General features: G+C 39.6%; 3 protein-coding genes across 6 annotated transcripts; 2 read left to right on the plus strand and 1 right to left on the minus strand.

Moving 5' to 3' along the window:
• Positions 1 to 20636: 20636 nt before the first annotated feature.
• Positions 20637 to 29356, minus strand: CMPK2 (cytidine/uridine monophosphate kinase 2). Its single transcript, XM_053973310.1, has 6 exons — positions 29296 to 29356; positions 27807 to 28288; positions 27354 to 27468; positions 26339 to 26540; positions 24927 to 25160; positions 20637 to 21910 (listed from the first exon to the last, which is right to left on the minus strand). Exons 1-6 carry the CDS (start codon positions 29354 to 29356, stop codon positions 21790 to 21792), a joined length of 1215 nt encoding a protein of 404 aa, XP_053829285.1. The 3' UTR covers positions 20637 to 21789.
• Positions 29357 to 34787: 5431 nt separating this feature from the next.
• RSAD2 (radical S-adenosyl methionine domain containing 2) lies at positions 34788 to 42685 on the plus strand. Its single transcript, XM_053972221.1, has 6 exons — positions 34788 to 35124; positions 35309 to 35470; positions 35910 to 36139; positions 36978 to 37127; positions 38828 to 38860; positions 39431 to 42685. Exons 1-6 carry the CDS (start codon positions 34812 to 34814, stop codon positions 39593 to 39595), a joined length of 1053 nt encoding a protein of 350 aa, XP_053828196.1. The 5' UTR covers positions 34788 to 34811; the 3' UTR covers positions 39596 to 42685.
• Positions 42686 to 43953: 1268 nt separating this feature from the next.
• On the plus strand, positions 43954 to 106938 carry RNF144A (ring finger protein 144A). 4 transcript variants are annotated; one of them, XM_053972224.1, is made up of 10 exons: positions 43957 to 44149; positions 57156 to 57222; positions 58781 to 58863; positions 78664 to 78809; positions 93702 to 93806; positions 94006 to 94066; positions 95087 to 95294; positions 97105 to 97252; positions 98470 to 98559; positions 101559 to 106301. In XM_053972224.1, exons 4-10 carry the CDS (start codon positions 78675 to 78677, stop codon positions 101688 to 101690), a joined length of 879 nt encoding a protein of 292 aa, XP_053828199.1. In that variant the 5' UTR covers positions 43957 to 44149; positions 57156 to 57222; positions 58781 to 58863; positions 78664 to 78674; the 3' UTR covers positions 101691 to 106301. The 4 variants fall into 4 exon arrangements, with proteins under 4 accessions (XP_053828201.1, XP_053828199.1, XP_053828198.1 ...); XM_053972226.1 differs by lacking the exons at positions 57156 to 57222; positions 101559 to 106301 and adding an exon at positions 106355 to 106938 and having other exon boundaries at positions 43954 to 44149; XM_053972223.1 differs by lacking the exon at positions 57156 to 57222.
• The last annotated feature ends 37241 nt before the right edge of the window (positions 106939 to 144179 follow it).

Genomic DNA, 144179 nt, shown 5'->3' on the forward strand with positions numbered 1-144179 from the left:
AGGCTGAAGCCTTGAAAAGCAGCTTCTCAAAGAGCCATTTGAAATATGGCTTTAATGGGAAGACAAAGAGCTCATGTAGCATAGCTCAATGTAGCTTTCAAGATAACAGTAGCCAAAAGATATAACAATATACAGAGAAATCTAATTTGCTGTTTACATTACATGTTTTAGCATGGTACCTCCTTGTTTCTCACCTTGCTTTCACCAATATCAACTAAAATAGCATAACTGAGGGCAGTGGGATTACATTGCATAAACCTGTCTGTTGTGAAGTCATGATCAAGCTTTAAATACAAATATATTACTAATTCTAGGACTGCAGCTAGACAATGGTACAAATCCTCATTACCAAAGAGGTAGTTTTGTGCCTGGAGCTATGTTTGCACAGGGCTTCACCTTCTATAGAAGGCTGCCTAACTGGTTTCTGCACTTTGTCATCTAAGTGGCCTAAAAATATGCTGACAATAAAAGCTTTTTTTGACAGCTTTGTAGAGGCCTCTAGTGGGGAGATAAACAGAGAGTGGAGGTTTTTCATCCCTGTCCCTCCCCCACCCAGCCTAACTCTCCACCCAAGTTAGCAGAGCCAAAAATGTGTCCACCACAGAAGCTTTCTCATATTCTTGAAAGTTAATCTCCCCCAGAACTGGATTACCACTGGCTAATCCCTTTAACCACAGGCACATAATGCTGGAAATGGATAACTTGCTTAGAAACCTGCTCAGAGCACACACGTTTGAGACACATCCACAGCCTTTGGCTGCTCGGCATCACGGCTCAGAGCAGACACTGCCTGCTGCTCTTTGCTGGCCCCTGCCCTGCTGAAGAGCCTGGCACACCCCTCCTTCACACATCACCTAGGGGGTTTTACTGAGCTGCTCTGCACTACCCTCCGCATTATGCTGGAGCTCTGCTATTCCACCTCCTGCTTCCTCAGAATGGGTTTTATATTTTAGCTGGGGAGCTGTAGTAAAGATTTTAAATGAGTGGTTTCTGCTCATTACACAAGCTTGCTGCCCTATTAAACAGATAGATGTTGTGCTTCTCATCCTGCTAGAGTGTTCTGCAGCAGTTGGTGTACCAAGTCCCACACTACACTGCTTTTTATTTACATTTCAAAGTACCTGTCTAGAGATGTGCATGCAGCACAAAAATTAAAATTACAGCCTAGTGCTGGAAATATGCTAAATATTTCTGCCTGGTTGATGCTGCACTGGAATGTGGGAGAGGGAAGATTAAAAAAAAGCATTATTATTTCATTCAGAAAATATATGAAGAACCAAAGCTTTTTTTGATAGTGTTGTGAAGCTCAAAGGTTATGGTGCAGGAGTGATAACACATCTTGGTTGATGAGTCAGCACTGAGCCAGGAGGCAGTGACATTGTTTTTCACTCTGAGCATTGCTGGTATTTGTTCCACAATCAGACGGTATCTGGGCTATTGATTAAGTATAGATAGCAATACTGGTTATAGTCTAATCATGTAACTGGAAGGCAGCTTCTAAACATATAATTACTTATAAAAAATTTGTCCATGTTCTGTGCTGAATTATCATACAAAAGAGAATATTATTAATATTCTGCACTGACACACTAGGGAAGATAATAATGGTATAGTATATTCCAAGTCTCACATTAAAGACTAATCCAATACTACACTATGATTGAGGGTTCAAAGCTAGAGCAGTCAAACACAGTCTTACCCACCTGATAACCTTCAGTGTTCATACCCTCTTGATGTAAGATGGAAGGGGCATTTTACTCTTTCAGCATACGCAAACCTCAAATTTAGAGTTACTTACAAAATGGTCATTGCATTTGCCTGAAGACTCCTTGCAGTACCAGTTTCTAATCAGATTATGTATTTTCACTATGTATACTGTCTAGAAATTCATTCTGAGTTACCTATGCTTAGAAAGTTTAAAGCTGGTTCAAAGAGAAATGGTCATAAAAGTCCCTGTCTAAATAAAACACTGAAACTGAAGAGCAAAGGCATTACTTCTTTTTGTCATTTTAATATTGATCAAAATTATGCAGTTATTTTGGTATAACCAAATAAGACGAGTTGTTAGCTTCACAGATTCCTACTGCATTGGGAACAGAAGTGACAGTATACCAGGATGCTGCATGTGCTTCTGTCTCCTAGGTATAACAGGGAAGCAATTTATCACTATAGTGCACCCAACATGTCCCCATATATCAGACAGTCCCTTCATCATATGTTTGTGCCTCCATTTCAACAGCAGGTACAAAATGTCACACTTGTATTTACTACTTCTGGGTTCTGCTGATGCAGCTCCTCAAAAGCCTTTGTACTACAAAAGCCAATCATTCACCAGGGAAGACATGAAAAAAATTCACAGACTGAGCCAAGGTAGATGTCTACGTTGGATTGGCTGCTGTTGGCAGAAATCCAAGGTCTAGGTAAACTGTTTTGGAAGTGGTTCAGATGCTCAGGTGAAGTCTAGACTACAACCAGCACACAAATTTCACCTGCTGTCAGATTTCCAAGGAGACAGCTGGCAAGTGAGGAAGTCTGTCAGCCTGTGGAGGCTCAGACATGATGCTGCCTTTTTTAATACTTCAGCCACAGCAGCCTGGGGATGGTCTTTGTCTTTGAATTTGTACACTGAATTTGTACCTGTACCTGTACACTGAATTTGTTTCAGTCCTGTCAAACTGAAAAGTGTTTTCCGTATGCCAAAGATATGTTGTTTTATTTATGACTTTGTGACAGCTTACTGTAATGAAAGAGTGCATTATCAGCAGTAATCTCACTGGAGCAGGAAACAGAAATCATCTTCATTTGTTAAAATAGTTAAGACTTCAAACATTGTTAATTTCTTAAAATAATTCTTAAATGAGAAAAATGAATCTACACAAGACATTTGCTTCTACTCTGTGGAATGGGGTTGGCTGCAATGACTAAGAAGTGCTCAGATACCTCTGATGACAGACTGCATAGATGTTTCATGTACAGAGAAATTTTGCAGCTTTTAATTCTAGTTTCCCTCCATTTCCTATAAAATTCAAAGGGCCTTTCATTAATTGAAAGACCTGATGGTGATGTAAGATTTATAAACCTGGATTTTAAATTAGGTAATTTATATTACTTGGGATAATCCAAAGCACATTCTTAGTTTGATCAACAAATGCTTTTTGTCTCAAGATGCTGAATTCAGATATTTTTCATGTACGTCTTGGGAAAACAGACTGCTACCCCAGAATAGGGTCTGAGCTACATCTGCATGCTGAGCTGCTGTTAAATTCTTAGCACAGTCCTGAGAATGTTTAATGGACTAACAGAAAATAATTCTCTTTCCAGGAGGAGAGCAGATGACTCAAGAAGCTGTAGAGACCCCTCCTCTGGCAGTTATCAGACGCTGTTTGCCGCTCCAAAACCAGTATTTGATATATTCAACCTTTAGCTCTGGAGCTTTGCAAAGGTTCCTAAACTGTAACTGTTTGAATTGTACAAGCTATACACAGATCTTTCAACCACTGCAATGCCCAGATGAAGTCTCTGCCTCACTTTCTCCAACAGCTGTGTCAATTATCCCCAAGCTAGGCTGGATCAGCTCAGAATTCACAAATCTTCCTGTGCAGAGTTTGTCCCAGAGAAAAGTTTATCCTGCTTATCAAAGCACAAAAAAAAGTCCTAGCTTGAATAAAAAACTTAGTCTTGTATTACCCTGTAAGGGCTATTGAAATGTTGCTAATTTTTTTATGCATTGAACCCAAGCATTGTGGCATCTCATGCTTACCTTCAATAGACAAGAAGAAAGGAAGGAAAAGCTTCATTACAAGCATTTAGTACAAGGAGTTCATCATTTTAAATTAATGAATTGCAAATAAACAGGCCTGTAATAGGTGACAAACCAGAACATAAGTACCAAGCAGTTTTTATGTCCATTATATACTCACCTTAGCAAATCAAAATTATTTAAAATTACTTCGGTGGCAAAAAAATAACTTGTTTACTGTAGAAGGGAAGATACTTCTGCTTAAAAATCAGTATTTGTCTCACAGTAATAGGTGAAATTTGTCCAATTCACTCATTTCAGCCAACAGGGTTTTTTTGTAATGGAGCAATGGAAAATGTACAGTTGGGAAAAGACTATTTTTTTTTTTTTTTTTTTTTTTTTTTTTTTTATTTAAATCTACACTGAACATCTGATATAATGCAGATGAGAATGCATTGAGACAGCATGCTGGTGAGGCACCTGGATGAAGTCAGCCTGGCCAAGATTTTATTAAACTGAGAAAAGTAAAAGGTTATACAAATAAGTGCAATAGCAGAAAGATGACAAGGTGCACTTTTTCTATCCAGAATACACACTCAGCAGAGAGTACCAGTCTCTGTGTGATTAATTGTGTACTGACACATCAAACGTGTGTTTCAATGAATTTGTAACAAAATTACAGGTTACTCCAGCAATTTGTTTCTCAAAATATGTAAACTTCCTTAGGGCTAAATTGTGGTGCAACTTCCAGAGCCATGCAAGGGAACAATAGGATTCAGATACTCCATTAAAAAAATTATACTGTGAGTGACTCAGCTTGCCTTGTAGCCTGCTGCTGGGGCATTGGAACATTATCCAGCCCTTTGCATGGGTTTCACAGAAAACCCACAGCTTGGCCTTGAAAGAATAAATCTTCATGCTTATATGATGCCTGAATTGTCAGCATTCACATACCAATGGTTAGGAAGTTTCATGGTGTTGCTGATTAATACAATGGCCAAGCATCTGTAAAGTGGGAATTCTGAATATTGCAGCAGAATGTTTATAATTTAAGTTCTTCAAGGCAAAATTCAGTATTAGTATTTGTTTCAGAGTGGTGGCACAGTCTGTCTTGGGGCTGTGGGGAAGAAATGCAAAATGGGAAAGGAAGGTTTAAGGAGGCAAAAGTTTCAATGAAGGCAGCTTAAGAAAGAGGGTATTGAAGGAGAAAACTGTGGCAGAAAGGAAAAGCAGCGGAAGGCTGCAGGTGGAGATGCTTTGCTTTCCTGATGCTTCAGAGGTGGGAACAGAAGCAGCAACTTCATGTGGGTGGGAGCAGTGCATGCTGTCAAATAGCAACTGTCCCGTGCCCTCCTGTGGAGGCTGAAATGGGGAGTGTACGAGGTGGAATGTTCTATCCCAGGGCTGCTGCCTGCTCTGAGCGCGCCTTGAGCAATGTTCAGATGCCCTGCCTCGCATTCCGTCTCTCCCAGAGAGCCGGAGCTCCGCGGGCTCTGCAGCGCCTTTGCCTTTCCTGCGGCAGCCCCGGCAGCAGGAGCGGCAGCGGCACCCTGCACATGGAGCAGCGGCCCCTGGGAGCTTTACAGCCACACGTTCCTCGCAAAACACATCCTGTGCTCCCCACGCCTGCTGTGCACGCCGGCTGAGCCCGGCCGGAGCCGGAGCCTGTGCCCGGCTGCGCGCCCTTGCAGCCCCGGTGCCTGGCAGCGCTCGTTTCCCGCTGCACCCAGCACAGCCGGGCAGCCCTGCCTGCACAGGCACACACACACACACACACACACACACACACACACACGGGTGCCCCTCTGAGAAGGTTACAGTAACCAGCGGTTATAATTTTACTTAATCCTTTATGACGTTTTTAATTAAAAAGGCTTTAGTGCTTTTCTAGCGTGACATTTGATTGCACTCTAGATAATGCACCCTAGCCGATTCTGGCAGCAGTAAAGCACTCAGAAAATGTATGAAATGTTTTTATAAGGAATTCTGTCTGATCTATCTTCAATGGGAAACACAATGATTTCAAACCATGCGTATTCTTCTCAATAAAAAAACAATATATGCCAGAGCAAGATAACTGAAGAAAATCACCCTGTCCAAATTACTGTCCATTCTATACTGTTTTCATTCTTGCTGCTTAGATTCACATTTTTTTTATATAAGAATTAACTGCAATTTGTTGCACCATTTTGAAGTACTGACTGAAATGAAACCTACTACAAGCTGTTAGCTAGCTGTCTGAAAAAACCTGAGTCTGATTCTCTTGTCATCCATACCATTTTAATTTACTTGACTTAATCCTTATTTTCATCTAAAGCAGAATCACAGCTCCTCCTTTCTCAGATACTGTCAGAATTGTGCTGTATTTTTACTTTTATCACTATTACATATACCTCTTTGATTTATTCACGTGTATTCCTTTATCCACTTTGGTCAGCAATAATCACACTTTGCTTAAACATGGTACCTTGTTAATCTCTGACACTGAGCTGTAATGCTATGCTCCTTCCTAGATTTATGCAAATCTGAAAGCAGAAATGCTGCTACTATGGACTTCACATACTTTGATGACAGGGATGCATTTACAAGATCAAAGAACAAAATTCTAGTCCCACTGTAGTCATCTGAAGGTAGCCATTGACAAAAAGAGCTCATAGATTTTTTCTCAAAATAATAGATCTCTTAGACAATTATTTGGCTTGTTGTTTAGGTGTGGGGTTTTTTTTCCAATTAAACAAAGCTTTTGACATTTTATATTGTTTCTACCCAAATTAAAGGAAAAAAAAAGTATTAATTCTGAGGGAAAAAACCCTTATATAGAGCAAAGTTGCCTTTTTAACAAATAAAAACCTGGTTTTTTCTTTTTTTTTTTTTTTCAGTTTGTTGTAAAAACTGTGTATGTTTTGTGCTGAAAATAAAAATTCAGTGTAATAATTCTGAAGAAAGCTTCAGTTATGGGAGACAAATTAGTCATTTAATGGCAAATTTGTCTATGGGTTCATCACAGCAGTATATAAATGCTTTCCAAATGGATTTGTCCTCATAGCATCCTTATGACATTAATAGTCTTTCCCCTTCTCTGCTATGGATGACGCAAAATGCACATCAAAACCTCCTCCTCATTTGTTAAATCCTGATTTTAAATGCCAAGCCCTAGATTTTTCAAACGGTGTTGTTAAAATGTGCTGGATTTGTGGTAGAGCATTTCATTTACCCAGAGTACAATTCCCACTGACTCGGACTCTCCCTGAAAGCTCAGCGTTGCTGCCAGCCAGGCACCAGGTGTCCCCAGTAGGCACTGCAGCAAGGCGTGCACACACACACACACACACACACACACATGGTTATCAGCTGTGTAAAAAAAGTGACCTGCGCCACTTGCTCAGGGACACGGGGTGACCTACCCTGCAAGGGCACTGGTGCACAATTGGACCTGCCCCAGCCTTGGCCCATCTGCCTGTACAAAGAGAAGGATGGAGGTGGCTGGCAGGGGACAAGGTGCATGTGTTGCAGGAAGGAGGTGGCTCCTCAGGGTACAGCTTTGGGGACAGCGTGTTATCTAGGCAGATTGCTTTGAATTTGATATATACTTGAAAAAATCGGTCCCACACTGGATCTGCTGTTAGCCTGTTTCCTTAGAGGGGCTGGTGAGGAAATTGTTATGCCTCCACTGAGGATGCCAAAGGGCTTTGCAGTCAGAGGACACACTATTTCAGTGACCTGTCTGGCCTTCCTGCAGCTGCAAGACCTTCACTGCTTTCCATCTTTATGGGGAGATGAAGGGCCTTTTTAGCAACGCATTGCTAAAACCCCATCTTGACCCTTTTCCTCAATCCCATCCACCTCCTGTAGTGTGTGAAGAGGAGATAGAGAAGAAAACATTTTGTCAGACTGAATCTGGTGAATCCTATCTCATTCACCAGCACAGGAGCCCCAAACAATGTAATCTGCCATTTGGTTGCATGTAGAGAGTGGTCTTCCATTGTGCACATTCAAGTGCCTAGCTCCTTGCTTTTGGGTCATCCCAAAACTTTTTGATCCTTAGGCTTATATCATGGTGCTCTTCTTCCCAGTGAGCTGGGAGAGCAGGTGGAAGCAGCCCTGTGTCACAGTGCCTGAAACCCAGTGCTGGATGTGGACATTAGCCTGCAGGGAGAGCTCTGCTCAGATCTGCCAGACCATGATCACTAACAGGAGTGTCAGGTTTCTTTAACAACCCTGCTGTCACTGCAAAACAGAGGCTTACGTCTTGCCCAGATGCTGGTAGGCTTTGGGTTGGCTTTTTTTTGTGAGTGCTGCCCCCATGTCTCTGATACATAGTCAGGAGTGGCTCATAACCCATGTTTCTGCTGCAGTGCAAACCATGGAGAGGAGTGTCCTTCAACCAAACTGTGGCTGAAACTTTCTAAAACGGGTGAAGCAGCTTGTCTTTTCCTACGTGCCATGCTGGGAAGTCAGTGCACTGGTTTTGCAATGTTTCTCCTGAATGTTATTAATGAAATTGATAACACTTTTCCAAAAAGCATTAACTCTGGTGCAAGCATCATGCAGACAATATTTTAACTCAGAAAAACTGGCAAAGCTATGTGAAACTAAAAAGGATGTCTTAAAAGAGCACATTTTCAACAACATTCACCATAAATACCACTATTTATATGGTTTAGAAAAGGCATGGACTTACACGGTACCTGTAATTTTTGAGGCACTACAACTAATTTTTCAACAATAAATCTTTCCCTTGCTTTAAAATCAAAATTCAATACAGCCTTACCTATGGAGCTTACATGTTATGTCTCCAGTGAAAAAGAACTGGCTGGACATTCAGACTCAGAGAGTGGTGGTGCATTAAGTTACATCCAGCTGGTAGCCAGTCACTAGTGATGTTCCCCAGGGCTCACTTTTGGGGATAGTCCTGTTTAATATCTTTGTCAAAGACCTGACTAGGGGATCAAGGGCACACTCAGTTAGCAGATGACACCAAGTTGTGCAGGAGTGTTGATCTGCTGGAGAGTTGGAAAGCTGCACATCGGTGATGAGCCAAGGCCAGTGGTAAGAAATTCAACAAGGCCAAGTGCTGAGTCCTGCCCTTGGATCACAACTGCAGGCTTGGGGCAGAGTGGCTGGAAAGCTGGCTGGAGGAAAAGGATCTGGGGGGCTGAGAACCAGCTGAACACAAGCCAGCATGTGCCCAGATGGTCAGGCAGGCCAATGGCATCCTAGATTGTATTAGAAACAGCGTGGCCAGCAGGACCAGGGCAGTGATTGTTCTGCTGTACTCAGCACTGATGAGTCTGCACCTCTGTGCACTCCTGTGCTCAGCTCTGGGGCCCTCACTACAAGAAAGACATTGAGGGGCTGGAATGAGTCTAGAGAAAGGCAACAGAGCTGGTGAAGGGCCTGGAGAGTAAGTCATATGAGGCACAGCTGAGGAAGCAGGGGATGTTTAGCCTGGACTAAAAGGAGGTTCAGGGGTGACCTTATTGCTCTCTACTACCTGAAAGGAGGGTGTAGCCAGGTGAGGGTCAGCCTTTTCTAACAGTTAACAAGTGATAGACAAGAGGAAATGGCTTCAAGTTGTGCCAGGAAAGTTTTAGATCGGATATTAGGAAAAATTTCTTCACAGAAAAGGAGTTTTTCCAGCATTGAAACATGCTATGAAAGTGGTTGCGTCACCACCCCTGAAGGTATTTAAAATATGTGTAGATGTGACACCTGGGGACATGATCTAGTGGTGGACTTGTATGTTTTAGATTAAAGGTCGGACTTAGAGTTCTTTTCCAACCTAAATGATGCTATGATATTTAACACCAGTAATGCATATTACTACTACCATTATGTGTGGCCTGAGAGATATCAGGAGAACGATGGGGATGAATTCCAATTTTAGAACCAATTTTCTATGGAGTGCAGTCCACTTTTTCTTAATAGCCCAATTTGGTTCAAATAATGCTTCAAGGCATACTTTAAAAGCAGCAGGTTCTCAACTACATATGTCAGGTTGCAGCCAATAATGAAATTTTATAACTCGTTAAAAAGTAAGATCTGCGGTGGAAAAATCTGACACACCCTTAATTATTGCATCTAGATTGAACCTAGTACATAAAGGAAACTGATAAAACCCAGGAGACACAAAAGTCACGTCTGTAACAGCAAGACAGACTGATGTGTGTGCTATGCAGCAGAGTTCTGGAGATCTTGATTTTTTAATCAGAATGCCTGGCTTGTAGCCTCAGCAGCATGCCTTCTGCATGGCTGCATGGAAAAACAGCCCAGGATGTCCTTGAACAAAAAATAACGTTGTTAAAAGTCCCCGTTATCTTATGCTAGTTGTAGCAATCAAAGCCCCTGAGCCCCAGGTCCCTGAAACATAAAATCTTTCACTCTTTAGTGCACTCTTTACATCATGGTCTGTTTTTCTGTGAGGGAAAGAAGCTGCAGTTCAGACACACAGAGCAAATGGGGCATAGGGGAAATAGGACTACAGTATTATTTAGGTACTTGAGTTCTGCTGTTTTTTTGGAGTGTTAAGTTTCCTTACTATCAACAAGGATTTGGGTTTGGGTGATTTGCAACAGCCACACAAGGGAGAACTGACAGAAAAGCAAACCATGCTTCAGCAGTGCTGTTGTAAAGATACAGTATTGTGTTTAAATTCTGCGCAACTGAGGGTCATTTTAATCACTTTATTTAATATTCTACTTTTGCCTTTCTCTTACTGGAATGGTATAAAGTACTTGTAATAGCTACATCTTTATGCCATTTGACAGCTTATATGGTTTAGCCAGTGTTGATTATATGAAGAAATCAAGAACTAGGAAAAAACCAAAAAGCACCAAAAAAATCCCCACAAAACAAAAAACCCAGTGTTGATCACATAAAGAAATCAAGAATTAGAAAAAAAAAAAATTGTGCAAAACCAAAGCAACCAAAAAACCAATACCTACTACATGCATCAAAATTGGCTTTAAAATTTCTTTGGAGTTTCTCCATCTAAATGCAACCACATACATTCTGAGCCACCCCTCCTCTCCTCCTGTCTCTTTATGACTTCTGTGTTTGTATCACTAAAGAATCCCGAGCTGCCTTATTTAGTGCTCTCGCTCCCTCTGGTGGCTCTGTGTTCTCCACACACCGACTCCAAAAGAGGGCTTCCACACAAACACTTCAGAGGAGCCAGCACTAATCTGATGTGCTGCAGATTTCCCTGCATGCACAAGCGTGCTTGGTACACTGGATTAAAGAAGGAGATACAGAAAAGAAACTTAAAGAGAAGGAACTGGCATCCCCACTGGTTTAGGCACACAAATGGAGTGAGATGGGTGGGTTGCAGCCCACCAGCTGATCTGCAGCGTTTCCCCGTTTGATGGAATTTATGGCACGGTGCATTTGGAAATCAAACTGCTCACATAGCTCGTGCCAGATCTGCTCCCTGTGTGGGGAAATCTGGGCAAACATCAGGAAAGTCTGCAAGGTTCCCTCCACGAGCCTTCCAGCAGATTGTTTTGTCAGATGTTGGCCACCCTGCAGATAAAGCCTCAGGCTCTGTAGCTCTCTGAGGGCGCTGGCCAAAAGCCGGTCACCTCCTGTGTGTTGCTGGGGCTCTGCCCTCCCTCCCCACCTCCTCACAGACTTTGTGGAGCAGAATCCAGTTCCGTGCATCTCCCCTTGGGCCCCCATGGTCCTGCAAGGAGAGGATTTCATTGTACTGAGCCTGCCTCGGGCAAAATTCACTCTAAAATACCTTTTCCCAGAGGTCCAAAGAGAGGATCCTAATGTCAAGAGGCAGTGTTCCTTTCTGTGCAAGTCTCTGCACAGATCACCATGGACATCAATAGGTCAGGCATGCAGGCAGAGAGCCAGTGATGGAAAAAGCATGCAATATGAGATCTCTGCTTCTGTCGGTGATGGGCAGACAGCCCTTACAAAGGACAAAGTTTGACAAAAAAAACAAGTTATTTGTCTGAACAAAATGCTGTTCCTTCCATGCCCTTTTATACTATAGAACAGATTATGATGAGGGGAATTCCTTTGAAATTCATTTAAGTATTTCCCATATGGCTCTGTTGCTTCATGCATTTGATTCTTCTTATTGAAGTGTTTGAAAATGAGTACATCTTGAAAATGAGTATATATTGAAGTGTTTGAAAATTAGTATATCTATATCTGAACCCCTTCCACTGTCTGAAACAGAGTGAGACCCTTTCTCACCACTAACCAACATGCAGGACCTGCTAGCCCAAGTCTTAGCATGTGCACAGCTCCTGTTAAAGATCGGGGCTTAGTGCCCAGGGCTCTCCACATCTGAATATTAGATTCCAAATCCACCATGTGGATCCTGTTAACTCCACACTGAGAAAGAATACCAGAGCTCAGAGTGATAATCTGTAATGAGCCTAACCCAAAATCCCCAGCCAAAGCAGCTGTGACCTCTGAAGGAGCTCAGACCCAGATCCAGACTTCTGTGACTTACCCCAGCTCGACAAGCTGTGCATGCAACATTAACACAACTCCAGTCCCAGGAGACAAAAGCAAACCACAGACTTGCTGATGCCCCAGCTGTGCTTGATTTACTGAAACTGGATTACAGGCTTTCCCTATCACAACTGGCCGTACCACTGGCATGGCTGGAAGCAAAGGACATGATTGTTTTCTCCTGCAGTGTGCTAGTATGTTCCTGCTTATTTTCGATACTGTAACAAAAGTGAAGCAAGGTTTGATATATACATAAAAGCTGTTTCTCTGCAGAGTGGGAATGAGAACAAAGACGTTGATTATAGAAATCTTTCTACTCCTCCTTCCCACTGGTCATCTCCTCGCCCTTTCTTATATCAATACCTCCAATTCTGCAGCTATTTTCTGCTCCTTAACCTGGTAATTGGAAATGCTAAAATCACTCACCTCTTCAGTTTTTCCTGTAGGATATGAATCAACACTATCTACAACATATTCATGTCTCTCTCAGTAAGTACAACTGTGAGGAAGAGAACAAAACAAAAACAAACCCTCAAACAGAGAGGTGAAACAATGGTGAGAACAAGCCTCCTGCAAAGCTTTCAAGCCTGCTGTGTTTTTATTGATACATACCCCTCTGTGAGCAGGATATCTTACTGCTTCAGCATTTATAGTCTTGGGTGAAGGCAAGGAGAGATATGAAAGAAGTTTAGCTTCAGAAGCTTCTTGATCAGTTTCTTGGGCTACAATTTTGATTTAAGAGTTTTAATTTTGTCCAGAATACATTTCCCATATCTATTGCAGATGTTCCCTAAAAACTAATCAACACATTTTTTTTTCTGTCTTTCAAAGATGATGCCAGAAATCTGAATAGGTATCTACATTTTACATGCAGAGTGTAGATTGATCAAGGAACTCATTACAGAAATTATGCACAGCTTAAAGGTCTCCAAAAATATCAAAGTGGAAAGACTGAAAAGAAGGCCCCTATTAGATCCTCCTTGCCATCAGATGCACCACTCACATCTGCCCAGGAGCACAACCTTATTTTGGTGTTACCCTTCCAGTGAAAAGTCTGTCCAGGGCTCACCTACCCTGTTGAAGGAACAGGGACAGAAATGTTTTTCCTGTTTACAACAGATTGACACAATACACTCCAAGAAGACACAAACCACAGGTCAGGTCCTTACTCTGCCTTATAAGATTCAATCCCTTGTCTCTTTTCCCTGGTAAGAGTCAGGCTGAAATTGCTTTGGGAATAAGAGAGTTTTTGCTCTTGTAACCCTGTGGGGAAAAGATTAGGAAATCATAAGCCTCGTCTTTTGTATGTGAAAGCAGTCATGCTTTACTAACGGATCACAGTGCTTTCTGAAGAAGATATGCAGTGGTTTCAGAAGTATGCTAGATGGCATTGAGGCCTAGAGAGCCAAAACTATCTATGAAGATCACTGCACCCACTGGAGCATCCCTTGCACAGATCAGGTTATACATGGATCATCTCTCCCCACTGGTGAGCTATACAGGCGGAAGCAGCCCAGGGAAATGTCTGGGATCCACTGACCTACAGTTGCCATTTTTAGGGATGTAAATTAAACTTCCAAGCAGGAGACACTTGAAACAAAATACCTATAACAAAGTCACGTGTTAGAGACAGATATAATTCCCTATGCCTTCCCACAGCATATGTGTGTGCACACATACCCACACACATGTACACACGTGCACAGTTCAGGATGGTGTGCATTCAGTTCAGCCTTGCATCTTTGCATCCTTTCAATTTTGCACCAGTGTCATTCTATCCTAAATGATGAGGTTTTGAAACAAAAATGCCTCTACTTTTGCAATTTCTTATTTTTTTCCCATTACTGATTTTGTATGGGATATTTACTGCACTTTGTGTAGCCTGGCCTTTCAGGAGGGAAATGTATATTCCTTTGAGCCTGCCTTTTGTTAGAATACTACTCATTTTTCCTATCTCATTCTTTTTCCTCTCTCATTCTTTGTAACAGCATGGGCTAAGCTAGTTAGTTCCCCTGTAACTCAGATCTTCCCTCTGCCTGGTGGGCTGCAAACTTGGAGCAGGTCCCAGGTTGTTTTGTTTCTGCTGGGATACTTTTCCTGTTTGCCTTTGTCCTTCTCAAGGGGCTTTCTGCAGCCTCCTGCAATCTTGTTTGATTTGGTTTCTAAGGCAATGTCCCAGGGTTCTGTGGACAGTCTGGTGAATTTTTGTGTACAACTGGCTGCAGACCATTCTGTTCCATTCTCTGGGACAGTTCTACAGCTGCTCTTTTGTTTTGCCCTGAAAAAATGAGGGTAACAACATCTGTCTCTTTTGATAATTGTGAAATTGTCCTGAAAATCCATGCTGTAGATCCAGTGCTTCTGGTGACTTACATGAACGATGTTTTCTCCCAACAGAATTAGATTTATAGGAAAAACATTGGTAAAAAATGAAAAAAAATTCTTCCTAAAGGTCAAACACTTTGAGAAAGTGAATCTATTTGGGGGGATTGCAGGCAAAGATACACACAGATGCTTCCTTTGAATTGCAGCTGCAGATAAATAAGTCCTAATTTCCTATGAAGAGCCCACATTTAGATAATTTCTGAGCTGTCTTCTCAGTGAAACTCCCACACAGAAAAAGGAGAGGCTTTTCACGGTACCTTGAGAGCAGTTGCTGCACAGATGATGCACCCTCTGAGGAGGCAGCTGTAATTGTAAGGTAGATGAACTCTAGAGCTGAACTCTTTGCTGCATTACCAGAGTCATATGGGAATGCTGCTTGGAGCTGAGCTGCACTGCCATGGGGAAGCAGAGTCACACCTACTTCAAGGCTTCTGATCTTAAATATCACAGTTAAACCTAACAGCAGTTCAGAAGCTGTGAACTGCTAAATTAAAGCTAACTGGAAGTACTCTTCCTTTGCTAAAATAACCTATGTTCCATTTATCAAATAAATCTCATGTGGAAATTGGAAAAGCAGAGCAAAACCCATATTGTTTGGGCAATGCACATACATAGTACATAAACATGATACACAAACTACATTACAAAGAAATGTCTATATAGCTCATTTGACACTTAGGTAATCAACTCTAGTAAAATATTTTTGTAGAGTGAATGGATTCTTCGAATGAAAATATTAGTGCAGAGATATTTTTGCCAACCTAACACAGAAGCATTGCATACCATTTTGGAAGAAAACAATAAGTAGTTTTAAGATGTTTGACAATTTCTTTTTTGGAGGCACAGGATTGGTATCAGGCATGTTTGAAGCTTGTGCTGCCACCACTTTGGAATACAAGAGGGAAATACAAGTTTCTGGTAGCTGCAGTCCTGAACTGAAATATTCACCCCAAAAATTTGCTGGCTGGGAACAAGAAATGCGTGCAGCTGGATATAGACCAAACTTCAGACACAGCAACAGCACAATATCACCTGTTTGTGAAAATCATAGTATGAAAAATAGTATGAAATCTGCTTCCATCAAGCAGATGAGGCTCTTTGGCCTGGTGCATCGTTACTGCTCCAACTTCCTCCAAGTCTGACCAACATCAGAGCTAAGGAAGACTTGGAAATGGTCAAAGAATCATAGAATCATAGGATTGTTTAGGTTGGAAAAGCCCTCTAAGATCATTGAGTCCAACTGTTAACCCAGCACTGCCAAGCCCACCATCAAATACCACATCTACACATTTTTTAAATACCTCCAGGGATGGCCACCACTTCCCTGAGCAGCCTGTTACATTGCTGGATAAACCCTTCCATTAAGAATTTTTTTCTGATATCAAATCTAAACCTTTCCTTGCACAACTTTAAGCCATTTTTTTCTTGTCCTATTGCTTTATTATCTGTGAGAAAAGACTAACCCTCACCTCACTACAACCCTCAGGCTCACTACAGCCTCCTCTGGCAGCTGTAGATAGTGATAAGATATCCACCAATCCTCCTTTTCTCCAGTCTAAATGCCCCCAGCACCCTCAACCACTCCTCATAGGATTTGTGGTCTGAACCTTTCACCAGCTTTGTTGCTCTTCTTTGGACACTCTCTGGTACCTCAATGCCTTTCTTGTAGTGAGGGTCTCTTGAGCACAGTACTCAAGGTGTGGTACTTGTATCACCAACAAAAGCCTCAGCACTGGCTCAGGAGACTTACAGATGTGGGATGTGGTCTGAAACATCTGCAAAAGTTGTGTCTTCTGTCTTCTCAGGGAAAGCTGTGCCTACTTGGTTACAACATCTTTCATGAAATAAAACTGAAAGCCCAAGCAGTTCTGCAGCCTGCACTAAGCTTTAACCAGTGTAGCTGGCTCCAGGGAGGGGGAGAGCAGCAGGAAAAGTAAATTACCATACTGGAATTCATTCTGCATTTGCCACATGCTTAAAGTGCACCTTTTTTCTCTCAGTATTTTCATAAGCAATGAGGTTGCAGACACAGCATTTTTCATCATATTTCCCCTGCTTTGGAGTACATGACATGCACTTTTATGGCTGAATAAAATGTCATGACTGGCCAGCTGGTAACACAAAATGCATTTTTACACTAATGGCAAGGTATTCTAGCTTTTATTTTATAAAATTGCACTCACTGCATATTTACATAAACCCTACATCTGTTTAGTTAAGTTAAGCCAGAGGGTGATGATCTTTGTCTTTACAAAAGAGTTGATTTAATTTTATTGAACAAAGCTTTCTATTAAAAAGATCAAAGTCAATGCAACCCCCTGCAGCAACAACTTAAAAGTTTCTTCAACTATTCAAATTAATGAAATATGGTAACTGGGACTGAACAAGCAGGAAAAACAAAAAAGAAAAATAAAAATAAAAACTCCTCAGGGGAGTTTATCATGAACTTGGAAAGAGACATATTTCCTTTCATCAAAGTCCCATTGAGTGTCCTGACTCTTCTGCCTCTGAAAAGGCAGGAATTGATAGCAGAAGCAGCATGCACAGTTTTAGACAAAATTTTAGAAGCTGGTAATGCTGTGGGGGAAAAGTACAATACAGTGAAGAAAATCTAGCAAAGAATTGGCCTCTGTAGCTTCCATGGGCTAGTTCCAGGCGCTAGTGAACTCCTACTTGATAAAAGATCAGTTTGTATATAAAATTGCTTGGTAACTCTACAGAAAATAATGGTAAAAATAATGAGTTTGAAACTATAGCTGTAGTGGAGATAGATATTTCATGCCTTCTGAGAGAGCCTGCAAGTCACCTCCTAGCATCTGACTTTGTGGACATTGTCTTGCAAACTTATTTTTGGGAGGGGAATGACTAAACATCTGCCTTATATTTCATTCCTGAAATTTGGTATTTGCTTGCAAGTAGCTTCCTCGCCTCCCAGACTGACAGCAGCACTCATTACTGATACACTGAGTGAGCCCATGGCTACACCTCATGCTATGGCAGGATGGGGTCAAACCCACCCCAAAATTCAATCTTTGTGCCTGTCCAGAGGTTATATCTGGCAGGCAGCCCAGGAATATGGACCAAAAGGAACTGTAGCATGCTCCATCTTAGCCCTCAATTAGGACGCTGATGAAACTGGCCCCAAAGTCTGTTTTGACTCCAAGAAAACCTTTCCCAGAGATCTATGTTGCTTCTACATCTCCTCTACACAATACATCCCCATTAGCACTCCAGCCAGCACTTCCACTCTCCACTCAGGAGAGTGCTGTGGCAGCTTTCCTCCTGACCACCCATCCTTACCATGCTTTGCTTCATGTGCTGAAACCGTCCTGGCATCTATCAACTGGACTCCATCCAGGCAAAGCTACACAAAATAATCTGGTGTAGGAGTGCACTTACTGCACTACAGCTGCTAACATGAGGGCAGTCAATGTCACCAGATTAGAGGTGGTCTAAAATAAATCTCTGAAATACACAGAGGGCACACCCTGGGTCCCCTGTGCCAGCTCCTCTGTGCTACAGATCATGCCTACTTGGTCCAGGACACCTGCTAATGTAGACTCAACCCAAAGAGGCTGCATTGCTGCTTTCTAACCCTGTCACTGTTTAAATGGGTGAATAGTGCCATTTTAGGCACCATATGGTACCCCTGCAGGCCTCCAGCTGCCACTCTGCAGATCAACAGCTCAACCAAATGTCTCATGTCATATCTGGCAGCCCCACGCAGACATCTCAGATACCTTAGGGAGACTAACTGCTGTGGATGTCTATGTTTAGACAACTGAATACCATTTTATCTTAGCATCTATTCCCCTCTAGACAAAAAAAAATTGAAGCAAATGAGATTAAAAATAAGAATGGAGATGCTTGAAATACTATGGTGTGTTTTATGAAATAAAATACACAGTATAGAATAAGTAAAATAATCAAAATAGATTTTTTTGAAAAATTCATTTAAAACTTTTGTTAATAAACTGAAAAGCATACAAAGCTTAATCTGACAACAACAGAAGTATTGTTTTGTCCTTCAAGAAACAGCTGAATTTTACAAATTACATTTATGATTCAGTAAGGGCTGAATTCACTGGCTTTAACAGAATAATTGCAAAGCTTGAGATTCGGTTTCTGTTGTGTAATTTATTGGCCTAATGATCCAGATGCTCTGAGAACTGTAGCATCAGAGTCTTTGCAGGACCATATCCTAAAACTAGTGAATTAATAAATTATTAAATTAGTGATAGTAATAGCAATAGTAATAAATGTAATAATAGTAATAAATGAAACAGGCTTTGGCATGTTTTCTGCCCTGAGGGTGACTGACAGAGAGGAGCCCTTCTGTGTTACTAGCAAACTCCTGGTGTTCAGCATGGGCAGGCTGCAGGTAAGCAGGGGCTGGCCACGCTCAGAACTGCCTGGCAGAGGCTGGTGGCCATGGGCCAGCGCTGTGTCATGGCTTAACCTGCCTTACACAGGATGCCTTACACAGCGAGCACCCTCCAAAGCTGCAGAAAAACACTTTTACATGCCAAGGAACAGCCTAAGTTTCTGAATCTGCATGGAAATACTTGGTGATTACAGGTTTTTCAAACACTTAAACAAAAATCCTGACCTCTTGTGGCCATCAAACTGTCCAGCAAAAGTTTCTGTCAGTTTCTAACCCAGGTGATGCTCTTGCTGGGTGCAGAATGGCCATTTGTGTATTCCTGCTGCTCCTCTCCAGACCTGCCTGTGTGCCAGGAATCATTGACAAACCTCACATTTGAACATCTCTGTGGGTCCAGGGGAGGCCACAAATGAGATCAGAGGGCTGGAGCACCTCTTCTACAAAGGCAGGGTGAGAGAGCTGGGGCTGTTCAGCCTGGAGAAGTGAATGCTTTGGGAGACCTTAAAACAGCTTCCAGTACCTAAAAGGGTCTTATAAACACGAGGGAGAGTGACTTTTCACATGGGCAGATAGTGACAAGGTTAAATAGTTTTGAACTAAAAGAGGGGAGATTTCGATTAGATAATTGGAAGAAATTCTTTACTGTGAGGCTGTTGAGGCACTGAAACAGGTTACCCAGAGAAGCTGAGGATGCCTCATCCCTGGATGTGTTCAAGTCCAGATTTAACGGGCCCCTGAGAAACAAGATCTAGTGGGTGGTAACCCAGCCCACAGCAGGGGGTTTGGAACTAGATGATCCTTAAAGTCCATTCTAACCTAAGCTATTTTTTTTGATTCTGTGATTTGTCCTAACTGTAAATGAAATGCAGTATTTTTAGACACTGTGGACAAAAATCTGGCAGAAATGTCACAGAAATGGGAAGTATGGGAGTGGGTTTGCACATTAACATCTGGCACGTGGCACAGAGCTACTTGCAGACCTTTAATTCTAACAAAAATTTGAAAAAGGGAATGTTTGTTTTGTCTGCCTTGCTTCGCTGTTCTCCTAGTCTGCATCAGTAGCTTTGGATTATAGAAAAACTTCGACTATGAATATATTCTGCATGTGTGTAATTGATAATGTCTGATGTCAGTTTTTGCAGATATATATTATCAGCACCTTTGCAAATATGAACCTACACTTCTAAGAACCCAGCATCAAAACCCAGAAAGTCTGGCTTCATGTGCAAGTTTGCGTAAGGAGAAAGGGCAAGTGGAGTTTCTCAGGCCATGTGATCTTTTACCTGGACAAGCTAAGGCTACAAAATATTTACGACACGCACGTATTTGCACCCTGATATGCAGTAGTGTCTTCTATATAAGATTTTCCTCTATCCAGGACTGAGTACCTGAATGCTTTATAATTTCTAAAATAATTAGAGCATCTACAAATATGCATTTTCAGTCTGCATGTATGGCAAATTCAAAGGCTGCTGAAATAAAAATAATATAAGAAACAAAACAGCATCTATTTCTAGAATTTATAAATTTATAGAATGTATAAATTATACAATATATTAATAACATACTCAAAAACATTAAACAGTGCATGAGTAAAATGCATTTTTAGAAGTTTTTCTTTCTATCACTTTGTATATACAGACTGGACATAGGAACTACAGTATTGAGTATGTTTTTATTTAGAAGACAGATTCATTGATAATTGCACTTGCTTAAAACAAGAAAGTAAGTTAAAGTGTTTTAAATCAAATTTACATTTTAAGATTTTTTTTTCTGGAGCTGTGGCTTTATTTCTGACCTCACAAAGGCTTATCCATATGTTTAGTTTTAGACTTAGGAGTAACAATAGTTAAACTAATATACATAAAAATAAGCTTTTGCACACCTGATGTAGCCTGTTTTCACATTCAACCTGTTCAAACACCCACACAAGAAAGAAAGATGAACTGAAAAGGTGCAATCATTCCCATTGCTCAGAATCTCTGTGGTTTTTCATTTTGGATTCTCTCAAAAGAATACTAGTTCTCATTAACAAATAGTAATAGGATAAAGAAAAAGTTTCATAAAAAATATTTTAGTGATCATTTATAAGTTTTTTATTTTGGGTTCTCCTCGGGTCTCTGTTTCTCATTTGCTGGCATTATCTGGTTTCCCTCTGAAAATAATTGATATTTTATTTGAATATATAAACAGGCTTGGACTTTATTACTTAGAGCCCTTGGTGTTTACTGGTATTCATTTACGACACATTTTTTCCAGGATGCCCATCACAGCAACAGCTGCTCATCCTCTATTCCCCAAAAAAAAAAACCTCAACACTGGGCACTGGATTTTCTGTTCCTAAATGTTATGATTTTATGGTTTTAGTACTGATGATATTTCAGGCTCTCCTTCGGCATCTAATGCTCCTGATGCAGTGCAGCAAATTTTGGTACACAATGGATTGGGGAATAGGTTCTCTTGGTGATGAAGATGCAACATGATAGCACCTCAAAATGTCCTGGTGTCAGAAAATACTCTGAGGCTCTTCATGCATGACTGTAGTAGGTTTGTTTTTTTACTAAGAATGCTGAATGACGTGAGTAGCATTTTTCTTATAAGAAAAGTAGAGTAGCAACCACAAAACAGATAACCTGCACAAATTACTGTATAAATCTGAATAAATCATAATAAATCAGTACATATATATACATATGTATAAATCAGAATAAAACTGTATTCAGTACTTCTCTGAGACATTTTGAGGTACCAAAACCAGTGGGGCAATAAAAAGCATCTTTTAAGTGCTACTACACTTTAAAAGTTGCTTTTAAAAAGCACAGTGTTTCTTAATTAGCTGTAGAACAGTCTTGAGAACCTCTTCCTTGGAGGGGCTGGCATCAACCTCTTGGCATGCAGGATTCACCATCCTTTTGTATGACTCTTCAACTCTAAAAACAAAACAAGAGAAATTAAACTTCAAATTTCAGGGATATGAAATGAAATTAGTCATCAATCTCAGAAGATAGTGCTCGCACTACAGAGACAGAGGATAGAAAATCTAATATGAAGCTAAGAATGAAATCTCCTGCAAAGAGCAATAAACCATTAGTAACTATTACAATGTAAATCTCAAACCACATACTTTCCTTGACATTGATTCCCAGAGCTCCAGCCATATTAACAAGGCATGGAATAAAGTATTTCTTTCTTTACGGCTTATCACTGGATACAGTCTGGCATAGCAGTAGAGTGGACAGTCTGCTTCTAGCACCCAAATTAATTTTTTTCAGTTTCTGCTAAGGTATCTCTGAACTATATGGCATTGCATTGTGTAGTTGTACTCATTGACAGATCTCAGCTTTGACTCGTTAGATTACAGAGTTGACATATTGTTCAACTCCTTCCTCTGATCAACTAACCAGACGAATAACAGGATAAAATACAGGATGAAAACTTCTTCACTTAGGCTATAAACCATTAGGCTTATAGCAGAACTCTCCCACATTTAGTCTTTGAGAGTGTGAATGAGGATGTGAATATTATTTTAATATTATGGGAACATATTATTATGTTTCCATAATGCAATTTAGGACAGAAGTCACAAGACAAATCAAGGAGGATTTTGGATAGTCTCATATTCAGATTGACATAATAAACAGGTAGAAATAACTAAAAGCTTTCTGACACAAATATGCAGTAACAGAATTAAAATGTAAAAGATGCTTAAATGGCAGCATGTTCCCTAGCTAACTCACCCCTTTGCAGGTCCCACTATATGAGCTGTGTGTCCACACAGAATTTCTGTCAAAATTAAGCAATCACAGAATCCTAGAATGTTAAGGGGCTGGAATGGACCTGAAAGATCATCTAGTCCCAATCCCCCTACCATGGGCAGGGATACCTCCTACCAGACCAGGTTGCTTAAGGCCTTATCCCACCTGACTTTGAACACTGCCAGAGTTGGGGCATCCACAGCGTCTCTGGGCAAGCTGTTTCAGTATCTCACCATCCTCACAGTGAAAAGTTTCTTCCCAATAGCTAACCTAAATTTCCCCTCTTTCCATCTGTATCCATTACTCCTTGTTCTACCTCTACAGTTCCTGATTAATAGTCCTTCTCTGGCTTTCCTGTAGGCCCCTTCAGATACTCTAAGGTTGCTAAGAAGTGTCCATTCAACCTTCTCTTTTCCAGGCTGAACAGCCCCGCTTTCTCAATTTGTCTTCGTAGAGGAGGTGCTCCAGTTGTTTGTGACTCTCCTCTGAGCTTGCTCCAACAGTTCCATGCCCTTCTTATGATGGGGACACCAAAACTGGACTCAGCACTCCAGGTGGGGTCTCACAAGAGCAATGTATAGGAGGAGAATCCCCTCTTTCAACCTGCTGGCCATGGTGCACAGATGAAGCCCAGGGCACAGTTGGCATTCTGGGCTATGAGTGCACATTGCCAGCTCATGATGAGTTTTTCATCAACCATTACCCTCAAGCCTTTCTCTGCAGGGCACTCTCAATCACTTCTCCATCCAACCTGTAGCTGTGCTTGGGATTGCCACGACCCAGGTGTAGGACATTGTACTTCCCTTTGCTGAATTTCATGAGGTTTACACAGGCCCACCTCTCAGGCCTGTCCAGGTTCCTCTGAATGGCATTCCTTCCCTCCAGTATGTCCACTGCACCACACAGCTTGGTCTTGTCTGCAAATCTGCTGAGGGTGCACTCGCTTCCACTGCCCATGCCACCAAAAAGATGCGAATAGTATCAGCCCCAGTAGAGACCCAGGGGACACCACTTGTCTTTGGCTGCCGTGTGGACAGTAAGCCGTTGACCACAACTCTTTGTGTGCTGCCATCCAGCCAATTTTTTGTTCACTGAATGGTCCATTGATCAAATCTATGTCTTTTAAATTTGAAGATGAGGATGTCATGTGGGACATTGTCAAACACTTTGCAGAAATCCAGGCAGATGTCATCAGTTGCTCTGCCTCATTCACCAATGTTGAATTTGTCAGGGAAAATCTCCCCTTTGTAAAGCCACTTTGGCTTTACAAATTATAGCCACTTTTGACTTTACAATATCTTTAAGTTATTCCATCACCAGAAATTTAAAAGCCTAAAGGTAGATTCGGCCTTGCTTGTAGATAAGGAAACCAATATTCAAGTGTCTCTGCTGAGCTGTCTACACAAACATTGGGCATTTGAGTTTCCACCATAGACAAAGATGATGTAATCAATACATTTGGCAGAGCCTAGATAGCAGTTCAGCACACCCTGAAGCAGGAAACTTGGGATGCCATTCAGTTGCTTAAGTTAATGTACCTAGTACTGCTTGAGATGCTCAGAACTTTCTCATTTAGCTTCCAGTTCCTAGCCCAGGAAGTGTCCACAGGTTCTGCATCACATCTCATATCAAAAGGCTTTAGATACTTAAGTTTAGATCACTGAGCTCCAAATGGGTGGTGACATGAATCACTTTGAAGGCTCCATTGAAGGTATTGACTATACTGGTACCTGAAACACTTTGTACAACTAAAGACATCTACAAGAGGATGTTTTAAGTTTATTCTCTTAATCTGGAGCTCAGTTCCAGAATTTCCTGGGGAAGCTATGTGTTTCAACTTCTTGCCTATCAGTCCTGGAACTCTTAAGTCCATCTCCTTCATGACCTCACTGAGAAAGATGCTAAAATAAAAGCATCGAAGAAAAACAGAAGTATTTTAACTCAAAGCTCCTTTACAGGACAATTAAATTATACATCTGCATCTTTCAAACACTTTCAATTAGAAGTGACAAAATTTACCCTCCCTAACAGGCATGCATTCTTCCCCAAAAAAAACCAAAAACAAAACAAAACCTTATACAAAAGAAATTCTTGTGGAAATTCTTGTCCCAGTAATGTGAGAGGCACATTTGTTATTGATCCCACAGGAGCCAAGATTGCCTCCAGCCTCTTATTCCCCATTAAAGGGTACCTTTGGCGAAACAAGCTGTTAGCTTCCAACTCAGCTTCCTCCTTTGTTTTCTCCAACCCCCGATGCTGAAGTCTCCGGACTCGTTCTTCAGGGTCAACAGTCAGGAGAAGAACAAGGTCAGGTTTAAGAAGATCCTCAGGCCACTGATACACCTCATCTTGAGCTGGTGGAAGATCCTGGACTTTCCCACTTGTTTCAGTGGCAATTGCGTAGGCAGCTGTGCTGTGCCAGTATCTGTCAGGAAAGTACAAAATGGAGGGAGAGAAATTTTAAAGAGAACATTAATTCTTCAGTAATATAGGAGTCAGTTGGCATTATAACAACAAGTCAATAATGATGAGATAGATGACAGCATGGCTTTGAAGCGAAATCCAAATAACAGTTCTGTGCTATCCATTATTTCTTAACAATGATAATACTCAGTGTACTATTCAGAGTTAATGTGAACTATTAATTAAAACATTATGTAGAGACTGTTTCAGATACTCCTATCAAAAGAAAGTCTCCACATATATTGAGACAGGTCAAAGAAGAGTTACACTATATCTCAAAATCCTTTACTCTGAGACTCCTTTTTTGTGGTTCCCATCCTACTTACTGCAATAGATTTGGTAGAGAACATGCAGTCTTCACAAACATGCGAATGAACACAGGCATTACCAGTGTTAGTAATTTCACTTGCATTTAACATTCCCCCCACTACAAGGCACTGTGTTTGATAGATTTCAGTGGATTTGGGGGTGGTTGAAAATAGCACTCACATGCAAACAACGTATGTGTGTATGTGTGTCTGTGTGTGTTCTAGCCCAAGGTTACAGTACACATACTGAAATAAGCCAGAGGGTTCAAAGTACATCTAGACTTTTTTATGCACAGTAATATTGTAAGCTGCCTACACAGTTAGTGAAAACCAGAAATAATACAAACAAACCCAAAAAAGTGGGGAGCATATCTCTGTGTTTAAATTCAGAAAGAGTAAGTCTACCTAAAACTCAGTCATTCCAATCCACCCATATCTGAGACACATCTTAGAGGTGACCATGACCAGCCATGAGCAGCAGCCCACAGTCTCTTCTGGTTTTTCACAAAACCCTGGTTTAGCTCAGGATGCACAGTCTGTTCCTTCACTATTCCTAACTGAAGATGTAACAATTTTCATGTGTCCTAAAGCTAGTTATGAGTATTACACTGATTGAAGATCCCTATTTTACTGTTATCATAAGTGTTACTCTTTAGAAGATTTAATATTTATCTGACTCTCTGCAGAGTGCTTCCAAAAAACCCCTAAACAAACTATAAAAAAAACCCAAAACAAAACCCCTGAAGAAACACAGAGACGATCACTGACTGCTTGTAACACTGAACAACTGTATGATGGCACTGATATAAGAGGGCTTCTTAAATACACAAACCTGTCTATGATCACAGGTGCCTGAGTGGATGCTTTCGCAATCTCTGAAGCCAGAATGTAGTTGCCCGCAGCATAAAATGCTCTTTTAATGGGTGTTGGCTCATCATCAAATATAGTCCTCCACTGGCTGATGCACGCTGGTGGGGACCGCAGCAGAATGCCATTCAGCTTGTCCTTAACAGCCTGGGTCACTGTGGTTTTGCCTGCATTTCATTTAAGAAGGTAACATTCATTATATTATTTACCAGATACACCTGAGTTTTAAAAACTGAAAAACGCTCCTGTCTGTTCATGTGGCATACAGGCTCTGACATCTGAATATCTAACCCGAGCTTCTTGTCATATGGTTTCCAGTGGAAACTGATTCTGAGTCTGGTTGCAGGAATTATTACTCCCTTTCCTGTTCTCTGGGCCTTCCAGCCCTTCCTTTATCCAGTTTTCAGTTTTCACTCCCTTAAAAGCATTAGGTGCATGTCAATTTCTCTATATATTCATGGCAATTTCCATATATATTAATTTATAATATTTTTCTCAGTTGCAATTTATGTGAATATTGCCATGCTGGTCATCCAATTCCTTCTTTTTATGAGGATTTTCAGTTCTCTTTAACTGACAAGTCAGAAAACAAAGTTAGCCAAAAGCAAGTAATATTTCTGTCTTAGACAAACTGCTGGCAGTTCCCCAGACTACCACTAGTTTAGTACATTTATTTTAAAACTCTCCAGTAAAAGTATGTTTCATCATCTGAACAAGAAATTTAATTTTCAGTACTCCACTCTGTATTCTTACATTTGTATAGGTAAGGAATTAAACCACTGAATGTATATTAGCATACAGTAATCTTTTATAAGTAAGAGAAGACAGATTGGCATTTGAAATTATTAATTCCTTATCTGTCACAGATTTCCGAGATTTTTTAAAATTTTATTTTAAAGCCTTATGCCTAATAAAAACATAGCAGTTGCTCCTTTCAACGATTTCTCATCTGAGGTTCTTCAACCACATGTTGCTCTTACCCGTGGCATCCAACCCCTCAAAAACTATGACGGGAAAACCTCCCTTTTTCTGGTGCTCTGGGCATTTCTCCAGCAGGTCGAGTACTGCTCCAGCCTCTGGGATCCGTTCTGCACACTGCAAGGAGAGATCGCAGAATGTGTTGGGTCGGAAGGGACCTTTAAAGACCATCTAGTCCAGCCCCCATGCAGAGCACTGGGTCACCCTAAACTAGATCAGGTCTCTTAGAGCCCTGTCCACCCCGACCTGGAATGTTTCAAGAGATGGGACATCGATCACCCCTCTGGGCAACCTATGCCAGTGTTTCACTACCCTCATCGTAAAAAACTTCTACCTTACATCTGGTCAGAACCTGCCCTCCCTTCGTTTAAAACGATTACCCCTCGCTCCCTTGGCACCCGCCCGCCCCACGGTGCTGGAGAGCCAAACGTGGGCTCCGCGCCCGCGGTGCTGACCTGGCGCAGGCGCTGGCGGAGGGCGCTGGCGGAGGGCGGCAGGGCACGGACCATGGGCCGGGGGCCCGGTGAGCCCGGGGCGCAGCGCCCCAGCATCGCCGGGAGCCGGGAGCCGAGCGCCGGGAGCAGCGAGCCGGGCCAGCGGCAGAGCGGAGGGGGCGGGCGGAGGCGGAGGAGGAGCCAGCGGGAAACGAAACTGGCCCGGCCGGCCGGGAAGGCGCCGGTCTGCGGGGACCGGGGAGGAGCAGAGGGCAGCTCCTCGGAACAAGGGGAAGCTTCTCGGAACGCCCTTCTGCCTTCCCCGCCCCGCGTCGCTGGCGGCGGGTCGAACGGGTTTGGTCCCGCGGGGAATGGGTCTGTGCGCGGATGGGCGCCAGCAATCACGGGATGTAAAGTCCCAGCCTCGGGATCCGGCCTGCCCGTCCGCCAGCAACAAAGGGTCACATTCCCACGGGCTCTCGTGGCTGAATCCTGGTGATCTTCTTAAAAACAAAACAAAAAAAAAAAACCAAACAAACAAACAAACAAACAAAATATTAGTGCAAATATGCTCCACTGCTTAGGACTGGCCCAAAATGACAAACAAGTCCTAACCCAACTACTTTGTTGAGTTGCAGTGCCCAAGCAGCACTGGGCTGTCAGGCATATCAGTAACTTGACCCCATTATTTGGTTATTCAGTGCCTTGATAACAAGACAGACACAAATAATTTTGGGAGTAAACTGGACTTTTAGAAGGCTGTTTTCATTTTTCAAGCAATTTTGCAATGGCCAATTCTAGCTTTCATCAGCTCAGATGTAGGAACCAGGAACACTGCAAGTAGCAATAGCACAGACTTAGTCTCATGACAGCTGCTATGAGTAACATTGCCTAAAATGTAGTTTTTGAGTTTTCAAAATATGTAACTTAAAATGTTTGAGAACCTGTATCTCTGTAGAAAACTTTTCTTTTTCAATAGTTGGAGAACTGCTGCTTAGAGATATCTAAAGTTAAACTTCTGACATGTTTTCTGAATTAATATACTCTACAAGAAATTCCTTGGAAACTTGTCTTCCTCTGGTCATCTCAAACGCTTGCACAAATACCTTTTACTTTGTGTAACTGCAGGGAGAGGGGAGCAGCTGGTAGGCAGGACCAGCAAATCATCTGTATTAGCTGGAAACTGCCCATCCCGAAGAAACTGATGGAGGTCTGGGACAGAGCCACAACTGGGAACACAGCCTTCGAAGCTCTTCAATACAGTCTCAGCATCATGTACCAAAATTCATTTGGTTCTTTTTAAGGCTGTTTCATATCTGAGAACTCCAGCACCATTCCACATCACTCAAACACATGGCTATGGCATCTGGGTATGGATACCAGAAGACACAGGGTAAAATATGTTTCATTATACAGGAAGCCAATATGTCATTTTAAAATGATAATAATATGCACTGATTAAGAGTAGGGGCTCTTCTCAGCCAATATTTTGTCTGGCAGAATGACACACTGTACATGTCTATCTTATCCATGGTCACTTCTCCTAGTCCTTGTGCTCCTCCAGCCTCCATAGTCACCAAATTAGGAATGTTAAGCAGTACATCCTTATCTTTCCCTTTCAGCACCTGTTGTGGACCTTTGCTCATGGAGTTGGCTAAATCTCTTGTTCACTCTGTGATACAATCTACCTCCACAAACCCCTGTGGAGTTTCCCCAATTCTAGCAATTCTTCTGTTGCATAAAAAATTTATAAGTTTTAAACTAACATCCTTATTTCATCAAGTGTTCCTTCTAATATTACTGATTTTGGTGAGTAACAGTTCAAATTTATTTATTACATACAGGATTTTTAAAAGATTACTCAGATTTCCCCTTCAGCATTTTCATGTCAGAAATGACAGCCTCTATCCCTTGGTAAAGCAGCTGCTTCATCAGTTAGAAACAAGGATGACTTCTTTAACTGTAAGGTCCTGCCAAGATGTGGAGACCTGAACTGTATCACTAGTCAGGGTTTGGTTACATTTACCAAAGTTTCACAGACCAACAGAGTAATGCAATCTACCTTGTTTCTGTGTGATTCTAAGCTTTAAGTTGACTTTTTTCTCTGCTGCTTCCCAACAGAGCCATTGATTTCAGAGGAGAAGCAACAGTGACTAAGACGTCCTTCCTGAGCACAAGTGCCACTGCTGAGCTCAGCATCAGGTACACAAGGTTTCAATGACTCTTTTGGATCTGCACTGCCTCACCTTTATACCGAAACTTACCTGCCAATTTTCTGTTCATTTGTTTGCTTGAGGTTCAAGTGACTTGCAGCCAAGTTTCATTTCAAAAGAGTGTGTAAAGCTGGCCATTTCCCTCACTGACCTCTCAGCTTCTTTCTCGTTTTTTTCTGGTTTGTTTTTGTTTTTTTTTTTTTTTTTCCTCCAATGCTACTGTTGCCTTTCCCTTTTCTGCTGAGCAAATGGAAAGCACTTACTTTCATTTTCTCTTCTCCCTTTTTCCATCTCACTGCCTTGATACAACTTTGTTAGAACCATTCCTGAACCAAGTTGGTGGTGGTGAGGAATGGTGAGCATATTATCTCATAATATGCTTATGAGATAATTCATAATAGGCATGTGATGCCTATTCTCCTGCCTAATTACTTTAAAGTACCCTCTTGCAGGAGTCAAGTAAAAATATAGGAAAAGAGAGTTGTCTTTTTATGCCCAAGATGTTTTGTTTTATTTAAAATCAGTGGAGACAGTATGATTTTTTCAGTCTCTTTACAAGGACATTTATAATTTTTTCCTCTGTATAATATGAAGGAATGTTGAAGAACAAATGTGTTAATTATGTACGAAACACTTTTCAGGAGCATTTTTACATCTTTGAGTGTCCACTGTGCTTACATAGAGCTATAGGGATGAGATACAGAGACAACAAGAGGCCTTATGAATATTCAAAAAATTTTGATCCACAAAAAGTGGAAAAAGAGGGGAAAAAAACAAAACCAAACCATGGAAATTGATTAGCCTGTAACTTTAAAATATATCTAAGTGTACAGTCCTGTAAACAGCTGTCTGATACACAGGCAGGAAAAACTCAAAGGCCCATAAAATGTGTAGGTACATAGAATGCATGCAAATAAAACTGCTATTTTAATTCAGAATAAACTTTAAAGAATATCAGTAAAGGGCACTCCAGTAAAGAAAAAGATGTGGGGATAAGACCATAAGAACACAAAAGTCAGTATAGTGTCAGGCCAAAAGAGATTCCTCTTCCGCCCATGACAGTGGCCACTGCCAGATGTTTGAGGAAGGCTATGGAAAGGACACAGAAGGACACAGAAGGATTCTTCTCTCAATACTTTTGTCAGCAAAGGATCTGATGAGCCTTGAGGTCCCTCCCAGCCTGGTATTCTATCATTCCACAATTCTATGATTTTTTCCTAGATCACAGAAACCATCTTTTTAATACTTCCTGAATTGGAAATCACATATACACTATTAAGGGCCCATGGTGGACTTCTTTCAAATGTGCCTAATCTGTATCTATAGTTATATCTATGTATTGTGTGTTTCATATGTCTTTCATAAGTTAATTGCATGTGGGTTTGAGCTTTCTTTTTGGTAATTTCCCCTCGGATTTTTTCATCTCAAGGAGAGCTGAGTCACTCTTAAGTACAAGGTCCTTGACAGTTTTGCATTTATAGTGCTGCAGACGCAACAAGAAATAGATCATTTCCAGCTGAGACTAGAGCAAGAAGTAATACATTTATCAAATGCTAAAACTGTATCTGCCATTGCATGATTTGCATGAGTTGCCTGGTTGTCCTTGGACCATTTCTGGTCCTCCCAGGTGATGTGATACGACTCCTCCTTTAACCTTTTTTATGTTACTGGTTTGTATCAGTAGTTTGGTTTGCCTAGCAAAATACTGTTTGACTGGAACTGCCAAATGGCCACTCTGGAGAAATCAGTACATTTATTTCAAATATAAAATTACATTAATTCGATAAATATTATATAGTTGTTTTAAAGGTTTTGCTTTCCTAGCAACTAGGCACAAAAGCATTATGTATGTTTATCCATTTGGATTCTTCCATGTTAGTTCTGTACTTTTTTATTGCCTAGTGCACTATTAATAACATTATTCAATAATTTTTGAAAAATATTATTAATCTTTAAAGGGTTTTTAGATACGGATTTGGAAAACAGAAACATTTTTATTACTGGGACTCCATCATGCCACTGTAAGATGGCTTCTGTAGGAAGCCAGAGGAAAGAATCATACTTCCTACAATTTTCAAGGAACATTTATGCTTGCTTTTCTAAGGTTCTTCCAGAAGGCATCACAACAGAAAATTTCATTCCAGTTCTTGCTTGCAATATTTCCTGTGGATTCAAAGCTTGTGCATAAAAATGCACACTTGTGTTTTCTTGAAGGCCTCACCATAGAGCCTGTGAGCTAAGACATTTTGGGATGTAAAAGATGAATGTCCTTCTTGATGCTGCTGGGACTTGTATATATATAGGGGGCACATCCTGGTCTGGGTTTACTTTGACAGGCTTTACAATAAAGCAGAGATTGTCATCTGAAAACATACTTAGTTGAGAAAAAAAGTAAAAAGAACTATAATTGCCATTTTCTAAGAAAGCACCGATAGAATTACGAAGAACGGGAAGCCTTGAGTATGTGGGTGCAAAGCTCTCTGCATGTTTTGTTCCTTGAAACAGAGATTTGTGTTTTCAAAGAAAAACAGTCAAAAAATGCTAATGTTTTAGTTTTCTGATTTATTGAGCAATATTTTTCTGACATGTTTTTGGAGTGTTTGGGTATCAGATGTAAGTCTTGTGTCAAGAGAAATTGATAAATATCAAGGATTCTTTACTGACTTTGGAAATTAAGTATTCTGAATCTAATTTTTCTGGCCAGCTGAGGTGCTAGGCAACAAACTCAGGGCTAGTCATGAGCCTTCCACCTCAAAGAAGAAAGGCTGTAGTTCCTAAATCTGTATTGGCTTGACTTGACACGAACAAAGGATATGAATGAGGACAGAAAGGAATTTGAATTGGGCCCAGAGAAGATAAGAAATGAAATAGGGTTCCTACCATGCAACAGAAGGGATGTATGGAGGGAGGAGGAAACAGGGCATATCAGAATTCTCCAAATTAATTGAAACATTGAAGCTACCAATTAGCAATTCCAATGCCAGATTTCAGTTTAAATTTGCATTGTCTTGTCCACCTCCCTTTCCAATCATATTTTTAAGTTTGTGATCAACAAACTATTTATTAGAATATCCTGCTTTTATCCTTAATTTTGTGTCTTACATAAACCTCAAGGAACTGGAAGGGCACATGGTTAACTCCTGCTGGAATAATCTCTGTTGACAGCCTCTGAGACCATTTTGGAAAGCCTCAGAAGTGAGATGTTTCCCATCATGTTGCAGCAGTACCTTTGTGAGGGGGCATTACTAGAGCCAGACACAGCAAGAAGTTTCTCATTCTGCCCTATACTAGTATGAACCTGCTGCAGCAAGAAACAGCTGATAAGAGACAACAATAAAAACCATTCAAACAATAAAAATAGTTCAAAATGTTTTTTGCTGATCTAGACATTATTCAGCTAGTAAATCACCTCCAGGAAAGTGAAGGAAAGATGACGGGAATTTGATGATAGCCAATGACAGGCCTAATTATCACTTCTTATTCACAAGCAGGTTTTGTTTCCAATGAAAATTGCACAGGATGAAGATAGTTCTACCCCTTTATTCGAAGGGAAAAAAAGGGAAATAAAAAGAAGAGAACATGAGGGCAAGACTGCTTGGCTACATCAGCAGTTCTGACTGGTCAATGTAAGTGAGGGAAGCTCCATTTTAGGCCATTGATAACATGCATTTGGAAGGTGTTAAGATTTGAGTATGACTCTGTACCTTGGTAGTAGTGGCAATGTCAAACAGCCCACACAAGAGTGAGGACAGGCTGACTGAAGACAAAGTGAGGCTGAAAATTTGTGACAATCCTGTTGGTGTGTCTAGATACAATGGAAGACTGAAGATGGCAACTGGTATTATCATGGAGGGGCTCCTTCTCCAGCAGTACCTGTTGTACCATCAAGGAATTGAGGAATATGGAAACTGGCAGCTTTGTCCTCGTCTCTCCTGGTGTTACTATGTGTGGGCAGCAACCAATGTCTCACCTCAGGCTGCCAACTGTTCCTGCTCTTAAGGCTAACCATGTGCTCAACTCAGTGCAGTAGCTTTGCTTGAGGAGCATTACTGGATATCAAGAATTAAAAAAACCCTGCAATTACTTTCTTTTCATGGATCTGAAGCCGTCAGGCTCCCTCCCTTGGGTTGCTTTCCATGCAAAACTGTTTAAACTTAGGAACTCTTGAATGCCTGACAAAGGTGTGGTGCCATTGTACAAGCTCAGTTTCCCCCCTGCTTCACGAGTTTAACGACAAGAGCCAAAGTCACTGAGACCTCACACACCAAAAGGGGTCCTAGGTTCTAGACCCGCTCAAACCCAGAGGTGCTCAAACCTGCTCCCAGCCCCAGGCAGTCGGCGGGCTCTGCGGTGGCCGTGGCCAAGAGGCGGCTCTGGAGCATGGGGACTCTGGGGCCACGGGTGGGGCAGAGCAGGAGACGGAAAACATCGCGTCTCGGTGCCAAGTTTCGCTTCTGGGAGAAGGGAAAACGAAACCGAGCTGTTCCCCGCGGTCCTGCACGGCGGGGCGGGACGGGCGGGGAGGGGAGGCGGTCACTGCACATTTAAGTGCGGAGCGCCGGACACCTCTCTGCAGCCTGCGAGCCGAGCCGAGCCGGGTCGGACTGAACTGAACCAAAACCAGCCGAACTGACTCCAGTCCAATCAAGTCCAGTCGAACTGTGCCCAGGCGAGTCCAAACCGCAGCACATCGCGCTGGGTCCGAGCCGAGCGGAGCGGAGCCGAGCGGAGCCGAGCCGAGCGGAGCGGAGCCGAGCCGAGCCGAGCCGAGCCGAGCGGAGCGGAGCCGAGCCGAGCCGAGCCGAGCCGAGCCATGCAACTGGCCCTGCTGGCCCGGCTGCTGTCCGTCGGGCGGGCGGTGCTGGCGGCGCTGCGAGGGCGCCTGAGCGCGCTGTGCTGGAGCCTGGCTCCCCTGTCCCTGTCCCTGCCCGGCTGGCGAGACTCGTCCCCCCGGCAACAGCGGGAGCAGGAATGGGACGACGCGCCCCCGACGCCCACCAGCGTCAATTACCACTTCACGCGGCAGTGCAACTACAAGTGCGGCTTCTGCTTCCACACGGCCAAGACCTCCTTCGTGCTGCCGCTGGAGGAGGCCAAGCGGGGGCTGGCGATGCTCAAGGAAGGAGGTGAGTCCAGGAGAGGTGGGGCTGGAGGGAACCGGGGAATGGGGACCCCGCAGGACCAAATGCCGTGGAAAGAGTTATCCCGGGGATGCCCCTTGACCCTCTGCCGTGGGGCATTGATAACATTGAACAGGAGCAGGCAATGGGCAGCAGAGGTTCATAGCATCTTTCTTTGGTCCGTCTCTAGGAATGGAGAAAATCAATTTCTCGGGAGGAGAACCGTTTCTTCACGACAGAGGCGAATTTGTGGGCAAACTGGTCCAGTTTTGCAAGCAGGAGTTGGAGCTCCCAAGTGTCAGCATTGTTAGCAATGGCAGCCTGATCAGAAAGCAGTGGTTCGAGAAGTATGGTAAGGAGGGAGCACTGGGCACAGCTGCACTGGCAGGGCTGGGGAGCCTCCATGGGTCAGCCTCCCCCATGGATGAGATAGAGGGCAAGTGGGAGATGGTTTCTTAGTGCTTAATTTTTAGTAAATGCAAATCAAATGTAAATACCAGTGAAACAGTGTTCATTATCTGCTGTAAAGATAGGCATTATACCATAAACACTTTTTGGTATAATGGTGTAATAAAACAATAGTTCCACCTTTTTCCATTATGCTGGGGACACACACACACAAACTATGTGTTTCGATACTGATGTGGATTTTGTGGTTGATGGGATGACTCCACAGAACTGCATTTACATGGCATTTTGTGACACATGACAAGGAAGTGAAAGTAAGCAGAATCCTGACAGCTTTTAGCTGATGGACTGGATATTAATCAATTTTTAAAACTTGTTTTCAGGTGAATATTTAGATATTCTGGCAATTTCATGTGATAGTTTTGATGAGGATGTCAACGTTTTAATTGGCCGTCATCAAGGAAAGAAGAACCATGTGGAAAATCTGCATAAATTGAGGCAATGGTGCCGAGAGTATGCTGTTGCTTTTAAAATAAATTCAGTCATCAACAGATTTAATGTTGAGGAGGATATGAATGAGCAGATCAAGGCACTCAACCCTGTGCGCTGGAAGGTAAGAAAGTAGTATATACCACATGTTTCCTGTTCAAAGAAAAGTAATAATGAAGTCCTGGAGTTGTCTGAACTTCTGTTGACCTGAGTCTTACCTCCAGCTCCACCTTGGGCTGGTGTTAGGAGCCTTCTTGTCAATGTTGCATGGTGCTGAGATAGGTTCTATCTCATTCAGCACTTAAATAGAGCCCAGTAGTTCCATAATCTTTTTTTGGCTGTATTATGTACAGAAAATTACTATTTCAGTGTGTGTAGATCTAGGTTGTTTTAGTATATTAAAAATAACACAGAAAGCCTTTAACATGTGAAACTATGTTATGGTGTAGAGAAAATTAGGGAAAATTACTGAACAATGATACATTAAAGTCAATATATTGTTAGCAAGATATAAGTGTATATTAATTTTCCCTTACAGAGTATTAGAGGTTACTGCACACATATTATTATTTTTTTACTAGAAATAAGTTTGAAAATGGGTAGAGATAATGTGACATAAATATGGGAGAACTTGTGGAATAATTTCTCATTATTTGCCTCATTGATATTGTTATAGACACAGAGTTACTCAGAAAAAAATACAAACCCCAAAAAACACTGTAAGTGAAATCTCAGATAGTAAGGAAAATCATAATTTATAACATTTAGAACTCTGTAATGTTAATTTACAAAAAGTTAATTAAATCTGCACCATGCCCTTTGTGGAGTATTCAGTTACCACAAGTTGTGTCATTTTGGCTCCACTGACAGAAAAATTAAAGACATTTTTACTGAGACTGAAGTATCTTATCCTCTAGGTAAGTGAAAACATAAGGTCTTAACTAGGTGCTTTCTTTGTTTAGGTATTTCAGTGCCTGCTTATCGAAGGGGAGAACAGTGGTGAGGATGCTCTAAGAGAAGCAGAAAAATTTGTTATCAGTGATGAAGACTTTGATCGATTCCTGGATCGCCACAAAGATGTCTCCTGCTTGGTACCTGAATCTAATCAGAAGGTAAAAATTAAACTGTCTCTTTGTAACTTTTAAAATAATGCTAGAATATTTGAAAGGAATAAGAAACTTTCATAGCAACTAATACTTTCCCTATTAAAAGTGGCTTAGAAGAAGTGCAGTACAACTTCAGTACAACTTTATCAGCAACTGGTTTTGTTATGGTGGAAGCCAAGATTTTTGATTTTTTTAAGGCTTTTCATTGACAACAAAGTTATTAGCGGAAGAGGAAAAACCCATTGTTCCCAGTCCTGTGGACATCAGTGGGAGTACTCTTCCTGAGTTGGGCACAAGATCCTGAAAATTTCAGAGTTAATGTAAACACACTTTATAGTCTAAGTATAGTTTCCTAATAGAGATTGACTATGATGTCACATTATGCCAGTGTCATCAACCTACATGAATAAGATAGCATCCCAACCAGCATTATATTGGGAACTGAGGAACAGTACCCAACTAATAGTACTTTTGGGTAATCCCTCTCACAATAAAGTGGCATTTTGAACATTTTCTGTCTGAACTCCTTTGGATTGCACACTCAGGCTCTTTATTCAGGAGGAGACTCCATGTGCTCTTGCAGAGCCTACCAGTTAACTTGATCAGCTGCCATCCAGCTTACATTAACCACACTAAAGGACTTTGGTGCCTAAGGGTGGAGCTCAGGCCATTTTGTAAATGCCTACAGAGCCTAAACATGGGATGAGAAGAGTTGTAAGACTCACTTTTAGGAAAGCTTATGAAATAAGTGAATAAATAGCAAGTTGAACCAAGTTCAAGAATGCCTTAAATCTCCCATCTTGTGTTCCTTTTCCTCTCCACAGATAAGGACTGTATTTACAGTTTACTTCTTAATGTATGTAGAGGTTAAGTGAGCAGACTGGGTTGCCTTTGCTATGTAAGACCTAAAAGTGGGGCTGTGCAGTTAGCATTTAAGGCATTTGGTGAGAGGGAGCACTCATCAGAGAAAGGGTTAAGATGAGAACCCAGAACTGTTTCTACCTTTTTTTTTTTTTTTTTTTTTTTTTTTTTCCTTCATAATAGAAGTCCTTCAAAAAAGGCTTCCCATGGTAGGTTTGGTTCCAGAAGACTGTTTCTGATTTCTGGTAAAACTGTGTGAAAGACGAACACCAAATTGATCAGATTTCCTGTTCTACACAGCAGCAAGCTCCAGCTATCCAGAGAATTTTAAGGAGGATTTAGGAGATACCCATTTAACTAAGCAAACCTGTCTTATTTCAGCGGTTGGCATATTTCTTTGTTGAGACCTGAGAGCTTTTTTACCTTTGATCCAGCAGAACACCTTTGTTTGATGGGCTTATAATCAAACATCCCAGTTAAAATGGTCATGTCAGTTGTTTGGAAAATGGCATAATCATTCCAGCATGCAAAACTCTAATTTCTTCTGGCATATAAATTAATAGAAAACTTGGATATTATTTAAAACATCTTTGTCCAGTTGGGTACCCATGTTTCACTTAGACACTGGAGAGGTCATATTATTCATACATAAAGCTTTTCTTGTAATTCTGTCATTTTTTTCTATAAATTTCATCCAAGCTCACTGAAATAGTGGTGATACAGCAATTGTTTCAAAGATTTGTATCAGACCTTGAATGAATAGTGTTTGTTTTGTCCCTCCTTTTTCAATAGAATGAAATTTTGATTTGTACATTAATTTAGTTTTTTCTTTTGATCTATTACAGATGAGAGATTCATACCTCATTCTGGATGAATATGTAAGTCTTTTTTTGAAACATGGTATTTGTATGCTAATATATGTATGTATACAACAGTGATAATCAGTTAATTTGCTCTGCATTCTATAAAACAATTTTACCATGTAGTACAAGGAACAGATGTGATTTATGCCCATCAGACATTTTGTGAACTGCAAGACAGTATGACCTAAGGAGGTGTTGCCATCAGCCTGCATGCATAATCCTTACAATACAAATCTTAAGGTATAGATGTCTAGATTTGCAGGACATCTTTGCTTTTTTTCTTTAATATAAAAATACAGAACTTGCTCTGAAAGTTAAGTTTCAGAGTGCCCACTTAGTTTACATGTAACTGAAGTGACAATGTTTAATCTTCAGGAATTATGATATTGCTTTGTTCCTGTTAAGATACGTCACATGTCTAACCATGAGTTTCTGAGCCTTCTAAGGACTAGAGTGAACCTCTTCATACACTTACATAGGTTTTGGTGGAACTTTGTAGTGCAACTTGCTTAAGTCTGTAGAAAAATTAAGATCTTGCAAATTGAAATTCTAACATCTTATAATCTTATCTATCTTATTTTCCAGATGCGTTTTCTAAACTGTAGAAATGGACGGAAAGAACCTTCCAAATCTATCCTGGATGTTGGTGTAGAAGCAGCTATAAAATTCAGTGGATTTGATGAGAAGATGTTCCTAAAAAGAGGAGGAAAGTATGTGTGGAGTAAAGCTGATATGAAACTGGACTGGTGACTCAATATACTGAGTTAGGGCAGTGCATTCTGTAAAAATAGGTGTATCTTTATAGGTGAGTGTATACTTGTATCTAATGCTTTTAACTACACTTGGTATTTTGCACAGACTGATGTTCAGTATAACTCTACATGTGAATATGTTACATGCTTTTTAAATGCAGACTACATTGTCTATTTTCTTGAGTATGACCAAATACTTTCAGAACTTTCACATGAAGAGATCTCTGAAGTAAACTTTCTAGTCCATTGCACCAAGGACTTAAAGGCAAACTGTTTTTATAAAATACTACATGAGTGAGCATGCCAGATAACAAACCAAAAAATACCCAAAACTAAATCGTTCTAAACAGCTGTAATGACAGATAAGTCAAAATTCTTATCAAGGAACACATTCTTCCTGTTTCTCAGGGCAAGATGGATTGCAGTTCCCGGGTAGATCACTGGAGGGCCAGCTGGCAGGTCTCTGGAAGCACCTTCTGCTTTTTTCAGGGATAATAGAGGGTTAGAATCTAGGAATCATTAAGTAATCATATATTTAAAAGACAATCAAGGTGAAAAATTTGGAAGTTTTTATTTTTTAAGACTTAATTGTAACAGCATCTTCTCCCTCTCCTCTGCATACACACATGATATTTGCAAAAATGTTGGGGGATGTAATTTTCTGTGAAAACATATATTTAGTCATGAAAAAATATTGTATTCATCCATCCTAAAACTTAGAGGTACATTTTACCTAATGATAAACATCATATTTCACATTGGCAATATCCTTAGTTATAACAAATATTTACAGTGAAACATTGTTTTCATTTTATTAGTATCTCCATTTTCCTTTCATCTGCAAATATTGATTTATTATTTTAAACTATTTTCGTACTGTAGGCATACAGTTCTGATGAAGATTCCTTCTCAAACTAATTAATACCATGTAGAACAACCCAACATATATCTTCTGTTGCATACTAGCTTTTTATTTTGCTAAGTCATGGAGCTACAAACAACAAAGTTCATATATCAAGCAACCTTGTTTTAAAGGTTGCTTGTCTCAGTAACTAATTAGCTTGCTGGTTATAAACCTGCAGACTTTAAATGAAATTAATTTGGTTTTGTGAGAGCTACCTTTGATTTTAAGAGCAGGTAGCATCAATATAAAATACAAAAAAATAAAAAAATCCCCAAAACCTGAAAAATAATCTAATATACTGCCCTCATTCTTGCTTTTCTGGCAATTGTTACGGCTTTATAATTGTAGGTTTTCAAATTTAACTAGTCCCATCTGCCCTCTGTCTGAAGGGCACAGGGATAGGCACTGCACAGAGCAGAAGTGAGGTGGCACTACTCATTCATCCTGTCCACTGAACTCAATGTCTGGACTGTCTCACACATTTAAATATTTACAGCAGTTGGGAGCGAGCATGCATTAAATGTACCACGTAGAGAAAATTACACCTTCTTCCATTTTTTTGGAAATGCTAATTGATTTTTTAAAGAAATTTTTGAAAGAGATGTTTTGCATTCCCCTAATGCATCTTCAAAGGTGAAGGGGGGAAATGCTTAAGTAGGAGCTGTTACTTCTGTGTAAAGAAAAGTGCTCCTCTGCATACTCTGTGAAAATTTTTCCATTTATAATTCCTTCAGTTTCTATTTTTACTATCCTAACTGTAAATATACTCAGTGGTGCTCTTTTGTCCCCTTGTATTTTGCATTTTGCAATCACAACACTTCCTAGATACTGACATTTCAGTATTTTTTTTTCTTGTATTAACAGTAAGTGACATTTAAAATGTGGCCCACACACCGTAACCCCACAGTCTTTTGTCAGTTATTTCACTGACCTTGGCTGGAGTTCTTCCTGGCTCTATGGGCAGTGCAAATTTATGTAACTGGGGTTTGACTTCCCCCACTCAAATATTAAATCTAGTCTCTTCCTCAGTACCTACACCACACTGATAGAAAATAAGCATTTTCCTTTGCTGCTGTCTCAGTCCCAGCATGGGGAATGATTTAGTGCATCAATGTACCAAAAAATCTACAACCCTGCAGTTTCTGCAGAAAATGCCAGCTGTAGCATAGTACACAGATATGAAGTACACAAACTCCTGTTCAGATTAGAAATCCTGTAATTCTTTGCTTTGCGTTTTACCCTGTAAATAGCTATTCTTTTGCTTCCTCTGTGCCTACAGAGGAAACTGCAGGAGAAACAAGAAGGAGCTGAAAATATCAAAATCCAGTAAATAATGCACAGACATTTAAGAGGGCTTTTGTTAAAAGGTTCTGTGTTCTTACCTTCTTAAAATGTTAGGGATTTCACATCACCTCTTGTTACCATACATAATTAGTAAAAGGTTTCTGCTCTGTGTGATACTCCTTTTCAAAGGAAATATGAGTTCTGTATATTGGAAATGAAGAATTTCACATTACAGTTTGAGAGTAATTTCAGTTAATGAACAGCTATTGATTTTTATATGCCAAATTTATTGTTGTGTAAACCAGCAAAAATTTGGCTATGGTTGGTGAATATAGTTTATTTTAAAAAAATTATAACCACAGTTCATATTGGACCAAAAGTGGACTTCAGGCTTTCGTTATATAGTAGGGGCTACCATTCAGTATGGGACTAGAAAAATAAAATGGAATTCAACAGGGTTACTCCCAGGCTTAGTGATTACAGCTATGTTGTGATGCTGAAAAGTCAGGATTAAGTGTAAATCTTACAAGTACAGATATGCTTAATTGTATCTTTGTGTATCATATCATAGTATTGCAGCTAAGCACTTGCTAAAGATGCTGAATTGGGAAGGAACTGACACTGCATTCTACTAACATTATACAATTGTTTCTATTTGTAAAAACATGTAGAGAATGAGTGTTTAAGAGAATGACTTCTGATAAAATTGTGACTATACCTTGGGTTACAAGTAAAATTGTCACTTAAGATGCACTTTAGGATGCCCTCTTTTTGAGTGTGAAGGATCTTGATATATTTGAATGTTACAAATGATCTATTTTGGACTAATAGTGTTAAATAATGAATGCTAAGTTTTTCATGAGTGTGTTGCACCTTTCAATAAATGTTTCTATTTTCCTAAGTCTGTCTGTATTTTTTTTTTTTTTTCTGTAATACAAGCCATACTACAGAACGTGTGGCTGCATTCAGAAGAGATCAGTAATTCTGGATGCATTTAGTCTGTATTTAGCATGGGGGCTGCCTGCACGGTGCCAAGGGCAGCATCGAGGCCGAAGTGGAGAACAATGGTGGTGATTCTCCTCGTGATGAAAGGCACTTGTTACAAGCCTGAGTGGACTGGTCTGTGCTGGGAGAAGACAGTTCAAATACCTTGTGCTGTTCAGATGACAGCCGACAGGAAAGGCACAGCTATCCATATATATCCGAGGACAAAAATAAGATTATCTTCTGTTATGGTAAATAAGAGAGAAAAGCCAGTCTATTTAGAAGACTGAAGACAAGCAGCTTCTCAAGCTCATCTTCCATCTTCAGGCTCGGTAAACTCTTGTACTAGACAACCTCAAATTGAGCTTTTCACAGTATTTGGCTGTGTGTGAGAGGATACTTAGCTTTTTACCTCCCCTCTGCCATCCCCCCGCACACTGCGATGGTGTGAGGGCGCCCAGCAGCAGTGCCGCAGTGACAGGCTGTGTGCCCCGTGCCCGTGGCTGCTGTGCTGTGTGTGTCACGCCGGGGTGGCTGCTGTGCTGTGTGTGTCACGCCGGGGTGGCTGCTGTGCTGTGTGTGTCACGCCGGGGTGGCTGCTGGGCTGTGTCAGCCCCGCAGCGGGGCTGGGCTGTGCCCGATGAATCTGCTAGACAGCTCCCGTTCGCCTCCCCGCTCCGTGCGGCTCCTGCCGTGCCTCCTCCGTGCCTGCCGCAGGAGCACCGGCCCTTGCTCCGCACTGACACCGACACCAGGGAAGCTCGGACACCTCCCGCAGAACCGCCGTGCCCGTCATGGTTCCCGTGCTTTCCCCCTCTTCCTTCCTTGCCAGGCAGGACAAACCCCCCGCCTCCTCGGCACAACCAGCCCCGTTGTTCTCTCTGCCGCTGACGGACCTGCTGGGCCCGGCCTATCACGCTCAGGCAACCAGAGGTGCTATTGCTTCAAGCAGATGAAAAGCCTCACGGTACAACCGGCGGCTCGGCTCGGCTCGGCACGCCCAGGCCGGCGGTGCTGCCAAGCGGGAAATCCCGGGATCCCCGCGCCCGCGGCCGGGAGGCGCCTCCCGCCGCCGCCAGGGGGCGCCGCTGTGCCTGGCGCGGCGCGGCCGCTTCAAAGTGGGCGGCGGCGCGAGCGCGGCCGTTAATGGCGCCCGCCCGCCGCGGGCGCGCCCGCCCCCGCGCGCCCTCACCCCACCCTCCTCCTCCCCCGTCGGAGAAAAGACCGGGAGCGGCTCCCGCCGCGCACACTCCGGCTCCGCGGGGGGTGGAGACCATGGTTGGGGCGGCGGCGTCCTGCCGCGGCTCAGCGGGATAGCGCGGGACAGCGCCGCGCACCGCCCGCGGGCCGCCCCGCGCCGGCAGGGGCTGCAGCGGCACGGTAAGGCGGCGGGCAGCGGGGGAGCCGGCGCGGCGGGAGCGGGGGCGCCTCCCGGGGCGTTGGGGCAGCAGGAGGCGGCGCCGGAGCGCGCGGAGCACCCTCGACCCCTTTACGTGAGGGGCTGTGGCGGGCGTTCCTCGCGGCTGCCGTATCCCCGCCGCTGCTGCCCGCCGGGAGCCCCCGGGCGGCGGGGCGCTGTGTCGGCAGCGGTGCCTGGCTGCGGGGCGCAGGCTGCCGGCGGAGCGCCGCGTCGGGGGCGTAATGACAGCGGCAGCTCAGCCCCGCGTGTGCTCTGTCCTGGCGTTTCCATAAACGAGCGAAAACGTCTCGAAGGAGCCCAGTGCCCTGGAGTGCAGTAGTCATTCTTCGGGCAGGGGGAAATAATGAGTGTAGGGGTCTGTGGAGTGCCACCCCCAGCCAGTGCTCTCGGTACAACCGGAGTGTGCAGCCTGGGGAGAAACCGGATCGTTCGGGTTGCAGGGGTGGAAGAAGTAGGAGTAAGGCTCGGATTTTCCTTCCCTGAGCTGAAGTGATATTACCGTTGACTTTTTTTTTGAGCTTTTGGAAGAACCCATAGGTACGACAATGAGGTTGTCTCCCCACCCGCTGGATCAAGGGTGTCTTGTTCCTAAACAGATCAGGCCCTGCATCATGTGTTTATTGCTTCTATAGAACTGAAACAGGGAGTGTCAGCAGGGCAGGCTGATGGAAGAAGATACCAGCTCTTTGAATTTTTGCTGTATTCTTGGAAATACTGTCACTTCTGCCCTGGAACATAATATTCCCGTTCTACAACAAGCGTAAATGATGATTTATAAATAGATCCATTTGTTTATATTGTTCCCTGTGTAGCCATACAACTGTTTACATTGGGAAATGGATTGCTTCATTTCACATTAGCTTATCAGTGCTGGCCCAGGAGTGGCTAAGCTGAAGTTACATGTTCTTGGGCACAGTGCTACTGGAGAGATTACATCAGTAGTTTAAACTTCTGGTGGCTGGCCTGTCTTCTTGTGTGTGCTTCTCTCACAGGCATCAGAAGCTAGTGAAGGTATGGTTGGGGTGGGTAAAAGAGTGTGTGAGGTTGTAGTACAGTGAGGGGGAGATTTGTACCTTTTAATGAAAATGCTTGGTTTATACTATAATGGGACTTTACAGTGTGGGAAAACTTAGATTATTTTTTTCCTGGCAGTGAGGTATCTAGGTGTCCTGACAAAGTCTGTTAAATACCCAAGAGAAGCAAGATCAAGTGAGAAGGGTAGTGGTAGGAGGGAAAAATAGTTCCTTTTGTTTAGGAGTTTCTTGAAAAAGACAGGATTTTTCCCCACAGCCATCCTTGCCCCTGGGATGAAGTTTTTTTTTTTTATTCCCGCCCTTTCCTTGGCCATCATGTCTCATTATCATTATCTTCTTGTGCAATCTGTGTATTATGAGGGGGAAAACCATTTGTGATTGAAATAATACTACAATCATAAGTGTTTCAATTTGATATAACTACTTTCAATAAGCCATCCTTTATGTAAAACAGAGGGTTGATTTCCCCTCATATCTAAATCACCATGATTCATATCCTAGGTGTTGCTAGATCAAATCATGTGTTTGTTGCCTGCAGTTATTGTAGGTTTTTGCCCTTGAAGCGCAGTTTTAAAAGTTACACATTTACACTATTAGAAGTAACACTTACAGACTGGGTTTTTTTTGCCTGATTCAGTATTTTAAGGCAATAATTTGTATGTGGAAAAAAGACTGTATAGTCACTTAAGTTCTTTGGTTCCAAGTGTGGGTTGTTTATTTTTTTTCCCAATAATATATTCCAAGTATTTGTCAGATTTCCTGTGGAGTTTTTTTATAACTTCTGACAACTTTTCTTTCAGTTAAGCCAAAGGACAAAGCTGCTGTCTTAAACATGAGTTTTGGCTGCAGTGTCATACAGTGGGTATGAATGGCTTCAGTGTATCTGCTGTATTTACAAGAATGCTTTCATAGGCTGGCAGAAAACTCGTATTTGCCCTCCCAGTGCTGATTCGGGGAAAAATAATGGGTCTGATCATCCTGCAGCCTGGTCAGCGAGCACAGACCTTTTTCTCTTAAGAGACCTGATGCAGCAGGGGAACTGGAACCTGTTATACTTACCATATTTCCTGTGGATTAGTATCAATAGTTAGGCAATTGAGTTAGTAATCTGTGGATTGATTAGAAGACTTGCTTTTCATTGTGTTCCTTTTTGCATCTTGCGTTACAGAAAGGAAATGGAAAACAATTACAAACTAACCCACCACTCGTTTTGAGTGGCGTAGTGATTCTGCTGTGTCTAACTTAGGCTGTGGTCAGCTGTTCTTTTTATAAGGCAAGATCCTTTTCTGTATTGCTTTGCAGAAACAAGCTCATAAAATTAATTTTGAAGGCGATCAGACAAAAAGATCATAATGATAATGTCTGTTTTTCACTTCTGATGGCTGGGAGGAAGGAGCTGTTGAAAATAGACTTGCTCTTCTGGCTGCTTGCTGCAAAGTGATATGTTTTTTGTATTTCCTAATCAACTGGGATCAGAAATGCTTACAGTTTTTCTCCATATGCAGTCAGCAAATTCTGGAGATAATAAAGATAATATAAAATGGATTTTCAAATAGCTTGTTGTTTGCTGATGGTGCCATTTATAGTGGTTATACCATTAAGTGTATTTTCTAAAAGGCTGAAGAAAAAGAGGAACAGAGAAAGTGAATCAGTATGTCTGGTAACTTTTTATTTACTGTGAAGACAGAATATCTTGCCAAGACTGTTCTAGTCTTGGCATGACTGTTATTTCCTTAATACAGCAACATTTTCACCTTTTCATTCATAGAATATCAAGTGAGTGGTAGCTTGTTGCATTGAAACACCTTGCTGTTATCCTCTGCGTATCACTATGACAGTTCAGTACAACTTCATCCTGTTTATATTGAATGCAAATGACTTGTGATTGAAAAAATGCACTAAAGCTCATAAATACAAACTTTTTCTTCTTCATGATGTCCAATGAATCATATGAAATACTTCAGAATGTGGACAGGTCTTGCAGGTTGTCTGGAAAATTAAGTTCTAACTTACCAGGTTCAGGTGTAATTTTTTTCATTACACACAAATGTTCAGCTTTATTTGGACTGATCACTGCTTTGCTTGTGAACAGCCAGATTCCATAGTTTTGGAGTCATTATTCTTGAATTTCACTTGGAAATTTCACTGACTGTTCTGTTTCTGGAGTATTTGGGTTATTTCGTGTAACCATAAAACTCCAGTTTGAACTACAGGCTATGAAAGCTATCACTATGGTTCTTGGAGACAGTTTCAGCTGACCAGCCTTTGTCTCAACTCTACTCTCTACTAAATAGATCATACATAGCATAAGAATTGTATTCTGTTCTACACATCCAGTCCTTGCAGGCAGCTCTTATAATTAGCCAGAAATATGAAATACAAGGAATATGAAAATGAATTAGGAAAATATATTAAGGCAAAAATCCATCATTAGCCCTTGATAATCAGGTACATACATGAGCAGCTTCTTCCTAGACATATTATTTCTTTTGTTGTTCAGCAGTTGATTTTCTTCATGTTTGATCATTGATGAAGATCTGTGTGTGGATTTTATAATCTCATAGATATTTATATATATATATATATATATATATATATACACTTTTTTATGTGTATGTGTAAAAAACATATGCTGCATAGAACATTTTATGCAATGTATGTGTATAAACATCTCTTTTCATTTCTGTGATGGGGGCAGGTCTGACAAAAGCATCAGAAGTGGTTGCCTTCTGTCCTCCTACCCAATGTTTTCAGTCAGGACTGCCTCCCTGCAGTGACCACACCGGATGGCTGTGGTGATATGGGTGAGCAGAGTCTGTTCCTTGCCCAAATGCACCCTCCCTGGGTGACAGGAGGGGTCTTGCTGCATTCTGTAAAGCAACTGTATTTTTCTGGGCCTGATGCTTCAGACAGTGTTTGTCCTCTTAGGAGGAAAATGAATGGTTTTTCAGTCTGGGTTTCCTTCTATTCCTACAGCTTTCCCTTCATCTCTTTATTCCCGTATTAAGAGATGCATCCATCCAGACAGAATGAGAGCAGTGCTCTGCGACTTGTGTGGTCAGGCTCATAACAGAAACTTCAAGTTCAAGACCAAGCTATGTGCAGTCAGTGTATATATATATATTTAGCCTGTTTTTTTGAGAAAATAGAGATTGCATGCAACTCTCTGGGAATGTCTGACTTTCATTGTTGCTCTCAATTTCTAAACCTTTTGAGCAATTCCAGTTGCATTTGTGAGAGGGTGGTAGCTTATGTCCAATAAACCTACACCTTTTCTGGCAGTAGGTAGCCTCGACAGATGGAAAGATGCCTGCTGAAGGACAGATTGAAGTCTGAACTCTTCCTGCAACTTTGACACACTTTCCTAGGAAACTGGGTTTTACTGGCCCAGTTGCTTACAAATCAACTTATATTGTGTTTCTATTTTTGACACTGTTTAAAGTTATACTGTTCTTTCATTTCTGAATATTTTTGCGACAGTTTTGAATATGAAGAAGAGCAAGTGTTAGTCTTTAGCCCCAAGTAGCTTTATAATATGGCAAAAAGTGCATGAGAAAGGAAAGATTCACTGTTTTTTAAAAATATTTTATTATTGTTCTTCATACATGCCCTGCTTATGTGAATTCCTGTTTGTTAAAATAATTGTTTTAGCTCTTTTATTAATTTCGTTTTGTAATAGCAACTCTTTAGACACCAGAAACATTTTTTGTAGTTGTATCGTATAAAAATTGTTCCCCAAATGGAACAAGATTTAATAGGATACAAACTGAAACAGTTCAGTCTTATTTCTGTATTTCTCCTCAGTGTTTGTTTTCTGTAAACAGACTCTGTGTGAACCTTTCAGTTAGCTGATCACTTTTGCACACTGCTATCTGTTGAATACATCTTGTGGTCTTTGTTTGTCTTGTCATGCTGACTTGATTAATGTTGTACCATCATCTTCCTTCATGAATAATGCATTTCCTATCATGCAGTTGAGCCTAGAGGAGAAGACACCTACACCTACTTTCTTAGATTAATTATGCATTACTTTTACCTTTGATGTGTACTCTATTCTTACTTTTGTGGAAAAAGTGCTGACCAAAAGATACATGTTGAGGGTGTATAAGGTATGTTAGATTTATGGAAAGGCAGCCCATATTTAAATAAAAACAACCAAACCAAGCCCCAGCTTTTATTAGAGCTTCCAGGTTTTTTTTTTTTTTTTTTTTTACTTCTGATATTTATTGATAACTTGTATTTTGAAAGGTTTTCTGGTGATTTCTCTCTACTTTAAATCACCAGGTTTTGCTGGTGTCAGTTACTTTTTTAGTTGTGTGTGTGTGTGTGTCTAGTTTTCTAGCAAAGATGTGACAGTATTCATTAGGCCTCACTGTTGCTGGAAAGCTGTGAGAGGTAGGATAAACTCAGTCACAGCTGTAGGATGCATGTGCCAGCTCAAATGGGCTGTTTATGATTATTCCATCTTGTTGTTTGGTCTCATTGATCCTCAGGACCACACTTGGAGCCTGCTGGGCTTTGGCTTGCTCCAAACACTGAGCTGACGTAAGCTTTGTGCCTCAGGTAAAACAGAGCAGTCCTCTCTTCCTGTTAATCACTGAAAGGTGAAATTGATACAGGTTAAGCACAACATGATGGTGGACCTTGTAGTTGCTACAGGAGCTGAAGCCAGCTGCTTCCTAAGGGTGTAGTATGTATTATGTATAGTTCTGATGGTAAGCACTTAAAAACCTTCAGAGCATATGGATGCTCATCCATTCATACTCACCTGCAGGATGTAAGTTTATCTCAGGGCTACAAACCTGTTTGTTTCTCTTTACTATGTGATTTGACAATCCCTGGCCTTGGGGAAGGTTGTGCTGGAAGAATTGGTGCTGTGTGAAGCTTGCTCAAAGCAGTGCTGCTGACCCTGGCACTCCTCCATGCTGTTGGTGGCTCTGCTCTGTGTGTTTGCTTGTGCCATGTATTTTGGATCCTTGTGGCTCTGAGGGAGCCATTCTCTGCAGTGTGAGTTCATCCTTCTCTCCCCTGTAGTATTTCACCTCTGTTGCTTGTTGAAGCAAACAGCTTGGCTCCATCAAACTGCTGCTGTCACGGGGCATCAGCTGTGGTGGTGTTCAGAATATGTAACGTCATGTCGTCTGTCTCCTTTCTTGCATGATGTAATGTCCCACTGGAGTAGCAGCGTTGGCCATTTACTTTGAATGGATTTATGTCTGAAAATCCATTCTTAAATGTTTTACCACTGGCTTTTATTGAGGGTGAAACACAATAGCTCTTAGTGGTTTTAATGTCGTAACCCCTTTACATCTGTAGAGTCACTAGGTGTGTGATAAGCCATTTCTCTGTCTTCTGTTCTCTTTTGTTCTAGCTTGTCATTGTCTTAAAAATAAAATCTCACTTCAGAGGGAGCAACAGGGTAGTTCTAATTTCAGTTGATGTTACCTTGATTTTTGACTAAATATGTATGACAAATTCATAGACAACTCATAAATCCAAAGAATGTGATACCTTTTTAGCAAACTGTCAGTTAGTGCTAAATATTTGCATCAGTCACTTCACATTTCCACTAGCTTCTTAGAAAGGTGAACTTCACAGATTTGAATAAAATATAATGTTTGACTGTGTTCCCTGCTTTTCAATTTAGACTACTGTTGTGAAGCTTTCTTGCAGTTACAGATGTATGTGTTTTCAGGGGCTGCTTTTTTTTTTTTTTTGTAAAGTTTACTGTTTTGCTCTGTCTTCTCTGAAAGGTCTGCATGGGGTTTTTGGGGGGTTTCTTTGGTTTGATTTTGTTTCCTGTCCTGCATAATTCTACTGTTTTGGTCAATACTGTACTGTACTGGACCAACACAGGCATGTCCTTGTAACTTTTATTAATAGGAATAGTTGCTTTTGGATGGGATGATTTACCACAGCTGCCAATATAAGGAAGAGTCAAACCATCATGCCCCTTCATTGTGCTAATAATAGTGATGTATCATTTTGCTGGCTGGCAAGACTGCTGTTAGTGGCAGCTTCAGAAGGGATTGCTGCAAGGGCAGTGAGGATCTCTGCTTTCTCCCTTTCGCCTTAGTATCTTTTCTCGTGCAGCTTCATTTCTCATCCCGTGAGACTGAGCCCATCCTCTTCATTAAAATGACAGTGTATTTTCACTGTGCTATCAACCAATTCTGATCTTGAACTGTGGAAGGGCAAAGATGGTGCTATTTTTGGAGGGGAAAAAAAAAACCACAACAAACCCTGCAAAACAAAACAGTTTTTGTGCTGTGCTGGACAGGATGTTACTGAAACTATAACCTGGAGAGTTCCAGGGTAAAACAATATGTGCACATAAGGATGTCTTATCAAAATCGCCTCAACTAATGTGAAAATGCATTTGTTTTCTCAATACCAAGGGAATTTCCATGTGATTGCCTTAACTTGGGACTTATTCAGCCCTACTGGTTATGAAGAATTCACAGTATCTGGAGCTTTATGGGAAAGAGAGGAAATAATTCTCTTAAAATCTTTACAGTCAAAGAAACTTAAAACAAGCAGGCTTAAATGACAGACAGTATGGGTCTAAGCTCTTGGAAATTGCTGAAAGGCTGCAGAAGGTTAGTATCTGTCCATCAGCAAATAGGTCCTCCTAGAAATGTGTGGGAAATGCTTTGCGGCAGTTGTAGACCTGAGTTTAGGTATTTCATATTAGCTAAAGTCTTTTGTGTTTGCTGTCCAACTGTTTCAGTGCTTGGGTGGGAGAAATCAGAGGTTACTCAATGAGATTGTTCCCAGGCATTCGTCAGGCTTTGATTTTTTCATTTAGTGAAAATACATAGAACTCCACTACCGGAAAACAGTAAATGCTGTAACAAGAGAATAAAGAATAATTTTAAAGACTTGTGTTCCTATTTTATATCGACACTTAATTTTTGAATATGTGCATCCAATAAAGTGCGTCGTTTTAATGCATTTATTGAATGCTCAAAAGGGCTTTGTAATAGAACCTTCTGTGATTTGCATAATTATGTTCTTAGGGAGTCCAAGTGCCAAATTGACTTTCTCTTTAATTGAGGTGGCTCCTGATATTTAAAACTATTACATACCTACAGTAATGGAAAGTCTGCAGGGATGAGAAAAGATTCCCTCAGAGAGCTTTTTTCCTGAATATACTGTTTTCATATTTCTTTAAAACAAGTTACTTTTCATAATAATAATACCAAAGGCCTTCTCTAGTTTCTTCTCCTCCATATTCTTCCTACTCAGCAGCCATTCAGTACATAGAAATAAGGAAATGAGGATATTTCGAAATAGGGATACTTTGCATAAATTATTTCCAAAAATATTTGCTGGATTTGAATGTTGACATTTTCTTTGGATGTTAACAGTTAAGGAGTATAATGAAACAGTCAAAGAAAAAAAAAGATATGAATTCCTCAGAAAACAATAATGTAAATACAGTGATTTTCTTTTCAATGCAGTATACTTTTGTAGATATCACCTATTCCGGGAAAGTACCACAAATGCAAAGTATGCAGATGCAAAGAGTGGCTTTGGGGCAGTATGTCCCAAAATGACCAAATCTTGGATATCTGATGGTACAGTTTAAACTGTATGAACTCTTAATGTGTGAAAGCTTGATGAGTGAAGGCTTGAAGACCGATGAGTGAGCAGTGCTGTATGATGGGAAAGATGTGAGTTATTCCAGAATCCTCTCAAAAGGTTGTCTGGTTTTAGCCATGAAGGCAGCCAGGTTGAGTGGCCTTTGGCTGCTGTGGTGGGAATTACAGTATTGCATGCCTTGTCATAAATGAGCACACAGGGAAGGGGCTGTGTGCTCTGTATGTGGAGCTGTATTTTCCTTCATGATAATTCCTATTTGGATCTTTTCCCTCTTTTCGCACAGTCCCTGTGTGTGTTCTCCTGTGTGTGTTAGGAGGGTGCTGTTGGTTAGTTGACTTGATTTTAAGACTCCAGACTTAGTTTTGAGGCAGAAAACTGAAGATAATTTGCATATGTAATTCCCTTTTCCATCCAAGAGCCATAGTCCTCTCTTAACTGGTAGAGTGCTTTTGGGAAATGTCTGATATGGCACAAGATATAGAAGAGTACGGACAGTCACCTTGAGACAGCTGTCCTCCAATAGGCATAGGGAGACGATCCCCAGAAGTTCCAGGGTTACAGGGAGTATATGCTTTGGGATAATGCCATTTTATCAATTTCTTCATTTCTTCTTGCCTCCTGTTTTGTCTTTATTTTGGCTGTGCAGCTCACTGCCAGTCGCAGTGGTGGAGCCATTGCCAAGTTAGTCCATCTGGCTTAGCCTATGCAAAATGCAGTTGTACCTCAGTTCACATCTGCGCCTCTTCCTGTGTTGTGGGGCCATTTTGTAGCCTGAAAGGAGTTGCCCAGTGTGTTTCTCTTCACCCAGTACACCTCGTGTGTGGTCAAGTTTCAAGAAGGAAGGAATGTGAATCTATGGTCTTCAAAACGAAAGAGAGCATTTCCTTTTTTTTTTCTTTCAGTCAAATACCTTGTGTGTCTCAATGTATCTGAGATTACGGGCAACTTCATTGGTCCATTTGTGATTGACTGACAAAATGAGGTCAGGTTAAGTCTGTGTTGATTTCTAGGTCAGACTGAACCTTAGACCCTTCTTTAGTTTAATTTCTCTCTAGCACTTGTAAATGAACAATAACTTTAAAAATACATGCTCATGAGGGAATTGAAAATGGGTTTATGTTCTCATACAATTATGAGAAAGTTGCAAAATTTAAACTGTTTTTACACGTCACTCAGATCCCAATTATGGTCAAATTATTTTAATATTTTTCCCTAGGAAATTAGACTGGCCATGTGGAAAAAGCATTTTCTTTTCCCAAAAAATTATTATTTTTTGAAATGGTGTGATATGCCTACCTCTACCTTTTTATAGGAAAATATACAATATTTAGTCAACGTGACTACATTTGGGGATCTTCTGGAAGGCTTAGAAAAGCTTATCTGGTAAAATGAATATGTAATTGTGATTTCATTATTTTAACCATAGGTTTTGATTGTTTGTTCTTCTTTGGAGGGAAGAATAAATACAGGGAAGACATTTTCCATTTCAGCTTTTTAATAAGCAGGTGTGTGGGGAATTGTCTTCTCACAGAGGCTCAGTTCTGTGTGCTTTTTTATTATATATATTATAATAAACCTGATAGTTAAATCCAGCCATCTCTTCTTAAAAATTTAAAATGACAAAGCTTCTTTAGAAGTGCATCCAAGAGTTAGTAGAGTAGTAATAGCTGTCAAGTTCAAAGCAAAGCTAGCAATTAAATCTTCTGGCCTATCATGCTAGAAATGTCTTAAATTTCCCTGTTTTCAGCACACAGTATCTCCTGTATTAGTATGAATGGATCTATTAAAATGCCTTTTATCACTGTGCTTTGAGCTTTTCTGTCTATATGAAATCATGTAACTGCTTTCTGTAAAAAACCTTTAAAGACCTTCCCACATGTGATCTGATGAAAAGCACCTCACTGTTGGGAACCAGCCAGTGAAATAGCTGTTGAGCCGTGGTAACCTGAATATCGCTTGCCAAGAGAAAATGCTGTGGGATGTGTAAACCAGAGGGAAGAAGGGGATGTGGCAGGTGGGTAGCTTCCTACTCTGCTTCAGCGAATCCATGGGAATTTCATCTCCTGGCTTGAGCCAACAGCATACTTAAGCTGGCACTGTGCAGCAAGGAGCTTTACCCAGAGTTCATAAGGGCTTCTCTACTCTAAGCTGTATGCTTAAATTTTGCTGAACTTTCCAGGATGTAGCTCTGTGTCTCCTTGGCACAGGCTTTCAATTTGTTTGTGGCCTATTCTTGCACAGCAGAATTTCCCTTTTAAAAGTGTGTTGCAACCCTGGCTGCTGTGGGAGCTGGTGCTGCTGAGGGATCTCATCTTTCACTCTCTTCCCCCTGTGACTAGGGCTGACAGTGTAGGACTGTATGAAATGCTGTCTCCTGACAAAGCTAAGGAGGCTGCTGAGGATATGTTTTGCATAATCACAAGTTGTCACCACTGTAAGTAAAGTGAGAATCCAAATCTGAAATTCCTTCTTGTGCATATAACCTGTCAAACCTCATCCTCTTTGCTGTGTGCCCTTTAGCGTTTGTCCTTGGACCCTGTGGCTGCCAGGCTGTGAGCTGCATCATAAGCTCTGACAGGATGAAGTGGAGAGAGATGAGTTCATGGCCATTTGTGCCTCCTGGCTACTCTTGACTGACACAAAAAAAACAGATCACCCATGGGCTGTCACACAAATATAGAGTAGATCCCACAGTCTTTCTTTCCACATCTGCCACTGGTCCTGTGCTGAGGCTGACAAAGGTTTTTTAATTCTTCTGCCTGTCGTCTTGTGGCTCTGTACAATACAGTTTTCTTTTTAGGAAACCATTATACTACATCAGCAAAAGCCTGCCAGGTGAATGGAGCAGCAGCCAGCTGTAAAATATAAACAGGTAGTTAGGTATGTGTGGGAAATAAACTGAGAATCACAATCCAGGACTGAGTCTAGGCAAGATGCCATTTAACATCTTCATTTCTAAGACAGAGGCTTAAAAAAAAGCATTCAATTATGCTGTTTACCAGATTGTAATAAAAAGTAAGTAGCCACAAAGGATGATTTATTTCTTTTTGATAAGTAAAACCAAAGGTATACATACAGGATGTAGCTGTTCAGGTTTCTTGGTGAAAAGTTTTCCAGACGTGAAGCATGAGGGACTGCATCCTGGAGAACAGCAACTCTGCAGAAGTGTAGGGATCAAGCTGGATACAGGACTCTTAAGGTATCAATGCTCTGTTATAGGAAGGGAAGATAGGACTAATTTAATCCTTGGTTGATGGGATTTATAAAATAAGCATGTTTCCCCTGTCATGATAGAGGTGTTACTAATGACAATAATGCTCAAATTCTGTATTTGATCCTAGTTTTTACATCTTTAAAAGGTCTTTTGAAAACCTTCAGGTGGATAGAAAGAGCCACAATAATTATTAGTGGTGAAAAAATTCCTGGAACTGATGTAATATGGAAAGGGTGGAGTGTGAGCAACTGCTTTTTTTTTCCACCTGCATTTTTAATAGTAGTTACTGGATTCCTGTCCAGGTAATTTTAATACAGACTTCATGTCATCCAAAGATAAATGTCTAAAAAATGTTCAATGGATTGATTAGTCGGGTCATTTTTGTGAGCTAAATTGCTTAGTTGCTGATACAGGATAAAACATTAGTAAAAAATGATCAAGAGAAAAGGCTGAGAAGACTGAGAAGGTTATTAAATTATGAGAAAAGCATTTGGGGGGCAGTTTACATGGATTAAATAGCAATAAAAGAGTTAAAATAGCCGAGCAACATGTGCAGGAGATGACCATTGCTTATGCCCTTTCAGAAATTCTTGAAGTTGAATTCATTTGGTTGAAGCCTGAGAAAAGGAGGAAGATCTTTCAGGATAAAAGGATACAATTTTATAAACCAGGATAACTATTTTATTTGTTTAGGAGATCAGAAAAAAGACTGCATTTTATGTACATTATATGCATGCTCTTTCTGCAGGATTTAGACATACTGCTTCTTGTTGAATATAATGATCAGCCTGCAGGCTGGGGCACTGGCAGGGTGCTGGCTATTTAAGAAGAGCCTCTTGGGAAAGTCTGTATGGGAGGGGAGATAGGTGGTGGTTTGTCCATCTGTGTAGAGCTTAACTTAATAGCTGGATAATTCCAAGGAAATGTCAGAGAGAAGGGTTGAAATTTCCAGTTTGGATAAGGGGAGAGAGTGAGAGACTTGGAGTAGGAGGTAAATCTGTGAGGTCCTTCTGTAGAGAGGATAAACTGAATTTTTGTGGTTGGAAGAGGTTGCCCAGGAGCAAACAGGAGGAGTGACAAAGACTGCTGATAAAGAACTATTTGCTTCCTCAGGATCTCTCCTGCCTTTGCAAGATAGAAGTGGGAGAGAGGCCCCCAGGAAGGCAGCGCTGGTAGAAAGGTTAGTGAAGTGCTGAGCAAGGTGCTGGCAAGGACAAGGTTTTAAGAGGAAGAAGGAGATTAGGAGATGCATAAGTCAGATGAAGCTGATGCAATGACTGAGAGCGCTGGCCCAAGACAAGTTGTGTGTTAAAAAGGAGAGCTGGCAAAAGCGATGAAAAACATCTGTGCTAGAGCTTTAGGAAATGAGTTTGAAAGCAGCTTAAGCACTAACCATACCCTGACAATTCAAGAGACTGAACATCTTAGCTGCTTTGACAAGAAAGTGTGTTGTACTCAATTCTTTTACTTTCCTTTCTAAATTTTCCTCCTCCCATTTAGAGTGATAAACATAAGTAGAAACATTGTCTGAAGAGCTAAATGGAAATGTGAACATCTGTAGCTCTTCAAACCAGTAAATTACCCTTCCTGCCATTAGAGAAAGTGGTGAATCTCGAGGTTTCCAGCCCAAGGCAGGTTGTATGCCTAGGCAGTATTTGTTATCCATGTAAAAGCTACTTATCTTGCTGTCGGGGTACTTGGAAAATGTGTAATAATTTGTGGTGTTCAGGTTAACAATCTGATATATCCTATGGACCTTCTGACCCCGAAGTATAGGAAACAGTTTTTTTATTTTGCAAGTTGATAGGCCATAATGAAAATAAATTTTGATTTTCTTCCTGAAATGTCAAGATAATTTAGGAAGAGGGCAATAACAATTTTTGTCAGTTTTCTTAATTTTCAAGCAAGATTTGTTTTAAAGAAGTAGGAGGGGAAAATTGAAGTGAGGAAGATGTGGAAGAGGTGAGAGGGGAACCTTGTTTTGGTGACACACCTGTTGGTTGAATAACTGATCAGTAGTTTAGAATTTTAGAGTACATGTATCTGAGCTTTTTTTTGAGCACTGGTTGCCTGAGTAACAGTAATTACTATTTGTTTTTTCTAAAAGTATGGTCGATATTTTTCCCATATCACATCTCCCTCTAAATGGAAATCAGTGGAGGATGAGAATGCTGCAGGAATTAAATACTTTTAGGAGTTTTAAATGTTAAGGCATACTCCAGTAATTACAAATATTTTTAAGTAGCATGTTGTTTAAAACTTAAGATGAATAAGGAAGATGAGAATTTTGTGTATTTGGCTATAAACTTATTCCAAGCTGCATTTTTTTAATATTTGATAACAAAAGGCAGATTTTATGTTGAAAATCTACATACTTCGTTTGAGTAAATAAGTTTTATGAGTATTTGTTGGAAAGGAACTCAGCTGATGGTTTATTTCTGAGAAAAAACACTACTGGATAAATCTGAAAAATGGGAAATAGCTTGCAGTGAAAGTAGGACTCCTGCCAGTTGCTGTTTTCTGAATTCATAGAATTATACAATTGTTTAGTTGAAAAAGACCTCTAAGATCATCAGGTCCAACTGTTAACACAGCACTGCCAAGTCCACCACAAAGTTTTGTCTGCTAACACTGTGCTATCACACAATTTTAAAAGCTACTTGGCAAAATGGAACTCTCAGTTCTGGTTTTATATGGTCAGTTGAAATAAAATGTGACCCTTATCTTTTGTCTTTCAGGCTTGTCTAACACTACCAAAATCACAGACTGGTTGGTGCTTTCTCATGGGATCCCTGTGACTGACAAAGGAGAGATTGTTGTGGTAGGTGTTTGCCTTGACTGTCTTGATAACACTTGGCCTTGGGGCACAGACAGATGCAATTTTCAATGCAACCACGCTTTCTTAGGACTCTTATGCCAACAGAAGCTGTGAGAGGGGGAAAAACACACCTGAGAGATGGGTTTTGCAGTCTTTGGAATTGCTCTTGTGGTTCCCCATAAAAGTGGAAGCCACATAGCCTGGGGTAGTATAAAAGGGGGGAATTTGTCAAAGTTTGCTTTTAATTATGGAGCTCTACCATGAAAAGGGTTGGTTCATTTACCAAAGAAATGTAGGAAAACAACCAAATCTGCATTCTAATTAGCTTCCTAGCAAAATCCAAGTCACAGAGACTTGTTTCATATCAATCCTCAAAGCTTAATCAATCCCCAAAGTTTAACGGTACCACCTAAAATGAGCTCACCAGGCTTTCATTTTTAAATCTCAACATAGATATGTGTGTATATATATACACATGTATAAAAATATAACTTCATCTCTATAACAGAGCCTGTTGTGCTTTCATATATGGTTTTTGATTTAATAGTTCCCTTTCCTGTGTACTCCATATGTCCCACGTACTTCATATTCCACATAAAGGAGAGAGATAATAAAGTGATTTCCTTTTTGAGATAGCTACAGTTCTATATGTACACCATAGCAAATTATTGATATAAATGGTAAATGTATCTCCAGTCAAACAAAAAACATAGCACATATTTAGTTTCAGATCTTTTAGAAGGCAGCAGAACTTGTGTGTAAAAAATTAAAACCTGTCTGTTTCTCTGTGGTTTGGGAAAGGTCATCCTGTGAATATCACTACAGCTCCAAGTTCTGCAGTATGCTTGCTCTAATATATAGCTATATGCAGAAATAATAGCATTTTTAGATTTTTTTATTTGCTTGAGCTTGTGACTTTCTGTTGGTAGATTTCCATTTTTCTAAGCAATGCTGCTTTTGCACACAATCATTTTCTGGAAATATTACTAAAAAGTCATACACTTACTAGCAAGATTGTACAATTTTTCCCCTCCTTTTCTTTGAAACTCATGTTCTTGGCTTAGTTATCAAAGTGTAATAGTGTTCTTACTTGACTCCTTTTGACTACAGGAAAGACCTCTTGTGAAAACATAATCATACCCTCATTGGCTTATATTTAAGTATTGAAGATTTAATGTAAAATCTGTATGCTCTCCTTGAGTAACATATCTTAATATAAAAAAGTATTTCTTAATTATATAGCTAGTTTAAATATTTTTCATCTGTTTTTTTTTCTGCTCCATTTTTAATACTAAGTGTAAAGGTCTGTATTTTCATGCCTTTTTTAGAAGCAGAAAATCTCAGTGGGAGGGGGGAAGAAGAGAGATAACATATATTTTGAAACCAAAATGTCTGATACTGTTTTTCATATCCCTTGCTTAAAAAAAAGTTGAGGTTAAAAAAATAAATCTACAGTTATATTGTTTTTGTCTTTAACTAGTTGTTTTAAAATTTAAATACAGAGAAGCAGAAATACTTTTTTTTTGTCCTTCACAGTGCTATAGTTAGTTCCTTTCATAAACTTTCAGCTAACAAGTAACCAGCATTTTTCCTACTTTTAGAAAACTATGCTAGAAACATCATTCATTCCTGATACTTAGAAACTTGAAGAAAATCTTTATAAGAAGTAGGAAATGGCAAGTTTATACATGTCTGTCCTTGGGGTCAATGATTTCTTGAAAGAGTTCCTCTCCCACTTAGTGATGTACTTTGCCCTGCATCATGGGTATTCAAGGAGTGACCATAGCTCTTCTTGATCTCCTTGTGGGAAGCTAAATGACCCCAAGGTCCCTCAGCCTCTCTCTCCCCCTTCCTTCAGCTCTCCATCCCTCTCCTGAAGAGTCCTGTGCCTTCAGGCATAATGGTCTTCCTCTGCACCCATTCACCACTGTGTTCTTTCAGCAGTGCAGCTTGTTCTGTTCTCACCTTGCTGTTTGTTTAGTTTTCTCCTGAAGTACCTCTAAAGATGCTCAGACTTCTCCAGGCACCATATCCCATTTTCTGAAAGACGAGGGAAAAATCTCTCAGGAGCTGTGTCCATTGTCTTGGAAAAGTATGCATAACTGGTCAGTCTTTTTTTCATTTTCTCAAACAAGAGGAAACCTAATTTGAGTGTGATATGTTCTGGCAAAAGTCAAACAATTGTGAACTTCTATGATCTTTCCTGGCCTTCAGTCAGTGTGAGGGCAACTCTGACATCTTGTGAACATACACAGTTAAAATGTGCCTTGAGTTCCTGAATCTTTCTGCTGCCTTCCAACCCTATTTCACTGAAATGGCTCTAAGGGATTACTGAAATGGAATATGTCCTGGCAGAGATCTCTACTGGAAAATATTTGTGGCATACAGATGATCATGAGGTATTTGTGTAAAGAACAAGAACATGCCATACATAGCTCAGATGATTAATACAAAGCAGAGGAGCATTGCCCTCTGATTTTCCTCATCTGGCAGGCAAGATCCTGCCACTCCTGTCTGTGTGATAATGAACACAGGGGGACAGCTCATTGATTATTCCTAAGCATCTAAAGAGGCTTGTGCTCTTGTCATATTTAGACATGCTTTCATAGCTTGCTCCTGCTCATTAGTAGGGAGAGAAGGGAGCAGATGGGGAAAGTCAGAGTGCCAGTAAAATGCAAAATTCTTCTCTAATCATCTAGTGTTGGCTTGAAATTGTCAGATTTTCTATTAGAGTTGATAATTTCTGTCCATTGTTTGTAACCTTAAAGTAGTTCTAATGTTTCATTTCACTGTGGAAGGAAACAATCAAAATACTTTGGCTTTGCTTCAGATAAAGATGTTTTCTAAGTAGCTGTCTGTAACCTTAATGGCAGTTGAGACCTATATAAACTGAATCATTGTACCATAATTTAATGACAAGTGTGTGATTAAGATCTAGTGATACAGCAATAATTTGAATTCTTATTATAATCATTATTATTTTATGTCTTATAGCAGTAGCCAGAGACAACTTGGCTCGGTCCAACATGCGAAACTGTTAGCTAAAATAAATTTTGATAAAGATGTAAATATCTGTCTACAAACGTCAAAGTGTTTTTTCAGCCTGTGACATAAAGAAAGAATTACATTGTGGAGGTGACAAACTCATTCTGTGATGTCAGCCACAAAATAAAATTTATTTTTAATTATAGTTAATGAAACAAGATGAAAAACTAGATGTATGTATTTGCCTTAGTCACAAAAAATCTTCCCCACTAATAAAGAAGGGTTTGAAGGTGGGAAATACTTATCAGTATGCAAAATTTTTAAAAGTAAATTATCTCTGCTCATTCTTAAGCCATCTGCATTTCTTTGTTTACCTGGCTACTTATGTGTTTGGGTCTGTGGCTAGCTCAGATCAACATGGAAGTGGTTCTGACCAGGCATGGCCTTCTCAGCCTTCATTGCTTTTAATTCTTAGTTATAAATGCCCCTCTGCTGGTGCAGAAGAACTTAGCATCCTATGAAATAAATAGCTGTAGATTGCATTTCTGAGGCTTTGTTTCAAATGTTGGAGGGTTTTTTCCTATATTTCTGTCATTATGTTGTTGCAGCAGGTTTTTTTTGAAAGCAGTATTAGCTTCTAACACAGGAATGTTTTGGCGTCGTACCATGTACCAAAACCTGATCAGGAGTTACTTCTCACCTCTTCTGAAGTTTGTAGGTCAAAGTCTGGCTGTGAATGTTTACTTTTTATACGGATGCTACGTATATGTGACATTGGCTTTCTGTAGTTTGTTCCAGGTTCTGTAAAATTGATCACTTTTCTGTTAAGAGGGGATTGCAAGAGTTAGTGGTGTTGGGAATGGTTAATTTTCTCCAGCTCAGCATGTAAGAAAGGAAATAGAGGACACTGACTACTACAAATGTACAAAGTATTAAATGTGCTGAAATGTACTGGCAATGTATGAAGCAAGGAAAGAGGTGCAAGTCAAGACACTTGTCTGCTGTTTGTGTATTTTGACCTTTATAAAGTTAAGTAACCACTGCACGCCTTGCAGCAATTTTTTGTCTTCTGCAAAAGAATCTCGTTGCTGCATAACAGTCAGTTCCTAAGCTTTCACAAGCTTTCTTCCACTTTTTCTATTTTTTTTAATGCAATGTACACAACTCTTTTACAGCAGTACTTGAGAAATTTTCTTGTCCCTAGATTCAGACATTACAGTGGAACCTCTAATTTTCTCTGATCAGTTTTCCATTCTCCTGGTAAGGTATTGATCCTAGTAAGGATCGACAGCTCTTTCTATGTTCCCTGTCATGTCAGTATTACTAAATCTTCCTCCTATCCCTAGGAGTTACAAATTCAGCTCTTCCTGCTTTCTTCTGGCTTGCATTTTGCATGTCTCAATCCAGTTTCACTTTTCTATAAAATTTGCTGCTTGGCTTGAAATAACACTGCAGTATAAGAACTGCCAATGGGAATGAAACTGCTAGAGAGATCTGGATCTCAGAGAGGGAAACTGCCCACTTCATCCCTTTCCTTTTCTGTCATGGTAAAAGGCTGATTTACAGCTTGCCATATTATTCAGCAGTCCTTTTAATGTCTCTGTTATAAATTGGGGTGCTGGTTGCCATTTCTGTCAAACCTTGAGTTCAGGCCTGGGGAGGAAGCAGATTGGTGGCTGGTCTGTCAGGCATAAGCTGAGCTGCACAAGCAAGCTGGTTTTCTCAGGGCATATGGAAAGAACTTCTCCAGGCACTTGGGAGCCCTCTCAAACCTCAGCGCTTTCTGTTCCAAGCCCAACAGCTACTTTTCAATACTGCTTTCTTTAACTAAACAGCAAAACCAGTCTCCACAGAAGAAAACATTTCATTTTGAGTGTTAGTAGGGAAGGCACGAGAGAGCACAAACTGTCTCTGTCACAGGATAATTATATTGTCTTATGCACTACATACCACTTTGCCTGCTTTTCCCATCTGCTAATTCTCTGACCACTGCTGTCTTTGCAAGAACCCAGACCTCCTGGTTATTTCAGGTTATTTGTAGCATCCTCTTCAAGCCAGCTCAGGTGATTCAGTTCTGTGGTTAGAAGTTAAGTTCAGTTTGTTGCTCAGTATTAAAGTGTTGTGCCCAAGTATGAGAACCTGTATTACTGTTCAACACCCGCATGAAGAGGTCTCTGCCCAGCACTCTGAATTCTTACTCTAGTGCCATTTATCTGTGTCCTTAATTCATTCTTTTTATAGTGCTTAAATTTTTTATGTTTTTAAAATCTTTATTAGCTATTTTTACAAATGGTTGGTTACTTTTATTAATTTCTAACAACCACATGGTTAGAAGCCACATGTGGTCAGCTTTTGCTTTATATGTGTTTAAATCTAATATTTGGATGCTTCCTGGTCTACATATCCTTCTCATTTTCACCATCTCCCATGGGTCTTCTTTAGTGGTGTTTGGGGTTTTTTGTTCTTTTCAAGTACAGATAGATTATGAATATGCTGGTAGTTACTGACCTAGTTGTTCTGTGAGTCATATTCCCAAACTCCCCATTAACTCAACTGCATGACTTCAGCTATTAGACTTCACAGGTTTACAGTTTATGTATGCCTTGGCTTACAGCTGGTCTGCTATATCTGATGCTAAATCCTCCCTATTCTCCATCTAGAACAGTTTGGTGTGGCTGAAAACAAACCCTGAATTTATTCTGTTGCATTATAGGGTCTTCCTACACTGCCCTGCTCTAGCCTTTCCCAGCATAGTGAGTTCTGAAGGCCACCAAGCACCTTGGTTCAAGTTGTGATGCTCTTGCTCCCATCTGTGCTCACCAGTCTAAAGGAGATGCACTGCTTTGTGTCTCCAGCTTTTAAAGGAATGGCTTGTTCCAGCTCCTTTGGAAAAGCAGCAGCCAGCTCCTGTGCTCCTCCCTCTTGTTTATTTTTTAAAGTAGCACTGCTTTGCTCTTGAATCTATTTAATTAGTTTCCTGCTGGAAAGAAACTCAAGGGCTGCCTTTGCAAATTAACTAGGACAAAATACTCTGTTAGCAGACAATGTAGGATTTACCCAAAGATTTCAGAAAATAAATGTGGGATACCTTTGATGGTTAAACAGTTGTTCTGTTCAAAGAACAGTTGTTCTTTGATGATAGGCTCTTGACATTAAATACACAACATGTTCCAGGTTTAGTTCCTTCCTGAAAGCTTTTTTTTTTTTCTGTGTAGTTTTAATATTGACAAATTATTTAATCCCAATAACATGTCAAACTTTTAAGTCCTAGTCAAGAATTTACTGTCTTGGTCAAAGAAAAAAAAAAACCAACAAAACCTAGAGAATGACTTAAGACCTGTTACACAGGTCAGTCATGTGGTAGACTATATTTAGGAACATTAATAGTCATATTTAAAATGAAACTTCTATTATTGGCCTCCTAGATTGCTAGGTGCAATAACTTCAGAGAAAGAAAGAGCAATCAGATTGAGTTTGTTACTAGGAATATCTAAAAACCAACCACAAAACCTAATTTTAAACAGTGGGTTGTAATCCGTGCTGTTTGGTTTAGAACCCCTTCAGCAATTCCTTTCTAAATGTCTGTTTTAAACCAGTATGTCAGACTTCTGGCTGTTTTTTCACAATGTCCTGGCCATAAAACACTTTGACCATTAAAGTAAATAGGAAAAAGTAACAACTAAAGAACTTAAAAAAAATACGTATTTTTTTAAGTACAGTGGATTCCCTTTAAATAAAAGGTATGTTTGAAGAGGTGGGTGGTGGTGTGTGTGCCATGTTACTTGGTTGGAACCATAATGAACAACCTCATCTGTGATCTTCCCAGCAGCTGGAAAGAGGGCAGGCTTCTGTGGTTTGTGTCTTGTTTGGTTTGGGAAAGCATGAGTTGAACTTGGAAAGTTTCCTACTATCTGAAATATACACTTGACCTCTGGGAAGTGTAGAGTATCTTTGCCTACCATTTTTAAATTCATTTTTTAGTCATAACATTTTAAAGAAAAAAACTTTTTTTTTTTCTTTATTGCTTATTTCAATGTTAACTTGACTTGATTGGTCTACTTTTTTTGGGCTGCAGACAAAGGGATGGAAGCTACAGGAATCAGAACTGCTCAGGCAAATACTGTATCAGAATACTTCCTGATACCCAAACAGCTCTGTAGAAAATGGCTGCTCACTAAATCCAGCTATTCATGTTCCCTGAGGCAGAGAATTTAGTACCAAGGCTATTGATATTAGTTGGATTGTCTTACAGCTTGCTTGTATTGATGTAAACTTCTGTAACCTCTGGCCTACTACAGTGTGCACCATGCAAACATAAGAGAATCTTTTCCCCACAGAGGAATTTGCAGTTGATTTCTGTTAATAAACTGTTTGTGACCGTTCTGAGTACCCATATGAATATATGTCAAGGTCCTGAAAAGGTATTTTCAGACATAATCGATGTCCAATGTAAAAGGCTTGACATAGTTACTTTACATAAGGAGAGCATGTTTTCAAAGAACTCTTGGCCTTTTTCTGGATATTGTTTTGTGGGACAAGCTTTAGTTACCTTTTTTTTTTGGTTACCTTTTTGGTAATGGATAATAGACTAATCATTTTTACCTGTGGAAGGAGCTCATTTTATGAAGTGGCTAAGGGGAAATATTGTATATGTAAATGCTTTACATATAAGTATCACTGCTTTATTTGATTTCCTTCTTTAGGAAATAAAATCACTTAATTCTGATAATTTTCACTTGTAAAAACCATCAGGACTCACTGAAAAAGCTCTTTGTTTGACTTTTTGTTTTTAAAGCTTTTCTTTATGAACCCCTAGAATAATAGCCACAAGCTTAAGCTGCCGTAAAAACACTGTTCTCTTTGCCAGAGTAAGTCTATGCAAATTTCAGTTGCTTTATGCAGCAAACCAGATCTCTCTGCTGGGAAACTGAAGAATAAGTAGGTGTTTTCCATCCCTGTGCCCAGCATGCTTTCTGCTAGTAAGCAGGTCAGCACTGTGACCCACAAGATGTGCAGTGGGGGTTGTGTTTCAGCATCCTTCCTGACCGTGTGCATGAGCATGTAAAAGTTACAGATTGAGCAGGATGCAGGTGGTTTGTACAGATAGAAAACCCAAAAGTGCTCCAGTGGATGTTCAGCATGGGGTGTATCTTGAACAGCAGGACTGACTATCAGTTGCAACATCTGTGTTAATTTGGGGAAGGGGTTGATATGGTCTAGAAGTGCTAGGAGATGATAGAAAATGGTAGCAGGCAATTCCTCTCTTGAGTAGGCTGTCACATTCACTGCATACTGAATCTACAGCAGAGCTAAGTACTCTGGTGCACTAGGCATTAATGCCTGCACCATTGGTACCTGAGGTGTTTCCTCTTTAACAGGATGAATTATGGGAGTATGTAGAAGACATAAGGGATTGACTTAAGTACCTTCAGCTTTCTCTTCACAACAATACAGTGCTATGTAGTGCTATGCTACAGTAAAATAGCATCCTTTTTTATTTATATTTTTATTGCAATTCAAATTGATTTTGCTAACTCCATGTTAGAAAAGCTTTAGTTAAATTATTTTTGAGTATATTTTATTGGTATATTCCTTGAATAACTTTTGACATCTCTTCTCTTTGTGTAACTTAAGAGCCAAGTCTCTTCCATAATAATAAAGGTTAAAAATCCCAAAAGTCAGAGTCACAGCATGGGTCAGGTTGGAAGGGACTGCAGCAGATCATCCAGTCCAACCTCCCTGCTCAAGCAGGGTCATCCTGCAGCACACGGCGTGGGTTTGTGTTCAGAAATTCAGTACTGAATTTCTCCAGTAAGGGAGACTCCACAACCTCTCCGGGAAACCTGTTCCTGTGCAGTTACCTCCACAGTAAAGAAGTTCTTCCCCATATTCAGGTGGAACCTTCAGTGTATCAGTTTCTGCCTACTGTCTCTTGTCTTTATTAAATTAATTAATTGGTAGGGAAAGTGATTTGCCACTGTAGGACTTCCAGAAGCTTGTCCTTAACATTTTGTTGTAAATGTGGAAGGAAACTATAGTTCAAGTGCCAGAATTTAATTTTTAATCTTAATTTGCTACAATTATTCATGAGTAAAAGGAGAAAACTAAATGTAAACTAGAAGTAATAAACCAGAGACCAACACCTATTGACTTTTGAGCTGTCCTCACGTGTAGAAAGTGGTACAGAGGAAATCCCAATAGAATTTCTCTGCATGTGTTCCCAAAATCAAGAGGTCTGTAAATTACTGTATTTGTTACCTAGACAAGGGGAGCCCTGAAGAGAGCATTACCATCACTATGGTGAATCTGTACTCTTTTTTTTCTTCCCTCTTATGCTTTCAGTTATGTCTACATGCCCTCAGTACTTCAGCCTTTGGTTTTGGTATCTCTGCCTGTGTGGTTGCAGAGGCGTTAGGCATGGTCTCTGCCATGTGCTGCTGCTTTTTGCAGTAAACAAGGGTTTTATATGTGTGTTGTACTGCAAATGTTGTTTTAAGATTGGGAGGGAGGAAAAAACAGCAACAAAGCTGGAAGCATTACTGTGCAACAGTAATATTACTGTGAAGGATTAGAGCTGGAGCTGATGTTGAGGCTAATATAATATACCCCTGAGAATACTGTTACATGCTGATTCTCTGCAGAGGGAGAAGTGCAGGAAAACATGTACTCATGCAGCTAATGCACTACTCATCCCCACATCCTCTGCTCAGCCCATGTGGTGTAGTAGGTACTATCTAAAGTGTTTGTGTGACTAAGCTGTATGAGCTGTTCAGTTATGCAGTAAGTTTGGGACAGAAGAGGTTATCAGTTCTTCCTTATGACTTAGGTGATGTTCTAATCATCAGATTCTTTTTTTTTTTTTGGTGCGTGCAAATTTGGTGATTGACACTGACATAAGAACTTTCCCTTGATTGTGTTGTTTGAAGGTCTTGCAAGGCCTGTGCTAAATGACTTAACCAGACCATCACTTAGAAGAGAGAGAAAAACTAAACATCTGTCCGTAATCCCGGTGCTGTTGTGTTTTAAACATCTATCTTTAAGTTCCCTGGCCCGTGTGAGTGATGTATCTGTGCACAGGCATGTGCTGGCTGTCATACAAAGATATGGAGACACATAGTTGGAACATGGAATTCTGGATGTGTGAGATGAAACTTGGAAACAAACACCACTTTATTCATCAAGCTAGCATGGCTGAGATATTAACTTAGACCAAAATATAATTAAATTTTGTAGGACTGTACTTAGAGGCAAAATGCCCCTTTGCCAGAGAGGAAAGGAGCAGCCAGTTGCCTAGTAGGACAGTGAGAGTGAAGAACTGGATTTTGCTACAGATGATATGATGGGAAGAGGGCAGGCTCCTTCAAGCAGGAGGAAATTAGAACAGGAGATAAAAAGACAAAACTTGTAGGGGGAAGCTGGGGAATAATCAATTGGATTTGAACTGTACAAAAAGAGAGATTTGAATCCAGAGTCATCAAGTTTTTCTGGCCAAAGATTTGTTATAAAATGTCCTAGCTGAGATAGTTGTAATTTTTATCATGTAAGGCATCAGATGATATGTATAACGATACAAATATTTTGTTCTCCTATCTATTTTTAAATTTAGGACTACTAGTAAGAAAAACAGTGAGTAGCAGCTAGTGTTGATCAGACTAGATCCTATCTGCAGGATGTACTGAGCAGGCTGTATCAGTTTTATCAGTATTTGGTGGAAGAGGGGGAAATGTACTGATATAATTCATCCCACTGTATAGCTCAAACCATTTGGTTTATTATGAGGGTACAGAATTCTTACAGAAACATGTGTGGTGGTTTGGGGTTTTTTTCCCTGTTTGAGTGGGGTTTTTCCCTTTGGCTGAGGTGCCTGGTGTTAGAAACATTGTCTTCTTCTGAAGGTCTTCAGAATCACTTTCTTTCCTCTCTCTGAATAAGTAGTGTAGGCAGTTACCTGAAAATCTGCTTCTTTAGGCACCAGCAGTAGCATAACTATCTTGGGCAGTCTAAATCCCATCCCAAGTTTTTCCTTATGCTTAGTCTTGTGTATCACACCAACATGGTGAGTGAGTGTGTATACCATGTCATCTAATTCACAGGGTGAAATGGTATGACACAAGCTGGTGGTTTGGGAGAGAAGCTGTCTGACTTCTCACTAGAGCTGCTGGTTTTAGGAATAGTTTTGGAAAAAGTAAAAGTAACTTTTCATGTGATTGTAATGAGTGCACAAAACACATCTATAAAGAAGTGTTAACTCTATGAAGAATCTCTTATCCTTTGTGTGGCAATACATTCTTTCTACTCCTATTAAGTGGTTCTTCTTCCTCTTCTTGGTTCTTCTTCCTCTTAATACTGTTTGTGGAAGATAACCTTTCAGAGCAAGGGAAACCTTCACTCTAATATCTGAGGGGTAGATCTGGGACATGAGACCAGGAACTTTTCCACACAGAGATGTGAAAGATGCTGTCTCTTACCAACACCTACCTGGAATTTTGTGATTGTTACTGAGTCAAAAGAGCAAAGAGCTACAGGGAAGTTAACCAGACTTCACCCCACTCTGAATGCTGCTTTCAGCCTGCAGTGTATCTGCTTTGCATTTCAGATCTAGCATGGGAAGGGATGGTGCTTAGGTATGTGCTGTCTTACAACAGGAGCTGCTGTTCAAACCTGAGCTCCACTGTTAGTATGCAAGTGACACCTTGAGAGGGTTTGTGGTGGGTTTTTCATCCCATGTACTCTGTTCCTCATCTGAGACTTGTGAAGCACAATGAAAATACAGCATGCCTTAAGCATGAATTTTGTCATAGTTGCAAGTAAAATAACAGTTCTGATTTCCTTTTGAGAGGTGGTCCAAGTGTCTCAGTCAGTACTAGGGCTCCATTCCCCTTGCTCATATTTTCAGTTTCACAATAACTTTGCATAGCTTTAAAGGTGGTTTCTAGCTTGAAGCTTCTAAGGCTTTTCTCTTTACCCCTGGGAAGAAAGCTCTTGCAGAGCTCAAACTTGGTGTTATTTGGACTTTGTGTAAACATGGCTCTTACTTTTCTGAGAGAGTCAGCTCTGGAGAAGGAAAAAGCTTGTGGTATGTCAGAGCTTCAAACCGCTCCTTACTGATTTATTGCTAGTGTGAAGACAACCCAGAGTGCATTAATTCATCAATTCTTCTAAGCAGAGAGAGAAAGAATAGGAGGAAACAAGAAAGGGGGTGGAGGGGAAAAGAGTTGGGGAAGAGAAAATAAAAACATGGGGAAATATAAGGGATGGGAGGGAAGACATAGCAAAGCAGTTGTTTTTGAGTGAGTGGTCTAGGAATTTCTGGAAAATAAGGTGCTTCCCTAGAAGGCAGTGGAATTGTTTGTGCCCTTTTTTTTACTGTGGCCTTTACAAGCCAGGACACTATTCGGTCTCAAGTCACTTCTGACCACTAGATTGCGTTGAGGGGTTTTTGCAGTTGTGCTTAGGTTGCAACTGACTTTAAGATCAGTCTGCTTTAGGTTGGCTTCATCTTGCCTCACCTTAAGACCTCTTCTGTGTGTAGCCAATATCCCCTTCTCTAAAATACTCAGAGCTTAACTCTTAGCATCTTGTCTGTTAGTGATTTAACTTGTGACCTCCATCACTTCTGTATATATTTTGTATATTATATTTTATACACCTATATCTATACACCTGTGTCTATCTGAAATTCACAGATGGCGCCTTGGTATTGGCCCTACTATTCAAAGGTAGTGGTTCACTGCAGTAAAGTTTATGTAAGTGTCTAATAAGTATCTAATAGGTTCATGACTCTTAAAGCAAGAAAATGAGATAGGCAGGCTTATTCTCTCCAGACCAAAATGTGTTGCACTTGTGCCAGCTTTAGATCCAGTTGAAAAAACAGTTCTACAGTGTCCAGGCTTTTCTCCCATATTATGCAGGATGGAGTTTTCCCATCCAGCAGAGATGAGGATGCTTTTAAAATGCATATCATCTTGACCTTGCTGTTTGAAATTATCTTAAGCCTTGTGCCTCTGGCTGCTGAGAGTGCTCTGAGGTGTGCAGAGGATCTAGGACTCCAGTACTGGGAAATGGCATGGTGCAAGGGCTTCCCAGCTTTTGCCTGAGGTCATCTGCTGCTCCAGTGCTTTGATAATCTCTTGGATAGCAAACATTGATTAGACAAATGAATTCTGAGTGATGTAGTTCATCTTTAGTAATTACACACCTGTCCTTTTGTTCATGTCATCTTTTAGGAATATTGAATGTTTGGATCATACTGCAGTGGGATTCCATTTCTATTATTATTTTACTCTGTATAGAAGTACACTGCTTCTGAGACGCGCTGGGAAGTTGATCTATTTCACCTATTTTTTCGAGATTTCTCTTGTATTTCCTATGTTTTCAATTGTCTTATTTATTACACCATTTTTCTTTTTATTACATTTCTTTTTTCTTACCTTTGACTCTTCCAGCTCTTTCCCTTCTGTCTGTTTGCCTTTCCCATCTACAGTTTCTTTCAGATGAAATTAAGTGATTTTCTTTTTTCCTTTGAAATGTTTTCACCCTTGCCTACAGGATCTGAATAACAGCCTCACCCAGTTTATTTCAGGTTGCTGCTGTTTGGCAGTGCTACAAGAAGCCACAGTGGCACCAGTGCTGGTGACAAACATAGGAAAATGCAAGGTCAGGAAAGTCTTTGGCTCTATCACATTCAGTGGCTATATTTGTTGGAATATGTGCAAGGATCTAGCTCTCTGGGGCACTTCTGCATGGACAGCTTATGGCATGTCTATATGTAGTATTCTTTTGAAGGAGGAGTTTTAACAATCTCTTGTTTTCTGTGTTTGTCACCATAATATCTTTATCTCACTACCCACCCATGTATTTGATAGGCAGTATTCTCATATCCATAGATCTAGAAACTGTCCATTGCTTTTCCAGTCTTTAAAATCTGTCATGGTCTGTGCTGTAAACAAACCACATTGTCTAAGGTTTTGGCAGGAGTGGTTGCCGTATATATTCTAATTTCTCTAGAAAACAAACCAAAAAAAATTTACCCAGGTATTTAGCAAATAAATTGGTGTGGGTTTTTTTTTCTTCTTCTTTCAACATGCCCTAACAGTGATTTGTCCCTGAAGCATTCCACTAGATATATTTTGTTTTGCAATCAATGTTACTCTTCAGATATTTTTTATCACTGAAAAGACACTTTATTTTTTTCCTTTTTTTTTAGCATTGTAATGTTTCAATGTAATCTTTGTACATGTATATATTTATACACCTATATTTATACAGATGTATGCATATACATGTATGCTTGTGTATGTATGATACATATATAAATATTTAAATAAAGAATTTTATCAGTCAGGGAGGTAAAGCAAAGAAACATAGTAGCTACTCATGAGTGGACTGAAGTCCCTGGAATAATTGTTTCAACTCAAAGTATGAGCTTTTTTCCCATGTGCTTTATTGTGTAGGAGACTTAAGTTGCTGACAGTGTTCTAAAGCTTTTATACATGATCTTTTATTTCTTCTGGGCTTGAGGCTTGGAATAGCTTGAAGATAAGAACCTGGAGAGGTTGAAGTTGGTGGTTAGTCTGTTTAGGGACTTAAAGGCTAGGTCTAAAGAATTCACAATAAACAATGTGCTGACATGACTTTCTGCACTGTAAGTTGAAATTTTGTACATGTTGAAAAGTTATGCCTATAAACAGCAGCCTGTTATACTACTGGAATAAAGGATGTGGCTTTAGTGGGATTGTCTGGAATTCAGAGGATGATACCTGTCTGCTGGACTTCTGCAGTTGATTGTGGATCAGATTTATGAATGAGTCTGGAGACTTAGGTAGGAATTTGACAGGTTGACAGGATTTAAGAACCAAAGGAAGGCAAGCATCAAAGCTCTGAAGTTAGTCATCCCTAAACATCCATGTAAATCAGTCTTGTGTTAGTGTGACTGACACCAATCAGAGAGAGCGATTCTGCTTTACCAGGCAGTTCTGTGAAGATGAAGACTTGGAGACACAGCTACTGCAGTGATAGATGCCAGTAACTAACTGTGATTGATAAGTGAGATGTCAAGTCTGCCTGCCAGTTTGTGTTATTGTAAAATCTACCTGGTGTGTGGATGTAATAATTCATTTGTTTTATAAAGTGACTTTAAAATTACCTTTTCTGTGATATAGTTGCATAATAAAAACTGGTGCCACCAACACAAAACAGTTGCAAAGTGGTCAATTATGTCATGTAGGCTTCTTTCATATGATCCTTCTGAAGATCTTTGGAAAAGCCTAGGAAAAATGAAAAATGGCATCAAGTTCTAGCTCTGACAGAGGGGCAGCAAATAATGGAAGCTCTAGGACTGTTGCTGAATGCCCTTAGCCACCAGCCTGGATCATGGGTGGTAGTCCCTGCTGCCCTGAGGGTATGGCCCATAGCTGTGGGATTGTGTGCAATGAGCCACAGCTGTGGGTGCAGAGGAAGGCTCAAAGTCAAAAATATTGACTTAAAAGAAATGACAGGCAGTCCCAGTTCCAAAGTGCAGTGTAGTAACCTTTCTACAAATGACTGCACTTCAGACATCTGTGGGCTTCTTCCACATAAGCAAAAATATGTAGGATTTTGTACAGATTTATATTTTTGTAAATATTAGTGGTATGAATGTATAAACATACTTCATATATTAAAAAAATACATACAATTGTACTAACAGATGTGTTTGACTCTTTATATAGGAGGAAATGTAGTCTGTATTATATACTTTTTTAATCTATAAATATTAATACACAATACTAAATCTGTACTATAGCATATGTCTGACTTCCTCTAGTAGCCTGTAGTCCTTTAATTGGAGTTATTTTGATAAAGAAGAACAAGAAGATTGAGACCAAATTTTAAATCCCATTTAAGTCCCTTCCTTTGATTTCTAAAAGAGCTGCTTTTCATCATGTCAATAAATTGAGATTAAGTTAACTCCTTAAGGCACATGACTTAAGTGTACCTGATTAACTATCTGTCTGGTAGGAGCAGGGACTGAAGCCCTTAATTTAGAAATTAAACTCATCCCTGACCTAAAGCTGAAATTGAGATTCTGCTGAAATCTCTATTTTGAGTCTTGCTTGTTGGAAAAGACACACCAACTAGTGTGCTGCATATGACCGCTATTCAGCCCTATTTTCTAGTCACTCTTCTGATATAGGCAGTCCTATGTGTATCCTGTGTTGAAGATGCAATTGCAGTTTAAATGTACAGTGCTGTGAAATAATTGACTAGCATGCAATAAGAAAAATCATATTGTTTTAGGATTTCTTAAATGACTTTCTTACATAAAAGTTGCATTATTTCCTACTTTCATAGAAATTTTCACAGTATTTCTGCTTCACTGTTTTCTGCAATTCCTTGAGGCCTAAAAAGAATTGTTCTGTTCTTGACTTACCAGATGTTATCAGCCACTTGTTCTCACTAGAAAATATAGTCTGTGTAGGTGGACCAAAAGCTGAGGGATTACTGTTCAGAAATACAATTCATGTTCACTTAATTCATTAATTGTTTTTCAGAAATAATGCAAGTTTCATTTTCATTCCATGCACATCTCTGGGAGTGCCTAAGAGTTACATTCATATATATTGTGTTATTACAGTAAGAAGACTTCAGTCACTTCTCTCTCTTTATGCACAGATTCCCTTTCAGTGTGGACATGCACATGATTAAACACTCATTAGTCAGGTTGTTAATTATTTATGACAATATTGCTCTGAATAAACTCTTACTAAAGCTATTTCCTATGCTTCTGACTTCCAGTTTGCTTTGGGATGCTGTCCCAGAAAATTATGTGCTATCTTACCATATATCTTACAAATTCAGTATTACCAGATGGGGACCACAGTCAGCAAAAATACATAAATGAGATGGACCTTGACTGCAAATCCTCTTAGTTCCCTTGTCTTTCTTGCAATTACTTAGCATTCTCCCTGAAGTATTGCACATCACTAGAAAGCATGAGAATACAATCTAAAGCCATAAGAGGCCACAGTTGTGGAACACAGTAGGAGTTTTAATCTGGTTTTGAAAGAAGGTGCTTGTTTTTCTACTTTTCTCTTACAAGTTTGTTGTTTGGTTTTATGCTATTTTTTAAGCTTTTTAAAGTGTTGTGATGTAAACAGAGAAGGTTATTATTTAGTTGCAGCAGTGTGCTGGATGATCATGAAACAAGACCTAGTCCATGCACTGAAAAGCTTCATTCTCTGTTCCTTTACAGGGTTACCCAGGAGAGATGATTGAGTTGGGTGTGGAGGCTTTTTGTACAAGCCTTTTTAGGCTAGGTGGCAAATTTCTTGGTCCTTGCTTTAATGGCAGTGACATTGTGTCCTCTCCATGCCCCTTAATGAATATAAAATTTCTTTATTAAAAGAAGGTGTTTGGCAAGGAGGGGAGAGCAGGAATGGCTCTGCTACCATTTGAGGCTGAATTCAGATTTTGCTCAGTTATCACCATGGCTGAATTCAGCATGGATTGCATGCCATGTGTATGGGATAGCTGTTTTCTGCTGGTCTGTTGAAAGCCAACTTGAAAGGCATTTTAATTGATTCATTCTTGCTTTGCAAAAGACAAAGAGGGGAGCAAAAGTGATACCAGTAAGCCTCTATTGAATATCCTAGAAAACAAGGCTAAGCCTTGGGGCTGAAAGCTTGATATTTTCCCTTTGTTGTCACTTATTGACCCGTACTGAATATATATAATTTTTTTTTCCTGAATTGAGCCATGCTATACATTTGGTCAGCTTTAGTCTGAATTGTGTCAGATTTACATCTTAGCCATAAAATTTGCTGTGATTTTGGTCTGCCTTATGTATGTAAGTGCATCTTAACATTATCTGTCCTTCATTGTTCATTTCCTGATTTCATCTACTTGCAACCATAAGCATCAGATATCCAATAAACTAGGCAGGACAAGCAAATAACTAATGGCAGGCAGTTCAGATATATTTGGTCACTACTTCTCAAATACCTCATGAATCTGTCTGTAAATGTCAGATAAACCAAAGTTTGGAAGGAGAAAATTGGTTTTGCTAGTAATTTGTGTGTGAAATGAAAAAGTACTGGTGAAGTACAGAAGCAGTCTAGTAGCCTTAGAAGTCATGGGGTTTCATTCATCTCACCGTGTTGGACTTTCATGTTGAGGTCACGGGAAAGACTGCACAGCACAAATTGTATTTTGTGAGGTGGAACCATTATTCATGTGCTGTTCTGTGGGGCTGTTCCATCTCTTTCCATTGAAACAGTGTAGAGTTTTTGTGTGGGGTTTCAGAGGAAGTGCTCTAGAGCAGCCCTGGAAATGGGGTTGCTTAGCCTTTATTCTCTCCCCCCCTTCTTCTCCCTGTTGACTGCACTAGGAAAAAATCCTTTGGTGGTACTTAACGTACATCATAAAAAACATCTAATGAATTGGACTGAATGGGAAGGCTGACAAAATCTTCACTTTGTTTCAGAAATGTTAGGGGTCTTGGTGGAGTCATGCCCACAATTAACTGAATATCAAAGTCTTGGATTTCAAAGAAATGTTTGTGAAATCTGCGTGTGATTTCTTGGGGGACAAAAAGCATGCTTTTCTTGAACATTTGCCTAAATCTAGTATAGTAAGCATTAGTTTGTTGCAGTTCTGGAGGTTTGCAAAGTTCCCAGATATGACTTAAAAATTAGCAGTTTGTGCAAGGAGTAGTGGAGGCAGAGGGGGGAAAAAAGAAAACAAACCATGAAAAAACTGTAACCGTGATTTGAATAACGTAACTGCTGGTGTAACGATGGTAAGGAACCACCTAATTTTGGGAAGGAGGAAGGCATGACAATGTGAACCTTTCAGCAGCTTGGGATGTGAATTTTCTATGCTTGGAAGGTCAATGTCACAGGGATAAAACATTACTAGTAAATATGTTGTTAAAATTTGATGTACTCCATAAGTTACCCTAGATGTTTTGGGGGAGTGTGTGGGTTTTTGTTTTGTTTTTCTTCATGTAAAATTCATAAATTAGCTTTTCTCTTTGCGAATACATTTCTTACATGTGAGATTTTCTTTCTGCTTAGTCAGTTGACAACGCACCATCTGGGCCCTGAAGATAAAGATGCTCTGCATGATCCTATCCTATCACTGTCTTGAGGGTGATATATAGGTTATTATAGCCTATTCTTATAGCTCACTTTTTTTGCCCCAGATGATTGTTGCTACAACCAAGTTGTGCTCTCAGCATATTGAAAGAGTTGGAGTAAATTGCAGGCTAAAACTTGCAGTGTACTCAAAATATTTATTGTTCTTGCTAAAATTAACAGCAAACTGATTGATCTGTCATGCTCCTGGGAACAAAAATATCTGGCTCTGTGAGCTGAAATATCATCATGCTGGAAAAGGGCATAATAAATGCCTGGCTTATGAAAGACCTTTTGAGTCTTGCCTGCATAGCTGAGGTTAAGGCATGTCATGAGTAAATTTTAATGTTTGTGAGAGAAAGCTTGCAACTAGTGATGAAAATCACAGGAATTGGAAACAAGATTTTTGCATGTGACCTAAGGGTATTCCTGCTTGCCTTCATATGTTTAGTGTATTATATGTGTGGGGTTATTTTTCCTTCTGCTTTCTATATGCAAGTTCTATCAGGCAGGGATATAAAAGGGAATGCAAGTACTGGCACTTGCTGGCAAGTGCTGCATAGCTATTGCTGATTAGTTAGGTCGTTGGAAAAAACAAACCCAACAAGCAATAGCTGACAATGTGATTTTCAATGGCAGAAATGTACTGAGTATCAATATAAGAAAATAATGGAGTATCTTTACTTTTTATGCTGTTCTTCAGACTGCTCTGCAATGACTACAGCAAGATACAGGCCTACCTGGGACTTGGTACTTGACCCATTAGTGTCCTGTAAGCTCTGCCTTGGTGAATACCCCGTGGAGCAGATGACAACAATAGCACAATGCCAATGCATCTTCTGTACCCTGGTGAGTTTGTGTTCTTTATTAGACATAAAAAAACAAGACATATGTTTAACTGCAGAAATAGTGTATTTCTGCTGGGTAGGACTCACCCTGAAGTATTGATCTTGCGTTGGAAATAAATAACCATTGCTGTGTACTTGACCCAAAAGCTAGGAAGTAAACCTTTGTTTACCTGCAATTAAAAAAAAAAAATATTCTGCACTTCAGTATACTTACCAAGGTTATTTACACTTTCCCTTTTTTCTATCAGTGGCTTGGATCTGGGGGTGGTTTTGGTGCTCCTTATGTACCTTTTAAAAGACAACTTCTATTGAGTTGGACTGAATGGGAGGGCTGACAAAATCTTCACTTTTTTTCAGAAATGTTAGAGACCTTGGTGGAGTCATGCCCACAATTAATTGAATATCAAAGACTACTGGGGTGGTTTTATTTGGGTTTTTATTGGGTGCTGAGATGTTTGTGATTTGTTTTTCTGTTTTTTTTTCCATTAGGTTTTTAATTTTTTTTTTAACTTTAGAAGAGAATAGAGTCTTTCAGTTGAAAGAGATCACTTCAGCCATGATCTGTGGTCCAACTGCCTGGCCAGTTCATGGCTTGTCAAAAGCTAAAGCATGGTGTTAAAAGGCATTGTCCAAATACCTCGTAAACACTGCTCTAGGAATCCTGTTCCAGTGTTTGGTCACACTCTCTGTAAAGAAATGCTTCCTTATGTCCAATCTGAACCTTGCCTGATGCAGCTTTGAACCATTCCCATGTGTCTTGTCAATGGATACTTGGGAGAAGAGCTCAGCACCTCCCTTTCTACTTTCCTTCCTCAAGAAACTTCAGAGAGCAATGAGGCCACTCCTCAGTCTCTCCAAACTAGACAAACCTAAGGTTCTCAGCTGCTCCTCACAGGACACTCCTTCCAGCCCTTTCACCATCTTTGTTTTCCTCTGGAGATGCATCCAAGGACATTCACATCCTTAAGTGGTGTGGCCCAGATCTCTACCCATGCTTGAAGGTGAGGCTGCACCAACTCTGAACACAGTGGGACAATCACCTCTTTTGAGCAGCTGGTGATGCTGGGTTTGGTGATCCCAGGATGGGCTTTGCCCTCCTGGCTGCTGGCCACTGCTGACTCACATGGAGCCTGCTGTCACCCAGCACCCCAGTTGCCTTTCTGCAGGGCTGCTCTCCCACCACTCCTCTCCTAATTCATACTGTGCCTGGTGTTACTCCATACCAGGTGCAGAAACTGGCAATTCAATTTGTTAAATTTTATGCCATTAATCATTTCCCTACTCCAATTTATCTTGACCCTTCTGCAAGGTATCTTGCCCCTCAACAGAATCAGTAGGAATTTCTAGTTTTGTATCATCCTCAAATGTGCTAATGGTACATTTGATTCTTGGGTCCAAACAGTTGATAAACACATTGAACACAACTGGCACTAGAGCTGAGCTCTGAGGAGCAGTGCTGGTGTCTGGTTGCCAGACAAATGTAGTCCCATTCACTACAACCCTTGGAGCCCAACTTTACATTCAGAGCTCATCTCACAGTTGGACAGCTTGTGCAGAAGGGTGCTGAGAGGGACAGTCTCAAAAGCCTCACTAAAACCAGTGAAACTACATCCATTGCCTCCTCCTTAATTCCAGGCGGGTGACGTTGTCATAGCAGGTTATCAAATTAGTTAAACAGTCTCTGGTTTTGATCCTATGTTGATGGTGCCTGATGATTTAAATGCCTTTCAATAGAACCCAGCATAGCCATGCACACACTTGTAACTAGAGAAGTATTTAATGTATTACAGATTCTAATTTCACTGTATCATAATTATAGTCACAAAACAGGCTTCCATTACCATATTGTACAAATGCCTACCTGGAATAACAAGAATCTTGTCAGTTAAATAGAAAACCCTGGGGAACATGTGTAGTATTTGGCAAAGAATATCATCATCACAGTTAATGGATATTGCTAGTGTAGGAACAGAGGAAACTACTAGTCAGTTTCTATCCCTAATACTGAACTTAAATTAAAATTTTAGTTCATTAAATATTGCAATGGGTGCAATTACACCAAAAACCTTGTAATCATGGTTCAGCAGAGGAAAAATTGGAGTATTATCAGTAAGAATATAACTTGTGGGATACATGATGCTCAAACTTTAATTTCCCAAGAGTTTATGATATGGTATTATAGACTCAGACATGGAATTGGATGACTTTTTTTTTAATTTAAAAAGTCCTTCCGAGAAAAGTTTTTTGGTGTGTATTTTTAATATTTAATTCAAGCATTTTAGTTTATTTTACTTTTCTTCATGGAAACACTACCATTTTTTAAATAGTAGATTTCATTTTTCTTGGTGGTTATTGAAGATATAGGAGACAGCCAATGGAACAGGCAGATCTACTGTGAAAGAAATGTTGCTCAAGCATGCAAAAGCATATAAAATAGTAGGCTCCATGAAAACTCTTCTAGTGCTTACCGCTGAGTGTTGTGTTTGAATGCAGATTATATTTAAATGTCAGTTTTCAGTAACACCTCCATGGCAGCAGAAGAATTAGGTTACCAAATACATTTTGTTCAACTTCACCTTGTTCCTTTCAATGTTTACTGCCATCCCCAGTCTTCTGATTTTTTGGTTAACATGTGGTTGCTGACACTTACAGCTGTTTTGAAAGATATAACCAGTTACAGACATCAGATATGTAGCCTTTACTGATAACCTCTTCTTACCAGCTGATATTGTCATCTGACTGATGACATGGAATTTGTGTTTTGAACTCTGTTCAGATGGAATCATAAGCCAGTTTTTACGACTTGTATTTTATTGTCTTGAATAGTTCATTCAACTTTGTCCTGTTTAAAGAATTTTTTGTAGCTTGCCTGCCTCTTGTTTGCCACTAATAAGCTTTATACAGTGACATTTGAGTGCCCTGAAAAAATTATTTATCCTAAAGCTTTCCCATGAATTAACAGATAGTATTACTCTTACTTTCCTTGATGATGGTGAGGGAAGTATTAAGAATCAATCCCAATAAATGCAAGAGGCAATAGCTATAGACCTCTTACAGCCCAGGCCTTCATCTGAAACCCAAGGCCCTCATCTGTACCTTTGGGCCAGCCTGAAGGTTGATAAATTGCTAAAGAAAATACTCCCATGAGTCTGGCAAGATTGTTTGGCCTATTCACAGTTGTTAAGGAAGAATCTTAGAATCTTCCACTCAGAATCTTCCACTGGTGTTCCTTCAGCAATGATTTCCAGAAACACCAGGGACCTGCGTATGAACTGCGCTTTGTAAATGGCCAAACAATCAAAAAGAGTAGACTTTTGACTCAAGATTTAGCATGGGATCTAGGTACAGTAGATCCAGTTCATCTCTGCTTGTTCTTAGTTGACCAATATGTAGTTTTGTTCAGGCTTCTTTTTTGTACATGAACAGAGATAACTGATGGTCTTTCCAGATATATGAGCAAAAAAGAAAAAGGGATGTCCTTAGAAGTGTGAGGACTACTTTTTTTTACTACAGCTTTTACCACTAGCTCTAGGCCTTCTGTCTAAATCACAGCAAGCTGAAACAACACGAGTATGTATTACAAAGAGATCTTTCAAGTGCGGTAGTACTGGTATGTTGGCAACATTTGGATCAATATACGGGTCTTTCAGTCCTGTGTCTGCAAGTCTTGACTGTTTATAATCATAGAAGTGCTGTAGTATAGATACCATGAAGGATTGTCTCTTCCTGACACTTGTACAGTATCACAGCATTTCTATTCAGAAAGATAGAATGGGGACACTGTTTCCATTTGCTTTCTGTCAGAGCTGTGCATGGATTAAATAGAGCAGACTGCCACTCCTGTGCTGATAAGGCACAGGCACTACAATTTCCCATAGTATTATTTTGCCAGTTAGTACAATACTCCATTATTGTTTTTATCATTGTGATCATTAATGCCCAGACAATGCTGTGAGCTCTCAAGTTTAATATCTCATCCATTAGGAATGTTATGAGAATGTATTTTTTCTGGTACCTCAAGCAATCCAACAATGGATTTGCTTGAGGTACCAGAGAAACAAAAGTCTAAAGAACAGAGAGAAAAACAAGCTAACTGCTGTTAGCTTTTTGTTCGATTTTATGAGTATTATCAAGGGGCAAACCAGTATCTCTCTTAGAGTCATGTTAACAATAGGATCAATCTTAAGTGTGGTTGTGTAATTTTGGACCAAACACCTAAATAGCCTTTTATTAAATTCTTTCCCCACTTAAATAGCACACAGTACATTGCTAATAATCTTGCATACTAAGATAGTCACTTAGTAGTTGCTTGTCTCAGAAGAAATAACTGGTTTTGCATATTTTCTTCAGAAAGCTTTACACTTAGAGAAGGAAAAAGAGAGTAAAGCAGAGAACATCACTTTTTCTTTAATTTTTTTTGTATTATTTGCTGCATTAAATTTTTTCACTTACTACTTAGCCTTTGCTTTTTTTAAAGGGATGATGGGAGATAAGCAGGAGCAATTTTATCCAATTCTTGTCTGAAATTCAGATTATTTTGTAATCTATGAAATTCACATGCATCTTAATGGGCAGGATGTTTCTTTGATGTGTTAACAATTGTGTATGTGCTGAAGTCACAACAGGATTTTTGCAGTTTATATTCTTTCACGGAAGTCAATCAGTTAGTTACTTGAATGTTTTCTGGTTCAGGATTTACATGTACATCTGTATACATAAATACTGTATAATTTATATATATATAAAACACACACATAGATGTGTCAATGTGTTCCAAGTGCAGTGATGCCACTATTACTCAAGGCAGGCTAAGCTCCTTTTGACCTCACATTAGATTATTCAGTTCTCTTCAAGATGTTATGCACTACTGATTATTCTGGCACCAGTGGATTCATTGCTTCCTTTACTCAAATTTAAAACAAAAATCTGTCAAGTAGGCAGTCTAAGCAAGCAAATGTCTAGAAGAAATATGAAGCATGACAGAAAACTTCAATGAAAATATTTGATTACTCCTCTGTAGTCTACCTTGTTACGGATAAAAGGAGAAACTGTAGTCAGGTAAATGAAAGAGAGGACCACTTAACAGTTAGAAAATAACAAAACTAAGGTTAAGACCTGCCTTCTGCTTCATGTTTGTGCTTTCTTTTTTGTCAGATAGCACATGTGGATCAACTTTGGTGTTTGAAACTAACACTGCTTCGTAGATACTCATACTCTGATTCTTTCCCTAAGCACTACCTTAAGCATTTGAGCCAGCTGGTTAATCTTACCTGGACCTTTAGGTGTCCCTCTAAGTTTGTTGTATTCTATCCCTAATAGCTTGACAGTAGGATAGTGAGACTTCTGTTATCACTACTCCTTTTTAAACAGGATTACTGAATTTGCCTGTTCATAACTGGTTATACATATCTGCTTAATTCTGATCATTCTGCTATTTGAGCTGCCTTATAGGCTGTGATCAGCAAAGCAATTATCCTGCCTATAACTGGTATCAGGCACACCCTTTTTTTTTTTTCTTGTCATGCTTGACCAAAAGCACTTGAAGCTTCTCTGAGTAGAAGAATAGAAAAAATAGTGATTTACTTAGTGCTATCCCTCACTCCAGGTGAGGCAGAGGCAGCAGCATCAGCCTCTCCTTCCCCCAGGGCAAGGCAGACTTCAAGAGCAGCATGGATGGAAACAGGCGGGCTTGGCTGCTTTCCTGTTCCTATGTAGTTTGTCTCTGCATGCCAAAAGAAGTCTACCTTAGCAGGGCAGCACTGAGCTGACACCAGGCTGTTCCTCACCTCTACAGAAGGAATTGCCTCACTTGCTTGGAGACAGGAGGGAGGGGGAAACCTAATGGCTTGTGAGGTTTTATAGAGTTCAAGGTCCTTCTTAGCAGCTGTAATGTTTCTGTTTCCCACCACCAAAGCTTAGAGCTTGCTGCTTGTGCTCATATACCCTAACCTTAGCAGAGAACTGATACTAATCTTGACACATGATGTGTCAGTAGAGGCTTCATGTTTAGAGGTCACTGTGTGTTTGTGTAGCAGTTCACGTGGCCAGTTGTGTTCTCACTTGTCTTGTAGGTGGTGGGATGGCAGAACTTGCTACTTTAATAAGCAGGTACCACAGAACTCTGGGTGAAAACTAAACTTGATCCAGAGCCTTCAGGTCTCCTGTGTGATGTTACTAAATGAGATTAATGTTATCTGTCTTCATCAGGCTGTTGGGAAAACTAGCTAATTTTGGTTTGCATAGGGTTTTGCATGTGAAAAGGGATGAGCCTTTGTTTGCTGCAGGTGTATTTTCCTCCCACTCAGAATTGCTATTTCTGTTCTGAAATAGAATAAGCTTTTCTCAAGCATATAAGACTGATTTTTTTGTGGTGTTTTTTTCCTCCTGAATATTTGATTTTCATCCCACATATGTTGGCATTTGAATATAAATAAATTTTTGTAAAGTTTACTGTGTGTTTTTACCAATTGCAGCCCTAAATAGGTGAGAAGAAAAAGTTTGTGCAAGGTAATGGAGGGATAAAAATTCATAATGAAAAGTTTGCATGTACATCCACTTGAAATACCTATTCAAATATGAAGAGGTATCACAAGATATTATCCTTGTGTCATTTGGCCATTTTTTTGCTGTCTATTGCTGTGTTTGATTCCTCTGAAGAAAAATTTTTCAACTTCTATAAATTTTACAGTACACAGCCATAAATGTATATATAAAAAAACAAGCCCACCACTTCAAAGGCTGGATAGCTGTAAGTCTGTGTTGCTTTCTCTTTCAAGATACTCAGCTGGAGAAGGGCACTTGTTTTTCCAGTGCTTTTAGTTCTGGTTGCTTGGTCTCGCTTGTAATTTCTGCAGCCATTGATTGCTGTGTCTCCAGGGCTATTTGCCATGTCCTGACATTTCTCAAGCTGAAGTAGTTATCAGGGCTTCTCTTTCTGCTTTCTTGATAATACATTTCTTCTTGCCTTACTTCGTCATTTGTTGACTGATGGCCTGATGATGCCTGTTCCCTGTACTCAAACTGGCGCAGTCTCACGTGGAGGATTTGGAGGCTGGACTCAGAGGGATGATGCATCTCATCCCTGATACAGACATCTTGTCTGTGAGTTATTGTTTGCATTCATTAAGAAGCATGTACCAGGGACTGCTGTGGCATTTGAGTGTACTGTCAGAAGGCATTTGGACAGAGGTAGAACCAATGCAGCAAAGTCTACTCTGCTGACCACAGGAGGAATCAACAGCCATGACTGCACTAACTACAGCAGAATTTGCAATGGGTGAGTGCCTGCTCCTGCCAGGATGCAGCCAGTCCCCATACTAAGATTACACCAGCTGTTGGGAGCACAAGGACTCTTGGACAATAATAATTTTTACAGCTCAGGAAAGAATGCTCAGATGGTTTGTCTTCAAACATGGAAGTACATGGGCTGTGTTTATCTTTCCCAGCCCTCATGCTGTTTGGCCATTATCCACAGGGAAGATGATGTGATTGTGTTTAGACTGACAATATAGCCTATAACAGGGCTACAGAACAGCTGAGGGAGTCTTTAAACATTGATGGCATGGTGGGAAAAAGAGGCATTTACCCTGTGCAATTTCAAACAAAAAGTATCTTTAAAATAGGCCAAGTATCAGGAAGATAGAGGCAGGAAACCTGTTAAATGGGTCTTCCAAATTGCTTGCCACTTTGGGAAAAACATGTATCAGCTGTGCTGTTATCTCCCTCTGGTCTTGGCCAAAGTCTCTCTGTTTGTACATTCTTGTTCGCAGCATAAGGCTCTAGGTATTTCCCTGTTGCGGACCTCTGGAGTGCCTTGCAGGTGCTTGACTTGGAGTCAAGGGTTGGTATGCTTATGTAGCAGAATTTTTGATTCTGTAACAAAACAAAGGATATAAAGGATAAACATGTAAGACTGTTCTCTGTTACTGCTTTCAGATTTGAAGTACTGCATGTCAAGATAAGTAAATTTGTTCTTCCTGTAATTTATTCTTAAGATGATAAATTACGGTTAATAAAAATTTGAGTTCTAATAGTGAATATTTCCTTGCAAATAGATAATTTTCTGAAAAGATGTCTGTAGAAGTAGAAATTATTTAAGTTCAAAGTAGTACCACAAACATTAAACACTTCTAATGTACATCTGTCTCAGATCAAGGTGCTTGGTGAAGTTGAATGTAGTTTGTGCTTGCAGATTTGGTCAGTATAGCTGACAATTTATCTAGTAAAGAAGCAAAATCACTCCCACAGTCAGGCATATGCCTCAAACAGATCTCTGATTAAGTTTGCATGGATATTTTCCAGTAAGTTGCTCGTCAACTAAGTAGGATTAGGGTGATACTAAAAAGCTAGATTGTAGGTCTACTGTAGAATTGGGGCACACTGGAGCAGCAGTGCAAGAGTAGTTTCAAGTTGAGCCTGTTATTGAACAACAATAGATTTGAGGCAGGATTATAACTACTTTACACAAAAGAAAAGGCCACGTAATAAATTTGAAAGAAGCTTAAAACCTTTCTGAGGAACCTAGCATTCTTTTTCTTCCTTGCACATGTTTTCTTGTGTGCGGTAAGTATAACATGGAAATTTCTTGGAAAGTAGTTTTCTTTTTCTATAAAATACTAAGATTAAATAATATTGCTCTTATGACTGAAGTGTTGAAATGGAAGGATACAGGCTCTTTAGGAAGGACAGGCAGAAGAAATAAAGTGGAGGTGTCACTCTGTATGTCAGTAGCCAACTGGAGGGTGTGGAACTACACTTGGGGATCGATAAGGAGATGACCAAAAGCTTATGGGTCAGGGTTAAAGGGAGGGCAGGAACAGGTAACTTTATGATGGGTTTGCTACAGGGAGTCCAACTAAGAAGCTGTACAAGGAAATTGGCGAGGCTTTATTTATAAAGGCATGTAGTGATTGGACAAGTGGGAACGGCTTCAAACTGAAAAAGAGTTGGTTTAGATACTAGGATGGAAGTCTTTACTATGGTGGTGGTGAGGCACTGGACAGGTTACCCAGAGAAGTTGTGAATGCCCCATCCCTGGAAGTGTTCAAGGCTGGTTTGGATAGAGCTCTGAGCAACCTGGTCTAGTAGAAAGTGGCCCTGCTTATGGCAAAAGAGTTGGAACTATATGATATTTAAGGTATATCCCAACCTAAGCCAAGCTATGATTCTGTGATTTGTCCTATTACCAGATGAGTATTCCTGTTGCTTTTAGAAGTATGCACCAAAACATTTAAAATAGTAGCATATGATAGTTATATGAGGCTCCAAGAATCTCTCAGGAATTTTCAGGAAAGGCTCTAGCCCTGTTGTATCATTCTTCCTCCTTCTTCAGAGAACACCCCAGGTGCAGGCTGCTTGTTTTAGGGGAGTTTTTCTTCTTGAAATTTAAGTTTGCCTAAATGGAAAATATTTCTGGACAATGACATTCAGAGCGAATTTGCTATTTGGACAAAAGGAAGGGAGCTATTTTTCCAAGAGTATTAGTCTTCACCTGAGACACAGACACTCAGATTTTTTTGTAGTGAAAGAAATTCACTCACTCTCACACATTGCTCCAGTGAGTATTGCATACTACATCACTGCACTGTTCTAATCTGAACCTAAAATAGGACATTACGTCATGTTACCCAAAAGATTTACAGGCAGTTTATCTACAAGTATAAATTCTATCTATTCATCAGACTGACTGCAGAATTAGCTTAGGGGAATTTGCAAAGATCAGTAGAATAACTTTGGTATTGCACTGTCTCATGGAAGGAAAATATATCACCTTCTTAGAATTAATTTTAAAGCAATGTAAAGAAAAATTCCCAGTATGCAGAGCATAAAAATACTACAAAATACTACCAAATGTAGTTGATGCTGTAGTCGTTTTGGTCATCTGTGTAGCCCCATCACATGAATTTTGAGCTTTGGCTTAGTATCCTGTTAGCATAAAAGTGACCCATAGACCAAACTGTAAATTTTTAGCTACAAGACACCAAATAAGTGCTTCTCACTCAATATCATTTCATATTCTTCATACAGAAGAATCTTCTTACCCTAGAATGTAATGCCCAAAGGGATCTTTGCATGTGCCTACCCTGATGTCACTTGTAACATGGATCACAAAATACCAAACAGCTTTTCCTGAGTCTTCATGTGGTTGAAAGCAAGTTTATGTAATTACACGTGTGTGTGTGTGTGTGTGTATTTATGTATGTATATTTTTAGATGTTCATCTAATCCTAGTTTGCAGATGATATAGAATTTGAGACTGGCAATTTAGTCTACATGCTAATAATTACCTATTTGAAAAGATTTTCAGCCTGAGCTTTAAAAAATCTCCCTTGTTGAAAAAGTATGTCAGCCCTTCCTTGTGTTTCTGAAGTACAGTGTAAACTCCTAGTGATTGTCTGCCCAAAGTGCAGGGTTATCTCCAAGGTTAATATTTGTGCACATAGCAACTGCCTTTGCCTACCTTTAATATTTATTGCTACTAAATACATTGTCAAAAACTAGTTCTCTTTCTTTTTTAGAACTTGGTAAATGCTAGATATCATCTTTTTATTTTTCCCCCTTTCAATTTTATCAGTGCATGTGTTTTGGTTTTTTAAAAATTGCTTTCCAATACCAGCATGTGATGATTTTGCATGTAGTGCACACTTCATATGGTGATGGCTATGGCCTAGTGCCAGCACTAAAATGTATTTGAAGGTTTAAGAAATAAATCAAATGATGTAGTGATAATATACTTAGTTCTTGTCTTGTCATGTGTTTTTTGCCTTTCCAAATCCATGGACTGATTTAAAAATTTCCCATATGATTTGGCACTTGCATTGCAGCATTAGTGTAGTCAGAAGTCAACATTTTAACAAATTCCACCTATCAGCTGTTAAGAAAATAGTGCAGGATAATCTTTTTGTCTGCCTAACTCAAATAAAAGGTGACATCTTGAAAAACCATTCCTTGTTTGCTGCAAAAGTAGCAATAACATGTTCTTAAAAAATTAATTATTTATAACTCACCCAAACCATCTCCAAGTGTTTTTAATTACATGCATTTTGTATTGTAAAATGACCTCAGGCACCAAGTGAACACATTTTTTCTGTCAAAGTAGATGGTAGATAAGTGTTGCCCCCATGTAAGTTGTGAAAGTCAAGATTCCTTTTTTGGAATTATGATGGGATTTATTTGGGGTTTGATATCAGGAGAAATAAATCAAAGCACCAACATCAGAAGTAAGCATGATTATTCCTGTAATTCTTCTGAAAGAAAAGGAAAATCAAAAAATTTTGCTGTGTCCTGTGCAGTTTTGTTAGAGCTAAATACAACAGAGCAAGATTGTGTTGTGGTTTTGAAATTAGGCAAAAACTAAGCATTTTGATTCCTATATAGGGTATGTTGATCTTTATAACATTAAACAAAATATATGAAGCTCTAAAGCCTTGGCACATCAGTGGTCACTGCACATACCTTCCTGTGTGGCACAATCCTTGATGTATAGAGGTTAGAAGTACAACACATCTTGCTGAGCTTTAAATACTACACTGCTTGACAGCTTCAGAAAGTCATTCCTTTATTAGTCGTCTGTCTCTGAGGCAACAGAAAAAGAAAGTGTTCCCAATTTATATCGGCAGCTTATAGTAAAATTGCTGTTGAATTGGGGTCTCAGTTGATCTTAGTGAGGGAATGGATCTGGGCCAAAACTCCTAAAAATGGATGTGCTTCTGCCCTTTGTCATGAGGACAGCAAATGCCTGTCGGATTAATGTGTTACCAGGTGATGGAAAAAGTTATGCACACGTCAGAAAGGACAACAGGGATGAAAAGAGGACAGAACAGGGATGCACAAGGAGTATGCATGCACAGGGAACAATACAGGAGTAGTGCTCAGGGGAGCTAACTGGTCTCTTCTGACACACATCCATTAGAGGTATAATAAAGATGTTCCTCAGCATATTAGTTTTATACACGTCAGTGTACTCTTGTAACCTTACTCCAATCCCATGCCTTAGGTATCTAATCTTAGCTCTTGTTGTCTCTGAGAAAAGTTATGCAATAGACTTAATTTTGAATGTTGTTTGGGGTGACCTACACTCCCATATTTTTTGTTAATGCTTTAGAGTACTTTATTGCCTTAATGGAAGGACTATGAAAATACTTTCTTTCAGCATTGAATCAAGTTGCATAGAAAATTTGCAAAAAAATTGTCATCTTTCTGTAGTTGTTTTAGAATGAATTTTTCATAGTATATGATTGAATACCTAATCCTGCTTTGTTGTGTTGCTTGCATGCTGCTGCATTTCTGGTACTATAGCCAGTCTTATACAAGTTGCATGTCTTGTGTCTGCTTTCAAGAGAAGCCACAGGTACCCTGTGCATCAAATTCTCTTGCAACTGCTTTGGGTTCCTCTTTCTCCACCCAAGAAGTCTTAGGGGAGTCTTGAGTGGATAGCATGTTTTAGCCTCTGCCTATTTTTCAGCAATATTTTGTAGCCTTGAGGCATTTCTCAGAAGGTGAAGCATAAGAAGTGCACTTGGCTGTGCTGATTTTGAGAAGACAGCAGCCAGTGGCCCATCAAGGGGAAGGGAAAAGGCCATGGACAGTGCTCATGACAGGAATGAACTGTGTAGTTTCTTGGAAAATGAGAGGAAAGGGAAGCAAATAGAGTAGGCTTTGGCAATAGTCCTAAACAGGTTGAGGAGAAGAATTAGCCACATTAATGATTAATGATAGCAAAGCTCATTCAGCTTGAAAAGTACTTTCTGTAACTGCTAAGTGCTGGCGTTAAAAATGTATGCATTTTCATTTTAATCTACACTTGGCATCTGCAAATGGAGAGGAAAGGGAAGAGCCAGCAGTGTCATTATAGCAGCACTAATACCTCACTACAGCTGAAATCACAGCTTGCCAAGGCACACAGCCTAGGGTCTGGGTCTTGCAGAGCTCAGCCTGTTGTGGTTAGTGATACAGGTTCTCCTAAAGTGTTCCACCACCTGTCCTGCAGAGCTCCAAGTGAAGGCTTGGAAACCTTCTGCAAGTCAACATCTACTAAATGAACAGTTGTCCTCATTAAACCCCTGCTGAGGAAGACAAAGACTATGTGTTGTCTGTTACACATGGATTTCTTTGCAGAATTAAAAAAATTAGAAATACCAATTATCTGATCTCTGTTTTTCTTTTCCAAAAAATTGACCTGCTTTCTCTAATGCGTGGGAGACACAGAGAAAGGGAGCTCTAACAGAAATGATCTGTCATGCTATCAAGGTGGTGGCAACTTGCCAACAGAAATGCTGTGGACCAAAGCAGCAGAGATTGTGTGGGTAGGAGGTACAGTCTTTGCCGCAATCAAGCTGCGAGAGGTAAAATATAGAATAGTTTATTAATAGAATAGTTTGTTAATAGAGGTGTCTGAAAGGAGCTGAATAGACAATGGAGAGGCAGAAGAGAAAGAGGTTTGAAGTCTGAACTTTAACAGCTACAAGCCACATACGTGAAGGTTAGGCTGGAAGGTGCTTGTTGATGGGTTATTTGATTGCACAGGATGAAGGAAGAAGCAGTTTGGGAGAAGCAGTTTTGTGCTCTGACCTGAAGTTAGGCACACCAGCCTTGGCACAGTCAATGCAGTCCTTCACTTTCCCAGGATGGTGGTTAGTCTGCAGCTGCATATCTTTAGTAAATGTCTGGAAATGGTAACTGAAATCCTTGTTTAGCCAGTTTGCTGCAGAGTGTGTAATGCTTCTTGTCTCCCACACAGCTGTATGCTCAGCTGGTGTCATATCTTCATTTTACTCTGCTGTTGGTCTAGCCTCACTCTTTATTCACACATCTGCAAACAGAGAGTTAGGGACCTCGTTCTGTAATTGTCTCCAGTTTGTTTATGCCAGCTGAGCACACAGGCATGTGAGAACATCACAGGGTGCCCCATCCACTGGGAAGCAGAACTTCATCTGCTCTTTCTGTGTAATGCTGGGCTGCTGGAAGCTGCATGGCAGCAGCAGAGAGCAGAGTCTTTATCACTCCCTTGTCTTCCCAAGAGACACCTATACATTAGCTCTCAGCTTGATGTAGGAAGGATAGAGGTGGAGGGGAGTTGTTGCTCATCAAGAATAATAAGGTTTAATCTTAATTTGCCCTTGGTCAAAAATATACATACTTCTTCTCTGCTTTGTTGATAGCCATGTTGTGCACTGCTGTGCTAGAGGCTACATTTGCAGTTATGAGTTGGGTAAAATGCTGTGGTTGCTAGGGGAGAAAAGTATTAGTATTACCAATATTTATTATTTGGTCCCCATGGAAACTCTAGTTCTTCAGGGAGTCCTAATTCTCACATTTTTCCTTTCTATGGAAAACTTACTTCTTTAACCATGAAGTTCAGATGGTTATTTTCCAAGAATAGATGTCAAGATACGCAACTCACTTTGTGTTCTAGTATGCTTGACAGATGTCTGTCTATGGGGAATTACTGCTTACTAAGATATGTTGTGGCTTCTAGTCACACAAAGTTCTTTAGAGTGTGGTTAATCTAATTGTATCATGGAGGTGTTTTATTATTTTTTCTGCCTCTGCATCCTCTTTGATTTGTTCTTTCCCCCATTGTTATTTTTTTAATTTGCTGCATATTTTAAATTGATGAAAAAGTATTTGGTGAATTTTGGTTTAAGTGATCTTAGAAGTTTTTTTTTTCAATCTTAATGATTCCATGATTTGATGGGGAAATGAACTTTGTGTTTTCTGCTTAAAGGTATAACTGTAGCAAAAGCTACAAATGTTGCTCATGGCTGTAAAAGAGACACAGTAGTACCTGTTTTTTCAAAGTTTGAGTTCTTTGGATTTTCAGACTAAAGCTGTTAAAATACTGAGTGATTTAACCTTGGCAGAAGAGTTAACTCAGTGTTTGGCTCTCTTACAGTGCCTAAAACAGTATGTGGAACTTCTGATCAAAGAAGGTCTAGAAACGGCAATCAGCTGCCCTGATGCTGCCTGCCCAAAGCGAGGTCATCTGCAAGAAAATGAGGTACACTCTTCCTGCAAAGAGGGTGTTTTTTTTTCCTTACAGGATGTTTAAATCTGGCTTGCTTTTTGTGTTACAGCTTAATTGTTCACAACATATATTTTTATTAATTCTTCAGAGGTCAAACACTCTGTTTGTTTAAAATTACTAGATTATTACTGTTCCTAATTGGAATTTTTTCTTCTTTTCCTTTTTTCAACAGATCGAGTGCATGGTTGCATCAGAAATCATGCAAAGGTATAAGAAGCTACAGTTTGAAAGAGGTAACATATGTAACACTACCCATTGAAGGCTGTGAGAATGGGTTTGTTCCAGAGCAATCCTATAAATCAGAATCCCTGCCTATGTTCTTGCAGTAGCATTGTGCCTTAATTGCTTGGTCATCAGAAAGAAAAACCCCAAAGCCTAAAAAGTAATTGCTTCTGTTCTAGCCTGCGTGATTCCCAGAACTGCAGCACTCTGGGAATAAACTAAGGAAAGAAAATTGCTATGTATTATATTCCTAAATAACTAAGGGAGGGAGTGACTTCTATTTTGAGCTTTGCTGTTTAAGTTGACTACTAGTATTATAGGGGCTGGAGAGGAATACTGACCTCTTTCACAGAGCCAAGATTATCTCCTGGGTTAGCATTTGGTACAGAATTAATGAGCGATTCTGTGTGTAAAGAGACAAACACATTAAGAACATAAGCTCACTGTGTTCCTATGGAGATGTGGAATGGTGTGGCCATAGAGAACTTACAGTAAAGTTTTGCTGAGGGCAGGACCCAGCCTAGAGACCACTGCATTTAGTAGGTTTTTATTGCCTTCACTGGGCTTTGAAACATGAAATGAGTTATCTGTAAGGAGCACCCAAGAAAGAGATGAAACTGTATCTTATGCTGTTGTTAATCATGTGGTTACATTAGGATAGAGGTCAACTTGAAATAGGTTCCTACTGGGCAAGGCATTGTAAAAACACTTTCTGGTGGGTTTACCTGCATAGTATATGCTATATTTAACCTCAAGTACAACTGAAAAAGATACATCTCATTCTCAGAACAAGTCTAGTTCAGTGAATGAAAGAGGGCAAATAATTGAGACTTAGGAAACTCACTTTGGTTTGGTGCCTGTTTGCCAAGCAGGCCAGATTTATGTCAATGTGGGTTACATAAATTAAAAAGCTCCTTTTGAAAATTTGTGTCTTCAAATGCCCTGCCAGTCAACCTCAGCTGAAATGCATTGTTATGGAAGGCTGATCTTGTATCTGCCTTTGAATTTGGTTCTTTTATATCCCTTCGCAGAAGTGCTTTTGGATCCATGCCGGACTTGGTGTCCATCCTCTACATGCCAGGCAGTTTGCCAGCTCCAGGAATCAAGCCCACAGGACCCTCAGCTGGTCCAGTGCAAAGTGTGTGACATTGAGTTCTGCTCTGCTTGCAAATCTAATTGGCATCCAGGTCAAGGCTGTCAAGAGAGCATGCCAATCTCTTTTCTTCCAGGAGAAACAAGGTAAGATATTGCAAAAGATTAAGTATTTAGAAGCTAGAAACTCAAAGGGGCATTTTCCTGATGTTTTGTTCTAAAGCTGTTTCCTTCACTTAGTTGTTTCTATTCTTTTAATGCTGTATTCTAAAACTCTGTATTCTAAAACAGCTCTTGGCAGCCTCACTCTTTGCCAGCATTCCCAGCAAAGCACAGAGGCGCTCCTTGAACCTTTGGCCTTTTGCCCCAGTGGGAAAAATGTGACATCCAGGCAGCTCATCAGCTTCCCTTGAGAGATGATCTTGTTACTGCTGCTCTCCTGGGCAATGTGAGAGTCGCTAACATCATGCCAGACAGTAATTTTTAGGATACCCTGTCAATCATCCCCTCTGCTGCACATTTGCCCTATGATCTTAAGTTCTGTTTCAAGTTGTCTGGTGGCAAATTGCAGCCACTGAATAAGAAAGGCCATTGTGTATGTGTTCCACTTCACGTCTGGGCTTTTTCAAAGATGGTGTTGCACTCCTAGGCATCATTAAAGCCCTGCCCAGCCTTGGTCTTAGTTACTCATACCTTGTCTTCTTTCAAGCTTTGCTGTAACAGATGACTAGCTAGGATGCTGTCATGATGAGTTCCTGATCAAATACACTAACTTTGGCACATGCTTTTGTGTGTGCTTGACAAGAACTGAACATTGCTAAATTTCATGGCAAGGTAACAAACTTTATCTATTTTTGCTTAGTGTTTTGGTTGCTTTTAGGTTTTATTCCATGCTTAATTTTTTTACTCCACCGAGTAAAACTAAAAGTTGTTTTTTCATTATTGTGGAGCATAATGTGCCTGTTAGCAGCATTAGGAGTTTCATATACATTTTATGTATACAAAGCATTTTTTCTAGTACAGTCACCCCTAGTGTTAATAATTAGTGTTTGCCCTTTTATCCTGCTATTGGGCAAATCAGTCAATCAATTGATCAATCATCAGTCCTGTTTTTCAGCAAATTGTTGATTCTCCATCAGTCATTCTTGTATGTCACACTGGCAGTAGCTGCAGGAATTGTCATTTATGGTACATTTTAGTTGTTAGTGAGCATAAAACCTGCATGGAAAGCTACAGAAGGGAAATAAAAAGTTATTCCACTTTTCAGCATTCCTCTGTGTTGTGCCCATTATATGAGGGAACACCTGCGGTTTTGCACAGCCTTGTGCAAGAACAGTCAGTGGTGACCCTAACTCATGAACAGTGACTTGTTAGGAGTCTGTCAACAGAGACAAAGTTTAACTGAAAGAGCAATATGCACCAAAACCTTGTTCTTGATTTGGAGGGAAACTCCTAGGCAGGATCCTCAAGGAGAGTGCAGACAAGTAATCTATCCCTGATGCCCTAGTCCAAAGGAATGTGGTCTGGGGTTTTTGTGCAATCAAGGGATTGTTTCTTCATCTGAGAAAGAAAGGAGAGAAAAGGAAAATAATCTAGATGTACGAAATATTTAGGTGTGAGCTACCTGCTGCTCATCTGGTACATTACAGGAGAAAACTGTTTAATATCTATTAGTATTACTAGATAACAAAAACAAATGTTTTTTACATGGTAAATAAAATATCCTAACTTTTATGTAGACACTGTAGTCATTAAACATCTTTTCCTAGAGATATGTTTGAAAAGCAGTGTACAGGCATAATATCTGAATAATAAAATAACTTGAATTCCTGAATCTCTAGTAATTTCTCTTTTTTTAAGCAAAAAAGCAGGCTTACCTTCAAAGCACAGTTCTTAGACATTCTTCTCTAAACTGACACAATCATGCATTTTACTTATTTCTCACTCTCTCCCACAGTTCAGTTTTCAAAATGGAAGATGATGATGCTCCGATCAAACGCTGTCCAAAGTGTAAAGTTTACATTGAACGAGATGAAGGCTGTGCCCAAATGATGTGTAAGAATTGCAAACATGCCTTTTGCTGGTACTGTCTGGAATCTCTTGATGTGAGTACATGCCATACACTCTTGGCTCTCAGAAACTTAGAAGTTCATTGCTTTGCCGTCCAGCTGTCTCTTTAATCAATTAAATAGCTCACTAGCTTCTGGCCACAACTCACCAGGCTAGGAATTTGATAGGATTTGTGTCCTCTGTTTTACTTATCTGACCTGTGTGAATTTAGCATTTGGTCTGAGTCAGTAAATAATTATTAAAAAGTAAAATCTTATGACAGTAATCTGTTTACAATCTTTACATGGTGCCTAACATGGGGAAGGGTGTTGCTATTTTTTTTCCAGTGCTGACTTTTCGATGTTGCCTTTCTTGAAGGCATTACAGTATGAAACTAGCAATGCTCTTAGTCTGAGGATGTTTAACAAACTAGATGTGGTATGTCACTAGTAGTCTAATCAGTTTACCATTCATTGTATTCTGTGGAACAAGAAAAAGATCTGACATAGGAGAAAGAATACAGTGTTCTCCCAACAACAGGAGTTTATTGGTCTATAAGCTGCTGCTGTCATATGTTTATATATTTTTTAAATCAGCCTGTTATCATGCCCACAGATCGGAGTATATACAATACACAACATCTGTTTCCATGTCATCAGTTTTGCTTCATAACTTTGTTAACAATAGGAAAGGAAATTAGGTTCCTGAGAGCTACTCCAACTATTCAAATCTTGTGGTTGTCCCATTTGAATACTTTACTAACAATTCTGAAGTTACAGGCTTCTCACATGCTCTCACAGATATAAAAGCAGTTTCCTTAGAACTGCTATCTTGTCTGGTTTGTGAGAGGCTGACAGAATTGATTATCTCAAAAATCTGTTTTGTCATTCTGTTCTTCAGCTAGATAAATGAACCAGCTTTGGGAAGTCTGCAGCACAAGTACTAATTTTCCTTTGCTCTTGCTATATGTGTGTAAAATACATGCAGTGGTCAGCTTATCTTCTTGGATTCTCTTGCTAAACTTCATGCTAGTGTTTAAATACGCAGCTTGAGACCCTTTGGGAGAAGAATTTGTTATATATCTAAAACACACGCCAAACAAACCTGTTTGTGAGGACACCTAACTGGAAACAAAGCACTTTGGAAAGGTTGGACATGGCCATATCCACTTGCTTTTACTTCCTGTGTGATTCCTGGGTTTAAGTTGTCAGAATATATGTTTTGTAACTTGAAGAACTTCTGTTTATTGCCTACCTTCTCATTTAATTTGTAGGATGATTTTCTCCTTATACATTACGACAAAGGACCTTGTCGAAACAAGCTGGGGCACTCCAGGGCATCTGTTATCTGGCACAGGACACAGGTAAAGCTCAGATCTTTGAAAGCTCTCTACAGGTCTACCACTGTCATAGTGCCTTATTTAAACTCCTTAGGACAAATGCTGTGCCAAATGGTAACTGATGTTTGTAGCAGATAAAAAGAGGGCAGTAGCTTGGAGTGGAACAATTAGTTCTCCTAGAGAAGACCCTCCTTGGCAAAATGCCACTGATAACCAGAAAAGGTGTATTAGCAGAGCCAGTTCAGTGCCAGCCCAGTTTGTTCTCACTGAACTTGGAGAATGAACTAGGTTGCCACTGTCAGTATAATCTACAAGGAAGCTCTTTTTGCAAGGCATTTTTAGCTCTGGATCCAGAACTGGAAAGGAATTAACCTGAATACAGACATTATCTTGCTGTGGTCCCTATCTGACTCCTTCCTGTTGGTTGGATAGAAAGTAATCCTGAAGGTTTATTAGCAGTTTCAAACACAGATTCAAACTGGCAATTGCAGACAGTGTGGGAATACCTCTTGTAGTCTAAATTCAGTATTGCTAGACTGAGCAAGAGTGCTGGCAATAGAAGAGCTCTCTGCAGCACTTTGATGCATGCAGTGTAAATGCTAATGTGTGACTTGGTCCAATCTACTGCCTTTACAGTCACTTCAGAGATAGGGGGACATCTGTGTATCTGAGTCATCTCTTCCTAAATTAACCGTGTGCCTGGAAAAAGCTACCTTAGCTTGAGAGAGGTACTTTCCTTAAGTACAGATTTCTTTCCATGTGAGCCTAAACCCCAGGTCTATAGAATAATTATCAAGTCTGGATAAACAGCTAAACTGAAATAAAAGGAGAAGGATCTCACCCCTCTCCTTTCACCCACACCACTGGGTGCCTGAGCTGTGGACTGGCTTTTGCTTGAATTAGCCAATGGTATCTCAGGAGGTGTGTGGGTACATTAAGTCTACTTGATAAACCTGTAGTATGAGGTGATTAATCTGATATTTGGAATCTGTTCTAAGCCACTGCAGTTTGTGCAAATATGTTTGATATATGGAATACTTGATGATCTGGTCATTGTTGAGAAAGAAGGTGATAATTCACTACTAGTCAGGATGTAATTCAGCTAAACCCACTGAAGTCAAATCAACACTGCAATTGTTTCCTTATGTTAACTTTGAGTAAGTTGTTAGGGTTCTTAGATTTATCCAAAGCAAATTGAGGTAAGTGTTTGGTTTGCTGTTTGTGGGTTTAAAAAAATATTTGTTTTGGCCAGAGAAAATGGCTTGATGCCTAGTAGGGCAGCAATTTCTTCAGAAGAAAAAGAACCAAGGAAAAAGTAATAAATACTCAGCGGGCAGTTCTACTTAAAAATAAACAACACCCCCCCACTATACACACACACAAATACACACCAAAAACCAAAAACAGCAAAACAAAAAAACTGAAACTCGATGATTTCTTTGATGGCATATTGAGGTTGAAAGGAAAGTGTAAATAGATGTTTTATGTTAATTACCAGTAGTCAGTCTAGTCCATTGAATATCCAGCTTCTAGCTTGGCTCTGTCTGACCAGTGCAGTCAACCTGGGTTGTAAAGAGTAGCATGGCAGTAGTTGCAGCTCATGTTTTTAAAGATGAGAATTTAACTTTACTTTCTGGGAAATAAATGCAAAGATTAGTAGAAGTTCCACCAGATTGTCAGCACCACCAAAAAAAAAGAGAAGGCCCACTTCTGAAGCTGGGAAGAAATAAAATGGTCAGGTCGAGGCAGCAGGGTCTCGCCGTGGCTGGGCGGCAGGAGCCGGGATGCCGATCCCGCTGTGCGTGGGTGTGCGCCCGGAGCGCTGTCGCACAGCGCCATCTCCCGCGGCTGCCGGCGCTCCCACCCGCCGCAGCTCCGCGGCAGCACAGCCCCACAGCCATGTGCAAGATCAGCGACACCCAATGATCCGTGGCCAGCAAAAGTGCTACTGCATTGTCCCATCTATACCATGGCTAATTTAATATTTGCCAGCTAATTGAAGTGGTGTATCTAGCCCTGACTAGAAGAATCCTTAATGAGTGCTGCACTCTAATTTCATTTTGCTTTCTGCTGTGAGGTTTTTTTATTGCATTAGCATTCCACTCTTGCCATCATTATTCAAAATTATTCACAGACACTCTCATGTGAATAAATCTAAATTATTCTCTTAAATAATTTGTGGGCATATCGTTGCAGCATCACTCTTACAGTTGCCTATGGCAAATGGGAAACTTTCTCAGGCAATGAAGCTCAACTTGAATGTTTTTTAAAATAATTTTCCAAATCTAAGCTCTGTAGAAATTACTGCTTTGTTGCAATGACCAGTTAGGTAAGTCTATGGTCCTCTGCTCATGCTGGGAAGGAGGTGATCAGTAAATGTCAATGAAAAAGATGCACTTAAAAGTTAGATCATGTGCCCTGAAGCAGCAGCATGAGCTCAGGTCTGACTGCGAAAAGCCAATGCATATGCAAAGTCCTGCTATAGTCCATGGTGTTAGTAATCTGTGATTGAAATTCCCAAGCTTGAGTGCATGCTGGTGGGACTTTGTGGGGTTCTTCCCAGATTCTCTGAATACCACCAACACCTTGACAAATTCTTCTAGAAGCTATCTCCAGAAAAAAAGGGAACACCTGGAAGTGGAAGTCTTTTTTTGTAGCCTTGATTTCAATATTTAGTATTTAGGTTTGATCAAGAAAAGAAGTAGTGATTTGCTTCATTAGTTGCTTGAGATATAAGAAGACTCAAAAAGGCAAATAGCCATCTACATCACCTTGCATGATAAAACAGAATTCTGTGGTACAGTTCTGACAGGAGCCATAAGACATGAACATTCACATGACTTTCACTCACATTTTCTGGTCTCAGGAGCTGACTGTAGTATACACATGGGCAGTTCTGGCTCTGATAAGGTCAGTGGCATTTGCTGAGGTCTTTTTGATGAACACAGATGATGCAATGGTGTAGCAGACACAGAATCTAGGCAATGCTATCCCTGACACAATGCTATCCCTTTCTCTTACAGGTGGTAGGCATTTTTGCAGGATTTGGTCTTCTACTTTTGGTGGCTTCCCCTTTCCTTCTACTTGCTACACCGTTTGTTCTGTGCTGCAAGTGCAAATGTAATAAAGGAGATGATGACCCTCTACCAACCTAGACTGAGAGAAGATTGGACTCATCACAACATGTTTTGATTTTACTATTGCTGTTATGTTTCCCTCTTGCACTTACATTGCTGTAGCCTTACTTGCCCCATTCTGCTTTTCATTGACACAGTCTTGATTCCAGGAGCTGTTGTTACTACTGTTGTACAGATCACTTGATAACAGACAAGGAGGTCAATAGAAAGCAAGTTTGGTGCTAAAGGGAGATCACAGACCTGGGTAGCTATCTGAAATTAAGAGGTGATACTGGTAAAAATAATGTAAAAGTGCCACCGTGCGTTGGTGCTGCCCTGCTGGTGGACTGGGGACTGTACTGAATGACATCAGCAAACCAAGCTGAAAAAGCCTACAAACTTTTGCATATCTGTTTGCTTCCAAATATGGTGTCTTATTCCTGCATGTTTGAGTTGACTATCATTTAAATCTGATAGTCCACTTCATGTGACTTTATTACACATCTGATTTTGTTAAAGCCATCACAATGTCCTTTTTAGTACCTACTTTTTCCAAGTATAACAAAATTAGTAAGGTGCATATAGGCCATCCTATGCCTTTCTTGAAATCTGGGGAGGATCAGAGGGACAAAGTTGGTCCTGTTGCCTTCCATGAATTTTATAAAGACTTATAAGAAATTTGTTTGATTAAAAGCTACATTTTGAAATTAATTGATGAAGCTGTAAGGTTGAGTGGTGACACAAACCTGCTATTTAATCAAGTTTCTTTTAAAATACATTGATGGTATTGCTTACCCCTGGACCACTAGTGTTTTTCTGAATTGTTATTTTTTTGCTATTGTTTAGGGTTCTGCTACACTTATAGGGCTATGTAACTTCTAATCCAGGTATCTTAATCTTTTTATAGATACATAGATATATATATATATATATAAAATCCTATTTAAACCAAATGTGTAAATAGCTGTGCTATTGAATTATTTTGGAATTTCAGAATAGCTTGCTTCTGTCTTTAGGACAATTAAAAAAATACAGGACTAACTTTACTGTTTAGCAGACTTTTGGGTTATCAATGAGTCTTTCCTTTTAATACAAAAAATATATCATATTTGTAGTTAATATGAAAATGCCTGGGATATTTGTGGAATAGTTTGCATTTAAACTACATAGCCCATTTTCAGAGATAGTATTGTATGCTATGTGGTGTATTGTGCTAATAACAATACTGTGACAAAATAAGTTTTTATTTGAAAATTAATCACTTGATAGTTTTGCAGAATTCAGTGCTCTGTTTTCAGGGTAGTAAAGTGTGCTATTCAACATACTACATCATTGAGGTTTCTCTTTAGAAATATTTTTTTGAAAACCATTTTGCTCTATTTTAAAGCCAACAAGAATTTGACTAATAACTTCTTACTATGAAATGTGAAGCACCTGAAACAATGTGTATGTCTGTAATATGAAAGAAAACATTCTTTTGAATGGCTTGTGGACCGAAGTTTTACTGCATTTTTTGTTCAACATTTATTTCTGCCATTAGCAATGTACTGACATGGAGGAATATCTTGAAGCCAGGATTACTTTACACTGAAAATGTCTTAAGATCCTTAAATGCATCTGCTTCTGGCTGCTGTCACAGGCTGGGAATATGTTTTCATAGCTCAACCATTAAAAAATTACTCTTTATTGGCTTTTGGTTTACACTGTCTATCTGTTAAATAAAAATATTGTAGGGCACAGTTTTGAAAAGGCCAATTTCTTTTTATAAAACTATTCTCCTCCCTTATCTTCCAAGTTGAGTGCTATCCAAATTCAACTGTATCTAACCATAGATTTTAACTCTAGGAGCTGGAGATTGTCTGCAATTCACTTAGTTGGTTTGATTTTAATGAGTTCAGCCTATGTAATGTGAATAAAAAGGATAGCTTGTTTCCAGCAAATCTGCTCTCATATCTTCAGATTGTTTATGGCAACGCACACTTCAGATCTTTTGTTATCTGAATATCTTGAGTATTTTGGCTATCTTTGTTATTAAAAATTTCTTCAAAAATATTGTAGGGAAATCTGGTAGTGCATTTGATCCCTGTTTGCCAGCTCCCAGGGGTCTGTGAAACACTTATGAGTTCAGTGGGCAGGGAGGTGCTTCTCTCCCTCTGGCATCAGCTCAGTCCATTTCCCAGAGGGATCCCAAGCCACGCATCTGAGTTGTCCTGAGTCATAGCTTCACTGTCCAGAATTAGTGGAAACCCTTCTGCAAAGGACAGCTTCCTGAAGGTTAGCTTGAACTATGGCCTTTCCTTCCTGGCCCTGTACTCCTGTTTAACTGGACTAAAAAACCCTGGACAAGAGGATGTAAAGACTTCATGGGTTCTTAATTTTCTAGCTGGGGCACTGAGGGGTTTTGCTGTATTGTGGCTGTGACTGATGACCAGCTCTCCTGCTGGGATCATAGTAAACAGGAGACATTCACTGGCCTGTGAACAGTATTGAGTGTCCTGGTATGAGGAGGTTTATTTTCTCTGTGCCTTTCTTAGAGAATTTATGTCAAAATAGAGCAAAACTTGACTTTTCCAAAGTGCTGTGCAGCCAGTTAATAATCAATGTCAGAATTAATGCATTTCCAGATTTAAAAGAAAAAAGAAAGAGAAATAAGTTATTTGCAAATACAGAAATTTTAAAATGATAATTTATAATTGATACTCACAGGTAACATATACAATCAGAAAACTGTGTCAGTGTACCTCTGATCTCAACATACTTGAATTGCTACTGGTGATTTTTATGACACAACTTTTGTTTCATGTCCCAGCTGTTGGAATAGACTATATGCCTACATATATTTACCAAGTACCTAGCAGTCTTTTCAGGTTTGCTAAATGTCATTCCATCTGTATTCTCGGGGATTTTTTTTTGTTTTTATTGTTATTATTATTACTATTATTATTTTTAATGCTGAATTGGTTCCAAAGTAGCAACTTTTGGTGGTGATTTATTAAGTTCAGGGTGCTTTTATGTTACAGCTTATGTTGATACTGTGACATTTAATACCCCAAAACTCAATTGTAAATACATAATTTGAAACTTTGACATTTAAATCCCCTGCCACAGGAAGGGGAATGTTTGTTTCTTTGTCTTTTCAAATGAAAATCTGTTACAACAGCTATGGCTTTTTGGATTTGCACCAGAAAAATAAGTATCACAGCATGATTTCTGCTGCATTTTTATGGTTATGCTGTTATTTAGGGGGTTTATATTCACACAGAATCATAGAATATTCTGATTTGAAAGGACCCACAAGGATCAAGTCCAGCCCTGAGTGAATGCCTGTTCATAAATGTTGTTTAATGGAGTTTGTACAAATACATCATCTGCATGTTCTTCTGGGATGTCATGTCTGTGTGGAGTCACAGCTCCAGAGGCTGTGCATCTCCCTAGCCTTGCCATTAGTTGGGCTGAAGCCAGTCCTGAGAGAGATCAGGAGCACAGCCCACTTCATCTTCAATGGTGGTAGTGTTGGGTTTTCCCCTGTGGCACTGGGCAAGTCACTTACTGCCTTTTATCTCAATTTAACCATCTTTTAAGTGAATGGACCAGTGTTTACCTCAGGAAGGCTGTGAGGGCAAATTCATTGGTTTTGAGACTCCTCAAAAGTTTGTGATGAAGAATTATATATAAAAGATAACTGTAGTTTTATGTTAATATTTCAGTTTTATTCATGTTGCTATTCATCCTGAAGCCTCCTACTACTGACTTTAGCATGTCAAGATTTTAGGATACTTTCCCCCACATACTAAGAAGCATGATCTTTCCTCAGATACTCTGGTGCATAAATTAGGCAAAATCCCAAATAATAGCAGACTGAATCAACTCTCAGTTTACAGCTGAGCTCCTGACATGCAGAAAACAATCAAAATTAGTGAATAGCTCTCATTTATGGAGCTGACAGGATAAAATATCCATATGTGAGAAAAATACAAACTGGTTTTTTTTTAAAATTGTTATGGGCAGGAAGATTAGAATGAAGTTCTGTGCATTTCATCTGCAGGCCTTTTACTGTATAGGAATAAATATTTTTCATGCAGGCCATTATCATTCCAGTGAGGTGCAGCATGCATAAACCTTTGTGCAGGTTTGCTTTTTTTAAACCAAAGTTTGTACATTTCATGTACATAATCTAAAAGCCTGAAGTAAACAATTAAATTACAGTTGTTGATGACAGTGATACTAAGGACATCTAAAAAGCCTGCATCAGCCCTTAATTGCTAATGCACTTGTACTAAATAAGGCATGCTGTTTGTGTTTAGAGCCCTGTGGTCTTCATTATTGCTTTGATTTGTGTATATCCTACAAGAATTCCAGGAACATTAGGTACAGGTACATGGTACATAACTGAACCTTTCTTGTTCATTTTATTATGATGTATTTTAAACTTGTATAGGGATAAGTATGAAGGAGTCATGCATATGTATAGATAATGTATTTGACCAGTGTAAAAATAGTTCTGTTGATGTATTTGAAATGTAAGTGCATTTTGTGCCACTAACACTGTGATGTATAAAGGAGCTGTTGAATGCCTTTTAATGTGGTGTTTTGTACTTTGAATCATATTGGAGAGTTTAATTTGTAATTTCAATAGATATTTTAAATGAATGTGTTTCCTGTGATTCTTCTGTGACTTTTCCCTGTGCTTCTCTGCCTCTCAGGCCTTTGGAGAAAGCACAGCCTGTGGCCTGGAGACCTCCTGCCACAATTCTGGATGTAATTGTGATTTCTGACTCACCATCTTCCAGATTAGCTGAAAGAGAATCTGGATATCTCTCGGAACTAATTTGATGCACAGCTGCATCCTTGATCCAGCTCCAGTTGTAGTCCATGGATGGATGCTCTCGGCAGGTGAACGTGCTGCCCTAAGGATCATTCTGAGGTGTGTGTATGTTCTTGCACCATGGGTTTAGGTCTGGTGCAGGTGGCTGCAAGCAGCTTGTACTCTCCTCAGGTTAGTGTAGAAACTTAAAAGTAAAGCGCAATCTCCTAAATTACCGAGCATATTTAACTCTCTGACAGTGGTAATGAGTTCTCATGTTCTTGACTTCATCAGCAAGCAATTTGCATTTTGCCTAAACTTTAATTGAGAATGTAGATTTTTCTTTGGTTCCCACATTTTATTTCTCACTTGCTAGGATACAGTTTGTCTATACCTGTAAAAGCACAGGCACAATTTCTTCAAGAAAATGATGTGCATAAAAAGAATATGTATATATGTGCTTTCTACCTGACAGCTTTAGAAAAGGCCATATAATAGTTGCTACTAATTTCTTCTTTCATTTTCATGGAGCATAATGATTTTTCTCCATAAAGGTAAGAGCAAGTTAGATATTTTGTTCAATTAATTGGGCAGAAAATAGTGTCTAAAAGCCATAAGGGGTTTTGACCTCTTCTAGGAGCAGGTATTGTTAATAATGATCTTTCTGCTTGCTTCTGCTTCTCCGATATTGTTGCTTCCAATTAATGGATGTTTGGTGTTGCAGTTTTCTCTTGGAGAGTAGGGCTATTTCTCAGTCTTGTGCAATATCTGTGTAGTTTAGTGACCTTTGGCTTCTGGGCAGTGCCTCTACTTCTCTACCAGGTTCAACTTCCCTCGCTATAGAAGGATTTTCTAACCTGTGCCTTTCAGCTGTGTTACTGGGTTTCTGTACAAGAAGTCTGTCATCAGAGAATCAAGCACTGCAGAAGTCAGGTGGAATAACAGTCATCTGTCTAAAATTAGAAAATTGGAGTTGAATTCTCAAGTGCAAACTTACAGCACATGTATGTTCTAGTAAACAGTGTCCAGGATCATTCAGTTGCCAGAGCTGAACCACATCCATAGTAGTAAGTTCTGTTAGGAGAGACCACAGCCCCAGAATAACTCCTGAAGTGTATCTGGGCAGTGAACAGAAGAGTTTTGCTCAAAATCATGTCATTAACTGTCTTGTAAGAATTGAAAGATTGAGACAAGAGAATTGCACAGCACAAAACCCTTGTGCTAGTTCTAGCATTCTGCTTGTCACTGTGATGCTAATGGAATTGGTATTGTGTACGCACACATGCATGGGGGATAGTGCTAGAAATTGCCACTACCAATTTGTGAGCACAGTGCATCCACAGCATCCACAAAGCACCTTTCTTCTTTTTCTTTAATTGAAGATCAGCTAGGAAGTTCCTCATAAGAGATTTTGTGCCCTGGGTGCTTGACCTGTCAACACTGCATCTATATCAAGAGTTATTTTATATAGGATATATTGAAACCAATGAAACTTTCATTGATTTTTGGAATGACAAGTAAGGCTATTTTGTACAAGGAAGCCTTTGCTACCCAGATTCTGTGCTCTGGGAACCAAGATTCAGCCTAATAGTATCTAACATCACTTAAGTATGAGGTGTCTTGACGTATGCATGTCTGGCCTCTGGTAGTAGTTAAGGCAAAGACACATCTCCTGAGTTTTTGGGACATCTCCCTTCCCATCCTATGCTGCTCTTGCTAAGGTTGTTGTCTAGACAAATTAGCTTTTTTAGCCTCTCAAGCTGCTTCTCAGGTGTGGGTTTTCTTTTTCTCATATCCTTTGATGACAGAAGTCTGGACTGTCCTTGTCCAGGCATATAACTTTTACATGGCTAAAACTGAGGACAACAGTCACAGAGTGCCTTATCACAAGGACTGCTTCCAGACACCAGGGCAGAACTGGGTGCTGCAAATCAGAACCAGGTTACTGTGTATTTCCAGATGTCTGTGTGTGATGTGCCATATACAAAATGTTAACACATGTGCCACATACAAAATGTTTAGATGCTGTAAATCGTACAAACCAACTCACACATGCAAGCAATGGAAACGCACATAAAAGAATGGAGTCCTGTTCTTTTGTGGTGTGTGACAGAGAGAACAATGTCAAGTTCTGTGTGCTATCTGTGAATTTATTCCCATATTCCTTGGGTTTTTTTTTTCGGTTTTAAAGCCAAAAATGCAATTAACACTGTAAGCCAAATAAAGAGAGCCCTTGGGAGTAAATTGTAGGTGTCCTAACTCAGTGCAGTATTCTGAAATCTGGATCTATATGTGTGTGTGTAGCTGATGTGTACTTTATTTTTATACACAGCATCTCCTTAAATGTCAAATGTGTCTTCTAGTCTGTGCACTCATATATGACTACAGGAAGAAGAAATTCTGTTGCATAATTTGGTAGGAAATGCAATAATTTAGCAGGTTCTGTAGGCCTGATATCCTCATACTGGTCTAAATTAAAGATGTTGGCTCAGCCATTCCTGAGATCTCACTGCTGTATGTTATTCTTGAGAACAATTACCAACAAGCACACATTTTATTTTTCCTCTTTGCTCCCTCAAAATGATGTTTTGGTGGGTGGCAGAAACACTTGGGCTGCTGCAAAATCCTGAGGTCTTACTGTGTTTTGAGAATGCTACTGTCGCTTTAGGGGTTAGCCACAGGACAAATGCATGAGCTTGTGCAAAACTGCATTTAAAATTGCCTCGGCAGAGTGCAGGGTTTCTTTGTTTTTATGCCTTAGTGAATTCATTTTGTTGAAGTCCCATGTAACTGCTGCGAGGTGTACAGGTCGACTGAGGGATTCCTGAGTTGGAATAAACTCTTCCAGCTGCCTTAGCAAAGTCCCTGGGAAGGGTGTTCCGGGCTGTGAGCGGTGCTGCCGCCAGCCAGCAGGGAGCAGCCGCCGATCACCGCAGCTCAGCGTGGGCTGCCTTGCAGGAGAAATCCCTGGGAGCCAGATTTCTACCTTGAGCTTGTAAAGTCTGTGCTTCAAAGCCTCCGCAGAGCTAATTGTAAAGATAGGGCTAAAAATAACGATGTTATGATGAGCCTGTTCACACTGCTGGGGCTGTTCTAGTCTCTGATATTAACATACATTATTGCTCCTGTTCTCTGAGGGTGTGTAAACCTTTTCTGACAGGGAAAAAGACCAAGTGTTAAACTTTCAAAAGCAGATATAGAGATGTTCCACTATACAAATGTAAAATGAGAGTTGCAAACCAGGGATGTCTTTCAAAATACAGAGTTCAAAAAACACTGATTTTACTGTGAGAAGAAGGGGGAACACTAAAATCAGTTGGTTACAGAGTAAGATTTGGCTAATAACACTGCATCTTCTCTATATTTTATAATGGACGGATATTGTAGCTCAGCCAAATTATTCTTTTCTCTCTTCCTACCCACGCCTGCTGTTGTATCTGTGTTCTCTAATACAGATGTTCAGCAGAAACAATGCAACTGTCCAAACAATAACTCCAGCCATCTATTCAGCAGTCAACATGTTTGGCAGGGGAGGCAAGATGCAATGGGGAAGTTGTGAGTCCTTCTGTCTTTACCTCTCTATTTATATACATTCCAAAATTTGTGTGTCTTCCTACCCCTGCCCAGCCACCAAGTACATCTGAGTAGAGCAAAGTGAAAAGTTGGTTTCTCATATTTTTTGTGGACTAGAGGTTTGTTTCAGGACCTGCCAATACTAACAGAAACTTTAACTTTTTTTTAAAAAAGATGTAATGTGCAGTCCTGGCTGCCACCATCTCCCTGACAAAATTCCAGGGACTCCTGTAATTTATGCCAATTACAGCCTGTTAGGGGTGTGTTTGGAGCATGTTTTTGAGCTGAATCTGTTTTTCCTTTTCAGAACCTTGAAATTTTCTCAGGTGAAGCAGAGCAATTAGAGGATTGGGGTAACACAGTGTCTCTTACCAGACCACTAACGCTTTCCTCCCACCATATCCATGCATTTTGTTTAGCAAATTTTCCCAGCCTTCAACATCAATCAGGGGGCTACAGACTGAGAATCTTCAGAGTGCAGGATGCCTCCAGCCTTTCAGTGTTCCTTGCAGCTTTTCCTGGCTTCCTAGGAGCAGGATAGTGTTTCTAGGTAAGAGTATTGAAGAATAGCCCTTGAAAGATGCAAATCGAAGGGGAGGGGGTGTGTGCTACTTGCTGTTTCCCACAACTGGAATCAGAAAGCAGAGACATCCAGAGCAGCAGAAGGGAGAGGCTCTGAGAAATTGCACCTTTCTCTGTTGCCTCTACCTATGCTGTGACTAAAATGTACATTGGTGCTCAGTGCAATCATCCTTACCAGCAATTTTTATCCTTTGACTTGTGATCTCAGGATGTACTGCATTGCATGTTCTGCAGTCAAGTACTAGCATTTCCTAACTAAGACTTGGTTAAGGGAGCAGAGGAAGGTTGTTACTGAGTTAAAATGCGAGTGCTTTATGTGAGAGCTGACCCTCTGACTCAGCTTTTCCTATGCCCTACGACTGAGAGAATTAACCCAGATATTTTCTCTGCCATTGTACTGTGGAAATAAACTGAATGTGAAAAGCTACAGCACCTGCAAGCAACATCCTTTGTCCTTAAAGAGGGATCCCAGGGCTCCTTAAACCTAAAGAGTTCTGTTGGATGCAACCACCTCTCTTTCATAGCTTTTAACATTAAGGCTGAGAAAACGCCTTCTGTGCCACAGCGTCTGGCCAGAAGCTGCAGGGAAAAGCTGTGGCTGTGAGGGAAAGGAAGCTGAGAAATGCTTGAGGTTGCAGGAACATTTTTTTTTGAATCACAGGATACCTTAATGACCCTTCAGGACACTCAGTACTTAAAGTCTTTGATGGCAACCTCAGATGTGCAGCCTGTCAGCACAGCTCTGGTCTTGCTCAGGAGACTGTGTCAGGTGGGATTTGCCAATAAAACAACTAACAACGCACCAGTGGAAAGGTTTTATAGAGCTTTATGTATCTGAGTGTTCAACAACCACATGTGAAGCACTACAAACAAAGCTCCTGGATACAAGAGCACTCAACATGTCAGCAGGGAGAAGAAAACCTTTTTCTGTTAACAAGAAAGTATCATAATCTCTTTAAAAGCCATAAAAGCAGTGACAACATGAGGTTCAGAAAAAATTTCATTCCTCTCTAGAGTATCCTGTATGTCCTTTGTGTACAAGAGATTTTTCCACCTGAAGAACTCATTCTCTCTGGGCTTCTCTGAAAAGCTACTGAAGGCTCAACATAAGGTTTGTCTGAAGAGTGTGTGGGTTGTGCGCAGTGCTCAGGCTAATTGCTGCCCCTGAAGCAGCTGGAAGGGGGTGGTCACAGAGGAATATTAAATGAAGGTAGTCCACAAAGATTAGAAAATGTGATCATCACTTGATTTGTCAGGAGTAGAATCAGGAAATTTAAACAAATATCTCCAATTCATTATTATTTCTTTCAACAAGCAAAATTTCAAAAGATATCTGGCATGTAGCCCTCTCCCACCTCACAGAGAGGAAAACATCTCTTGTGTTACTGCTGGCTTTTGTTTCACTATTTTCTTCCTATTTTAAACATAAGAAGCAAACCCCAAAATTTCAACAAGCTCTTGAGTACTGCACAATGCCTGGCTTATTTCTTTTCATGCATGGTGTCATGGCAACAGGAGGAATTCAAAATTAATTATAATCCAGGCAAGATGGGCTCTACTTATATTGTGTTTGATTTAGCCTGGCCTCCTGATTTATTTTTGACAAAGCAATATCAGAGGTGCTCTTTGCTACTATGGATTTTTCTTTGTCTGGTAAAGATCTTGTGGTCAATAGTTTGAATATGTAGCAAGCTGCCAGTGAAAATTGAATTATTACAGAGATATGAGACAAAAGAATATTCAAAAGGAAAAGCAGGAAGAGGTAGTAAGTGATTAAGTGAAATAGATCTTGTTAAACTTTAGAAAATTCTGAGAGTAAAACAAAGCATGGTCTTTTCAACAAGAACAGCTTTACAACTATTACTGTTAACAATTTCCCTAAAAAGATTTGATTTATGACTTATTAATCAGATATGAGAATGTATTTCATCTGAGAAATGCTCACTACCTGCTTTGATAAGGTGGTGCCTTAACCTGAAAGATACCTTGATGGTACACAAAGGGAACTCAATAAAAATTCAGTTAGACTTTCCAGCCTAACAGATGGTTTACTTCCTCATTCAAAGTCAAAGTACTAAATTAATTTTTCTCTTCTGCTCTGCATTGCTAAAGCGTCATGTATTGTATAGTTTTTTTATATAGAGAAGACCAAATTCAATTTTTAACCATTAGATAGAATTCTTACACCTGGAAAACTGTCTCAGAGCTGTTTGCCAGCTCTGTCAAACCTGCAAATCTGTACCAGCAAGTCTATTTTGCACTTCCACCTGCAGCTATACTGTGCATCCTGTGAAGGACCAAATGCAGACTAAGAGGCCCTGCAGCAGATTCCTTCAGCCTCAGTTCTGCATAATGCAGAAATAGTTCCCATGTGATGTGTGAGTGACCCATTTATGAGGCAGCTTCTGGAAAATCATAGGAGGTGTAAAGATATTAATCATAAAGAAAAAGGAAGTTCTGAATTATCTATGTCCATCTTTTTTGGCTTTTGAATGATAAACATCCATGTCTGCAAGTTTTCATTCATTATGATCACCAGAATCAATATGTTTTAAAAAAATCCTGAAACAAATTAAATCTGAGATACAGCACAATCTACAAAAGTAGGGTTTTGGAATAAATAATAGACACAACAAGGTGTTCAATTTTATTCTTTGTTTGTACAAAATATTTTGCATGCGCCTTACTTCCTTTATGCCAAATCAGTCTGATTTACATGTTTTCAGTATAAGGTAACCAGAAACAACCTACCACTGACTAAACAGAATAGTCTCTCTTTTTTTTTTTATAATGAGAAAGAGAAATGTTTTTTTTATTAGCATGAAGAACTATATCTATCTAGGTGGGCAAAAAGCCCCAACAACCTATATTCAGATGTCACAGTGCATTCAGTTCTTGACTTAGTGAAGAGTAAAGGAGATCTTTAACTGAGCTGATAACCCACAGAAGATAGGCACTCAGCAGTCCTGCAGCTTGTGAACATCACTGTTGTTCAAGCCTTTGCATGCAGTGAGAGCTACTTGGTGGGTACTTTGATCCTAAGTTTATCCACACTTATTTACCTCTGGGATCTCAACACGATTTCTAGAGCTATTGCACAATATGTACTGATGACTGGAAATTCTAGAAGCTAATGCCCTCCCAGACTGGCATCAGGGATCAGTGGTATTGCATAAATAACCTCTTAATAATGTGACTAATTTCTGTCAGAACAACAGGTAACTAATTTCAACAAGTGAGAAAGAACATGTGGGAAAACCAGCAAAAAAGCACTGAACAACATCTTGCTATGTCCTCCATGCAGTGTTGAGGAATTGATCCACTTACCAGATGGGAGAGACAAGTCAGGCACGTTTCCTGATTCTTTGGGTCCACATATGGAGCATCAAAGAGGTGAACTCATATTTTTTGAAAACAGAAAATTACTCAGTTCAACAGAAATATTTGGGGGGTGTAGACACTTCACCAAGATGCAGGATGAAAATATTCTGGTATGTGATGCCACTTTAGTATCAGCTTTCTGAAGAAATTTGTGAGGCTAAGGGAGAGTGGGTAAGAGACAAGGAAATAACCAGACTTACTAGTCCACAGTTACTCTGAGGAATAGTGCTTTCCTTGTGGCTCTCTTACTGTGGCTCTCTTTCAGTGTTTTGCATCCGTAATGCCTACATCCAGCACTGGTTATAGATTATACTGGAGGATTTCTAGCATCTGAATTGCTCCAGCATGTTTTCAGATAGTTCCATAATTACTATTACCATTTATTTTGGATATTGTTTTAAATTACTCCATTTTCTTTTATGCATGGCAATAATGAGACACAGGTTTTGTTCCATATAGACTGGCAAGCAGGCAGCAGTCAAGCGTCCTGATGTGTACCAGTAAACCCTTTCTCCCAAAACTTTCACTTCTGAAAAATGTGGTCCCAGCTAGCAAAACAGTGAGACCTTGCAGGCAGCTGAAGAGAGGCTGTCTGTTTAATCCATAGTTAAACAGAAGTGGGAAAGCAGTAGGAGCTCAGTAACTTCCTGGATATGAACAATGTTATGTCAGCTGAAAACTTGGCAAAGCAGATTCATGTGGGGGCAAGGACAAAAGCGTAAAGTATAAGGAGAGAATTGTCCAGCAGAGTACAAGAAGGTGCTGTACTTAATAAAAACAAAGGAAACACACAGCAGTATAATTAAAACCAAAACAAAACCACTGCACAAGCCCATCATGCAAATACAAGTGAAGGAAGGAAAAAAAAGACCACCAAATCAATTAAGTGTAAAACATTTATGTGAAAAGACATACATACTTTATTTCATAAAGTACCTGTGTAGAAAACCTATTTCTACTGTGTTTAATAAACTATCTGTGTAGAAAAGTGCATATCAGGTTCAGTTTACTTCTGCTATGCAAATCTGCTGAAGGCAGGATGCTTTCCTTGATGGCAGCAGCATTCTCACCTGGCTGAGCACAGACTGACTTGCCTTCATTCAGCACTCCAACCAAGGTCACTGAAGAGAGGCATTTTTCATCAATGTACTGGGCAAATTCAAGGGCCAAACACTGTAATACTGTAATTTTAGCTTCTTATAGCTTAACATTTAATGAGAGTTAGATCAGTATAAAGAATGATGAAACAGTTCCAAAGGCATCCATGGGAAATTCTTCTCAACCACAAGGAATAATACTAAATGAAAAGAGTTTAGAAATGGAGGGGAATTTGACCTTGGCAGAAGGTGGACTGAAATCAGAGACTGGCACCCTTTCAAGGGTATTTTTCCAGTCAGTATTTTTCCTGCCCAAGTTAGAGGTTAAGCAATCCTAGTAGGAAGTTGATGGGAGCCAGAGACACCATTCTCAACCAAACAATGTGCTACTGATGAAAGGGTCAAACTCCTCAGGGGACAGGGCTGGAAACTGCTGCCTTTTGTAGACTAGATGTTTAGGTGGCAGTCTTCGCTGGCCTTGCTGATAGAATCTGACATCTTTCCAAAGAAATACACCTGTATTCCACCTTTGCAAAGTTTCTGACCCTGATTTTCCCATCCTTTCTTTCTAAGAACATTTTGTTGTATTCAGCGTTGCACGCAAATACTGTGACCAGTCGAGAAATCGACCCAAAATGTAAACACAGAAATAATTTGTTTTATATTATTCAGCATCTTCTCTTCCTTTTTTTCTATGAAACAACCAAATCATTAAGTATCTTGGAGAAACTTCTGATTTTTAAGAAGAGTAAAGGAATCTACATCAAACAGCAGTGATGACTCTAGTAGTGGTGGCAAAACATGCACCAAAACCTTGCAGTAACACAGCAAGTTTCCATCCCACTTTAGTCTGGAGACTAGGATATAAATAGCAACAGTGAAAATTTGTCCAAAAGAAATAGAGATTTACAAGACAGACTTATTTCTTCAAAATCTTTTGCTCTCTTCCTTTTACATACATGCATGCAAGTTTCTAGGATTTACATTTGATGGGCTTAATTACTAAATTCTGAAAAATTATTCATTCATTCATTCCTTTCACAGAGCTGTAATGAGGTGCCCAAAACTGAATTTCTCACACTGATTCTCACGTTTTTTATCTCACCCAAACTGGATGTCTATAAATTAGAGCTACACAGCAAAGCCTCCCATTACATCCAACAGAAAGAAACAGTTCCCTCCAGAGGAGGCTTATCTCACAAGTTATGCAAGTTTTAGACTTTGTGTTTAGGTTGGTATCTAAGAAAAGTGAGATGAGTTTAAATGCTCCCTCTCTCAGTCCACTGATGTTGAAGAAGCACAGGGTTGGTTTCCCACAGCCCAGGCAAGCTTGACAGAAGGTTTTTCTCTTCCCAAGAACCAACACTGGAGCTTGTGGGATACTTTTCCACATGTACATTTAACAGCCCCTTGGAAGTATCACTGTAGTCACTTTAAAATTGCAGTCTGAGATGAGTAAGTTTTACCTGCTTAAACTTCCTGAGATAAATTTGTTTCTGAGAAGTCCTGTATGCTTGTTTTTGTGGAACTGGTTAGAGGGTTGTGTTCCTGAATGCTGCCTCTCATTTTAGTTTCTGAGCTGACAGGATAGACTTGCTGTTTTCAAGTGTTATTTCTGTGGGGAAAAAAAAGTCTAGAAATCTCTTAGGGAAATGCAAACAGCGTGTTGGACATGCTCTGTATTTCAGCAATTGAATTCCTGAGGGAAGTACCTGATAGTGGAGAAATTAAAACAGTGAACTTGATACAAACATACATGAGAAACTCAAAGTGAATTTGATTAAGAGTAAAAATGCAAATAGTTAAGCTTTTGTGCCTGTTCTGAACTGTGATTAGAAACAGCTGAATTATCTGTGGGGGACACTTGCCTAAACTCAACTAAAACATATGGGGCCATCTTGGTGACTCTTCTGTCATATCCACCAGGTTTGCAGTTGTACCTTTTCCACATAGCAGTTCACTACATAAATCCAGGTGTAGCCCACATATTAGAAGATCCATATCAGAACATTCACGTTTTAAATCAATACCATTTTGGGTAATACTCCTTCTTTCCATTCTCTTCTCTCTTCCAGCATAACTGCAGAACACTGGTGCCAGAAGCCATATGTCTTCACTTTGAATACTTCTATGTAGTCTATAGTCTCCTCTGGTTTATTGTTTCTGACTGATCTTTGTTTTTAGAGCAATTCATCAGTTTAAAAATAGATGGGTGTGATACTTTCAAAAATCCCAATGAAGGATGGTTTCTTATTGAAAAATGCTTTGATGTTTTCGTATTGAAAAATGCTAAATAATAATTCTTTGTGTGGTGTGACTCTATAAGACTTGCTTAACACAAGTTAAGCAGTTTGGGCAATTTGATATTCCAAAATAGTATTTTTTAATGAAAATGAAGTTCAAGAAATGCAGGTCAAACTAAATTCCCTTACTGTTGCCATTATTGTATTTTTGGCAAGTCTTACCTCTTAATGTATTTTGGCTGAAATTGAGTCTTGCTTGTGTCTTATATTCACTTTTGTTTGAAAGCATAATCTCCTAAATCTGAAGGCCATGACCAATGATATTATTTCTGGAGTAGTAAGACTTAGGATGAAACATCTATTTTTTTTTTAATCTTATATTTTGTGCTCTAAGTCCCTTCCTAACTCAAGGTGACAATGTTCTGGGGATCAGAATGAAAAATAAAATAGTTTCTATTTTAGTCACTTGGTCTGGGGATTCTACAATTAGTGGCCTACAAGGCCACTACTGCCACTACTACTGAAGTATATGTGGCATTTGAGAAAGGTTCTGCTATGTCCCCTGCCAGAATCTGACTTGAGCAAATGAGATGTCTGAAGAATACACCCCAGCTCCTGGCTGCACAGGAAAGATATGTGCCTGTTTGAAAAGTGGAAGGGATTTCATCAGCCCTCTTCTGTTTGGGCATTTCATTTAAAATTCAGATAGATATTGAGTTTCCACCTGAAGACTGGTCAGACCTCAGCCAGTTATTTTCATCTGCAGCTATGCAGCCCCTGAAAACCTAAACAGTAATCTTACAGAATCACAAAGTCATAGAGTGGTTTAGATTGGAAAGGATGTTAAAGATCATCCAGTTCTAACCCGCCTGTCATGGGCAGGCACATAGTCCACTAGACCAAGTTGCTCAGAACCCCATCCACCCTGGCCTGGAACACTCTCAGGGATGAGACATCCACAGCTTGTCTGGTCAACCTGTTCCAGTGTATCACCACTCTTACAATAAAGAATTTCTTCCTAACACCTAATCTAAACCTGCTCTAGGTTTGAAGCCACTACCCCTTGTCCTGGCACTACATGCCCTTGTAAAAAGTGCCTCTCCAGCTCTCTCATAGGCCCTCTTCATGTACAGGAAGTCAACTATAACTTTTCCAAGTTATGAACCAATAGTTATGGAATAATTTGAAAATAGGTACTTTACATGGCTAAATCAAAGATAATCTCAAAATTCTTCTGGCAGGGGTTTGTCATCATTTCCTATCACCTTTTCCCACTGTCTCAGGCTATCCTGCAATACCTGAAGAAAATCTGCTTTGCTTTTCTCAGAGCAAGATATTGAATGGTTGAGGCATGTTCTGTCTGTAGTGGATGGGTAAACCGTGGCTTTAGCCTGAAAAAAAAGGATGATGAAATGAAACAAAAGTTCACCAATTGCAGAGCCAGTGAAGCCCAAGAATAGGTGAAGGATTTTCAGATTTCTCTGTGAGAGAAGTTTTAATAAGAGACTGGACAAATATTTCATGGGAAGAAGGTGTTCCTCACAAAACACCTGAACTTTCCTGTTCAATGATTTTAAATCCACTATGAGACCTTGTGTTATCTGTAACAATTCAGGGAGTACCTATTCCAAATTTTCAGGAAAGTTCAGACCTATGCTCAGACACTTGGGGAAGTCACTAAGGTCACTAAAGTATTTTATAACATAGGAATGCTACTAAAATCTCACTCCCTGTATGCAAATACTCAAGATAGCACATGGAGAAAAGCAGCCTGAGTTTTTCCTAGCTGCTGCTTGATATGATTACTTACAGGATGTAAGTATCCATGTCACCATTTAATGGCTGTTTGTCAACAAAGGAGAAGAAGTCTTGCTTAACAAATGCAAGAGGCTTTTGTTTGCCCTTCCAACAGCCTAAAATGAAAGGACAGACCACCTTGCACAATGAGGTCAGTTTTATAGAGGCTTTGAGAAAATACAGTGAGACGGAATAATATCTGACTTTGAAATAGTTTCAACATAAATTTGGGAGTGAAGAGAGCTCAAGAAATAAAAGACAGAGAAAAGGCTATTTAGGAAAGAACAATGTTAAAGGACAGCCTTGTTTCAAAAGTCTATGCAAACCAAGTTTGCTTGTTCAGAAGGTGAGATGTGATGCAGACACGTTCAATAACCTTATTTTCTTTTTGATAAACACACAGTAGGACAGTTTGGTACACTAGCCCTGCCAGATTGACTAAATTTCAAATAGAATGAAATATTACTTTGGTTGGAGACAAGACTTGCTGGTTTTGCAGGTATCAGGTGTGGTGCTTAAAAAAAGCTTTTTATGAGGGGAAAGAAATAGCAGGCAGTGATGTCCACTATGTCAGACTTATTTGGGAAGTCAATAGGCTAAGTCTCTACTCTCTTTGTTTTCTTATTGTTTTACTGAAGTGGAATCATCTTTAAAAGCCTGCCATATCATAGTGATTCCGGAATCTAGAGACCCTTTCTAGACCTACACATCCTCAATGCACAAACCCAAGTCGCTCCTGGTCCCAGTTTGTGTAGATCAAACACCCCCATATATTGACAATGTACTGTTTTCTAGGTGTGTATTGTATACTTTCTTAGTCCCTTTGGGCCAGCTATGAGCTGGACAATTGTCCAGCTGGATAATACACTGCCTGTATTGTAGGACAATGCATGCACTGAGGAGCAATAGTCCAGCTCAGTAGTATACTCATGCAAGGCTTACACAACTTGAACTCATATAACTTTGCACATGTTTAGGAGACCTAAACTGTACCTAAACTCTCTCCTAGTCTCAAAGCAATGGAAAAAAATCATATCAATGTGTTTTTCTATGAAATGGAAAGCAAGGTAATGACTACACTTTCATTTTTCCTCCATATTTCTAATGTAAGATGACATCAGAACTTACACATGGAGAAGTGGCATGAAAACGTTGTAATTTCATCTCACATGGGAAAGGAGTGATGATGTTATTCCTCAGGTAGTCTCAAATACTGTACTTCATTTCCACCCTTACCTGTATTGTATTATATTGTATTGTATTTATGGAAGATAAAAAAGGAGAAAACAAATGCTATAGAGTAAAACAGAAAGTATAGAGTGTGGCTTGTCATATTCCAGAATGATGTTTTACATCTGATTATATAAGTTATTACTTTACCTTGTGAAAGGAATAAAAATGGGAGAGAATTAAATTGAAGTAGGAAACAAAAGAGTCATGGGAAACAGATGAATGATGACATCCAAAGAATGGCATGAAAAACTGAAGAAATGTTACACAAAGCCAGGAAATTGTCATTTTGCAGCAATGGCATCTATCTGTGATCGTCTCCAGCACTGTTTCACCACATCCATCACTGAAGGACACACAGATGTCACCATGAGAAATTCACAATTTGAATAAAGTTCCACAGCAAGCAATGGAAAGACTTTGATTAATTCCAGAGGGTATTGGATGTGGCTCTTTCCATATCCTGGCTCGTTTTGGCTCAGGACCTGAAATCACTGTTTTTCTTTTTAATAACAATACTTTCCATTTCTGTGGTGACTTACATTCACAAAGCTCAGTGAAAGCTCGTAATATTTCCTTTTATGAGTTCTATTAATATCAAGCAAGATAAAAACCTTTTGGCTTGAAACAAAGGTCTTCTGACCTCCTCACAGTTCAGAGGCAGCTCAAAATTGTAATTAATTTTGATAAGAAATTGTAACATGTTGAAAATTGTTCTCATTCTGATTTAGAGAAATACAATGTTGTGAAGCTGCATGAAGGGGAGGTTTAGGTGGCATGTCAGGGAAAGGTTCTTTCCCAAGGGGGTGGTTGGGCACTGAAACATGATCCCCAGACAAGTGGTCACAGCACCAAGCCTGACAGAGCTCAAGAAGCATTTGGACAGTGCTCTCAGGCACATGATGTGACTCTTGGGGATGGTGCTGTGCAGGGCCAGGAGCTGGACTTGATGATCCTTGTGGGTCCCTTCCAACTCAGCATATTCTATAATTCTTTGATTTCTTATGACATGAATATTATAAAATATAATAACCTAAGAAGTTATTCATGTTTTGAAATATCAAGTCAGAGATTATTCTTCAATTTTATGTTTTACTTATGAAATTACATTTTCTTCTTTTATACATATGACAGTCAACATCTATCATTAATTACAGTCTGAAATACTGTACAAATTATACTGCCTGTAACACATCATGTGATAGAAATATGGCTGAAAAACCATTTGATTTTATTTTCTTTTTTTAGATTGTGGAGGAGACTGCTTTCTAGTAGCATAGCAAAAAATGAAATCTCTCAATTTTTCTCTCTTTTTTCCTTTTTTTAATCAATATCTCTTGTTTATGTTACTAGATAATTGTTTGATTATTTTAGGGAGGACAACACACTATGAAAACTAATGGAAATAAAGTAAAAAAAAATTCCCTTGAGCACAAAAAATAGTACACAGTTGTTTTGCTACATGTTTAAGAAATGGAAAAAGTGCTTGTGTATAGCAATATGATAGCAGATTCTTCTGGGAAATCTGTCCTGGATTACACATAAGTAAAAATAAATTATTTTGAATAGATAACCAGTGAATTGTAGACAATGAAGTTAAAATACCTCTGCAGAAATATAGGCAGCAATGAGCACACAAGGCTGGTGTGTGCCTGTGTGGGTAGGGGGGTCTGAGGGCATGTGTGTGTGTGTGTGCAGGTTGCCTGCCCTAGAAGGCGTTTCCAAATCCCCAAAGATGAGACCAATAGAGAAAACAATAGCACTGCTATTTTAGCAACAAGAAACAAGAAAAGAGCAGTTCCAGCAGGAGCAGCTTGATGCAAGAAAAGGGCTTTTATCTCTGCTTCCATCCTGATATCACAGCCAAGCATCATGACGAGACCTTCAGTTCCAGGGCAACAGTACACTCCATTTTTAAAGGCCAAAATGGATTCCAATGAGGCTGTCTTGATTAATTTAAAATAGCCTTTTGCTGAAGTGGAAGAGGGCTTGTTCCAAAACCCACTGGAGTCAATAGGAGTTGACTTCAATTGCCTTTGGATCTAGGCCAAGATAAAGGCACCATGAGGTCATATTTTAACACCTTTTTTCTAAAGGACAAAGCCTAAAATGTTCCAACACTTGTGAGTTCCTTACTTAACTCCAGGAGGCTTCAGTAGACAGTTTGCATTATGAATTGAATTGACTTTCCTTTTAGTTGAGAGGATGCTACTGAGTGCTCAAGTCAGAAAAGCTTGTAGTTGCAGTGGTTGGGGTTGCCACTAGAACAGGGAGGGGTCTCAGGGATCTCTGAAGCTTTCTCCATAAATTACAGTTGTGCATCCCAACTCCCTGCTTCATCTGCCACCACAGATGGCCTGGACCAGCTCAGTAACTGTGTGTCACCATAGCTGATTGCAGGGATTGTCCTGAGGGCTTACATCAGCATCCAATCTTCTGCAGTGACTTGTTCACAGAGGAATTTTTCTTTTTAGCTTTGCAATAAATTCGTAAAACCCCCATAAATCTATTGAACACTATTTACCTCACTCTTTCACATTTGTAGAAGCTTTCCTCTTTTATCTCTCCTGGCTCCAAGCACCATTCCAGTCCCTTGCTCCAGCAGACAGGTCCAGCAGAGCACAGCATTGTGTCCTTTGCACATCTCCTTTGGCCATGTGAGGGGAGCTCCTACTGGTTTGCTGGGTAATCCTGGGCCCATAAAATGCTGCCTTTGCATTTGTCCCATAGCCATGGGTGGGTTGTGTGTAGCCCAGGATTGCTCCCACAGGAGTGCTTTCCCAGCCCAGGGGTGGGGTTTGTCATTGTGCCCTGCAGTAGCACTGCTGAGCTGCAGTGGGGCACTGAGGGGGGATAAGGTGTTCTCTGGGGAATATCCCAGAGAGGAAAATGTGTGGGAAGGTGGTGACAGCTTCAGGATGAAGCAGGCAAAATATCTGAAAGGGTCCATGCTTGAAATTAAGTCTGATTTTGATCCAGTCTAGACCAACACACAGTCTTCAATGCAAAACACAAAACACTTGCATCTTGTCCCTGACCTTTTTTGTGAATGTTTGCTTAAATCAATTAAGAGCCCCAAAACATAAGGTCAAACATAAGAAACATAAGAAAAATCTATTATAAATGAAACAGTGACAAGAGAATTGGCCCCACTTGTCTCTCTAAAGGAAATATTATGACAGACCTTCTTCTTTTTCTTTTTCTTTTTCTTTTTCTTTTTCTTTTTCTTTTTCTTTTTCTTTTTCTTTTTCTTTTTCTTTTTCTTTTTCTTTTTCTTTTTCTTTTTCTTTTTCTTTTTCTTTTTCTTTTTCTTTTTTCTTTTTTTTTCTTCTTTTTTCTTTTTCTTTTTCTTTCCCTCTTTCTTCCTCTTTTTCTTTCCTTTTTCTTTTTCTTTCTTTCTTTCTTTTTTCTTTTTTTCTTTTTTTCTTTTTTCTTCCTTTTTCTCCTGCAACAGTTGCAAAATCAAAAGAAACAAAATAGGACAGAAGAAAATGCTATGACTTTGGGCTAGATTTGCCTGTGTAAAAGAATCTCATACAATTAACAGCCTAGTCCTGTGTAACTGTCTCAGGTGATTTGGCTGACATACCATCCTCATCAGAAATATCTTAAATAAATATTTCTGAAAGCATCAGGTTTTGAGAAATATTTAGCATCCTATAAAAAGAGTTGTAAAATCAAGACAGGCTTATTCGCAGGAAAGGGTAACATGAGCCTTTGTTATGATCAGAAATCTATAAATTCAATATCCCAACGAAAAACACACAACGCACCCCACTCCCCACCCCTCATCTATCTCAGCTTTATGTATTAGCCAGCATAATTATTTGCTGTTACGTGTGATAGATACAGTCCCCTGTCTGGTTCCTGTCTGAGCTCTAGTCTGATGAGTTCTGCCACTAAGGATGTTTGCGGGTTCTTATCCTTGATCAAAGCTTATGTCAGGAAGTATTTTGCACCAGTCTTGTTTAAAAGGTAGCTTAAATAAATAATACAATTTTTATTTTCTGTACATGAAGTGATTCTTTCATGGACAGTAAAGTTTTTGTCCATTCTTACTGAATAAACAGTATTTTTAGTCTATTATCTCCCATCATTATTGTAATGTTACTCAATAAACTAAATGCTTTATTTGTTCAGCAGGGTGACAGTGTATTTCCTTAACAACACAACATCATTGTGTGCTTTAGGAAACAGCTGCACAAACCAGTAAAGTGATGACACATACTTGGAATTTTCTCCATCTCTCAACCACATTTTGATGAATATCCCATGAAATGAATAAAAGCTATCTGCTGTAAATGTCAGGCAGGTGCTATGCAGCTGCACACCAAACACGGAAAGACTATTTCATGAGAATCTATCTGCTGTATCTATCTCTTCATCTCTCCATCTCTGCACTGTGTCTACCCATCTACATCTTTTTTTGTTCACTCTGCCTAAATCTCATATCCAAATCTATTTCAATCTAAACATCTTGCTTCTCTCTAAATCCAGGTTTTACTTCATGCTGTGGCTATGACATCCAAAGCCTTTTGTTAATGACATTAAATACAGCTTATTTGCTAGATTTGGCATTGGTTGGAATATCCTATTAAAGGACATTCAAGAATGTCAGCTCTCCTTTAGGCACCATTTAATTAAGTTGTTTAAAATGCTCATCAAAATGCAACTAACTTCTGAATTTTGAATATAACAGCACATTTCTTGCAGCATAGAGAATTTTTAAAAGGAGTTTTGCACTGGGTGGAGGCAAAGAGGTATTTTAATGCCATCTTCTCCACGATTTGCTGTTGAGGTAGGCATATTTTGTTCAGCAGGATAACAGGCAGTATGTGTGTGCTTCAATGAACCCTGATATTACAGAAGTACAACAATCTCCACCCTTCTGAAGAACTGACAGATCCAGAGAGTGTTGGTATGTGCCACCCCTGTGCTGTGCTTGGCACATTCTGGTGATCAGATTTGGGGTGGCTCACTGTCCACCATCATAATTCTCCATTGTCTGTGACTTATGGATGGGACTGACACATTCCAAAATGTTCTTTAAATGACAGCCATCTACCAAAAAGCTTCTCATACCCCATGAATTTTTCTAGTACACCTCATGTATACCCATCAGTGTGTATATATATATATCCAATAGCTATATTATAAAGACTCTATCATCCGCATGTTTTCCTTTCAGTTCCAGTCCCTTTGTATAGCAAACTGCACAAAGTTTACTCAGTCACAGTAATCTGTGCTTTTTACCATTATGCTGGTCCTGTGAGTAAGAAAACTTCAAAATCAATTTTCAGCTTAGCCAGTTCTGTTACCTTGGTTTTACTGGCATTGGTTATTCACACTCAAAATCTTTACCAGGGAGAAGAGTAGCTGATGTCTGTTTTTTCAGCTCTCCAGAGGAGGAAACAACGTTTAAATGAACCAGTGTTCCTCACATACCATTCTCAAAAAGAAAGACAATCTCAGCTGCAATGAACAACAATGGTGTGGAGCATTTTTCTTATGACATTGTAAAAGCTGGATGAACACAATCATTTCCCAACTTACTCTAGACTAAGCCTTATGTGTTTTCATAGGACAAATACATGAGAATCTTTGTCCCCTGAAAAGTTTTCCAAAATCAGTTTCTTTAAACTTCCAATATGTAATGAAATATATGTTAAAAAAATCCTCTGACTTCAATTGATCAGATTTTCTTTTTCATTAGTTCCTGAATGTTAAATTTATTTTAGGTAGAATTGATAATAAGCATTCACCAAGTAGGCCTATAAGCCTTATAACTCCCATGTTTTATGTGAAATCAGAAAAAAAATTATCCACTACCTAACAGAGGTGCTCAAGGCTTACTTTTATTTGGGTTTTCCTCCTCAGCTAATAAACAAATACAAATGGATGAGGTCAGCTAGGTGTTAGAAAGAATTTTATAAAATGATAGATTTTCTATAAAAATAATATGTCTCCTTGGTGTTTTTTTCTTGTTACTTTTTTTTTTTTTCCTGGAGTACATATCCACAAAATACTAATTCTTCCCATACATGCATAAGAAAAATTAAAATTGGCTTGAAAGTAAGGTTAAAACTGTAGGATTAAGATATGCATTAAAGACCAGAGAGATATACGACAGTTCCATGATAATTAGAATGGAAATTCAAGTTGTTGTTACGGGTTTTTTATCATAAAGGAGAACACCTGTGTTTATTTATTTCTCACATAGATATCAACCTTTATTAAATCAAGAAAGCAACACAAATTCTTTTTGTCTCTAGCACACAACCTGAAGCTAAACAATAATGCTCTACCTGAGTGATAAGGAATGGTTTTGTCTTTTTCACCCCTCAAATGGACTAATTTTGTGCCATACTCCAAAACATGAGTCTGTCAGACAACTTGTCTTCCAAACATTTGAGATTCCTTGTAGTCTAAACCCAGGGTATCTAAAAATAACTCCCTAAATCTAGGGCTATGGATGGCTGAGTTCCTTTGGGATAACTTTATGCTTTACAGTGAGTCTCATCTGCAAGTGAGATGAAGTTTCCCAAAGGAGTAGAAGTGATGTCCATCACAGATCTATCACCCTTCCAGAGAAGTTTGTAATCTCAGTGTCATGACTATTATATTTTCTTCTCCACATTTATCTTTCTCAAAATGGATACAAATTTCCAGCAACTGGCAGCAGGATTGAAGCACCAAAAAGAGTTTAATATTGCTCTGAATAATTTTTATTTTCTAAGATTTTAGATTCAAAGAAAGTATGTAGGAAAAAGCCTAAAAGAAGTAATCCAAAATGTCTAAACCTGATGCAAAATTCCTCTTTCTCTCCCTCCCTTGTAACTGTGTATACTACCTGTTTGCTTAACTTGGTCAACAGACTTGGTAATCATCTTTGACAAAACAATCTGGAATTTCCTTCTCCTTACAGTGAGAAAACTTTGTGAAAGTTTCTACTGTTGCAATTTAGTAGTACTTGCTCTGCCTCCAGTGTGCATGAAAATAAAATTCAAAACAACTAATGCCAAAACTTTCTTCCCCCTTTTCAATAAACTTTGATGTTGTTGAAAACCGCTTTTAAGTCTCTCCCTCACTTCTCTTTGCACTTAAAAAAAAACCCAACAAAAATCCCAACACAATGAGTTCAAGCCTCCTTGCTAGGTCTTCTAGGTTTCAGATTTTTGATCAGAGTTGTCAGTGACCTCTGGACCCTCTCCAAAAGTGTCCTATTTTTCAGAAATGCATTTAGAATGGAGATCTGTCTGAAGTCACACTTTATTTGAACCATCAGTTTATGTGCTGTGTTATTCACTGTAGCCTCAAGTACTTTACCTGTAGCCAGTTGATTTATTTGTACTTCACTTTTGTTTATCTCTCACAGTGCCATGTTTTGCACACAGCCTTGTTGAATTGTGTCCCATTTATTGTATGTCATTCACTCAATCTCAATGTCATTCTTGACATCAAGAATATATTGAATTTATCAAAGTTATTTAGAGTTCTAATCTTGCTGTCTACTACATTTACCATTACAGGAGTGTACAGCCTCAGATTTCAAAAACGTATTTCTGTTAACCTGTCCAAATTATTTAATGTTTAAATAATTTAAATGTTCATCTAAAGACTACCAGACCATCCACAGAACCTTGTCGATCCCATCTTTATGTATCTTCCCATCTTGATGTTGCATTTATATTTTTTTTTAACCATATATTCCTAACCTGCTGATAGAATTGGGATAGAAGACAGTCAAACCTTCAAGAAACACAACTATGTCATACTTGGTTATTTCTTCTTTCCTATCCACATACCTCTTTATTCTGCCATCAAAGGTCTTTCAATGGATTCAACAGTGTATCTTCTTTACTAATCTATGTGTCAAATACTTATAGTCTTTTTCTTTGTATTTATTTATTCCAGGGTCCTTGTACAGTGGAAATGAAGCTCCACTAGTCTGTAAATGACTGAGGACTCCTTTTCTCCTTTTTATATGCATTACAGTGTGTTTTATCTCTTCTGTCTTCTGGAGCCCAGCTATCCTCCATGACTACATTTTCTGGCATTGCCCTAGACATTGCCCTAATTTCTCTGAGAAGAATTTAAAGAGAGTATAAAATCATTTAAAAGCAGTTAACTTGTTTAGATAGCCTTCAAGATGCTCTTTTTTTATGTCAACAGACTTCATACTCCTTTGACACTGATGCTAATTGTGAATTGTGTTAGCTATCTAATCACAGTTGGTGAAGACTAAAGCAAAAAACCCACAAATCTCTTCAGATCCATTGGCAACATGTCATTAGCCTTCCCTTTCCATTAAGCAGAGGAGTAGATCTTACTACTTTAAAAACTGTGGAATGCTTTAATGCTGCTCTTTTTCTTTTCTTTTTTTTTTTATGAAAAAAGTACTGAAATTTTTTTTTTTTTTTTTCTTCTTTCTGCCATTGGCTCTTCACATTTATGTCATTTGTCATGCTTGTCATTAAGAATTTGGCCAGTTTGTACTTTATATTAATTTCTTGAGAGTGAAATACTGAAGAGGTATCTAAAGCATCTCGCTATTATGTTTATTCATATTCTTTCAAGGAGAATCTGAGGTGGAATGTATAAGGAATATTTTTCATTACAGCTCAGGGGAAATTAAGAGAAAAGGGAGAAAGGAACTTGTGAGGTAGTGAAAGATTTCACTTCTGTTTCCATTGCTGCTGAAAAAAAGGTTAAATCAAGCCTTGCAATGGCCACTCTTCCTTATACTTACTTTGCTGTTCATCTTTTTTTTTGTGTCTTATTTAAGAAACTGCCAGCTGCAACTCCCTTGGACTCTTTCCTATACTTGTGTTTCCTAATGGGTTCAGTTCACTAAGTTATGAAAGTCTCTTTTCTTGAAGCTCACTGTCCTGTTTTTCCAGTGTTCTCTCCTCCTCCATTTCTGAGATGTATCAATTCTACCACTTCACTGCTCATTCTCCCTTAATTGACCTGCCCCCCCCTATTTTCAGTCATGTTTTCTTTTTTGATCAGATTCGAATCAAGAAGAGATTTGGATTCCACTCAGATCTGTGAAAGAGATAATATTTTATTCTGATTTTTTTTTTTTTTTTTTTTTTTTGCTATCTTAGGCACTCTGTTATCTAGGTTTCTTTCAGAGTCCTTGCAGAGAAACAAACTCCTTCAGAGGCAGTTCTTCCCATCATAAAATAGCAGTCTAGGACAGGTGAAAGGGTCTGATTGCAATACTAGCATACATGACTATTTTAAATTCAATACCTAACTATGAAAAGACTGAAATAAATTTAAACACACCCTGGTTTGCATTCTCTGTATTCTGTTTTATTTCTTTTCCAAAGATGCCCTTTCCTCCTTCTGTTATTACCCTGGGGAATTTTAACAGGTCTGTCTCCCTCCAGACTCCAGATCTCAGAGTGAACATGTGCATCCTGCATCATATAAGGCAAAATACTTTACACATATCTACAACCGATTCAGTCATTTCCTTCTCATCCCTCTTATGACCCTATTATGCATACAGCCTCGCCCTTCAGGAAACCCAAGTACTCCAAGCCTCACCATCTGCACAGCCATATATTTATCTTCAGGATGTGTCTGTCCTTGCTTGGGCTTTTACCCTCTCTGATGGGATTGATAAGAACACCAGCTGAGGCTCCAATTCTCTCACCATCGCTTCAGGATCCCTGCTGGTTTTTATGGTTTTCCCTTGCTTGTTCCTAGAGCAGTGGCATTAGCTCAGAAGTGACTGAGCCATGTGGAGGAGGTGTCAGAGGGCTGAACAAGCCTTGGCAAACTTATGCAATAGCTCTGGTTTGGGCAAAGCCTCTCCATAAGCATTAGGTCATACCAACAAACTGATGTCTCTGCTGCTCAGAGAAGTGAGTCACCAACAACTGCCACCATTCAGTTTCTTTTGTGAGCAGGGGTCATGAACTACTAAGCTGTCAGTGCATGTGGTTTTTCTTCCTTCAGCAATGCAGTTGGTTTCCCTCTCATTGCCAAGACAGTTTACTACTTTTTTTAAAGCCTAATAGATTGCCAGCTGAGGCTGAAGCTCCATCTGCCAGCAAGAGTAGGTCACAGCCAACTTTCTCCCTGTGGAGAAATGTGCTCCTTTTCTTTTGCTGGGGCTTCTGCAGACCTCAGCTTCTCTGTTCTTGGAGTCTCCATGCCTAGTACACGTAGGAAGTTTTTGCTTTCCCTCATACTTCTCAGCCCACCCCTCCTTCCTGTAGTTCTTCCATTTGATTTCTAAGAAATTGCACTTCCTGGCTTTCCAGATTCTGCTATAAACCACATTCCCTGAAAATCTGGACTGTGACCAGGACAGAAACATCTACAGTTGGGATCCTAGTCTGGTCACAGCTCCCCTGATGGCAGGTGGAGGAAGAGCTGACTGCTGAGACAGCTCTAGCAGGGGGAAGTCACATGGCCTTCTTTTCCATAGTATGTAAACTCTTGGTTTATTCCAATTTCCTTATGAAGTTCTCTCTTGCTGCCATCTGTTGCAGTTTAAGTGATCCCAACCTTTCTATGGGAAAGGGGGCTTCTAATTAAGTCCCTGATTTAATACTTCAAAGATTAAACTAAAATTTGATTTGAAATGTCAGCTGATGTTCTGAAGAGGTTTTTAGTCACATTTTACTAATCAGCATTTCTCCATGGTAGCTAACCCTCACAGCTGCTGCCTCTGAGCCACAAGTTAAGACCAGACCAACAGTCTGGATTAAACCTCTGTGCTTAAGTACAATGGGTTGACCAGGGCCCCATTTATTTCTGGTACTGACTTCTCCACTGAGCTCAGCAGCATTCCACCCTCCAGTATCTCCAGGAGAACACCAGAACTTCCCTATGTTGACACCTTTTATGACACAAACTAAACAAATCAAGGTCAATAGCTTTTGGCAGGGGACATGAAAAGGGATCTAAAGAAAAGCTGCAACTGAGTTGACATAAGCCATTGTGGTTAATGGGATATTTTATACTAATTTCAATTACATTCAGAGCAAACTGATAGTTAGTCACCTGTTATTGTATTTCATATTATGTCAATATATATAATACTTTAAAAGGAAAGTCCTTTAAAAAGAGCCACTTGTGAATTAGGTGTTAATTAATTGTTGATAAAAAAATTGAACAGATCTATTCAAGAAAATCTTCTGAGAACTATTGCTAAAAAAATGGGGCATAAAATTAGGTCTGTTATTATTTCAGTCAGTAAACTCACCAGAGTACTTTAAGAGGTTCTTAAAATTTCAGTTTCTAAACAGTCCTCATGAGTCTTTCATCCATCATCTAAATGCTGGAGATGTGATGATAGAGAAAGATATGGAGAGATTGAAAAAAAAAAAAAAAGGCAAGAAAGTGACAAACCTTATTTTCCAGCTTGCTGGGTGTCTATTTTTCTATAGCAATGCATACCCATGGTATGATAGATTTTCCAGAACAAGATGCAGTTCACTCTCCTGCTTTTTGTCCTGTTGACATGTTTTTCTTTGTGATGAGAATTAGTATATTTTCTTCTGTTTTAGTCTGACAGGGATTTTCAAATCTTTGGTTATCACAGAGTGGTCTCAGAATGAAGTTGGTTAAAGGACCAGAATAGCTGTTGCTAAATATTATTCATAGGGAGCAGGGGGAAAAGTGGAATTTTAACTCCAGAAATGGTTGCTCTTTTGGTTTTCTTTAACTTTAGAGTGTTACTGCACCCTCAGTCTGGTTCCTCCTCTCTCATGTATGTTTGCATTCTAAGTACAATTTCTGATATAACCTCACTTTTTTCATGCCTGTCCTAGCAGATTTCTGGCTTTCTGCTCAGGAGGAGATAGGGAATAGGAACTTCCATGGATTTCTCTGAATCTGAAAAAAAGGCAGCATTATCTCAGCTTTTATAAGCAACTCCTCCTGAACCTGCTCTCTGTCTTGTTTCAGTGGCTATATTTTTTCAAATTTCTGTTTTTCTTCTATGCTTAATGCAATTTTTAATGTGTCTTTAATTTGACATAATGTGTCATCTTTGTGTCATTGACACTCTTCAGGTTCTCTGAAACTCTCACCAGTCTTAATGACTGTTTTTAGCAGGGATGCACTGTCCTTTTTTTTTCAATTTTACATTTTTATCCTCTTCTGGTTTTTCTTAATTTACTTTGACCATTAATTTGTAATTTACTTAGGCAAGTTGGTATTTTCCTGTCATCTGGTTATGTGCAGTTTTCACCTTGACCTTTCCTTGTTTTACTTTTTCTCCCTGAGTGGTCAAGTCTGTGCCCCTCCCCTCTGTCCCCCACCCCATACATTTGCAGGACCACTAACTCAGAGCTGACCTTCCTGTGAATTCAACCTGGATTTAGCGCCTATATAAATAAAAATTCTTGTTCCTCACTGTCACCTTCAGCACAAGGTGACTAACAGGCTCTTTGTCCTCCTCCTCCTCAATCTAATTCTGCTGCTTCATTTCTCTAGGGACAGATCTCATACACTTCCCTCTCACAGAGGCGTGGAAGTGTGGGTTACCTGGTTGGGAGAGGAGAGAGGTGGAATGAGCCAGCATGGAACACCTGTTCCTGGAGGGTGTGTTATTCAAGGTTTCCCAATATCTCTGCTCCCTTTGGAGCTTTATGGAAGCTCAGATATTTAGGCTCTTTCCAAACTCTAGCACTACCTCCTAGTGTTTGTTTTATATATATACATACATACATACATACATACATACATATATATATATGTATATAACATATATAATGTTTCCTTTCAGTTCTCACAATGGCTTTCCTCACCTTTCCTCATTAGCTGCAGTGTTCTTTTTCCAGCATTGTTTTTGCTTTTCTCCCATCTCCCGATCCCTTAAATTCATAAGAGAGACTAGGCTGTTGAGGAGAAATGCCTGTCCCTGCTGCTTGGCAACCTACAGCTGCACACAGAATAAAGCAAGGCCAGCCTCTCCCACCTGGAGTCAGATGACACAGTGGTGGCCTCCATGTGGCACCTGGAGTTTCGGATCTGTCGGTGCTCTTGGATCTGTCCATGGCCAGCAAGCCTCTCTGGTGTGGGAACAAGTTCCCAGACTAAATTTCAAGGCAAAGAAGAAAGGGGAAATAAGTTACAAATATAATGATATGTAATTTTTATTTTAATATTGTTCCTTACTATGTGTCTAATCGATAAGATTCTTCCTAGTATCTTCTATTAGATAGCCCAAAACCCATTACCAGTCTGTTTCAAATTGCAAGATTTTTACGACATTTACAGTGTAATACCTTTTCTGCTATTCCTGAAACAGGCAAATAGTGGGCTGTTAAGTTCATAAAACTACTTGTTTAAAGGAATACTTTAATCTTTGCAATCTTGACTATACAGATGTGAAAATAAAAGCGATATGTTTCAATTTTTCTCATATATTTCTGATCCGGAAGCAATTTTCAAACTGTATCTTGAAGTAAGTCCATTTTACAACTGTGGAAAAAGTAGAGAATGAGAAGCAGTACAAGTAAAGTTGCTTAAAGATATTAAAATTGTCAGAAGTAACTGAGGTATAAATCATGACCATCATCATGTCACTATGTATTTTCTCATTATGGGGAGTTTATTAAAAATGCTGTGGTTAAGTGCAATGCATGCCTACATCTAAAGAAGCAACACTATCTTTTCTATTGTACACTTCAGGGTTGTGAACACTTAAAAATTATTGATGGCCTTCATGAAGGGTATTAGAGAGATTTATGCAATGCTATTTCAGTTGTCATGATGTAATATCAATAGTTGAAGCAACATATGTCCAGGTGGTTTTGATGTGTAACATATGCAGTGTTTCAACATTCTTTCTCCTGGAATTTCACAAAAATAATAAAAAAGAATGTAATCTACAGCTGATGCCGGCATGACTCTTTAGCTTAGAAGTCCTCTGAGCCAGGTGTGATGGATAGAAGCTCAGGCCAACTGTGTTTTGCCATTGTTCCAAATGGAACCAAATTCTCAGCCCATTTGGTTTCTGTCTTCTTGCTGGACCGTAACATTCATCACAAAGTCAATCTTGAATACATTTGACATGACCCCAGTCTGTGTTTCAAGGATGACAGTGCTTTGACTTTGAAGTGCTCACATGCAAAAAAGACTGGATTTCCAAGGGGAGGGTGTGCTTTTATTCAATTTGGAATTTTGAACAATATAATAGAATACAATGTACACTTGATGACAAAATACCACAAGAACATATAAGAAAGGAGATATCTTTATATCTAAAAAGATAAGCCAACCAAAACCACAAAAAACAAGGCAGAAGTAAGTGCTGCTAGCCATAGTGTTCTGCTTGCTGCTAAGGGCTTAGCTGGACCATTACAGCTACTGTTGAGTAGCACAGCTCTGAGTACTGTACTGCAAGAATTGAGTGGACCTTCTGAAGCATCTGGAAGCTGTATTAGAGGTCTGAAGAGCATGAGTAATGAGGAAATGCTGTCGTATATAGCTAAAGGGGAAGGGAGGGCAGGGCAACCTGAAGAAGAGAAACCTGAAAGAAGACAGAACAACAAAGGCTTCAAGAATGTAAAGAGCTAATACAGAGACCAAAAGGATAATCTGTTTTTCACATCCAGTAGGGATATGCTGAACAACAAGGGAATTGAAGAAATACAGAAGACATTCAGTTCAGACACTGTGGAAGCTTACTGAAATTTAAAAAAAAAAAAAAAAAAGTAGAAGTTAGTGAACCAGTGGATGAGGTTGATTGATGATTAGGAGATTTAGCATGTATATTACATATTTATACTTTCAAAGCATAGTTAGGGTATAATTAGAAAGTATAACTGATCTCAGAGCAGTAGGGTTTTGAAATTCCTTCAAATCCTATTTTTATGGTTCTGTTTTTTTAAATATGAAACAGTTCAGTGTTTAGCCATGATTCACTCATGACTGGAATAATTTTGGAAAAGCCCTATGCTAAATGCTATCTTTAAATGTGACTTTTTCATGATTCGTCTGTGCAGGAGTTTACTTTCCATGTTGAAAGCACTGTTGCATTAACCTTTTGTGTGCCCCGTTTGAGTTCCTGTCTTGGTGAAAGTAGATGGGATCAGCGATGCTCAGAGGAGTAGAATTTGAAGCCCTTCCTCCTGAGACACTCGGAGAGGTCTCTCTCACGTCACTCAGGGCACTGTTCCCCGGTCCCAAGGGGGTGCATCCAGACTATATTGCACTCGGCACAAGGAAGTGAGCTCCAAGAGGGAAGGTGCCGCGTTCCCTCGCTCTGCAGCGGGAACGTGCGGCATTGCAGACGAGCTGCCAATGGCACCAAGGAGCAGGCGGCGTTGTCCCCAGCTCTGGCAGACGGTGCGGGTTTTCTGCCATGTGCGGTGCCCGGCGCTGGGGGCTGGGGCCGCCCGGGGGAGCCTGGAGGCGCTGCTGCCAGGAGCGGAGTGCCGCGGGATGGAGCGAGCTGCCCCGGCTGCCAAACTCGGCTGAGACATTTCACACTGTAAATTTAAAACAGAAATGTGAATACGGCAAAAACATAAGCTGTTTCTGGATGTGTCTCAACAAGACGGCTTCTTGCAGAGAGCAGGCAGAAAAGAGGGAAGAATTCAGTATAAAAAAAGCCAAAATATGTCTCAGCAGTGGTGCATGAGTAGTGCAAATTGTCTTTAAGCCCATTGAGCTCTGTTGAGTGCCTGTTATGCTTATTCTGTGATTCTATCAGTATTGCTGAACTGAGTTGTAGCAAAGGAAACCACTTTCCAGGGCTCTCTGAGTTATTATTGTTGGACATCACTTTTTTAAAAGTGAGGTCTACCCCTCTGCAGATAAAATACATATGGAACAAGAACAGGGTAAGAGAAGATTTAGTTCCAACACAAAACACCTGAACTGGAAAACAGAGCTGACCTGCCAAACCCTGTTTGTGAATTGCCTCAGTCAGGGCTCAGACTGCAGCTTCTGCTCTGCACCATCCACGTGCCCTGAGAGCCAGCAGGAACTCAGGGAGATGTTGGCCAGAAGCTGGGAGAAGCTATGGGCCATCCACACTGGGGACAGGCTCCAGGCCAGAGAAGGTGATAAGCAGGACATTTACTCAGGGAGTCATATCTTCAGCCAGAGCAGGAAATTGCTCTCCTAACATGGAACAAAACCTCTGGGTTTGGGAAAAAACTTGCCTGGACATACTGTGATCAGCTAAAAAATTTCAGTAGATATTTGGGAGGAAATCATCAAGAATCCTCTTGGCAAAAGGATATAACACTTGCATTTTTTAAAAATACATACCTACACGCTGACTTTCACTTTTTTTGGAAGACTAATTTATGCTGCTGTGTTATAAAGCTGATTCTAGGACAGCAGAAATCATTGATGTAAACTCTCAAAATCTTAAATGCTACTTTTAGTGCTTTTTTTCCAGAATTAGATACTTTTATTATTTTTTACAGAATTACTTCGATATTTTTATTATTATCTCACAATAAATTACTAAAAACTAGCCTAATAATTATTAGTTGAAGGACAATCACCAACCAAATTTACTGTAAAATTTTATTACTTCCTTTTCTCATGATTTAGCCTCAAAACCTTGAATTTAAGGACTAAGTACTGTCTGATGGCAGTAAACGCCTATACAGAAAAGTTTTCCTGAAAATATTATAGGTCATGGGAATCTTTTTTACTAGCTCCACGTTTTGTTAAAACATTTTTTTGAAGGGAAATTTATTAAATTAATGCCAAGGTAAATTTCATCTCTCTGCGTGACTGTGCATTAAATCAGGTCTGGAAATTCAGAAATGTCTGACTTCCAGGAGATGGTGCTGTAGCACTTCAACTGCATTCCTGCTGGCACTCATGTTCAGGTTTCCAACTCTGATAAAAATTTTCTTTTTCTGTGATTCCTCACAAAAGCAGGAGGCCCCTCCCTAAAATACACATATATTTTTCTTCTCCCAAGAAACCCTTCTTTTTTTTTTTTTTTTTTTTTTTTTTTTTTTTTTTTTTTTTTTTGTTTACACAAGAAAAAATTAAAATCAATGAAAAAGAACACAAATACTGTCTGGCCATTAATATGGGGATAAGAAAGACAAGGGTCAAGGAATGAGATGTAAGATCAATGTACTTATTTTAGACCTGTCTCAAATCAGATTTGAATTCATTTCTTCTGTTTTGGTTGACCTGCTTCTGAAGGTTCTGTACCTGAAGTTTTTGCATGAGCTGGTCCCAGTTCTACAACATTTAAATCCAGATTTTCATTCTAGCCTATCTTTGCTCCTAGAATATCCTCAGCTATTAATTAAAAATGTCATCTCTGAAGGCATGCTTGTCTTTTCCCTATAGGCCCTGTTCCAGCAGCTCCCATAGAATGAACACCCTGCTTGCTACAAAAAAGTAATAGGGGAAGGAGAAAAAAAACCCAAACTACCAAATGAAGTATCAAAAATATTAAAAAGTTATTTGGAATTACTTTTTTAAAAAGGAATAGATTTTTAAAAATATTTATTTAAAAGCTCTTTCCCGATTGCCAGACTATAGCCTTGATTTATGGCACTGCAAACTCAAACAGTACAGCCTGCAAGAGAGATAATTTGGGTCTGAAAACTAATTCTATAGCTGTGGCATTGCAGATGTGGAAAGCCTATCAGTGCTGGAAAAGCGTGGTATCTTTTTGCAGCATGCTGCCCTAACTTTTGTCTTGTAAGTGTCGCAGGAAACCAGGAGTCCTGGACAAAATCCAGCATCTACATTTCTGTTTGCTTTATGCAGATCACTTGAAGCTGTAGTTTGGGAGTTTTCTTTCTTTTCTTTTCTCTTTTTTCCTTTGCTTTCTTTATTTTTTTTTCTTTTATTTTTTTTTTTTTTAACCATAGTATTTCTGAAATACTGAAACATAAAATGAAATACATAAGTACAAGGGTCTGGAAATCAGTACTTCCAGATTCCACAACTGGCACCGACTCCAGCTAAGAGCGATGCAATATTGTCCACAGAAAACACTGGAAAGACATGAAAAATGTGGGGTCTTAAAAAATCACAATTAAAAAATCAAACATTTGTTGATGACTTGTGTGGAAAAACTGAACAAAAAAGAAAAAATACATTCTCTGAAGAAATTTGCATTTTGAAAAGAGAAAAGGAGTTTTTTTTCTGTGGGAGGTTTTCAATATATATTTTTTCACTGGGTTAGACAATGACTTTGACAGACTCTGCTTGACCTTGAGCAAACCCTTCATCTGCTAGTTACCTAAGTGCCTCCCACCTGTGTTAGCAAGGTGTCTATAGAAAGATAATAAAGCTTATCTCAAGAGTTTTTCTGCAGACATGTTTAGTGGAAGGATGATAGCTTTATCCCCTACAGCTACATTTGCTACATTTATTCCTTCTGCTTCTTTTGTGTCTCTTCTAAGGCAGAAGTGCCTTGAATTTCACGTTTTACCTTCTTTTGCAAAGGCAATAGCCGGAAGCGTGTGCAATCAGGAGGCATCAGCGTGTTCTTCTGCAGAATAGGAAGAAACCAGTCGTGTTTCCTTCCCAAAGGGCCATCCAGAACCTTTATCAGACTGGTTGGTACCTGATTAGGGGCCCCATGAGCACTCACACAAAGACATGTTTCCTGAGAAGGCAAGTTGCCTGGTGCTCTCGTGCTTGCTAGAGTGTCTGTAAAGCTGCACAGAGCCCATGAGGAAGCTGGGGGTGTGCATCCAAAATTCGGCGTGCAGCTATTTCTGGGGGGGGGGGGGGGGGGCTTGAAGGTGCGACTGACCACTGCTGTAAATCTCCTCACAGCTTTGTTTAAAGGAAGGGCAGCTCCATTTCAGAGATAACCACTGGAGTCACAGACATAAAATAATGCAATATCTCTGAAGAAGTCTGGGGCAGAGAGAGGGCTTGGGCCAGGACTCTTCTCCATCTGGCAGCTGCAGGCAGTGCTGGGGCTGCCAGTCTCTTAAATGCAGGTGAGATTATCGGAAAAGCTTCAAAAGAAAGCACAGCAAAATGCAATTAAAAACAGAACAAAAAAAGTCAGTTTAAGGTAATTTTTATGTACTAGCTTGTTCACTTGCTTTGGGAAGATATCGGATTTTTGAGACAAAGAAAATCTGGGAAATCTAATCTACCTGGCCTTTTGCAAAGCCTCTAATTCTATGGAAGCATCTGATTTCAGAATACAGATACAAATTTTTTAATTAGACTGAGAAAATTGAATTATGACTGGAATTATGAGTGTTTTATGTATGTCATAGTGAAAATCACTTGTATTATCCTCAAAAAAAAAAATCCTTAAATCTCTGGGTCTTGAAGAACTGGGTCTTTTCAGCAGGTTGAAGAAATATTTTTAGTGATATAAAAGCATTTTACAAAGTTCTGATAAAAATAATTTTACATAGTTCTTTCCTTTTATTTTTTTTTTTTTTTTTGTTTGCTTGTTCTCTTGTTTGTTTTCTGGAGGGGTTTAGGGTTTTTTATTATATGTACCATTAATTTTTTACCTTTGACAGTTTTTCAGGGTATATTTGTAATATTAATCATTCTGGAGCATTCTTCCCCTGACCCTGGATTTTTGTGAACCCATGGCAACACGGAAAACTATGGACACCAAAACATGGTGTAGGTAAAATAAGAGTACAAACCATATTCCCCACTTTAGTCAACAATACAGCACAGGACAGGAAACATTTTGCTCAAAGCATCAATACAAAATTAATATTTTTGTCACTGGTTATACAGTATACACTCTTAATCAAAACCTTATATAACTGCTTCCTTATTCACAAAGAAAAACTTGTTCCTAGACACACCCATTCAAAAATTTGGCCTGGGTGATTGTGTTTTGGCTTGGGTTTTGATGTGCTGGATAATGTAAAAACAATAAAGCTGTAAGTACTGTAGCTGTTAAGTGATTTAACCAAGAGATTAATCTTGTAGATCACAAAAATTGAAGAACAAAGGAGAAGCTGACATTGAATGTGAGTTTGTGAAATTTGTCATTTTTAGTTCAGCAGAGACAACATGCTTTAGCTGAACTACTCTCCATATTGCAATGCACAGGAGAGTAATTGTCATAGAGATAATAAGCTCTCTTCCCAGCATGGATACTGAATGGTAAGGAAAAGTGATAATTTAGCTCCTTTCTCATACAGCTATATCAACACAAGTAAGTCTATATCTTCCACCTGTCAGCAGAGGTACATTTGTTCCGAGCTGTATTCATACACGGTGCTTAAATAGTAAAGAACACTGATTCTTCACTGATTTTTTTCCACTTTTGTTCAGCTTCACTGAAAGCTCACTTGCTTTCTAGCAGTAGAATGGGAAAGAAAGCTATTCCAATCTGAAAGAGAATTACATGGAGCCAAAAAATAAAAGAGGTGCTTTTTCAAAACATACTTTTTCACTATACCTTCAGGATGGCGGGTCAAAGAAATTACCTATTGCTCTGGAGTTACCCACATCACATCCAGGGCTGAAAGAGATGTATCAGTCTGCCTGGCTGTTAGGAGCTGCAGCACTGTTAATATTGCTGTACAACTCTAGGTGGTATCTTTGCATTGCTCTGGTTGGCACTATATGCACACACACCAGTTTAATGTGGAATTCAGCTGCTGCTGAGGACATTGAACACTTGGAAGGATCAGACTTGGTTGTTACTTTGGAAATAATATCAGTATTAAACTTGGCAAAAGAAGAAAATCTTGAAACTTTTTAAAGCTTTAAACTCAGGACTGAGTTCCATGCACAAATATTTCACTCCCTACTTTTCACAGTCAGCAGCATCTACTCTGCAATTGTTAACTGAGCCAAGAAATGAAACATTGGCTATGACATTCTTGATGCTCACTAGCACTACAGCTGACTTCATACAAAACAAGCATCAATATGCGGAGTATCTGAGAACTGTGGTATACCATCCAAAAACTGCCTTTCACCAGAAATGACCCTTAGATGCCTTCATCTTTAGCTTCCCAAATGGGAAATGATGAATTTGTTCTTACACTGCTCTATTTAAAAGTAAAATACTGGAGCAAATTTCACCAAAGATGGAGCCTGGTGTCCACATGCAGCTTAAGCCACTATTCAGTGACAAAGGCAAGTTCCACAGTTCTGGTGAGTGATTTTCCTTTCTGTTATAATTTCAGAGCAATTTTGTGTTTCTTGGGCAGCAACACACAGTTTGTGTAGAACTACATGAAAATGGATAATAAGTTATTTTTACTTTACAATTTGAGGGCTCTTTATGTTGCTAGCTTTGGTAAAAGAGCTGTAGGGTGAAAGAGCATTGTGTCAGACTGTTTAGAGTAATACCAGAAGTGTGAAAATTTGTTGGTTCATTATACCATCCTGCTGGTTCCTTCTTTCACCTGGATTAAATGCAAATTACTTAATCCAGTGATCATTTCTTTAACTTTGTATAACTACTGTGGTTCTGAAGATAGGTTGAATGATGTTTACATTTCCATGTTGTTATATCTCAGCAGCTAATGGTCGTGCAGTTATTCCCTTGTTTCTGCTTTCAGTTTGGCCAGAAAACCTACCTGACTAGAGAAACCTCTTACTAAAGAATTTTCAAGACTGGAATGTTCCTGGAAAAATACTAAATTTCTACAAACTGACATTTTCCAAGAATAAGTACTTTGTTGAAGTGTTCTTGACTAACTTGACAAAGAGTCTCAACTGCTATACCAGTAAACCCTTCTTCTCATTTACATTAGAATTGAGGCTCAACCTGGACTCTTCAACCAGAGAAGAGCAGTTGGAAGAAAATATGATAAGGTGTATAAAACCATGGATTTTTTGACTTATACATATGGGATAGATTCATCTAATGATGAATCTTAGAACACAAAAACTAGAAAGCAGCCAATGGCAGACCAAAGTTTGCAGGAATTGTATCTTTAATTAGAGCAACTGGCATGGTTGTACCTTGTACCTGTGGACAGGTAAAGATGAACAATGAAGGAAAACAGTGAAATTGGCTGTCAGCAGATTAAAAACAAGCAAGCAAACAAAAAGCTGAAAATAAAAACTATTACTTTGCATTACAACAGAAAGAAGTTGTGTATTTCATTCAATGAAAGTCAGTACAGCTAGATTATCAGAAACTAGAGGTGTATAGCAGGGCAGGGATCCCTCTACACGTGACTTCCTTTTATTCTTTCCTGAGTGTCCATGGCTGCTCACTGTAAGTGAAGTTGCTAAACTGGATGAACCTTTGATCTGACTCAACATAAGGAGGGTCAAAGTCATGTAGATAGACTTCCCCTGAGAGGAAAGGTGTTGGTTTCCTATAGGACAATAAGGGAGAGGGTGGAGGTGTGGTTTTCAACAGAGTTCTGATAGCAAAGGCACTAATTTTAGCATATCTATATGACTTTGCAGCTTAATGCTGGAAATCATAGCAGTGCCCTCCTGCACTAGAGTAACACTCAGTGCTGAAGTAAGGTTGCGGCAGCTTCTATTCTTGCTGCTATTCCTGCCTCTTTGGGGTAATACCCTCCCTCCAGCGGTGACTGGGTCACACACAGAGAATAATGGCCCTGTTGAAGCCTTGATTGCCATAGGAGAATTATTTCAATGAGGCTATAAAATCTGCCTTAAGAGGGAAATCACCTGAATTATACTACTAAAATGGGGTCAAATACCTTTAAAGAGATCTTTGCATCTTGATTTATGGCCATATCAGTGCTATTTCTAAGGTGATTTGCCCTCTCTGAAAAAAGTTTTAGCTTGTGCTCCCTGTTTATGCAGAAATCATCCCACCATTTCACATTTACTATCAGCCCTTTAAGTTAAGTACTTATTGTATTCAACCATGAAGAGCTGCCATTCACTCTGGATGTGTCAGAAACTGTTTCTGTCTGGAAAACTTTTAATGATCCATTTTTGTTCCCACAGCAGAATGAAATAATTAAAGTGCACTGGTGATGGGGTGATATTTATTCCTCTTCACCTAGCTGTGAAATTTTGAAGAAAGTGAAATGTTCTGGCTTCTTGTTAAGGGTAGAAGTTTTCATATGCCTCCAGGGGATGACAGGGCATGTGAGCAGTTGCATTCTAGGATCTGCAGCTCTTAGGCGTCCTGCTTCCCTTTCCTCAAAGGTTATGCTCATCAGCACAGTTTCCAGGGCCTGCTGTTTTGCTTTTCCAGGTGTATTCTGGGTAATCTGTAAACAGCATTCAAATACATGGATTATGTGGCAAATACCTCTGTCTGGTACATAAGGTCCAAACCCAAGAAAGATCAGACAATGCAGCATGAGGATGCATAAACCTTTTTCATTAAACACAGAAAACAACATCTGTTTTTCCTTATTTCAGGTTTACTTTACCAGATATTGATAGCTTAATGATTATATAGCAATTTCCTATTATTATGCAGGTGAGCCACTATAGCACAAAAAGGCATTCTTCAGAGGCAATGGAAAATGACACTGCACCCCAAAAAGCACAGCACACACACTGCTCAGGCGCTATGGGAAGGCAGGTTCAGAAATGCCATATTGCTAACAAGCTTTCCTCTGGAGCAAATTACTCCAGAGGAAATGCCTCTAAAATAAATGCCTCTGAAATTCATGTCTCTAAAATAAATCCAAAAGATGTTCACAGAAAATTATGCTGAAGTTCATTTTAGCACTCAGAGCAGCACATGAAACTATGGAAAAAGTCACAGAGTTTGAGCTAACACTTCAGAAAACAAACAAATGAAATATGTTGTGTTTGTGGACAGATATGTTTCACTGTGTTTGAGAACAGAGAGGCCACAGGACAGCAAACTGAATTTTTTATCATATTTTAGATTTCATTCACATCTTGATATTGGAAGTGTACTTTAGAAATACAATTTTTGCTCAGCAACCAT

Source organism: Vidua macroura, chromosome 3, assembly GCF_024509145.1.
Source record: "Vidua macroura isolate BioBank_ID:100142 chromosome 3, ASM2450914v1, whole genome shotgun sequence".
NCBI classification, from domain to species: domain Eukaryota; kingdom Metazoa; phylum Chordata; class Aves; order Passeriformes; family Viduidae; genus Vidua; species Vidua macroura.

What these genes read in the sequence shown, in the direction of transcription:
- RNF144A (XM_053972224.1), top strand. Translation starts at nt 78,675, where the DNA reads ATGACTACAGCAAGATACAGGCCTACCTGGGACTTGGTACTTGACCCA. An exon ending in ACTGTCTGGAATCTCTTGAT is followed by an intron (nt 97,253 to 98,469) that starts GTGAGTACATGC and finishes TTTAATTTGTAG; the next exon opens with GATGATTTTCTCCTTATACA. An exon ending in TTATCTGGCACAGGACACAG is followed by an intron (nt 98,560 to 101,558) that starts GTAAAGCTCAGA and finishes TTTCTCTTACAG; the next exon opens with GTGGTAGGCATTTTTGCAGG.
- CMPK2 (XM_053973310.1), bottom strand. Translation starts at nt 29,356, where the DNA reads ATGGAGGCTGGAGGAGCACAAGGACTAGGAGAAGTGACCATGGATAAG. An exon ending in GGATAAGATAGACATGTACA is followed by an intron (nt 28,289 to 29,295) that starts GTGTGTCATTCT and finishes TTTGTTTTTAAG; the next exon opens with AAGATCACCAGGATTCAGCC. An exon ending in GCACCTGTGATCATAGACAG is followed by an intron (nt 25,161 to 26,338) that starts GTTTGTGTATTT and finishes CTTTCCTGACAG; the next exon opens with ATACTGGCACAGCACAGCTG.
- RSAD2 (XM_053972221.1), top strand. Translation starts at nt 34,812, where the DNA reads ATGCAACTGGCCCTGCTGGCCCGGCTGCTGTCCGTCGGGCGGGCGGTG. An exon ending in GGCGATGCTCAAGGAAGGAG is followed by an intron (nt 35,125 to 35,308) that starts GTGAGTCCAGGA and finishes GTCCGTCTCTAG; the next exon opens with GAATGGAGAAAATCAATTTC. An exon ending in GCAGTGGTTCGAGAAGTATG is followed by an intron (nt 35,471 to 35,909) that starts GTAAGGAGGGAG and finishes ACTTGTTTTCAG; the next exon opens with GTGAATATTTAGATATTCTG.